The 144,179-nt window shown below is 45.9% G+C and overlaps 2 protein-coding genes across 2 annotated transcripts; both read right to left on the bottom strand.

The window, feature by feature from the left end:
• Positions 1-72,325: 72,325 nt before the first annotated feature.
• On the bottom strand, positions 72,326-87,817 carry LOC146172404 (sodium-dependent multivitamin transporter-like). The gene is made up of 6 exons (XM_084585767.1): positions 87,770-87,817; positions 86,687-86,773; positions 83,072-83,232; positions 81,877-81,983; positions 74,106-74,200; positions 72,326-72,340 (listed from the first exon to the last, which is right to left on the bottom strand). The coding sequence occupies exons 1-6, from the start codon at positions 87,815-87,817 to the stop codon at positions 72,326-72,328; spliced, it is 513 nt and encodes a 170-aa protein (XP_084441893.1).
• Positions 87,818-89,466: 1,649 nt separating this feature from the next.
• Positions 89,467-123,886, bottom strand: LOC146172403 (putative sodium-dependent multivitamin transporter). The gene is made up of 10 exons (XM_084585766.1): positions 123,868-123,886; positions 121,522-121,964; positions 107,491-107,556; positions 107,354-107,405; positions 106,718-106,785; positions 94,028-94,185; positions 93,795-93,935; positions 93,253-93,382; positions 93,088-93,176; positions 89,467-89,593 (listed from the first exon to the last, which is right to left on the bottom strand). The coding sequence occupies exons 1-10, from the start codon at positions 123,884-123,886 to the stop codon at positions 89,467-89,469; spliced, it is 1,293 nt and encodes a 430-aa protein (XP_084441892.1).
• Between the last annotated feature and the right edge of the window lie 20,293 nt (positions 123,887-144,179).

Genomic DNA, 144,179 nt, shown 5'->3' with positions numbered 1-144,179 from the left:
AAATACGAACCAACAGCCACGTCCACGGCACCTTACTACACAGAATCTCGCCCACCACCTACAAATATGAATGCACATTTTGTGACGTACCAAACACCCTACAGCATATGGTGCGGGGATATGCAAGGGACCAACTGGTACTATAACCACCATGGCCATAACCGAAGAGCAGTGCGAGACTCAGCTGTCAAGCCCCAGCCTGGATGATCAGCGTAGTCTGGTCAGCCGGACTCGAGAGGTAGCTCGGGTCCACGGCTGCCTGGACTCCGCCCACCTAGGGCTGAATATTTCACACCTGCTCATAATAAATGTTTGTCTCTCTCTCTCTCTCCTGAAAAACCTAAAGAGCACTTTGCAACTGCACAGGCATGCGTGCAAGCCTCTCTGAAATTTGCTGCCTCAATATATCGCAAAAACGCTTGAATGGCTGCGCTAGAATTATTTTCTTGCACTCATTAATTTTTGTTTTGTTTTGCCTACTACATTACGGCCAAGCAACCATGAACCAACATGCTTCACTCAGTCTACGTAGGCCTGTCACCGAACTTTTCTCGGATAATCTCATATATGGCTCATAGATAACTTTTTCTTTCTCGCGAAGCAATAAATTGTCAAAAAACCTTAGTGTATAACAAAAATATTTCAATGTAGCTTTATTGAAGCTAATCGGGTTATGGTGCACGAATAACTTTTCCATTTCCGCGAAGTGACAAAATGGGGAAGTAATTTAATGAACAACAAACATATTTCATTGTAGCTTCATTTATGTTTGAGGTGATAAATTTTATTGATGATCTTGTAATGCCGGAGTAGACCTGAGAAGACTGGGCCTAAAAAGGGCTCATGCCCTATTGAGCTGTAACGGCAGAAAAGATGCAAATCGTACGAAAATAGCAACCATATAAAATACATACCATACACGTTGCAAACTTTTAACTGGAGTAGAAAAGAAAAAAAAGTGAATTCTAACAAAGCAGGATAACGGAAGTTATAAAGTTAAATATTTTCTACTCTAGTCTTCAACAAGGATTTTCATAATGAACTTTTCGATATTATGCGCTAAAATCAATACTATTTTCCAACTCCGCCGTGGCGGTGCAGTGGTTAGGGCGCTCGGCTACTGTGTCAAGGATGCGGGATCGAATCCCGTCCGCGGCGACTGCTTTTCGATGGAGGCGAAAAGCAAGAAGCCCATGTGTTGTGCGATGTCAGTGCATGTTAAAGAACCCCAGGTGGTCGAAATTTCCGGAGCCCTCCACTACGCGCCTTTGGTACATTCTATCCTATAAACTTATCCAAAGCAATACTGTTTCCTAGGTTATTTAATAGAGGGGAGACTAAACGAAGATGGAAAGGGGGTATACATCAGCAAGCGACTGAGTAAGAGCTTCAAGATTTATTAAATCTAATACTAATCTAAAGCAAAGGTTAAGGGTCTCCCGATTATTTATATAACTAATGTACGAATTTGATGACCCAGACAGGAAAAGTAGAAAGGTAGGCTTGAAAATTAATATGCAGAAGACTAAGGTAATATTAACAGCCTCGGGAAGGAACAGCCGTTTACATTAGGTAGCGAAGTACTGGAAGTAGTAGGCGAATATGTCTACTTAGGACAGGTAGTAACCGCAGATCCGGATCATGAAAAGGAAATAACAATAAGAATAAGATTGGGATGGAGCACATTTAGCAAGCACTCGCAGATTATGACTAGCTGCTTACCTGTATCACTCAAGAGGAAAGTATACAACAGTTGCATCTTAGCTGTACTCACCTATGGGGCTGAAACGTGGAGGCTAACAAAGAGTTCTACTTAAGTTGAGGACAACCCAGAGGGCTATGGAACGAAAAATGGTAGGGGTAACATTAGGAGATAGGAAGCGTGCAGAGTGGGTCAGAGAAATAACTCAAGTTACCGACATTCTAGTGAAAATTAGGAAGAAGAAATGGGCATGGGCAGGACATGTAGGGCGAAGAGAGGATGACCGATGGTCGCTTAGGGTATCAAACTGGATTCCAAGGGAAGGAAAGCGTAGCAGGGGGCAGCAGAAAGTCAGGTGGGCGGATGAGGTTAAGAAGTTCGCAGGGGTCAAGTGGATGCAGCTAGTACAGAACCGAGTTAAGTGGAGAAATATGGGAGAGCACTTCGCCCTGCAGTGGGTATAGTCAGACTGATGATGATGATGATGATGATGGGGATGTACGAATTTCTCTGACAACAAGAATGAAGAACAAGTAGGGAAAATATTTCCAATCAAGGGTCATGGTAAATACATTGTCTATGGTCGTTACTGGTAATTCTCCAGATCTCAACTGAAGGCAAACTTAGCAGGTGGCCGCAGGGGGCAGCAGGAGTTAGGTGGGCAGAAGATATAGGTAGCTTGCTCGGTTTAAGAAGCAGGAGCTGGGACAGGGCCAGGTTAAGCGAAAGTATGTGAGAGAAATTTTGTAGTATGTGTAGTCAGGCTGCTGTTGATGATGACCCCAAACCACGAAGCCGACTTTATAATTTTAAATACTAGGTGCATCTTTGGGTTTTACATCCCTCAATTTCACCATTGAATCATATGCCCGACCGCCAAAAATGACGAAATTGAATGAATCATCTTTCTATTCTACTCTATGCAACGTCCGCCCTAGGGTATCGCACAGTCAACCTGCGCAGGCTGCACTGAAGTATCATGTACGGTTTTTAAGAGACAAATTCGTATGGACTTATTTGAAACACCCGCTACACGCAGGAGTGTTCAAACTGAATAGGTTAACGAATGCAGCATTAGCCTCTTCATAAGATAGAAGTATATGGATACAAAATAATTGTGACCACCCGCTTGGTAAAGATTGCTAGGTGCCCGGGAGGCACCCCTAAAAGGTTTGAGCAAGGAGTACCGTATCAGCTGGCAATGACATCGCAAAGGCATCGCTGTGCAGCAGCTGCATGGTGCAGTGACGAAGCCCTTTCGTAGAGATGTTTAGTGTGGTTTCCGAAACAAATTTAACTCGCGAGCGATTGTTTGCCGTTACCGATTTCGCACGTACAGTCGGAAGATCCCACAGTCTTATAAGCCGCAGACGCACAAGCAAAGCCTTTGAACAAAACCTTGCGCTTAGCCAATGATTAGGCATCTGGATATATTCTGAAAGCTCCTTACCTTCATCTTCCTCTTTTCTCGCAAGATGGTAGAGTGAGATAGCATTCGCTTTGACGAATTCTGACAGCAACAATAGCAACAGAAAGAAAAAGGAAACTAACATCAGGAAAACAGCAGCAGAAACTACAGCAATATTAAAGTATTGCATTCATGGAGCCCATTTCATTGCAATAATCACTGCTTTACATTATTTGGTTTTGCGCTCGCTTGCATAACTTTGACTTCCAGATTTTCTTTTCATCACAAAATATTATTAATTTTCACAAATTCTTGAGAAGAGTACACACATTTAAGCAAGAACGATGGAGTGAAAGTTTTGACAAGCTCCAAATAAAGCAATGGATGGAGGCATCAGTATCACTTTACTGGAATTCCAAGCTTTTTGCAAGGTAAAATCAGCTTCTCGATTAAGGCTGCAATCATTCTGCTAATTTTGCGAGGTCACTGTCCGCTTATTGTTTTGTGCGGTGGCAACTATTGCGCTTAGCGTCAAAGTCAATGTATGAGAGTAACCAACCGAGTGCTGTCCTTTATAATATGAGCAACAGCGCAGTAAAGTTTGGGACGTTTGACATGACCTGACTCATTGCATCCTTCTTTCTAAATACAGCCACATGAAAAAGGGTTCAATGATCCTGGCTCCTCGGTAAAAGGGACAAGCTTCAAAGTGAAAGGTCGGTACTGAGCCTTCTAATAGGACATGTCAACTAAAGTTCTGTCGTTCCACTTCAGCGCATGTCGCTAAGCATATAAAGGGGCGTCGACTTATGGTCATCTTTACGCAATACGCATTACGCACCTTACGCATTATATGGCTATGTAGGTGGATTTCACGTGGACATGACTTTGTTGGCGCTGTAAAAGAGAAACTAGTTGGTATATAGGAAAAAGAATGGTACTATAGAACAGAGCGTCAAGAAAAGGTATACAAGCGACAAAATGGTTGATGTGGTTTAATTAAGAAATTATTTAGAGTAATAACAATCATAAATTATTCACAGAAGAGGACAGGCGAAATGTCTGTCACACTTGTTTTGTGAACACCTTAACCGCGCCGCCGTAAAGGGACGGAGGAAGATGGCAGTGAAAGCGGAAAGAGTGAAAGGAGTGCCGTAGTGGAGGGCTCCGGAGTAATTTCGACCACCTGGGGATCTTTAACGTGCACTGACATCGTACAGCACACGGACGCATCTTCGTTTTGCCTCCGTTTAAACTTAATTAGAACAAGCTAAGTGGTTTACAGGAAAGGAAAGGCTCAGTATCTGTCACTCGCGGAAGAGGAGAAGTTCGTATCTCGAAAAAAGAATGGTACCATCTAACAGAGCATCAAGGAAAGATGCGCAAGTGACAAAATGGTTGGTGTGGGTGATTAGTAATTAATTATATTTATTTAAGTGGTTACAGGAAAGGAAAAGCCCGGTATCTATCACTCGTGGAATCCCGCTGACACATCTCGCGGACAACACAGCAACGCTTAGGCTTACGCATTTCTCCAGTGCAGATTCTGCTGTAATCTGAGAAAAGTTTATTTGAAGTGCATTCTGCATTGATCGTTAGTTTTCCCAAAGGAAATAACTAAATGCCTTATGTAAATGCACACCGAATAATGCGAGAGAGATAGTCTCCTTACATGAGGTTTGTTGGTGGGAATTTTGTTGCTTCCTGCTTGGAAGCCCATAGCTCCTGCGTGACCGCTCGTAATATTTTTCAGCAATTATAGTAAAACGTCTTCTACACACTGGTTCGGTAATGCCTGTACGACCGCTAACGCTTTAATCGAATCAAATTATTTTTCGTAATATGTGAAGGCTATATATAGCGTTTCACTATGTCCCGTGCATTTCTTTGTCTTATGGCTGCTAGTGGAAATATGGCCTATTGTCGATTAGCCTTTACGAAAGCCCGCCTTGTTCCTTGTTTGACTGGAAGGTAAGATTGCTCTTACACGATTTATTTGTTTACCCTGAGGGCTCGGCGAATAAACGAAAGGAGTAGTTACAAGGTACTAGAAAGTTAATTTAAATACTGTAAAATATTATGCAAAAAAGGTTGCACTAAGCTTATAATACTAGCTAAAGAGCTGCGGAAAAACTGGTTATCATCGCCCGATATGATTTGAGCGCAATTGCGGTCATTTGCGTGATATACAGGGTCTGTCCTGAAAGTAATGAGACTAGTCATAGCGTTGCGCCGGTATGAGTGCGATTGGGAAGCTAGCTTCGGGAAATGGTGCGGTACCCTTCAGCTTCACAATGTGACGAGTTCAGATGGTTTCGAACAAGTGAGACGAGGAGACGGGCTTGAGAGTGTACCCCTCTTTTGTAGCTGTGTCTAGGAAAATGAATCGGAAGTCGGAACAGAGGTACGCGGGGAAGTTTCGCAACAAAATGGGAAAGTCGCCTACCGAGACACTCGTCATGATCTAGGCGATGGTGTGATGGGCTGATTGCGACTGTTCTAAGGACACAAAGCATTGACAGGCGGCTGTGAAAGGGACTAACCCAGTAACAATCCGGGCGACAATGAACGATGGCTACGGACGGCGAGAATGAGTGTGTGCGTGCTTTACTGAAAAATTATATGCGTATAAGCGTCATCATTAGTGTAAAATCTCTAACTCCGCAGTCATAAGGACACTTCTAACAGATCTGTTTTCAGTAAAGCACGCACCTTATTGTCATCATCGTCCGAAGCGGTCGTCGACGGACGCCCGAACTGTTGCTGACCTGGACGGCTTTACGACCGTCGGTAAATTCTTTGTGGCATTTCAACAGCATAGCATTCAGCACACAGCATGATTGCCTTGATCAGGAAGAGTGCCCCGGTGGGTGGCTTCTACAGTTCATTGCAAAACTTCGCCGCGTATCGCTGTTCCGACGTTAGCTCCATGCAGTTTCCAGACGCTGATACGAAACAGAGGTACACGCTCAAGCTCGTCCACTCGGTTCGCCTGTTTGAACCTAACGAAAATAGTCAGATTATGAAGCTAAAGGGCGCCCCACCATTCCCAGAAATCGGTTCCCCACTCACGCTGATACGCGCGCAACGACAAGGCTAATCTTATTACTTCCAGGAGAGATAATAGGAATAAATGACAAAAAAATGTACTTCGCCTCCCTTTGCTTCTTTGTTCAAGGGTGACGGGGACGAAAGTGTCGGCCAAATGGATTGCCGGCGTGGGTCGACATAAATCTGCGCACGAATTGTCCGCTCGAATTCACACCTAAAAAAAAAAATAAATATCCATCCTCAGTGGCAATCGAACCACTATCCCTCCGATTACCAGCCGAGCCCACAAGCCAATACTTCATGCTGGGATTTTTTTTATGCGCAATATTTATTACATGTGGTTATGTATAAAAAGGATATATACACAAACTATTTAAAAAGCCGTCAATCATTGCTGAGCTTCCCTATCTTCGCAGAAAGTACAAAAGGCGGCAAATATAAACACCGTGTCAACAGCGAAAGCCATTCTGGCTGAAAGTCAATAGAGAGATTTAGCTTACCGTTATCCGCGATCCGCTACCGTGATCCGCTACCGTGATCCGCCACCGCGCGTTCCACTGCGCATGCCCAAATCCCCTTGACGCCGATAGGTGGTGCCACATACTTGATGTCAGCATATAGACCTGCCGCGTCGGGACCAATCAGCTTGTGCGCCCGGCCCACGCGCGGCAGAGGGTCACAGTGGCGGATCGCGGTTCACGGTAAGCTAAATCTCTCTAATGTCCTCATAAATGCGCAATAGTTGCAGTGTCATTCGGCTAAAATGATTTCTTGGTTGCAAAATAGGTTCAGCGTTGCGATCCCATATGCGCGTCTTATACAAGCTATGGAGTCGAATAAGGAACCTCATGTCACAGGGTTCGTATTTGGGTCTAGTAACTACACGGCGTCGCAAACTGTACGAATTTAGTCGAAATTATTTCTTTAGAGCTCTCTGCAGCTCGTTCCAGAAGAGAATTGCATCTTTGCAACTGAAGAAACAATGTTCAATTGTTTCAGGCACATCGAACGGACGGCAACCGGAGTCGTCAGAAACAGATCGTATAATTATCCTTGTCTAGCGTAAGGATGGTAGTAGCGATGAAAATGACGATGCAGTTAGTGATAATGGCAGTGATGATAGCGTAGACCGTAATGACGCTGCAATTAGTGATAATGACAGCGCTGATGGTAGCGATGACAGTGTCGGTGTATTTAGTTAATGATGGTAATGACTATAGTAGCGATAGTAATAACGAAAATCATAGCAGCGATGGCTTTCGCCATTTCCACTCTTATGCAGCCTAAAACGCAGCCTTGTAATTTTTGTGCTGGAACTATGAATATTAATTTTGTAGTTGTGACAAATGCAATGAGAACGAGCAGCTAAATAATTAGTTGCCTGTATAGCAGAGAAAACGTTTATGAAATAAAATTAAGATCGAACCTTTGAGCCTGAATGTAAAGGGGGAAGCGCAAGTTTACATTTTGTGCCCGATATACTGACTGTTCGGTTGTAAATAGAAAAAATGAAGTGAACGGAAATATTTGTAACGTGCTCTAGAGAACTGGTTGGGTTCACGTAAGCAGGATTCCATACTGACGACATGCACTCGAGTTGAGCTCATTATACCTACTTAAAGAGCAATAATTTTAAGGGGGATAGGGCGCTGGAAAAATTTCGGTTTATAAAGCCTGGCATGTGGCTAGCACTAATGACGGTGTAAACAATCTGCTTCATCCTAAATACGTTAGTTGGTAAACAAACAGCGAGATATCTTTATCAATGAACGGATTCCGAACATTATTATTGAAATTGTAAATGGAAGAACCAGAATCGGCAGGTGCGAAAAAAATGACTGAATTTGTAAGTCAATTACTATTCTCTAGAGCAGTTTGATTTTCTACACAATGACAGCATCGTTGTTATTGTCATCTTTCACAAATAATAACACAGTAGACGGCGAAAAGATAAATATTAGCCTTTACTGCAAGTGGAAGGTATTCTGCTGATTATGATGGGGTTGATGAGTTATGTTTGTCACCGGGGCAGGGTGGGGTGACAAGTCCCTTTCTCATCCAACAACGGTAACTAACTCGTTACTCGCTACGCAGGTTCGAAGCGGCAGCAACAACTGCGGCTGCAGCCTGGCTTACGCGCTTGACTTGATCCAAGGATAGGTGAACCCATACATGTGTAACTAAGAGTAGCTGAGCTTTCTCTCTGCAGCCAGGTTTAGAGGAGTTAAAGTTTAAAAGACAAACATGTGGGCGTAGGCATTCCTACACGTTTGTCAGTTCTAGAGAAGGGGTGATCCGCCAGATTCCGTTAACATGTGGCAAAGTTTGCATGCGTGTAAGGGACGCGTCGTGAGTGAGTGCCGCGTTGAAATCGCACTATGAGAGTGAGCATGCCTTGTTAGAAGCACACTGTTAAACTTTGGTTATTGGCAGCGCATGCCTGACTAATTCATCGTCAATGTACTGTAGTCGACACAGTCGTCAAAACAAAACAACGGAACAGATGTATTGTCCCTTCGTTTACAACACTCGCTCGCACGGCGTACAGAACACACACTGCCCGAAAGGGCTCCGTTTCGGTGGCGGCACGGTCCACTCGGTCCCTCTCCGCACACCCTCTCCGACCAGATGTCCGGGGTCGGAATGGCCCAGTAACCCGAGAGCTACTTCGCAGCGCGGAGCAGAGCACCCCCCGTCGAGTCCGAGGCGGGACCCCGGAGAGGGTCTGCGCGAATTCCATCCGTGGGCCGAAAGTGCGTGGCGTCTCTGTCGACAACAATACCTTTTTGGTGTATACTTCGTCCAGGACAGCTAAATATTTTACAATTATTTAGAATGACATATTCTTTTAGCCTTTCACCCTATTTCGGTTTTAATCGCTGTATGGCTGTTTACAACAGGTGACGCTGACTGCATCTGATTGTTAGTGGCATTGCTTTCGAATATATTGTGCATGTTTTGCTCTATAGAGATTACTTGTCAGTCAGCGGTCATTTCTGTCTCTTTTTCGTTTCGCCTCCGGGCTACTTCATTCGCATTGCTTTTTTCATGTCATCGTGGGCCAACTAGGCCAACAAAAAGTTTTACTTTAAACTTCAGCTATCTTTTTTTCTACCAATATTTAAAAACGCCCCCAATTAGGTTTCCATGGCAATCATAAATACCCGCTGTGAAAGCAGGATAAACTTCAGAAGAAATTTTTCTTTACGCATCTGAAGCTAACCATTTCTATCAAAAACTATCTCACAATATTCTACAGTTGCTTCAAAATTACATAAAAACACAGCCCATTGGTTTTTAATGGAGCTTTAACAACTAAATGCAAGCGCGCGAGAAACTTCAAAGGCGATTTAGGCTGCTCATCGCAGCTTTGGACCATTGAGGACACTAGGTGCACAACATTGTATTATGCTATCCACAATTGTCTCACAAATGAAAGGTGTCCCAGAAATCTCTAGCATCGAGAATACTGGACAGGTAAGCAGGAACAGCATACGTGTAAAGAAGGTGCGTTGACAGAGAGAGTGTGTGTGTGTGCGTGCCTGTGTGTGCGTGTTTGTGTGCGTGTGTGTGTGTGTGTGTGCGTGTGTGTGTGTGTCTGTGTGTGTATGTGCATGTGCGTGTGTGTGTCTGTGCGTGCGTGCGTGCGTGCGTGTGTGTGTGTGTGTGTGTGTGTGTGTGTGTGTGTGTGTGTGTGTGTGTGTGTGTGTGTGTGTGTGTGTGTGTGTGTGTGTGTGTGTGTGTGTGTGTGTGTGTGTGTGTGTGTGTGTGTGTGTGTGTGTGTGTGTGTGTGTGTGTGTGTGTGTGTGTGTGTGTGTGTGTGTGTGTGTGCGTGTGTGTGTGTGTCTGTGTGTGTGTGTGCATGTGCGTGTGTGTGTCTGTGCGTGCGTGCGTGCGTGCGTGTGTGTGTGTGTGTGTGTGTGTGTGTGTGTGTGTGTGTGTGTGTGTGTGTGTGTGTGTGTGTGTGTGTGTGTGTGTGTGTGTGTGTGTGTGTGTGTGTGTGTGTGTGTGTGTGTGTGTGTGTGTGTGTGTGTGTGTGTGTGTGTGTTTGTGTGCGTGTGTGTGTGTGTGTGTGCGTGTGTGTGTGTGTCTGTGTGTGTATGTGCATGTGCGTGTGTGTGTCTGTGCGTGCGTGCGTGCGTGCGTGTGTGTGTGTGTGTGTGTGTGTGTGTGTGTGTGTGTGTGTGTGTGTGTGTGTGTGTGTGTGTGTGTGTGTGTGTGTGTGTGTGTGTGTGTGTGTGTGTGTGTGTGTGTGTGTGTGTGTGTGTGTGTGTGTGTGTGTGTGTGTGTGTGTTGGGTGATTGCAGCTAATCGAATTTTTACGTGCCGAAGGACCGGTGCCTAGCCACTAGAGTACATTATGTCAAAATGTTCCGAGATTGCTACGGGCGCATTATAGCCCTGGTATTAGAAAGCAAAGCAGATAAACTCACTTCTATAGCAATGACGAAACTTTTCCAGCCACCTGCCGTAGCTTACAGGCTCTAGCGTTGGGCTGCTGTGCGCGATGGAACCCTGGTCGTGACAGTCGAATTTATATAGGAGGCAAAACGTAAAAACGCCTTTGTGTTTTGTCATGTTCCGGGACAATTAGGGTCAACTGCAAAGACTTTTCTGTTCTTATAAAAATATTTGCTTTCAGTATTTTTAAACAGATAAATAACAATTGGCATTGCAATAGTGGTAGAAGTACGTGCATGAGAAAGTGCTCCAGAAATTCTTAGTTTTTAAAGCAGTAACCCAAAACCAACTGCCTAAAATAACGCAAACAGTAAAAAACTCGAAATAACTCGGCCTCCTAGCTGTGGTGTTTCACGGAGCGCTGCTGAAACGTAGACGCGGCAGCGAGCTGGTACGCATTGCAAGCACTCACTGTGAGCGACTGGAAGACTGATCGAATGAACTGAGACCACTGGAAGCAGAGACCATCTTGTGTTGCGCGGAGTCTACGTTTTTCCTTCGGTCACCGACGATAGATCGAGCCGCAAGCAGAGTTTTTGCTTGAACTGTTGAACTGTCTTCCTCTTGAATCGCCCAAGCTTGTGCAGACTCCTGATTTCATTATGATTAAACCAGGCTAGGACACTGCCAGAGCGGCAGCTGAGAAAAAAAAAAAAAAAGTCCGCCTTATGTCCCCCAAGACGTGCTATTTGTCTTACTGCGCTTTAGCCGAAGCGCGTAGGGTTTGAATGTTCGTTCGCAGCGCGCTATAGAACTTTCGGCATTGTAATCATGCCTGAAATTTTGAAAAATTTAACCATATTTCTATATAAGCCCAAGATGGCAAGCCAGACTTTAGCCTCTAGCCTCCAACTTCACGCCGTACGGCGCGAAATTTCTGGGTTGTAAAACATCTTGCAAAAGAATGCAATCCCTCGTTAGCTGAGTCGAGAAGGCAATTATGACATTTGTATTCCATGGCACTCAGCTATCCGCTAGTGCTCTAGAAAGAGATATATGATGTATCACACTTAGCTACCCTTTTCTCTGACCCACACATCCTCGGCCATGGCAGCGCTCCCTTTAGAGTAGTTCCCAATAGCTCACTCGCTTAATACTGCTTGCTGAGAAAATAATGAAGTAATCTGTTAAAAAAAAAAGAAAGTTGCAGGTGTATCGCGCACACCTTTCATACTATTATCTGAAGCTTCCCACCCTAATTCCACGCCCATGATAGCTTACAGGCACGAGGGACTACAACATAACGGTACCACTTGTAATCTGGATAAAAGTGTCTGTACGTGGCTCTGAAGTGTTTTTTTTTTCGACGTGATAGAACAAATGGACAAAGTGATAGCGTACAAATAGGAGGCCGTGATTTTCTTTTTCCTTCAAATTAAATTTTCATATTCTACAAAATATTTCCTCCTGCAGTCACTGGCGTTTGCTATGGCCACCCCGTCTAATTGATGCCTTTGTTTCTCATTTCCCTGACGCACTGCACGTCATAACGGCTTTATATAATCATACGTACTCCTATTGTTGAAATCAGAGACTTTAATTTTCTCAATAGAATTAACCTACCACAACCTCTGTTCCGCAATATTAATAGCACTGAAAGCGAATTAGTTAACAGTTGCCTAACCTTCGGTCTATCTTTGCTCGCAGAAAACCTCACAAACAAAATTAATCACTCTTCTAACGTAGTCGGCTTGGCTATAATTTCTTACCCTGGTAAAGTCTTGCCGCTACTTCATTTACAGGGACTTAGTGATCCTTCTATAATACACTCCTCATACACTTGTAAGTTACCATGACTCCCCCCTAATTAAAGTAAAAGAAAACCGCTATTAATATTGCATGATAAAGGCAACTACGCAGCCATTAACTTGAAACTCACTGATTTCTGCTCGTGCTTCTTCAGAGATTTTTCCACCGAGAACGGTCGATTGAAGTCAACCGCCCCTGCTCAGACCAATATACATGATGTAATAGATGATATTAAAAATTACGATGAACTTTAGCGACTAAAGTAGTGAAAGGCGAAAGCATGAGGTCTCTTCTTGTCTAGCGTTCCTGCCATCTGCAATCCCAAACTTGAACGCGCGCCAAGGAACGCCACGCGACAAGAGCCGTAAAATTCGGTGGCAGGCTAGCCCCCGCCGCAAGCGGCGTTGACCTACCAGTCACAGCCCCTTAGGGCCACGAACAGCCACCTTTCACAGAGCGCACGTTCAAGTGTGGCATTGCAGATTGCAGGGAAGCATCCCGCCTCGGCCACTCAGAACGCCTCAAAAGTGGGACACATTCTGTCCACGACAGCATGAGCCATCAAAGGCTTTCGCCTTCATAACATCCTTGATATTATCCACCTTCCACCGCAGGCAATCGCATATTCCTTCTGATAATAATGTTCTTTCTTCAGGAGCATTGTGCATTTCTTCGATCTCTGAAATACTTGGTTGTAGTATAGTCTACTAATATATATATATAAACAGCACGTAATAAGGCCATATCGTATCATTATCACCTCTACCCTATCCATTAAGTTAGGAACATGCCAAGCTTTCGTCTTACCAAACTTAAATGCCAATCCACCAATGCAAGATACTCATTAGTCTAACTTCGCTTTAACCGCACAAAGAGAAAAAAAAACAGTAGTGTTATTCATTTCCTTACTGAAACAACACAAAGAGATTTAAATATTTTTTTTTTTTCTGTCGTAAATAGATATTGGAACCAACTCGATCTTTCTAACACTAACATAAAATCAATAAGCAAAGTTATAGCACTTGACGAAAAAGAATCACTCGCATCGTAGCTCCCCTGACTAACCAAACTTATATCGTGAAGCGACTGCGATGTGGATGTCATTCTGAAGTTTACTCGGTGTGTTGCTATTATTCTGTGTTGTATTTTGTGATTTGAGTACGTTTCAATTGCAAACGTTACTTGGTGTCCAAATTCAGCTCTGATGGATTTCCACTTTATTTGTTTCATATGGAGATTTTCATGCATTTTATTATTTGATATTTGTATTAGTATTTTGTAATTTCCTGTATACTGTGAGTTCCTAGCGTGTATTGTGCTGTTCATATTTGAGACTCCTTGGGTTTCTGCGCCTAGCTGCTAAGGATTATTTATACTAACTTGCTAACAGAGAAAGACAGAAAAAAAAAAACGGAAGGTCAGGGAGGTAAACTAAGCGATTCCCAGTAGGCTACCCGACGCGTGGAAAGGTAACAAAGGGAGAAAAAGAAAAGATAAAGCGGCAACGAAATGAATTTCTCACATATGCATAGACAACTATGTTAATTTATGGCAGATGAAAGAATTCCAGGTGGTCGATACTTTCAGGGCACTTCAGTACAGCGCCCCTCGTCGCCCGAATCGCTTTTGCACATCATCATCATCATCATCAGCCTGACTATACCAACTGCAGAGCGAAGGCCTCTCCAATATTTCTTCACTTAAGCCGGTTCTGTGCTAGCTGCATGCACTTGACCCCCGCGAACTTCTTAACCTCATCCACCCACCTAACTTTCTGCCGCCCCCTGCTACGGTTTCCTTCTCTTGGAATCCAGTTTGTTACCCTAAGCGATCATCGGTTATCCTCTCTTCGCACTACATGTCCTGCCCATGCCCATTTCTTCTTCTTAATTTCCACTAGAATGTCGGTAACTTGAGTTATTTTTCTGACCCACTCTGCACGCTTCCTATCTCTTAATGTTACCCCTACCATTTTTTGTTCCATAGCCCTCTGAGTTGTCCTCAACTTAAGTATACCTGTCTTGGTTAGCCTCCACATTTCAGCCCCATAGGTGAGTACAGGCAAGATGCAACTGTTGTATACTTTCCTCTTGAGCGATACCGGTAAGCTGCTAGTCATAATCTGCTTTTGCACGCGAACCCTGTAAACCCGACCTACTCTTATTACTCATATGGGGCTGGTGTGTCTGCTTTATAATTCGGAAGCAATTCACATTGAAAGGCGAACAAAAATATTTCGATTGTGCAATTTTCACACGTTTAATCATTCATCTTTAGAAGCCCCTCAGTATTACCAGCTGCGCATCGTCTCTCGAGTGGAATTTGTCACCACAACAAAACCTGCACCCTGTTGTTGGGACCACCGCACATTTCTAACCATTTTTCGTGCTGCTATCTCGGAATTATCTGTTACTGTACGTGAAAGAAAAAGTGTTTATCTTGTGCCTAGTCCAAATACTCGAGTTTAACTTTGTTACTTTCGACTATCCGTCCAAACACCTCGAGTGAATAAAAGTAGATCATTTCTCCCTTTTTGCAAATATACACTACCTTGGGGGATTCGCCTATAAAACATCGAACATATGCAATTTTCACTTCAAGTTGTTGATCAATTGAGCTTCGCTGTTGTCATCGACTAGCTTTCCATGTTAGCCTGTTTGGTTGAGCGACTGACTGCCTTGAAAAGCGCTGGTGGTGGTGGTACAAACTTTATTGAGGAGTCGAAAGGGTAAATCACTAGGGCTGAGCCGACTCTTGATCCCGGCAGGTGGCCGGCAGGATGTTGTTCTAGGCTCAAAACTCGGTCGCGGAAGAATTTTATGCCAACAAGAAAGCTTCCGTGGAAATTTCGTGGTTTCACGTTACACCCGCATTATTGTACTTGGGTGAATACAATGTGTATTTCTTCTCTTATTATGAACTTAGGCCACCCACGGATTCACCCAAAATGCATTCGATCTGATACCGTTCAATCCTATCATGCCACGTTTCGGAACTTGCGAGCAAAACTGATTTCATGTCTTTGAAGCGACTCTAGACCAAAGCAGCACTGCTTGCTAAGCTGAGCTAACGGCCTGCAGCTGTGGGCCGGAAACATCTGTTGCTGTCGGCCGGAAAAAGGCTGATCATAAACAAAACTAGCGTCTGCCTGCATCCACATGTAGCTCCGCGCCTTTACATGAGAACAAAGGCGAAAAAAATGAGTACTTCTAAACCTTTAGTTTATCATGGCGCTGGGTAGGTTTGTAGACTGCAATGATAAGAGCAATGTCCTATATGATCCGTCAGCACGGACTCTCAATGTTCAACGAATACTGCATTCTTTTTATTTTGCTGTTATTGTTATGTTGCGAAATCGGTTATGTTCTCGGAATTCGAAATAGCTATAAATAATATGCTGAAAAGATGTTCTTCCGTTCCTTTCCTGCTTGCTCTTCATGATGTTCACAAATAATTCTGCTGGCCGACACTGTTGCTTTTGTGTTAAGGGAGTGAGAGCCTTGTCAAGCTGTTTCAATGCCGCTTTTCTCAGCCCTCACCTCAGCACGAGTGCATGAAATAAATGAAATGAAAGTCCTGCCCGTTTTCTCTCTTGGCTTACAGTAGAATGGAGTGGAAGCGCTATTGCATTGACTCTGGTGTCTGTGATGTTGCGAGAGACCGGATGCTCGCGGAAAGTCAGGCTCTGCTCTTTGCTATAAAAAAAAAAAAAAGTCACAACTGGCAAGCATCACAGGGGTTTAAGGGAATGGGAATGCTGGAACGCAGAGTATAGGTGCCTCGTTAATTTATTTTATTCGTCGATTTCAACTTACATCCTATTAAATTTCTACCACTAGCAGGCGAGCGTTGGTTGTTTGATTGATCAGCGCCCTACTGCGGAATGAATAGATAAACTCGGAGAGATTGTACGTATGTGCACGAAGAATAGGCCAGGGTAACCGTCGTTTTCTAGGCTGTTTCTTGAACTATGAGCCCCGCCCAATTGACTCTTTATTTTGCTCATTGCACTGCTTGGAATACTGACCGCCGATGTTTACAAGAAGCCGCGTGGAGCTACCTTCTAGATGCGCATTCGTGTTTTGCTCCCAAAAAGTTACGGGACCCGGTTTGGACTGCGTTTTCATTAATATCGTGGAAAAAGCGCGAAGAAAAACACTTCAATAGATGCATGAGTGCAGCTGAATAAGTTCAGCGAAAGCTCTCTAACGTTTATATTACAAATGCGTAACAGAAAGCCGTTCCGCTGCATGTAAATGGTAATGTACATGCAGGCGTTCAATTCGGTTGATTGAGCGCCGGTGGCGGCGCCGTGCGGCTTGTTTTTGAAGCAGCGAGCCGGTGGTAGCTCATGGCGGCGCGGACGACCGCATTGGTTTGGAGCGTGGAGATGTGAGCAAAAAACGAATATTCTTGCCATTCCGAGACGTGCAAATCAATAACCTGTTCGACAAAGCAAATATGTTCTTCCTGCCAAGAAGTAAATAAGTAAAAAGTAGCGTTTCGATTCGCTGGGCCGGTTTGTAAGACGTTTTGACTTCAGGATTCATGTGAATTCTGAGCGACGTATTTTGCTGAGGCAAAATCCGCGTTGTCAGTGCATTCAAGCTCACGAATCGCATTAAAGTTAGGCTTAATATCATGCTATCACAACTGCACTAAAGTGCTGCAGTGTTTAAACACCATGCTGATATGAAACGTATGGTGATATCTTTTAAGGTGGACGCACAACAGAGGGAGCCCTTTCTCTCATTTATAACCGCTTATATTTCTCCGCGTGCAACTGTTCCTTACGGCTGTCGTTCAGCTTTAGTTTATTCTGATTCATCACCACGAGGTTAATTTAAAAAGAAGTGAAAGCGAAGGATACGATTTGTAAGTATGACTTGAGCCATACTCCGTCGACATAACGATATGAAATGCGCACATTCTTCAGACGTATTTTAATTTTTCGGACGGGGTGAGCAATGGTTCTGGTTTGGGTCTGGTGGAGCTGGACTCCAGCCCTCAAGGATCTCCTACCATCGAGATTACGCCTACCCATCAGAGTAGCCGACGGCTTCGAGGGCTTGATCCCGAATTGGCGCCTCTACAATTTTCTCGTACTGCGAGGCCGCCACCATCTTCTCCAGCACCACCTTCGGAGACAACACAACCACCCGTAATGACGCAGGTAGGCACCACTGCCCCCTCCTTCGTGTTGCAGCAGCCGCGGGAGATACCTATCTTCCAAGCCTTTCCCGGCGACGACCCGGAAGACTGGCTAGATAAATTTGAGCGAGTAGCCCAGTACAATCGCTGGGGCGACGACCAGAAACTGCAGCATGTATTTTTTTCGCTCGACGGTGCAGCTCGTACATGGTTTGAAAATCATGAGACTACTATCGCAACGTGGAGTTCCTTCAAGGACCAGTTCCTGCAAGCTTTCACCACCGTTTTTCGGAAAGAACGCGCCGAACTGCTCCTACAGACGAGAGTTCAGCTCCCTAACGAGAGCGTCCTCGTTTACTTCGAGGACATGACGAGGCTATTCCGTCGCGCTGATCCAAACATGTCCGAAGAAAAAAAACTTCGCTATCTCATGATGGGAATTAATGAACAGATCTTCGTTGGATTAGTGCGATGTCCCCCCAAGACCATCGGGGAATTTGTATCCGAGACCACTACCATTGAGAGGGCTCTAGAGATGCGATCTAAGCACTACGAGCGGCCGTCCATCCCTATTGCTGCCGCCATCGCGGACATGGTAGCACTGACGTGCTCCGTGAGACCATACGGGCCGTCGTACGCGAGGAGCTGCAAAAACTATTTTCGACGGCAGCACCCCCTCAAGTATCCAGCCTTTCTCAGATGGTTCGGGAAGAGGTCAACCAGACACTCAATCCACCCGAGCCACTCCCGACAATGCCACCGCAGCAGGCCATGACCTACGCTGCAGTCACTCGTCGTGCCTGTCCACCTCCCAGTCAGCATCCACCTCCCAGTCAGCACCAAGCAGCCTCTGCATACACTCGTCAAGCACCTCCCGCTCGAATTTCTCAGGTGCGTCCACGCAAAAGCGATGTCTGGCGCACTTGTGATAATCGCCCGCTGTGCTTCCACTGTGGCGAAGCTGGTCACCTGTTCCGCGATTGCTATTACCGACGAATGGGTCTGCCTGGATTTAGCGCCGATGCGCGAAAGCCGCAGCGTGGTGAACGACCCCCTGCCATTGACGCGTACTTGGCTGAATCATCCGGAACGCCCTATGACTACTCGCGGTCGCCTTCACCACGCCAATACTCCTCGCAGACACGTGGTAATGCCGGCCTGACGCGGGTCCGCTCCCCTAGCCCCCATCGCGAAAACTAGACGCGGCAAGCTTTGGAGGGAAGGTTGCTCATCGACGAAATTCTCAAGCTCTTCCACCGCTGCAACCGGATGGCCACTCCGTTTCACGACGACACGACGCGCCCCACAATGATCCGCTGCCTCGGCGCTCCAGTTCTCCGACGACACGAAATCAGCTAGTACCACACCGCAGCCGTGACCGGACCCCGCGACGTTCCGGCAACACCACAGCCGTAACCGCCGACCTGAACATTTCAGTGGACGGAACCGACGTGACAGCGCTTGTGGATACTGGCGCCGATTATTCTGTGATGAGTGGGCCTTTCGCCGCCACTCTGAAAAAGGTGACTACACCCTGGACAGGCCCACAAATTCGTACCGCCGGAGGCCACTTGATAACGCCGACCGGTACCTGCACTTCTAGGGTAACTGTGCAAGAAGAAACGTACTTAGCAACCTTCGTCGTACTTGTCCAGTGTTCCCGCGACGTCATCCTTGGCATGGATTTCTTAGCAGAGAATGGAGCCGTTATCGACCTGCAGACTAAGTCAGTGACCTTATCGACTGAGAACGCAATACACAGTGCTTCAGAGCGACCGACAGCACTGCACATCCTTGATGATCACGTCACTATTCCGCCCCGTTCTAGCGTGATGACGTCTGTGGCTGCGAATACACTGCGAAACTTTGAAGGTGTCGTGGAGAGCAAACAGATCTTACTTTTCGAACGCAGTCTTGCTGTAGCCAGAGGAGTCGTTCGCCTCGAAGACGGCAAAGCAGACGTCCTACTCACAAATTTTGGCGGTGAGCACCAGCATTTAAGCACTGGGACTGTAGTGGCCCATATTTACGGTATCACGCATGTTCGAAAAGCCTCTGGACTTGCGACGCTGTCATTGACCGAAATGGAGAGGCCTACCACCGATTTACACTTCGACATTAACCCTGCGCTTTCTCAACTGCAGCATCGCCAAGTGAACCAGCTCCTCCAGCGCTATCGGGCGACCTTCTCCAACTCTTCACGTGTTGGCAGAACCGATCTCGCCAAGCATCGCATTATCACGGATGATACCGTGCCACCTCTCAGACAGTCACCTTACCGAGTGTCTCCGACTGAACGCGCCGCTGTCACCCGCCAAGTGAAAGAGATGCTTCGCGACGATGTCATCCAGCCCTCGCGGAGTCCATGGGCTGCACCTGTCGTTCTTGTGAAGAAAAAGGATGGTACGCTGAGGTTTTGTGTGGATTACCGCCGGCTCAACAAAGTTACAAAGAAAGACGTCTATCCCCTGCCACGCATCGACGATGCTCTGGATCGTCTCTGCTCCGCGAAATATTTCTCTTCAATGGACTTGAAGTCCGGATACTGGCAAATAGAGGTAGATGAGAGGGACCGCGAGAAAACGGCGTTTATTACTCCGGATAGGCTCTACGAGTTCAAGGCTATGCCCTTAGGTCTCTGTTCTGCTCCGGCTACTTTCCAACGGCTTATGGACACCGTACTTGCAGATCTCAAGTGGCAGACATGTCTCGTTTACCTTGACGACGTTGTGGTCTTCGCTCCAACGTTCGAGGAGCACCTTCGGCGCCTTGAAACTGTTTTGCAAGCCATAACATCCTCTGGTCTTACGTTAAAGAACGAGAAATGTCATTTTGCTTATACGGAGCTCAAGTTCTTGGGGCACGTCGTAAGCTACGCTGGTGTCCTGCCGGATCCAGAGAAAACGACAGCTATTGCCAACTTCCCTCCGCCCAAAGACCAGAAAGCTGTTCGACGATTTCTTGGCTTATGTGCCTACTACCGGCGCTACGTCAAATATTTCGCTCGACTCGCCGAGCCCCTAACACGTCTGACAAAGACAGACACGCCTTTCACTTGGGACGCACCACAGGAACAAGCATTCAAAGAGCTTCAACGCCGCCTACAAACACCTCCCATATTGGCTCACTTCGACGAAAACGCCGACACAGAGCTTCACACTGATGCAAGCAACATAGGCCTGGGCGCCGTTCTAGTTCAAATCCAGGGCGGCCAAGAACATGTAATCGCTTACGCCAGTCGCTGTCTATCTAAAGCGGAATCGAACTATTCCGCAACAGAGAAAGAATGTCTAGCCATTGTGTGGGCGACGTCGAAGTTCCGGCCATACCTTTACGGGAAACCATTCAAGTTAGTAACTGACCACCATGCCCTATGCTGGCTTGCAACCCTGAAGGACCCTTCAACCCGTCTTGTAAGATGGAGTCTACGATTACAGGAATTCGACATAACTGTCACATACAAATCTGGCCGTCAGCATTCGGACGCAGACTGCCTCTCACGGGCCCCTGTAGATCCCCCCGCAGATGAAATTCCTGATGAGGCCATACTGCTAAATGCCATCAGCACAGAGTGCCTCACTGAAAGACAATCTGCAGATCCCGAACTTCGTCACATCATGGACTATCTAAACGGTGCATGTACAACCGCTCCGAGAGCTTTCAAGCGTGCTCTGTCATCGTTATGTGTGCGCAATGGTGTCCTCATGAAGAAAAACTTTTCTGCCAGCCAAACGCCGTACCTGATTGTTGTACCTATGTAATGGAAAAAAAAGGTTCTGAACAAACGCGATCATTTCTTTATAGATGTCTTCTCCCGACTTGATCACGTGCTTTTCTCCCAGTAGTGCAAAGAACGCACTTCGAGTGTTAACTTCGACTGTTTCATTAAGCTCAAATGGCCGTTTCGCTACTATTTCGAGCAGTGACATACATTTTCCTCAGACTACTCCATGATATACGCCGAAGACAAACAAGCAATTATATACTCGGCATATCAGCACGTGAACAATATATAAACTCAGTGGTCGCACAGAAACATGCCATAAAATAAAAGGCGACTATAATAAAAACTGTTGCTTAAAGAATTTTTCGCCCTTTATGCGGCATGTCTAGTACATGCTGCAATACTGACGGAGTTTTCACTTGCGAGCTAGCGAATCCATGCGCACTCGTATCAACGAACGTTTATTTTCAAACTAGTGTAGCCAAACTCATAGATAACTTCGTATTTATGACTGATGTGACATACTGCTGCTTGTCTAATCGCTGAATCTCACACGAACGATGCCACAACATCAAGAAGAGGGCTCGCTTGTCAAAACGCGCGCTATATGGCAGTGGCGCTATCACCGACTCAGCCGCCATGTCATGCTGTCGCAGCGCCACCTATAGGAACTGGAATGACCGAATATCCTCCATTTCCGAGACGAGACATGTATCACCTAAGGTAAATATTGCATTTAAGAAGGCAATATAATCTATAAGGATGTAACGTTAAGAATGTTAATATTTCATATATTACTGAGTGAAGCATGCTCTCTTTATCAATCTGTAAATATTATTAATGGTAGGCAATTCTTCGTGAAAAACTGTGTAATTTACTCAACAAAAGCAGCAGACTCGGTGGAGGCTCAAAAGGTAAGTTAGAAAGACAGATTCTTGAAGCGTCATTCATTTACAAGTTGGTAAGAAAGACTTGCGTCTGCAAGTCTACAAGAAGTACTGATCTTGAATTATTCCAGGCAAAATTTTGTCGTCCTTGATGCGGAAAAGGTCTGTGAAGTCACATTGCAGTTGTACTTTTCCCGTCAGAACACACATAGGCCATAATTACACCATCTTATCCCTAATTAGGATTGGCAGGCTAAGCTGAGCTTCATAGGCCTAATTAAGTCCATTTAATGTGAATATATATTCAGCTTCCGCATGTAAAACTTGAACTTAACTATAGCTGAACGACTTTCATTTTTTGGAAGGTGCCATTGAGCTCTGGATGACTCACTATCCCAGCGCATGTCTGTAGTTTTCCATTCGGCTTGAGATTTCTTGCCTTACTGAGTGCGCGAACCAGCTAGTTCGAAACTCGAGCTTATACGCGTACCTGAACGCATGTGCACATGACACGCACACATCATGCATGTGAACGAAAGGCACAGGCGATGCCTGAATAAAAAACGTGAAAGTAAAAAAAAAGACATCATATTGTTTTTCACTGTATAGAACAATTTTTTTGTGTTCTCCGTTTTACGAAGTCTTTTCCGGCATAAGCACATTCAAGCAATATATGCTGAAAAAGAAAAGAACTGGCTATATTTCCACGCGCCATTGCTGCCTCAGTTTGGCCACGAGTATGCGCAACAAAGGAAGCTTGGGTGGCGGGTTATGTCGCGCTCTCTGGGAAAGCGTATTTAAATATACTTGCGATGGGAGAAACATTTTGAGCACCGCGCTTACAATAGCCTTGCCTTTCCGCGCCTTGATAAAGCACTGGCCCAGCCGGTCAATCGATTGTCCCGCGTCACTGTTAATGAGTTGATTGGTTGTAGTATATGATTAGGTGTGTCATGTGTGGCTGGACATGCGTGTTGGTTTTTTCGAGTGTGCTCCTGGTATGAAACCTTGCGGAGTCATTTAGTAGTGGCTCTGTGTCTCTTCTTTTCATGCTTGCGCACTAAGTTGAAATCCCTGGACCCTGACCTGAAGCTCCGGCTTCCACCTGGCCTAACCCGACGCGAAGAAACTTTGCTGTGCCACCTGTGGGTTAGTGTAGCGTTTACAAACTCGTATTTTTTATGATAGGCATGGCAAACAGCCCTGCTTGTATAAACTGTGGGTGCGACGAGTCTATAGGCCACATTCTTTGTGAGTTCCCCATACACAGTGAGGTAAGACAGTGTCGGTGCCATACGCGGGAGCATCTAGATGGACGCCCATTGACTGAAATTAAGATTTCAGGTCCCTGGCCACGGCGATCGTCTGCAGTGAAGGCCTCCCAGGTACTGCTCCGCTTTATGAAAAGCACAGGCGTAATCGAAAGACTATGAGTTTGCTGTTATGTTACGTGATATGACTGTGACGTGATGTGGCATGTCTGTAATGGGACTGTACTAACTTCAAACATCCCTCTCTCATAACTTTTATATCCACTCACCCCTTTCCCACAGTGCAGGGTAGCAAATCGGTTTCTTTTACGGGTTAGCCTCCCTGCCTTTCCTCCCCATCTTCCTCCTCCGTTGCGCGCTAAGCCTCGCTCTAAAAGCGCAGCACTAACTAGCGTGAAGCCTCGATCTGTTTGCTACGTGGAACCTCCCACTTCAAGTAATCGACGGCAACGGTACCGTTTTCAACAAGAAACCATGCGCAGCAGATGTGGGACGAATTACAGTGTGGCCTGCTTGGCAGGCAAATGATTAAAAATTAAAAAAGAGAGACACATAGGCATCAATACGAAACGATAAGTTCATTTCGCATTTCAATTCTACTCCGCTAGCAGGTATGAATCTGATTGTTCGGCGCGTATAGTAAATCTCTAGGCTGTGTTATATTTGTGCTCGCGCCTGGGTATCGCACCGCTGCCGCCAGTTGTTACATGCGGGTCGCGGTGGCCCCATCGGTAGCGGTGGCTTGGCGGCTCCGTGCCTCGGCGGTCAGCATCAATGGTCCCAGCAAAGACGAGGCGTCGTCTAACAAAACAAACGTTTAATACAACATAATGAAGGAACGGGCAGAGAAGCTGACCCGGAAAGAAACCTGACACGCTCACACAGCTGGTGTCTGGCGTTGTCTCTGCGACGCCTCCCAAGTAGTCTCTTTCTCAGCGGAGTCTGCCGCTTCTTTTTATAGACCGTTTTACCGAAGGCAAGTAGGAGAGGAGGAAAATACTCTCTAACCAGATTCATTGCGCCGGTCCATTGTTGCCAGTACCGAGTCGGCTGTGCATTCGCACGCTTCATGCATAGCAGAGTGGTCTTACACCTCCGTATATTGTAGTTTGAGAGACTTAAATACCTTTATTAGCACCGCTTTTAGTGGTAATATCATCGGGACAGCAATGCGTGATTGTGGACTGCACAAATAATAAAAGAAATCGCAAGATGATTGCCGAGATCGTATGCGGGAAGAATGCAACGATAGTCCGAGTGCCGCTGTGACATGTTTCTGCTTCACCGCTTTCCTGTCCATCCTGATTTAATTCGCCTATGAACGTTTTGTGTAAGCCAGATAGACTTAGTACCATTGACGGACTCACGAATATGACACCCATTTTACTTCCTCCGCCGTAGTAAACACGCACGCCGGGCAGGTCGTGCCTCCTGCAAGCCCTCTGCTCCAACGATACGGTGGATCTCTTCCGTCAGCTCCAGAAGTGCGTACTAAAATCTTTTCTTCAGTTAAACAATAAGCCAACAGCAAAAAAAAAAATCCTTGCAGATCTCTCACCCATACCGCGTTATTGATAATTGCAATACAAATAAGTTTCGCAACACAGCTGGTGCGGTGCGCGGCTCATCGTCTGCACGATGATTCCGCTGCTTGGGCGTCACCGAAATTTACATCTTTCTTTTACTGATGCAAAGGCATGGGCAGTAAGGAAGTTCCACGAGAGGCTGTTTACTCTAGCGCTGAGCAATTACAAAGCGCCGTCGGATGTGCCTTCGATGTGAAACAATTTAGGCTTAGCTATGACTAGGGAGTAGCACTCGGCGAGAGTTCCGTCGTCCGCCACGCCAGCGGGCGGCGCCGCTTTCATAAGCGCTACTGTATGTGCTGCGAATTTGTCGTCTTCGTTCATGGTGCAGCCGAGAGCGCACGTTTTTCGACGTTTTGCTCAACAATACGTCGTGCACATGATGCTCATAAACGGGACAAGGATACGACGTTGTTGCGCTGCGGACATACACCAAGGCTGAATAAAAACGTCGACGGATGATACTTTAGATACAACTTCTTTTATGTGCTGCTCTTGAACCGTGGTATAACTTGAAAGCATACATTGTTGAAGCAGGACAGCTCGATCGCATGCATTTCGCACTCCGTCGCTGGCGCACCACATACATGCACGCATTCGCCAAGCTCGGTACGCGATAGCCGCGGTTAATGGCGTAATCGCGGTGAACGTTGCCCGTGCATTTAATGCGAAATAAAAGCAGCGCAACATCGAATATAAATATGCACTGTCGAGAGGAAATACACGACATGAAATGGATCGCACTTCACGTTAAATCAATGCGGCGATGATAGGAAAGCGTCTTTCGTAGTATTTGTATTCCACGTTCAGTAGCTGCCCGTACGGTTCATTCGCTGTGTGTGTGTACAGTTACGATTGCGATTATAAAATATAACTGAAAATACATGTATCGTGATATATACAATGGATACATCCTCCCAGTTAACTGTGACGAGTTCGGCCTGCGGAAGCGAAGCGCAACCCTTCGCAGTCGCCCCGCGGCCGCTAGCGCTGTTTCCAAAAGCTGCCGCCATGCCAAACCGGATGGTATACGGTTTGCTGGCACGCTCAAACAAAAGAAAATAGCACCAAGGTGTCGGGTAGCTTTCACGAGCACCGCGAAACAGCCCTTTTACACTGCCGCGTCACAGCATCAGCACGCACAGCACAGCCCAAGATGGCGTCAAGAGGAGCCGGAGAGGACTTTCCCAGTTTGCCTCATACGGGGTGCCACCATCAATCTAAGATGGCTGCGCCCAGGCATCAAAACTAAAATTGCTTGTGAGTTCAGCGGAAAAGGGAGAGACTTCTCGTCCGAACAGGACGAGATGACTCAATCGTTGGTGGCGCGACAGAAATCTCCACCTCCAGCAGACGGGCGAGGGCGACGCACTCTCTTTCGAGCACCGGGCTTGGCCAGCGTTTGCACACACACGCACGCACACACACACATTCGGCGCGTGCAACCTCGGTGCGCCAAGATACGCCCGCGGGAGGAAGCGATGAGCGGCCGACCGGACGGTGCCGAAATGGTCGAAACGCTCGCTGCTTTGCCTGATGCTGCGCTGTGGCCGCGTCGGTTGTCGCACATGGCGGTGGCGAATCGTAACAGCTGGTAAAAGCTCGCAATTTTGACATGTTAGGACAGTTAATTGAGTGGCAGCTCCTTGACGATGACACGCGACACAAATTCAATGAAGGGATGCCTTTTGAATGAGGTCCATAATACTAATCCCTTGTGCCCTCAGCAACAGGCCTTATTCTATACCTAAAAAAAGGTCAAATATGGTCAGCAAAGAGACACACACGAGTGGAGCTGCGCTGCTAGTTTTTTGTTTAAGTACGCCTGTCCTGCCGCTGTTATGCGGCTCACGCGCAGTACTGGTTCTATTTTTTCAATGTACGGTTGAATAATGATACCTGTTACAGAAGACTTAGATATTCCGTAATGAAAGATTACGAATATAAATACCTATAAATACTTGTCAGGCCTGCCTAGATCTCAACATGTTGGAATGTTTTTTGTTGTTACAACGATGTGATCGTAATTTTTTAAGGCAAATCAGAAACGCTACTGGAAAGGAGTTTCATGAGGTGATTTAAATCTTGCGGCCAATAACATTTCCAGTTTACAGGTGTCCATATGCAGTACTGTTCAGAAAGTTATCCCTATATCAGCTACAGTCAGCGTTAATTTGAACACAGTACAGATACAGAAAGACAGCGCTGAGTCCATTGATTAGTTTGCAAGCCATTTTTCAGAATTAGCTGAGAGCTAAGATTGGAGGACGCATAGGACAAACAGCAATGACTGGATCAGGTATTCGGTGTACGTTAACAGATATAGGTGTACGTTAGCTTATGAAGTTCAAGCTTTCCTGGCCTAGGAGGCGCCAAGGTCATCAGCGGGCCAGATATGACTTCAGGTGTGACGCGAGGAGCCGGCGCCGCGCTCCTCCTTCGCATGTGAAGCGAGGGATCAGGTGCGGCGGTGCTCGATTCTTCTTCACCTTCACATACCTGCTGCTCCTCCTCCTTCACACACTCATCAAGGAGCCAGAGGACAGAGTGTGACCATGGGTACATTGCGCCGACTGTTCCCACAAACCTCCAGCTTCTTGAGCTTCAAAAAAGATCGTGTGACTTTGACCTGACTATGTGTAGGCCAACACTATAGCCAAACGGGCGAATTAATGGAACATATCTAATGGAAAACAGTGCAACAGACAAGCACCAAAATGGTTTCTGCTTTGGTGTTTGTCTCTTGCGCTGCTTTTCATTCGATAGGTGTCGGTGTCCTTCAATTCGTGGCGTCCACCCAAACGTAGAGCGCTCCTTTCCCCACATCCAAATTAAAAAATATATATATGAAAACGTGATTTTAACCGGACTATATGGGACCGTGACGTGAATAAGTGTAGGTGTCCACCATTCTGTGGTGCCCACCCAAAAGTACACTGCACCTCCCTTTCCCTAAAACCTAAGTGAAATAAATATATGAAAAAAAAAGTGGGTTGAAAAGGCGGTGTTAAAGTGATTACCGTGGCTACTCTCATAGCTTTCGCTCGTATCACTAGGTTTAGGCAATGGTTAAACGCGTACAATTTGTAATGTCAATGAAAGTGACATAATTAAACGTTAATGTTTTCAGTGTACCTCAGGCCGGATATTGCTTGAGTGATTGAGAATTTGTGCGACCCAAAGGCATCGAAGAATACGAATTTTGAGAAAAAAAATTACACTATATGCCCTTCTGTATAAACAACTCCTGCCTGAAAGCGTCTATGATGCCCATCGTATACATCCTTCACACAGTTCAGCAGAGAAAACTGTTTTGCGATGTGGTAAAGCGTTCGCCTCAGGCATGACTAGTGTTGATATCACCATAACAAAGGTCGAACTTGAGGGACATGCGTTATCTCCAGCATAGGACGAAATCAACAGCGATGGCTGATCTACCGGGCCTGAAGGATAGCTGCTGCTAGTAGAGCCCTGGTCTAGCGTCCCCACAATGAGAGCTCTCTAGTACAATCCGGGAAATACAAAAAAAATATGAATACATTCATTTGTAATTCTTTGCTTTACACCTGTATTACTGAAGAGGCGCGATCGTCTAATTTATTTGCGACTTGTAAAAGTACCCCACTCTTTTATTTCAGTTGCAAAATTCTTTTTCTTTTATTAACGTGCGCTGCGTGGAGCCTCTAGCTCGATGCTTCCATGATGTTGAGTGCTCAACTGAAAGCGTCCGAAATGAAAATCTCGTCAATAATACACACCGACGCAGGTGTTAAGAAAACATGCAACAGATACCAGTGATTAAAAGGAATGCTTTTAGCGGGAAACAAGTAGGAAAAAGACGAGGAAAGAACACAAGACACGTAGACACAAGACAAGTCCTTGTCCTTCTTTTCCTACTTGTTTTGCGCTAAAGCATTCCTTTTCAGCGATAAACCAACTCGCCCAGCAGAACGTTTTATTGGCCAGTGATGAATGAACAGACTTTCCAAGTCTTTTATGCCTCGGCACTCTGATTTTTCGTTTTATTAAAACAAGGCAGAGCAATCCTATTTAGTTTTAATCCCTCATCACAATTTTCCTGGTAATCCTTTTAGCGAAACTAAGTCGTCAAACTGCTGTCGAAGGTTCTTCTGGGGCCACGTGGCAGGCCGTGCTTTCCAGGAAGGAAGACGTCTGTTGGCACTCCTGCAAGCGCCCCGGAAACGTGACATAGAATGAGAGCAATGAGAACAAGCGGCTGAAGCAGTATCTGCACTTTTTATATCGTTTAGCAAGAAAAACATGTATGACGTTTTTGGATTGAAAAGGTAATAGAAATCATTTCCTGAAAATGTGCGATAGAGTGATTTGCTTCGATGTTTTTAGCACTCTTGTAGCAGCTGGCTCGTGCTAATCACATCTGGCGTCAGTTTCTCCTCTCTGTAAAGCTCCCTCTTCAGATTATTCTGACAGGAGTTGATGCGCAGCCTGTCGCCCACGAGAGAGTTCTCCCGAAAACACATGTTTCTGTACAGTCCGAAAATTGAATTTCTGTGATTATTGCAGCGTATTTCGATGGTGAACAACAAAAAAAAACTGATTAACGGGGACATGTCTACTTCAAAATCCAGCGCAATGGGTCTGTAGCCATCTAAGTATAATTTTTTTTTTTTTACCTGGGTTCTTTGGCGTCAATAGAATATGACTGCTTGTAATTATCTGTGGCAGAACTTCGATATGCAGACTAACAGTGCAAATCGTAAGTTGGATGGGACTCGATCAAGAAGGGCTTAAAAGCTTCGTGAAATTCTCCAGAAAGGCTATTAGGACCAAGTGTTTTCAAAAGGGCTAAGTGAATAATGGCATCTTCTAGTTCTGCTAAAGTGAAAGGGTCCCTTTTTATTGGGCACTTTACTTCTCAAAAGAGCTTCACAAGGGAAACGAAGCACGTCACGCCCTCAGCACCTGAGACATGGGATGAAGCGAAAATAGACGCGTAGTATTTCTCAGATACGAATATTTTTCAACTCGTGCTTGTCATCATGGCAGTGTCATAATTAGCTGATATCTTCGCCACTGCATGGCGGCGCTCATCAATAAAAGCCTGACGAGTTCGCTCTTGGCAGGGCAAGGCGTAATTGGGGTGAACTAAACACGCTCAACCCTGTAGCGGTCTGCGTAAAACTATTGAAACTAGCACTTCACGCCAGTGGTTTCCTCTGGGTACAAATAAGGAGTGTCACTGTGAAGATTATAAAGGTTGTGAGATGTTTTCCGTAACTGCTTCTCTACAGTTTATTTTGTTTTTAAAATAGGACGTAACTGAAACAATCTTTATTGCTTGCTTCGCACATCTCCCAAACTGCATGGAAATTCATGTTTTCCGAGAAACAATTCTGAAAGCCTAATTTATTAATCATCATCATCAACAACAACCTGAATACACTCCCCTGCAGGGTGAAGGCCTCTCCCATATTACTCCAGTTAACCCGGTCCTGGACTAGCTGCATCCAGATCACCCCTGCGGACTTCTTAACCTCATCTGCCCACCTAACTTTATGCCACCCCCTGCTACGCTTTCCTTCACTTAGAATCCAGTTTGTTACCCTAAGCGACCATCGATTATCCTCTGTTCGCACTACACGTCCTGCCCATGCCCATTTCTTATTCTTGATTTCCACTAAAATGTCATTAGCTTGTGTTATTTCTCCGACCCGCTCTGCACGTTTCCTATCTCTTAATGTTACCCCTACCATTTTTCGTTCCACAGCCCTCTGCGTTGTCCTCAACATAGGTAGAACCCTCTTTGTTCGCCTCCATGTTTCAGCCCCATAGATGATTACAGCTAGGATGCAACTATTGTATACGTACTTTCCTCTTGAGCGATACCGGTAAGCTGGCAGTCATAATCTGCGAGTGCTTGCCAAATGCGCTCCATCCCAATTTTATTCTCCTTGTTATTCCCCCTTCATGGTCCGGATTTGCGGTTATTACCTGTCCTAAGTAGAGATATTCGCGTACTACTACCAGTCCTTCGGTACCTAACGTAAACTACTGCTCCTTGGTAGAAGAAAATAACGCAAGAGACGGAACAAGAAAGGAACATAACACGAGCGCTGACTAACAACTCAATGTATTCAAAGCGTGAGCGTATGAATACATGCGTAAGCATACCTTCCGCTTCGTTGTCGCGCCACGAGCTGCCACATCTTAACTCTTAATGATGAGCATGGAATTTTTTGTGTTGACGTTGCGGCCTTTCTTTTCCCTTTCTAAGCATATGTCGCTCATTGTCTTTATACGCTCACGTTTTGTATACATTCAGTTGTTAGTAAGCGCTCGTGCTGTGTGTAGTGCCTTGTTCCGTCTCTTGCGCTATTTTCGTCTACTGGGATCAGTCACCAACTCGCCCACGAACGTTGATGCTGTTTCTTCCCGAGGATGATGAACGTTACCTTGTTCCTCTGCATATTGATTTCCAAGCCTACCTGTATACTTTTCCTGTCTAGGTCATCAATCATTTTTTGCAGTTCATCCCCTGAGTTACTTAGCAAGGCAACGTCATCAGCCAATCACAGATAATCTCATCTCCTCTACCCTTATCCCTCAATGCTCCCATTGCAAGTCTCTGGATACTTCTTCTAAGCAAGCTGTAAATAGTTCTGGGGAGATCGTGCCTCCTTTCCTAAGATATTTCATTATAGGAATTTTGTTACTTTTCAAGCAGAAGCTTCACTACGCCAGCCAGCTTGAGCCTTCACTGTCAGTGTTGGTTTGCCTTTGAGCAACTTGAAGGCCAAGCCTTAGAGCGAAGTCACGTAGGTCATATATGCAACTACGGTTGACAACGTGATTGGTCAAAGTTAAACCAAAATGTCAAAGGTGAATTAAAAGGTTAAATGTCAAGTTCAAGGTCAAAAGTCACCTACAGGATTTGGACTCTGAGAACTTCACAAGGGCGGAACAATGGGCGGGACTACGTAAATAAGCTGATGGATCGTGCAATGATGTTATGACTGACGTCACAAGCAGCCTATCATCATCATCATCATCATCATCATCATCAGCCTTACTATACCCACTGCAGGACGAAGGCCTCTCCCATATTTCTTCAATTAACCCTGTTCTGTGCTACCCCATCCACTTGACCCCGGCGAACTCCTTAACCTCATCCGCCCACCTAACTTTCTGCCGCCCCCTGCTACGTTTTCCTTTCCTTGGAATCTAGTTTGTTATCCTAAGCGACCATCAGGTATCCTCTCTTCGCACTAAATGTCCTGCCCACGCCCATTTCTTCTTTTTGATTTCCACTATAATGTTAGTAACGAGTTATTTCCATTGCCAAACGGGTGAGTTGGTGCAACATATTGGATGGAAAAACAGCGCAAAAGACGACCACAGCAAAGAAACACAAGACGAGCACTCTATCCCTATTTCTCTGACCCACTCTGCAGGCTCCCTATCTCTTAATGTTACCCCTACCATTTTTCGTTCCATAGCCCTCTGCGTGGTCCTCAACTTAAGTAGAACCCTCTTGGTTAGCCTCCACGTTTCAGCCTCATAGGTGCGTACAGGTAAGATGCAACTGTCGTATACTTTCCTCTTGAGCGATACCGGTAAGCTGCTAGTCATAATCTGCGAGTGCTTGCCAAATGCGCTCCATCCCAATCTTATTCTTCTTGTTATTTCCTATTTCATGGTCCGGATCTGCGGTTACTACCTGTCTTAAATAGACATATTCGCCTACTACTTCCAGTGCTTCGCTACTTAACGTAAACTGCTGTTCCTTCCCGAGGCTGTTGTTGAACATTACCTTAGCTTCTGCATATTGATTTTCAAGCCTACCTTCCTACTTTTCCTGTCTAGGTCATCAATCATTCATTGCAGTTCATCTCCTGGGTTACTTAGCAAGGCAATTTCATCAGCAAATCGCAGATTACTCCGGTATTCTGCATCTACTCTTATTCCTAAGCAGTATATAAGCGAGTAGAAAAGACGACCGGGGCAGAATCACGAGCATGGTATTGGCAGGAGGTAGTTGGCAGCTGACATATGGCCAAGCACGAACTGGACGTCGGGCTGTCAGATATTACGTCTGGCAGGAGCTGCCAACTCGGGCTTATACCCTTTCACGTGCAAGAGTGATATCAGAATCAGCCTGCCAGGACCCTTGCATTCACGTTACCCGAAGGTATGCAGGCACGTTCATACAACTTGGTTACGACTGAGCTGTATATGTGGCCTAGTAGAATTCGCTATCGCGTCATGCCCTTAAAGACGCAGTTTAGGTGTCCCCCATAATTTTGAAGCAGAAGCTTCACGAAACCACAAATTAAGCCACTGCTTAACCGTGTGTTTATTAACACGCTCGGACACATACGTATCCAGGTAAAAGCAGCTTCCGCTTCCATCCAGGTTTAAACAGAGCTAAACCACAGCTAATTTTCTCTATGCAGTACTATGATTGCTGTGCAGGTGTGATGGCTAAATTGTCTGTGCCGGAACTTGGGATCGGGTTTCGCGTGTTTTCTGGGAGCCACCGACCTCTCCACAATTTTGTCTACTCGTGTTGCCTTTTGTCCGAAAGCCGGATATGAGAAGGGTCGCTGAACGAGACGCTGGAGTGCGGGAAAGACGCGCTAATGACGCCTACACGTGCGCTGTTGCGGGGACAGCGAGGGTTCCGGAAACGGGAACAAAGGACCCGAGGTGACAAGCAAAGCAACAGAAGGACGGTGAGGCAGAGAGGAACGAGAGACGCTCTAGAGCCGGTCAACCCAGCCTCGTCTCCCGAGAGACGACTGCCTGAAAATACGAAGACGTCTCGCTAGTCCTGGCGGCGCGCCTATTGAGCTCGCCGTGTACACCGTCACCATCAGCGCATCATAGTCCCCGTGGGGTTCGCCTGCACTATTGGTTGAAAAGCCAGATGGGTCATTCCGTTTTGTAGTTGACTACAGGAAGCTAAACAGTGTCACCAGAGTGGACCCGTATCCGCTGCCAGATATCCAAGAGACCTTGTCACAGTTGGGATCGGCCAAGTACTTCTCGGTTGTGGACTTGGCCTCTGGCTTCTGGCAAACCGAGGTGGATCCTTCTGATAAGGAAAAAACGGCGTTTAACACGACCAGTGGTCATTATCAATGGACGAGAATGCCCATAGGATTAGTAAAGAGTCCTGCTGTCTGGCAGCGAACCGCCGACGTTGTGCTCGAGGGGTTGACTGGCTACACATGTCACGTGTACTTGGACGACATAATCGTCTATAGTTCTACGATCGAGCAGCACATGATAGATATTGAGGCAATGCTGAGGAAACTGAAAGACGTCGGGCTAAGTTGAAGCCGAGAAAGTGCCAATTTTTGAAGGCGAATGTAAAGTACCTCGGGTATGTAGTGTCTTCCAACGACGTGCAACCAAATGAGGAGTAAGTTGAGGCGGTTCTTCGCTTTCCCAACCCAAGCGGTGTCAGACAGGTGGGAGAGTTTCTGGGCTTAGTAGCGTATTATCTACGTCACATCGCAAACTTTGCGCAAATGGCTAAGCCACTGACATTGCTAACAGCCAAGCACCCATATTTCGAATGGACGGCCAAGGCACAAGCTGCTTTCGAGAATCTGAAAAGAAAGCTCGCTGAAGCGCCAGTACTCAAGTACCCTGACTTTAGGAAGGAGTTTATCCTTTAAACCAATGCGCCACAGAGCACGGTCGGAGCAGTCCTGTCGCAAAGGTTAGAACAAAATGAACATCCGGTGTTTCGCAAGTCGTCAGCTACATAAGGCGGAACAAAATTATAACGCAAGAGAAAAAGAATGCTTGGCTGTTGCATGGGTGGTCAGCCACTTTCGCTGTTACTTGTATGGTCGCAAGTTTAAAAAAGAGACAGACTGCCATCCGCTTAAGTGGCTTATGAATATCAGGGCTCCTAGCTCGCGACTGGCACGCTTGAACCTTAAGCTTCAAGGCTATGACTCTGAAATAGAGCAAAAGGCGCGAAAAGTCCACGCAAACGCGGATGCCGACCGGTGCGCTCGGAACCAGTCTGTGAAGTAAAGACCACAGCTTTTATTCCAGTTATTGATGAAGAAAAGCTGAAACAGGAGCAGCAGGAGGATGCGAAACTTCAAGAATATGAGGTATAAACTAGCTGACGACCCGGAGTATTCAAGTGGATACGCACTGAGCGCATCTGGCTTGCTCTTAAAGGTGTACCCGTACCCGACTCAAAGGCCAGGCACGGCTACCAGAGAAAGGTACATTGTACCACGCAGCCTGGTTAGAGATGTGTTACGTGCATGACGCACCATATTCCGGTAATTTCGGGGCGAAGAAAATGAGATAAAAAATTGAAGTATTTCTGGCCAGAAATGAGAAAGTCGATTGCCGAGTACTGCTCTCAGTGCGAATCTTGCCAGTTTGAAAAGCACCGAAAAAAAAGGAAACGCGCTCCGCTTCAGGAGTTTGGAGAATTGAGCCCATCTTTTGAGAGAACGGCCATAGATGTTATCGGTCCCTTACCGACAGCCAGTAATGGGAACAAGTGTGTACTAGTATTCTCCGATCATCTGTCGAAATTCGCGGAAGCCATTCCAATGATTTACCAGAAGGCGCCAACAGTGCTGAGGAGCTTTGTTGAGAGAGTCGTTTTGCGCCACGGTGTGCCCAAACAGCTGCTCACTGACCAAGGGAGCAATTTCACTTCCAAGGTTATGACAGAAGTGTGTCAGCTTCTAAAGGTCAATAAGCTGAAAACAACCACCTAGAATGTTATGGGGTGGTAGAACGGCTGAACCAGACTCTTAAGCAGCTGCTCTCAAATTCTGTGGCATGCGACCAGAGAAACTGGGATTTGTGGATCCCGTATGTAATTTTCTCATACAACACCGCCGTCCACGAGAGTACTCATGAGACGCTGTTTTTCCTAATGTATGGCCGTGACCCAGACATGCCGCAAAAGGCATTTGAGGATGGTGGGGGTCCCAAGTACTCCGTAATGGACGATTATCGGGCAGAGCTGGGGTTGCGACTGCAGCTATCTCACGAGATGGCAAATAAAGCTTTCAATCCACGGTCCGGAAAGCGAGACATGACATTAAAGCCGTGGAAGCAGAGTTCATGGCAGGAGATCGGGTCTTGCTCAAAGTTGAGCACAGTGAAAGGGGGCTGTCACATAAAATGGCACCAAACTGGAAGGGCCCCTACCACATCCTGGAAAAACTAGGCCCCGTAACATTTCGAGTTCGGAGCTGTGAGGGAAGGCACCCAACCTTCCCCATGCATGCGAACAGACTGAAGCGCTACCAAGAAAGGGCCACTCAAAGTGATTCAGTACTGGACAGAATCGAAGCTTGCACGCAGAGCGCAACAAGCTCTGTAGGTCCCGAAATCGTTCACGGCATTCTGACACATGCTCAACATTTACCACCGCAAAAAGCTGAGGACGGTGATATTCAACCCACCAGCACTTCCGAGGGTGACGTGAATAATTTACAGGCCGCAGGGTCGCAGGCACTGAAAGAGAACAGGGATGAAAATTCCGAACTGCCGACAGAGCCAGACCATGAGCTGATTTTGCATCCCAATGTGTGGGATATGTACTATCCTGTGTCTTGATTGATAACTCTGTGAGCCCGCTAGTACGTTTCATACATGTACAAAACATAGTATGATACCCTTTTCTGAACACTGTTCAGTTGTCTAAGCTTTATTCTTGTACTCTTGTGCTTCGTTTTACTTGTACGAACATTATGAACTCAGTTTAATGATGTGTATACCAACCTGTGTGATACCATTTTCAGACCCCCTTTAGAATGTGTATCCGCTGCAATGCTTCGCTAAAGAGAAGAAAGCGTACACGCATTTTTGCTCATTGTGAATAGTCGCCAATCGAGCCAGTTGATCCTCAACAGATGTTAGGGAGCTGGATGACCGCGCTCTTGTGTGTGAAATGCGGACTTCTTGTATGGACGGTAATGTGGTTGAACTCATCTGTGATTTGCTTTCTGGATAACCTTGATATTGTGTGTGAAATGAGGACTTCCTGTATATTGTATAGACGATGATGCGGTTGTGTAATGTGCCTTCGTGGCAGCGCACATACAACTCAGAGTCAACAACGTATGGACACAGGAATTGGTGTGAGTGTGCACAGACTTCGAAAAAAAAAATTTTTTTTTTTTCGAAAAAAACTATGGTGAGCGAATGCGATGGCTAAAATGCCTTTGCCGGAACTTGGGATCGGGTTTCGCGTGTGTTCCGGTAACCACCGACCTCTCCACAATTTTGCCTGCTCGTGTCGCCTTTTGTCCGAAAACAGGATACGAGATGGGTCGCTGAAGGACACGCTGAAATACGGGGAAGACGCGCTAATGACGGCTACAACGTGCGCGGTTGTGGGAATAACGAGGGTTCCGGGAACGGGAACAAAGGACCCGAGGGGGCGGCAAGGAAAGCAACAGAAGAACGGTGGGGCAGAGAGGAACGACAGACGCTCTAGAGCCGGTCAACCCAGCCTCGTCTCCCGAGGGACGACTGCCTAAGATACGAAGACGGCTCGCTAGTCCTGGTGGCGCGCCGTGTACACCGTCACCATCAGCGCTGCCTGCAGCTATGAACATCATCTCCCACCTCAAGCTCCGGATCATCGCAGTGGCGTCCAGACGCAACCTCAAAACCGTCGGGTGAGCGGGGGAATCCAGCTCTGATTAAATCTGTTACTGGCCCTATTTCGTGTGTGATTCCTGCTCTCCACTCCTAAAAGAGCCCTATATCCATGACATCACACGGACTCTATATTCATCTTCCAGCATTTTCACGTACTGCTCGTCTTCACCCTGATTTCGCAGTTTCTGCATGACCATCAAGGTTTCTACTTAGTCAAATGCTTTTTCATAAAAATGAATGCTATGCATAAGGGCTGGTTATATTCCGAGCATTTTTCTGTCGTCTGGTTGATGGTGCCGATATGATCAATAGTAGAGTACCCCTTCCGCAAACCTGCTTGATATTTCACAGTCAAGCAGCAACAGCAGCCAACGTTGGTTACAAAAATAGGTTTAATAACAGTGACGCGACACTGGACGCGGCATGCTGGAGAGAGCTGGAGCGAGGAAGACGAAGAACGCCCGGGGTCACTAGCATGGCTAAGCCAGCTAAAACGTCGGTAATCCAGTCCGGCCGCATGACGGAGCCACAATAGTGATTAGGAATCTGGCATTAGTCCCCCTCTTTAAAAGACGCCGTACTCGGCGCTAACCTTTGGCGATCCGGGCAACAAGAAACATCGCTAGTGTCGGATGGCTGGGGAGAACGAGCGGCTAACGGGCGGGGTAGGGCTTCATTCGTGCAACGAGCACCACTTCGGATGTTGGCCGTCGAGAGGAACAAACAGTTCCCTGGGGAAAAACTTCATAGTTTACTTCACGGAGTTGGCGAACGACTACATAAGGGCCAAAGTATCGGCGAAGCCGCTTTTCAGACCGCCCTCTGATACGGATTTAAATCCACACCCAAGCTCGTTCTCCGGGCTCGTAACTCGTATTTCTGTGGCATAGATTATACCGGTGAGCGTCTTTTTCTTGCTGGCGCCGGATACACTGTTGAGCAAGTTGGTGGGTGGCCTCGGCATGCTGAACGAATTCATCAGCACCAAAGTTACTAGATACTTTTCCAGTTCTCAAACTGCGGCGCGCCGCCTGACGCTTCTTCGTTGCGTGGCTACCGGAAACGGACGGACGGGCGACAGCGGGAGCTTCCAAAGCGTCAAATAGATGTGTTGTTTCTTTTATTAACTTTATTTCGTTTTCAGCTATTTCGGTTAGGTGCAGTCTAAAGAATAGATTTTAGCTGTCTGTCCTAGCGGCCTGGTTTTTCGTGCCGGCTTCCAGGTCTTCTCGGCGTTCATTCTTTAACTATATTGTATAGGTAAATACTTTTTTTTCTAGGCTATTGGCATTCGCATAATTGATTTTAACGCGTGTTTGCTAGTCGTTTCTTTTGTCTTCTTTTGGCAATTTGTATATTCTGAGAATTCGTAATAGATATAGTTCAGTCGATACATACTTAAGATTTGCAATCAAAAAAAGGTAAATTGTACTCAGTGTGAGGCGCAGGTTAATCTCAAGAAAACGCATTTTTACTCTGTAGGTAAAGCTGAAGGCAGCGACTTTTTGTGTCGGTGTTGCGTGCTGAGTGCGCGTCTGGATAGAGTTGATCAAGAAAGGGGCAGTTTAGTGTCTCGTGTGGATGATTTAGAAAATGAAGTACGTTTGTTAAGGGCAGAAAATCAGAAACTGCTTGGACAGCTTCCTCAAATTGAAAAAAAAAAGTGGCCGACTTTATCCTTGGAACCAATGAGGACGAACATTCCAGTGCGGGCCACGTGGCTGGGATCAGCACTGGCATGGGAGGCATAAGCAAAGTAGGTCAGGCGGATCCGAACTGACAGAGTTATTTAGAAGCAGCTACTAAGAAGTCGGAAAAAAAGGAAGAAGTAAGGAAGAATGAAAATCCCAGAGATAAGGACACAGATAACCGAAAGCAGGAGCCAACAGTTGGGAGAGGGAGAGAGAAGGCCCAGGTGCTTATCGCCGGAGATTCTAATATGAGCAGGTGCAAGCGAGATATCTTGGAACGTGTAAAGGGTGATAAGAGAGTGTTAGTTGAAGCCTTCCCAGGGAGCACAATGAGGGCAGTGCTGAAAGAGAGTAAAAATAGGCTGTTGAAAAATTCCGCAGAGCGCAGTATGGTTATCGTAGCCGCGGGGCTAAACGATGTCCCAAATGGTGACGCTGCAGGAGTGGTGGAAAGTTTAGCTAAATGAGTTGACGAGATCAGGGAGATAGCACAGCAAGCGCAGATAGTTGTATGCACAGTACCGGAGGTGCTAGGATTGAACGGGAAGCTGGAAAAGGACGGGGTGACAGTTAATCAGGACATAAGAAAGTTAAGCCTGGAGAAGCGTTTAGAAGTGGTTGAGGTAAACAGGGAGGTGCATAAAGCAGGTTTTAGTAGGGCTTTTCAGCGAGATGGCATTCATTTTAACAGCATGGTGGGAGCAGAGATTGGCTGGCACCTGGCAGGCAGGGCTGTAGCTTTTTAGGGGGTCCGCGAGGACTCCGTGCACAGAGGTAGTTAGAAGTGAAGCAGAAGAAAGTGTAATAACGGAGGCTGAGCCCCAAAAAATGGCAAGGTGGAGGTCGAGAAAGAAAAGTACAAAAATGAAATTTACCACTAGGATCAGCAACATAAACATGCAAGGAGGTAGAAAAAGAGCGAAATGGCTAGAGATAGAACAGCAGCTGAAGGATGACAAAATAGGTGTGTGCGCTCTTTGCGAGACTCATCTCAGGGATCTAGAAGACCCGCCTTTTATAGAAGGCTACGTCTGGGAAGGGTGCACCAGAACGAGAACGGAAAAAAAGGGTGGAAGGGTAGGTATGTTGATACACCAGGCAACAAATTGGCAAAGAATTAAATCATCTTGTAAATAACATAACTGGGTTTCAGGAACAATTGCCGGCATAAGGACATGACTAGGGGTAGTTTATTTAGGAACAGGAGATCAATGCAGGAAAGAAAACAAGAACCTTGTTGAATATCTCAGTGACGATATAAGCCAGTTTGGAAACGGGGCCAATAATATTCTGCTGGGGGACATGAACGGCCACGTCGACGATCTGGATGGATACGCGGATTGTAACGGGAAGCTAATGCTAGATTTATGTGAGCGACACGATCTAGTTATAGTAAACAGAGAAACAAAATGGGAAGGCGAAATCACGTGGGAATTCCGCAACAGGCAGAAGATCATTGACTACTCTCTAATGTCGCAGGAAATTTATAGCAAAGTCACAAAAATGGAAATAGACTAAGAAGGGGAGTGTAGTCTGAGAAGTAATCATAAACGTATTAGTCTGCAGATGGGGCCCTTGAAAAGAGAAATGGAACTTAGACAAAACATAAACGCAAAGTTAAACGACGATCAAATAGCGCAGATAGCAGCAGACATAGAGGAAGCAAAAGAGAAAGGCCCATGGAAGACTGGGATTATGAACACGTAGATCTACTATAAGGAGGAAAATTAAGGAGGTTAAAGTAGCAAACCACTGGAATGGAAAGAGGAAGCCACGGAGCTGGTGGAATAAGGAAATCAGGGAAGCTATTGAACAACGACGGGCTGCATCAAGGGAACACCGAGTGGCAAAGAAAGCACAGTTATCTCAGGAGGAAATCGACCAAAAATGGGAATCATATCGACAAAAAAAAAACTTGAGGTGCAGGCCCTCGTCTAAAGTAAAATAAGGCAGTCCACCGATCGCTGGATGGCTAACATACACGATGCCTCTAGAAGCGGAGCAAGAAAATTCTGGAACCATATAAGCTGGCTAGGGAAGAAGAATCAAAGAAAGCAGAATCGGATTCAAGATAACGAGGGAAGTTGTTTAAAGGGTCGACAACGCAGTGAACTACATTACATCAGTTATAGCGGAGTCATTTAAGAGCGACGATAGTATAATCTCCGCAAATCAGGAAGGAACACAATGTAGCAGAATACAAACCAGCTTAGAACTGACCAATCTAAACTGAGAAAAGGCAGAAAAAAAATTCCTAAAAACACATCTACAGGAATAGATGGAATTCCGATCTAGCTGATTAATTAACTTGGTCCAAATACTGAGGAAACGTTGTTAAAAGCTCTGGAAACAGTCATAACGAATAAGGAAATTCCGGACAGCTGGCGGCAGAGTAAAATGAATTTGATTTATAAAGAGAAAGGAGACAGGATGCACATAACATCCTACAGGCCGATTACCAAAACATCTGGTATGTACAGGTTGGCCATGCAGGCGGTGAAATTAAAGGTGCAAGCATGGGTAGAAAGTAACAAGATACTCGGAGAACTTCAGAACGGCTTTAATAATGGTAGGAGCTTAGATGATAGCCTGTTTGTGCTTACCCAATGCATCAAAATATCTAGAGTGGAAAACAGACCTTTGTATTTGGCCTTCCTGGACATAAACGGGGCGTACGACAACGTAAGCAGGGAACTCCTGTGGAACATATTAAAAGAAGAAGGTATCGGTCATGAGATAACAGAGTTCCTAGAGGAAATATACCGGGATAACAAACTAGAAATTACATGGGAAGAGATAAGAAGTACGGAAGATGTCAAAGTATGCAAAGGATTAAGACAAGGCTGTTTTCTATCACCGCTGCTGTTCATGCTTTATTTGATAAACCTGGAACGAAGGATACAAGACAGTAACCTAGGTTTTAACCTGTCATATAGATTAGGTGGATAGGCGGTAGAGCAGCGCCTCCCCGATTTGATGTATGCAGACGATATTGTGCTGCTAGCTGAGAATCTGGTAAGTATTGCGGATACGAAGGGGACGCTCTAGGCTTCAGTTTTAGCGCAGTTAGTCGGGTCTGATGACTTTCAACGGCTCAACTGATCAGGGCCTTCAAATACAAGGCCATGAAATACCTAGAGTAGCAGAATATAAATATCTGGGGGTATGGGTAAACGAAGGATTGGCATACATTGGAAAGCATGAGCAATCACTTAAGGCCAAAGGGCGAAGGAATGCCGGGATAATGAAGCATAAGGCATTGTGGGGATACAATAGGTATGAGGTTTTGAGGGGTATTTGGAAAGGAATTATGGTACCCTGACTTACTTTCGGAAATGCGGTTTTGTGCCTAAAATCAGAGGTACGGTCGACATTAGAAATAAATCAGAGATCCGTTGGACGATTAGCACTAGGTGCCCACGGCAAAACTGCAAATGAGGCGGTACAGGGAGATATGGGCTGGGCATCTTTCGAAGTACAGGAAGCTCAGAGTAAAATATATGAGGAACATCTGAGGAAATTGGACAGTAAGAGATGGGCAGCTAAAGTATTTAAATACCTGTGCTTAAAACGCGTTGACTCACAATGGAGGAAAGGAACTAGGAAACTAGCTAGTATGTATGCTAGTCACAAGGACGGAGAAATAAAGAGCATTAAGCAACAGGCTAAAAACACAGAATGTAAAAATTGGATAAATTCGAAGGGAAATAAACAGAGTTTGGAATTATACCGAAAGTGGAAAATGCAGATCAGGAAGGAAGATTTCTTTAATAACTCAAGAGGCAGTGCCCTACTTTTTGAAGCTAGATCAGGGTGCCTTAGAACACGCAGCTACAAAAAGAAATTTAACAATGGATATTATGCATGTGCTGTATGTGGTAACTTCAGTGAAAATATTTTACCATATTATACTCGAATGTAATGGTATCCATCCGGAAGTTGATGCAGGCGCGATCACTGTTCCTGAAGCTCTGGGGTTTAGAGATACCAGTGGCCGGGTTAATAAACCGGGGGTGGAAACTAGCAAAAAACGACTGGAAGATTGCTGGCTTAAAAACAGAGACGTGACATAATGTTAGTAATGTAGAAACAAAAATTAATAAATAGAATGATGGTTTAGTTAAGCAATCGAAATTAATAATTAAGATATAGGGAGAAAAATGAGCATGATAGCTACTGCTACCACCCCGTTTCAAAGGAGACGCTCCTATATTCCATCCATCCATCCATCCATCCATCCATCCATCCATCCATCCATCCATCCATCCATCAATCCATCCATCCATCCATCCATCCATCCATCCATCCATCCATCCATCCATCCATCCATCCATCCATCCATCCATCCATCCATCCATCCATCCGTCCGTCCATCCGTCCGTCCGTCCGTCCGTCCGTCCGTCCGTCCGTCCGTCCGTCCGTCCATCCATCCATCCATCCATCCATCCATCCATCCATCCATCCATCCATCCATCCATCCGTCCATCCGTCCATCCGTCCGTCCGTCCGTCCGTCCAATCTAAATCAATAATTAATATATAGGTAGAAAAATGAGCATGATAGCTACTGCAACGACCCCGTTTCAAAGGGGACGCTACAATATTCCATCCATCCATCCAGACCAAAGTCACTTTAAGTTTGCCCGGACACGGCCGGACTGAACGCAGCTGCACGCGCTCTTTTCTAAGCGCGCGTGCGTGCCTCCAGACGGGCCGCGGCCCGGCGAATAGCAGCACAACGTTGTTTTTGATGCCAACGCGTTACTAGGCGCAGCGAACGTAGAGAACAGCACGTTGTGGTGGATGCCGGGCTTGTCCTGCGGCAGCGTGCACGTCTGTAAACGTTTGTTTTTGTATGCGCGGTTGTCGCGCAGTATGTGACAGTGAATCATGCCAAGCTGTTTTGTGCCGGGTTGTAAAAACGGCTACGGTTCTGTGCAATCTGTTGGAGAGAAGAGAAATATTTTCTGGCCGCCCCGCAACGCTGAACGCCTGCAGCTATGGGAACGTGTAGTACCAAGGCAGCACAAAAAGATTTCGAGCTCATGTTCAATTTGCGATTTCCATTCCCACGATGAGGATATTTCCAAAGTGTTCGAGCACAAAATTTGTGGGAATTTGGTGACGATACCACGTGCAAAATGGGCACTGAAAGACGATGCCATACCTAGCCTCTTGCCAAATTGTCCGACGTACCTTTCGAAAATTTTCGAAAACGACTGAGAAAAACGCAGTCGGAAAAGGCCCGAAGCTGTTTGCCTCGCAAATGACAACGGAGTCCATACGTGTCACATTGTCATCGACGCTAGACATTATCAGTTACCTATTCGACAAGGGCGCAATTTACATATTGACCGTCAAGCTTAACCACAACCCGTTGAGGTAACAGAATGGCTTTGTTTCAGTATGCCTTTAAAGTTACAGATGCGCACGTCTACTATATAATGCTTGCTTTTGTTTTCAGCAGCATTTCCTACTCCCATCCTAATGTAGTGAATTTATCGCAGATATTTTGCCTGATGAGTTTGTACACACCTACAAAAACAGCACTGCGTGAAAGTGTTCAAGGGGAACTAAGTGCTGTACTTGTAGGTGTGGAAGAAATATTGAAGACCGCTGGAAAGGCATATCGCTCGAACAGAGCTAGCTTAAGCTAGCTCTGTTCGAGTGATATGCCTTTTCAGCGGGCTTTGCAATTGCAAAGTGAAATTGAGGCTAGGTTATTAGAAATCACTTCGTTTCCATTGTTCTTTCCTGAACAAACGAGAGATGAACACAGCTACTACAGAGGTTCTGTAGAGGACAGTGTCGTATACTGCTTAGCTCGATATGTAGTATATAAAGTCGGCAAGCGCGCAGATTGCCAGTTTTGGCCGCAGGACATAGGTTCAAAAGCTCCAGTAGTAGGTACTGATGCAAATTTCACCACATATCGGCGCTTCAAAGAAGGAAGCCCGAGGCAAACCAGCAGGAAAATGCGGCACTTTATAAGAGTTGCAAATGAATCAATTTCGCTTTCACGTGATGAGGAAGGTCTCTGTGGCGACCTATTTTGGAAGGTCCTGGATGACTGTGGTCTAACGCGGGTGAGTTGCGATCAGCACAAGTACACGTTCAAATGCCAACTCATGTATTCTTTTTTTTATCGTAACGCGCAGTCACCTTTATGCCAGGGATATGAACCACCGCCTAGAAGCCGTACTTGTGTGAAAGTCATCTCGAGTAAGAAAGCTCGTCAGTTGGCGTTGACCAAGTGAAAAATGTTTGTGCGTTCTTTGTACCTCACAATAAATGCGCTTACACCACTCAGAAGCAGTTTCCTTTACTTATTTCTTGTTTTCAGCACTTACTGCACGCAAAGAGCGGCAGGGAAAGTTTGTTCCATGCAGCTTCGCTGCTCGTGCTTTCTCGAGTTCATTCCGCTCAGTTATAGTCTCTCCCCAATGTCTGAATAGAGCCCTAATGAGTAGCAAAAATATGCGCAACGCAATGCATGCCACAATGTTAAGGCAAACTACGCGATTTGCCAGGCAGGCTGCTCGGGGCGTCGGGCTAACCTAAGGCTAACCGAAAGTCCCTTGATAACTTTAAAGTAGTGACATTCTGTGAACTCTGCCGCCGCACAGCGCCTCCTCGCAGATCCTCCTCCCTCACGCCTCCCATCGGCGCTCTTTTCAACGGTGATTGGCTCCGTGGGCCGACGCCGGGAAAAGCGCGCGAAAAGTTCACTCTTTTTGTGTTTTCATTTTTAGTCGGCGCCATTTGCTAGGCAGCTGCCGTTGCTAGGACCAAGCTCCCTAGCATTCCGCGCTAGCACTTCGCGCTATTCGCGCTCTTTCAGTGCAGCGCTATGCCGAGTTGCTGCGCATTTCAGTGCACAAGCCAGCGTGAAAAAGGCTTCGTTCTTTTCGAAATTCCGAGCGGAAAGGACACAATTCGAAGAAAAAAGTGGTTTAACAACATCGGCTGCAAGAACTTCACCCCGACTAAGACTGGCCACCTCTGCGACGTATTGTGCTTTTCTTCCAAGCGACGTGAATCTGCTTGCAAGCGCATCACAAAGATGACAATCTCACTTAATTCACTGATCCCTTTGCACCGTTATGCGCGTTACTATTTTCACTTCATGGTTCCACTCAATTTGCTATAATAGTGACTGCTGATGCGTACAATGCGCATACAATAGCCGCTTTAATTTCTGAACCTAGGTTTCGCTTTTCAACGATAATACATGCGATGAGGGAGATTATTAACTCATTAACTCGTCTGCAGAACGTGTCCAGAAGAGTATATATCTGCAATCAAAATTTTGTCTCTCAGAACCTCGAAATTTGACCTCACCCTAATCTGCCGAAAATTGGTGTCCAAGCTCATTTGAATATGGCGAATTCAAAGCTACGTCCAAATTTCGGTGGGCCTTCCTCAGAATGTATCCCCAGGAGCCCTCTAAATTTGACCTGATCCGAATGTGGTCAAAATTGATGTCCAACATAATTTGCGTACGGCGAATTGAGTGGTGAACTCCAAACCTAGGTGGGCCATTCCCAACATTTAGCCCTCTGACCCCCGAAATTAGATCTCGGCCGAATTTGAACAAAATTGGTGTCTGATATATTTGAGTAGGGGGAATTTAGCGGTAACCTTCAAATTTAGAAGGGCCATTTCGAAAGTTGGCCCTTTGAATCCCCAAAATTTGACCTGGTCCGAACTGACCGAAATTGGTGTCTATAACCTAATTTGACTCTAAGTAACTCCGTGATGACCTCCAATTTTAGGTGGGCCTCATTTGGTTAGTTAACGGGCGTCATGCCCATTTTCGTAGCGTAGAGCAGCTGCCGGCCGTGCACCCAAGAGGTCTAGAGTGTGCAGAGAAAATAATGCTGTTTTGTCTTGTGTTGATATAGGAGTATTTTGTACGAGCGCACGCTGTTGCAGTTATCAACAGAAGGCCTGTACTTTTTCCGCATTTTGTCACTAAAAGAGCTGAAAGTGTTCTGGGTCACGTTTCTTCAGTTCAACCGAAGCAAAAGCAAAAAAAAAAATACATTGATCCTAACATTAGGGTTGACACCAATTTGGATAAAATTCGGACAAGGTCAAGTTTCGGTCGTCGAGATGGCCAAATTTTGGGGTGCGGACGACACTTCCCTCGGATGACGGAAAATCGGTGCCCTGATCTTGGCTCTCGATTTCGGCTCGACATCACTTCAAGGCCGCCGACGGCTGGAGCTAAAGACGTTTTCATACTTACAAGAAAAAAGGTAATATTCGTTTTCAAGCAGCCGCGAACATTCTTAACGACAATAAAAATTAAGCCGCTGCATGTACACTGCGTAGTGTCAAACTCAGACTGAGCCTTATTGAAAACTTTTAGGACAGCTATCAAAATAAATGTTCCAGCCTGTTGCTAGTAACCATCGCATTTCTGAAACTCCACTCGTCAACAACTTCATAAACTTTACTTCCGTCAAAATTAGTTTGAGGTGAATCTACATTTAACTGAGCATCGGTATGCTAAAAATATTTAGGAACGTTCTAACATATGGTAAATATTATGCTTAATATATCATTCCGTGTTAAGACACACGGTATTGAAAAGTCAAAAGGAATGTGAGGTGTATGCAGCAAGCGGTTTTTGTTCATGCCGCAAGCGCTCGTAATTTGCATTTTCATTGCGCGTACGGGACGCTAATTTATGTGGCTCACGGTAGAGTCAAGTGTGTCGCATGTTTTTATTCGATAACAGAGCGTGGAAAAAGCACGAACTTAAGAGCGCGCGCGTGTGCCTGTCAATTTCCCAGACGGCGAACGAGCACCGCTTCAAAAAGCGTGCCGTGTGCAGCGCGCGGGGCCAGCGGCCGACGTTATTCGAGGAGGAAAACAACGGAGGGGAGGAGAGTGTCGCTACTTTCAAATCATCGAGGGACTTTAACCTAACCTAGGGAGCCTACATGTTTCGCCGCGGCGAAGAAACATGTAGGCTCCCTAGGCTAACCGTGGCCGCCGCGCCATTTGCAGAGCGGAAACGCAAAGGGGCCACGAATCGACGGCCGCCGCGGAGGGAGTTTGAGAACTGGAAAGGATCTAGCAACGTTGATCAGCACCCGTGACTGCGGGATTAACACGATCAGGAAGTAGCATTGCGTCCAACATAGTCATGGCTTCGCGGCCGTGGACTGAATGAAACGGAGTGAAGTGCGTCGTTTCTTGTGGCGCAGTGTTATATTCGAAGGTGACATAGGGAAGTATTGCGTCCCAGTTGCGATGGTCGTCGTCGACATACATTGAAATCATGTCGACGATTGTCTTATTAAGCCGTTCGGTGAGTCCATTTGTTTGCGGGTGATAGGCGGTTGTTTTCCAGTGACATGTGCCACTGAGTCGGATAACGTCCTTTGTAAGCGCCGAAGTAAAAGCCGTTCCCCTGCCAGTTATAACGACTGCGGGTGCACCGCAACGAAGGGCAATTTTCTGCATAAAAAAGGTGGCAATTTCACCAGCGGTTCCACGGGGAAGGACTTTTGTTTCACAGCATCGGCTGAGATAGTCGGTGGCGACCACAATGTATACCGATTACCGAGCGAGGACTCTGGAAATGGGCCGAGTAAATCCATGACGACTTGTTAGAACGGGACTTTTGGGGGATCAATAGGTTGTAGTAGTCCGGCCGGCTTAGTCGGCGGCGTCTTTCGACGTTGGCACTCCCGACAAGTTTTCACGTAGTGCTTGATCGCTGAAGTGAGCTTATGCCAATAATACTTTTGGCGTATGCATGCCAGAGTTGGGGAAAAACCCAGGTGACCAGAAGGGTCGTCGTGGAACGCCTGCAGGACTTCGTCGCGAAAAAAGCCTTAGGTACGACGAGAAGATAAACAGCTTCCGTCGGCCCGTAGTTCTTTTTGTACAGGATTCCATCTCGTAAACAGAACGATGCCAATCCGCGAATGAAGATTCGGGGCGGAGTCAGATTATTTCCTTCTAGATACTCAATGAGGGGCCGTAGTTAAAGTTCGTCTCTTAGTTGTTGAGCCAAATTATCCGTGGAGATAGCGCCAAGAAAAAGAAAACCGTCTTCGAACTCAGTGTTGTTATGCTCAAGAGGCGCGTGGGACAGTCTGCATCACTGCGCTTCTTGCCTTATTTATAGACGACGGTCACATCAAATTCTTGAAGTCGAAGACTCCAGCGTGCTAGCCGCCCTGAGGGATCTTTGCGGCTCGCCAACCAACAGTGAGTGGTGATCGCTCACTACTCAGAAAGGCCGGCCATACAAGTAGGGGCGAAATTTTGTCACTGCCCACACTATAGCTAGGCACTCCTTTTCGGTAGTGGAGTAGTTCACTTCAGACCGGAATAAGATGCGGCTTGCATATGCGATTACGTGTTCAACACCATCCTGCCATTGTACAAGGACCGCTCCAAGGCCGGCGTTACTTGCATCTGTGTGCAGTTCTGTGTCGGCTTGCTCGTTGAAATGACCAAGTATAGGCGCACTTTGTAGATGAGTTCGTAGTTTCGCAAAGGATCGTTGTTGCTCTTGGCCCCAGTAGAACGGTTCGTTCTCTTTTGTGAGGCGAGTTAGAGGCTCGGCTATCCGCGAGAAGTTCTTCACTAAACGCCGATAGTAAGCACAAAGACCCAGAAAACGACGTACGCTTCGCTTGTCGGTTGGAATGGGGAAAGCAGCTACGGCGGCTGTCTTGTCGTGGTCTGGGCTAACGCCCTTGACAAGTTCGTCACCAGAAGTTCGATTCGCCTGTCCTTCAGTTCAGTAAGTCCTCGGGCTACAGACTTGTCGACTCAGAAGCAGCGAAATGTTGGCTTCGGCGATGCCACGAGTTCCGGCGTTGCTATCGCACTCTACAGTCACAAACATGCTGGATCTTTGCAGTATCACAACAGCTTCGGCATGTGTTGCTGGAGTTCGGTGTCAAGAGTGCGGTGGGCGGCAAACGACACGATTACGTCCTTAAAGTCGACCACAGCGCTATACTCCCGGAGGAAATCCAAACTGAGTATCAGGTCTTTGGAGCACTTGGGAAGCACAGCGAAGCAGCCGGGGAAAGTTACGCCTCGGATCTGTATTCGTGAGGTACAGACACCAATCGGTGGAACCACATGGCCGCCAGCTGTCCGTATCTGCGGCCCAGTGCAAGGCGTCAAAACCTTTCTGAGGTTCGTGGCTAGCCGACTACTCATTACCGAAAAACCAACCCCAGTGTCCACTAGTGCATTCACGTTACGGCTGTCGGCGGTCGCGGTAATTTCGGCGGAAACCAATTTTTATCAGCTTGTCGGGTCGACTCGCCATCGGTGGGCACGTCGCGGTAAATCGTCGGGTGGCCACGACTCTTGGTACAGCTGCGGCGGCCCTACCCCCAGAGGACGCCATCTTTAGTTTTCCCGCCGTGGCGACGTGCCTCTGAACTGGCCAGAGGTCGAACGGCGGTTGGGAGACGAGAACCTTCTTGAAGACGGGGATCTGGACTGGCGTCGTTGTGCGACCGGGGTCTGCACGTTAGCGGCCAAGTAGTCCTCGATCTCCTGCGGTCGCTCACCGTAGCGCGGTCGAGGTGCGTCGGGAGGAAAACCGTTGAGGCCCATCTGACGGTAAGGACATATATTATGTTGAGCATGAAAAGGAAAGAAAAATAAAGAGCCTTTGCCCGTGCCGCTTAGTATAACGGGCTGACGGTAAGGACAGTCGCTTCGAACGTGGCCGGGCTCCCCGCAGTGGTAGCACAATGGTCGGTTGTTTCGCGTTCGCCACACGTGTGCTTTACGGACAGCGGGCCTGAATTTTCGCTGTGAGACGGGAACAGCTGGGACTTAGCACTGCGCAGGAGCAACAGAAGGAAAGGATTGTGGCACTGGCGCAGGTTTTCGCAGCACGTCGATGTAAGTCATTATGTAGAGCTCTGGTTGCGGGGCTACTGGAGGTGGCTGCACCACTCGCCGGATTTCATCCCGGACCACGTCCGCTACTGCAGTGACGCTTGCCTGTGGAGCTTCAAAGCGTAGTTTCTGGAGCTCTTCAAGCACAATGTTCCGCACAAACTCTCGAAGTTCCTGAGCGGGCAGCGACGTATGCGGGCAGTGATGGGCGGTTGCTACAGAAGCAAGTCGGCCGTACTGCGCGCTCCGCTCTTGCAAGGAGCGCTCCATACCTGTTGCCTCTTTTGTAAATTCCGCCACAGTTGTCGGAGGGTTGCGGAAAAGACCGGCAAACTGCTCCTTTACGCCCCGCATTAGGTGGCCCACCTTCTTGGCCTCGGGTATAGCTGGGTCAGCCCGATTGACAAGTCGCGTCATGTCTTCAATGAACATGGCAACACTTTCATTTGGTTGCTGCGATCTTGAGTGCAGGGCGAGCTCGGCTGTCTCTTTCCTCTCGCCGATACGAAATTTCGCCAATAACTCTCGGCAAAAAGCTTCCCATGTGGTAAAAGAAGCTTCGTGATTCTCATACCACGTTTTGGCCGAATCCAGCAATGCGAAGTAGACGTTTTGTAGCTTGTGCTCACCGTCCTACTGGTTGAAGCCTTCCACACGGTAGAAACTGGCCAACCAATCTTCAACGTCTTTGAACGTATCACCATGGAACGAAGGTAGTGACCGAGGTATGGGCAGGACAAATGGCGGCACCGCTCCAGTCTGCTGAGGAGGATGGCTGCCCGAAGTAGACGTCATGGTTCTCGCAGGTGTTCTCACGCCGCTGAATTCAGGCTGTAGGCTTCGCAGACGACGACTTGCCTTGTGGACAGGTGTTGTATCCACGCACTCAGAACTGGCTTCAAAGGTGCCTTCGAAGTCAGCGTACATGGGACGATACTCCGCACGGCTCCACCAATGTCACCGCTAAACAACCACAGCAGCCAACGTAGGTTAGAAAAATAAGTTTAATAACAGTGACGCGCCACTGGGACGCAGCAAGGCTGGCAAGAGCTCGAGCGAGGAAGATGAAGAACGCCCGGGGTCACAGAGCATGGCTAAGGCCAGCTAGAATGTCGGTAATCCAGTCCGGCCGCATGACGGCACCACAAAAAAGATTAAGAATGCGGCAATATTTTGCTTGATTGCAGTCTAAGGCTGTCCTGATTCTATTATCTATTACATTGGTAAATACCTTTTACGTAACAGACAGTAAGCTGATTGGTCTGTAATTTTTCAAATCCTTTCTTATGAATTAAGATAATATTTACGTTCTTCCATGGTTCTGGTACCGTCGATGACACCAGACACTGCTTATACAGGGTGGCCAGTTTTTCTAGCACGACATCGCCACCGTACTTCAACAAACTTATAGTTATCTGATTCTCTCCAGCGGCTTTCCCCATTTTCATAGTTTCTAATGCTTTTTTTAACTTCATCTTTCGGCTGACTGCTTTTCCCTGCCGCCAATCTCGTTATTGTCCCTAATGTTTGCCTGCTTTAGAGATCAGTATAGAATTCCTCGGCTACTTTAGCTTCTTTTCCATATTCGTGATGACACTGCCCGCCTTATCGCTTAGTGCATACATCTAATTTTTGCTTATGCCAAATTTCTTCTTCGTCGCTTTAAGGCTTCCTCCGTTTAAGGCTTCCCACGGGGGAACGGGGGAAGCTGAATTTATGCGTGCTCTAGTACACTCAGCGCCAATCATTGTAGCATTGAGCGTCCGAAGAGCACACCATAGCCATGTTGTGATAAGAGAAAGACACTGCCTTGACCTGACACCAGATGTGTCGTGTATAAAGAGAGCCGAATATGTCAGATTCTGTTAATATGAGCATGATAATTTCCTTGTAAAAGTATAAAGCAACAGGACGTTGGCCCAGATAACCCAGTGTCGCGTAGACCCGCATTTTCAGTGATGATAGAGACCACTGAAGGCCACAAAGGATCATCTTTCCCGTGAAAATAAACGTGGTCAAAATGAATGTCAGTAGTGATAATAGGAGAACGGTTGCTCTGCGGGCTAGTTGGTTCATATCTAACTTGTATTGCAGCGCGAACCACAAGAAGGGACGACGACAGGCAGAGTGAAAACAGCGCTCTTTTCACTCTGCCTGTCGTCGTCCCTTCTTGTGGTTCGCGCTGCAATACAAGTTAGATAATATGAGGACGAAAATGAAAATAAAAACCAAGAAAAACGAACAAAACAAAAACACGAAACATTCATGTGTTCCCCTTCACAGCACGTAAGCTGTCTTGGGTGCCTTCCGTAACGTTTTACTAAAATAGCCACCTCAAAGTGTGAAATTCGAGTTGCATAGGACCGCAGTTCATTAATCTCACCCATAGAGTTCCTTACACTACCTAGAGGGAAAGCTGAGGGCGCTGCACTTCAGCCACCATGGGCGCGCTAACAATCATGGGCCGGTGTGCTACTTGTTGCGAGACAGTTGGGTTTTCTCAGGTACGTGGAGTGGCGTTACTGCGATGTTTCTTTTTCGTCATCATCATCATCTGAAGGTGCGTACATAGACCGCGAAAGCCATAGTAGCGAAGGCGCAAAAGCAGACGTCGCCAATAAATGGTTTCTGTTTCCCGAAATGCCACTGAAAACTTTCTTAAGTGATTGCGCAACCATAAATATTTTCATAACGTTTTTTTATTTCAAAGTTTGTGTATTAGGTGCGAAATATTGTATTTGTGCTGCTGAAAACTAAGCCAATAGGAGAAAGAGCCATCGCTTATATTGGATAAATCTCACACTGACATGCTGGTTTTCTCCCTTTTTGCAATTTATAGTCGCAATATTTAATCTTAGGACATTATTTACGGTCGAACAACGTTTATCTTTGCATTAGTTTTGGCCAAAAGTTGTTCTGCACTCGGTAGCTCTCCGGCCCATGATGCTTTGAGCGCCCATGGTGGCTGAACTGGCCGCCTGGAAACTCCATGTAAACTCCCACAGTCGGCAGCACAGCTTTCCCTCTAGGTAAGAGTAAGAAACTCTATGATCTCACCAGAACCCGCGGGAAGCCCCACAAACCGTAAGACAAGTATATATCTCATTCGAGTGTTAGAACAAAACTGGAATGCACATCACCCATCTGGAACTCTCATCAAGCATATCTAACAAACGCTATCGAAGCCGTTCAAGACAGGACCATCAGATTTATTCATTCCTCATACTCGTACGACGTGAGCATATCATCCCTGAAATCGCTATCTACTCTACCTATTATCTTTCTACTCGCCGTCATATATCTAGTCTTGTCTTCTTTTACAAGTTCTTTTATTCACCGCTAAAACAAGAACCACACATTTACGCATACCCACAACGCAGATCCCGTCGAATCGGCCAGTCTCTTCAGGTTTTGCGTCTACGTTCCCGGTACCACCATTTTTAGCAGCGCATTTTTTTTTTCTCGAGCAGCAGTTGACTGGAACGGCATTCCCCATAACATGTTGATCAATATTTCCAGGTACTGTTAATACCTCTAGTTTGTGAACCCCATCAATTATGTAACACCTGCAAAAGGGGTCTTTAAGGAAAAATGTGACGCGATGGCCAGGAGTTTTATATAGCAGTTACATCACTGTTGAAAGGCATAAGGAGCGCGAAATGTGGTTTAACTTTTGCGTCTTTTTTTTTTAGGACCACAGGTTCACAAGAAGGCTGGCGCTCGTCAAGAATTAAGCGGAATCCTTGCTGAAGCAGGGACGTGTAAACTTTTAAAGGTGTCTAACATAATGGACTGGCTGTAAATTGAAGCGGGGAGAGAGAAAAAAAAAGGGTGCTAGGATGGTTTCACTAGTCCGTTCAAAATGACAAGATCCCTCTGGGGTGCACAGAGTGATGTAGCTAAATACAGAGTAGAATGAGACAAAGAAGATGGCTGCATAATATGACAGAGCACTGAAAAAGGGTAGAAAGGGAAGCCTCAGTTCGCAAGCCTAGTCAACGTTTCGACAAGTGGACTTGCGAAGGCAAGTCCACTTGTCGAAACGTTGGCTCAGCTTGTGAACTGAGGCTCCCCCTCAATACTTGTTCAGTGCTCTTTAGTATGTAGCTGAATACAGTGACTATTACGTGTCTTTTTTGCGCCTCTGTTGTGTTCGTCTTGTTTCGTGGAAACTTTCTTAGTTAAAACGTGGTCTTGTCACCTAGAGGATTACACAGAGGTTAGAATTGTCTCTTGCTACTCCAGTGGACGTTGACGCCCTAAAGAAAATGAACATTCTGCACGTCAGAGGAAAAATATAGCAAGCAACAAAAAAAAAAGCTAACGAGCAAAGCGCATTGAATATGACGCTTATGTAATTAATACACATGAAATATATAGCCCGTATGAATAATAAGCCCACCTCTGAAAGCTGTCACGGCTGAAAAACAGACACTAGGAACAACAGACAGCTTTCCACCGCTATCAGCCTGGGTCACATGTGCAATTTCAGCTGTGTTGGAAGGCAGTCAACAGCGCATGACCGCCTTTTTTGCCTGGCTTGGTAAGCGCGCAGCGATGAAAGTTCGCTCGAGCCCTTTTACTGACACTACCCGCCAGACAAGTCCTGAATCCCCCCGCGCACACTCCTGCTACTGCCGAGTAGACTTGTCTTTCCGATAGGTTCTTGCCACTCACGATGTTATTCGTGTAAAAATAAATAATCTGGGCAAGTCTGGCCATCCACAGCGAGGACATATAAACGCATACAGCATGTAGGGCAAATTTGAGACAACAGATGAAGCGGATGTTTCTATATCCGCATCATCATCATAATGACCACGTCGTTTCGTCGCCGTTTCAGCAGCGCATCCATGGCAATTCAGCGTGCCAGCTGCGTCTACACTTTGAGGAATCAATAGATTCAATAACTATTGCTGAATTGTCACTCAGAGGAACGATGAAGTGGCGCACTAAACGGTTTCATGAGTGAAGACATCGAGGAAGGACCCCACCAGCCTGAGAATCCAAGCAAGGCGAGGAAACTCGACGAGCAGAAGAAAAAATGCTCAAATGTCATGTAGAGCATCGTGATGTCTAGTGTATTACTACCACACACAGAACGAACAGCCCCGCCAGGGTGGCGCAGTGGTTAAGGCGATCAACTACTGTGCCCAAGAATGTGCGATCGAATCCCGGCCTCGGCTGCCCCTTTGCGATGAAGGCGAAAAGCGAGGCGCCGTGTGCTGTGCGATGTCAGCGCACGTTAAAGAACCCCAGGTGGTCAAAATTTCCGGACTGCTCCCTTACAGCGTCTCAGCCTGAGTCGCATTGGGAAGTTGAACCCCATAACCCAAAGCGAACCAAACACGGAACGCACACGCGAAAAGGAAATGCAAGTCCGACCAATTTAAAAAGAAAAAGAAACCCGGCTGGAGTGGAGGATATATATATATATATATATATATATATATATATATATATATATATATATATATATATATATATTGTGAGCACTGTGTGGCGCTTCATCTTCCACACGGCTGAACATGCTGCTTCATCTTCATCCTGCTCCCTCTTGTAGATGCCCATCGTCATCGCGGAGTGTGTTTGGCTGCAATGCGCCACCAAGGCTTCAGGTCTGCAATAACGCCTGATCCCCCAAGTCCGACCTTCGCGTTGCATTACACGTGGTGGAGGTGCACCTTGATTTCCTCGCTGCTTCGTCACCTGCATCCACCTGGAGCTTCGTTCTGGCCGCCGTTTGACCCCGACCACCATCGTCATGACTCAAGAGGGCCACTCCGCTATTCCGGCTTCTACCAACTCGACTTCAGCTCCCTTTGCCACTTGGAGTGTCAGTAGCCGTCAGCGTGACCCGCTGATGTTCGCCGGTCTCCGCGGCGACGACGCTGATGACTGGCTCGACAGCTACGACCGGGTCAGTGCTTTCAACCGGTGGGACGATTCTCTTAAACTAATTAGTGTGTCCTTTTATTTGACGGATGTGGCCAAAACTTGGTTCCTAAATCATGAATCGACGATTCCGGACTGGGCTACATTTAAACAAACGTTACGCCAGATTTTCTGCGCTCCTACTGTTTGCACGGAGTCCGCCAAGAAGCTAGAAGCCCGACTTCAGCGGTCCAATGAGACCTATACCTCTTATATAGATGTCCTTGCACTTTGTCGGCGCATAAATGACACCATGCCTGATGCCGAGCGGGTTCGGCACGTCCTTAAAGGTATTGGGCCACTCGCCTATAACGCCCTGGCCGTGCAGAACCCTACCACAATCGACGCCATCATATCGACTTGTCAACGCCTTGACGAACTACAGTCAATACGCCTGCAGCCTGATCCCACTTCATTTGGTTTCACTGCCGACGCTGACCTCCGTGCGTTTATTCGCGGATTAATTCGTGAAGAGCTATCGGCTCAAGGTAATTTGTGCCGCCCTGCATCTGAGCCACATCCTTAAAGTGCCGGCCTGCGTAGCATTATCAAAGAAGAGCTGGCCGCAATGACCCATTCGCCCCCAACATCGGTCGCTCCTACCATCTGTCAGGTGCCAACGTACGCCCAGGTCACGTCCTTGCCTCCTGCAGTAGGAGCGCCTACGCCACCGGCGCCTACCACTGATCATGTCGCTGCATTGGCACCACCTGCCGCGGCGCCGACATACTACCACAACTGGCGCCCAGCCCGCCCTGTTCGTTATTACTGCGGGTACCGAGGCCATATTTCCCGCTTCTGTCGTCGCAGGCTCCAGAATGAACGCCGCGGCTACGACTCATTTGAGGCAGACTACCCTCCTCGCTTTTCCGGCTCTAACCACAGTCCATTCCTTGACTATCCCCGACGTTCGTCACCCCCGCCAGAAAGCCCCGCTCCGCCTGCTGGTTACAGGCCTTCAAGACGCCGTTCTCCTTCGCCTTTTCGCCGCTCAACCTCGCCTCTCCGTCAAGCTTCACTAACGACCCCCCGCCAATCGGAAAACTGACCACTGCAGTTTTAGGAGGGAAAACTGCACTCTTCGGCCATCCCAAAAATCTTCCGGAACGTCCCTGGAATATTATTTTAGTGTGGGTTGAAGGTTTATCTGTCGAGGCTTTGGTTGACACGGGCGCCGCTCTTTCTGTGATACACAATGACTTGTGCTCCCGCTTGTGAAAAGTGAAAACGCCTTATGATGGACCTGAATTCCGTGAAGCTAATGGTGCAATCATCCGGCCTTTTGCTAAGCGTACTGTGCGAGTTTTTGTTGATGGTGTCCGCCACCATGTACAATTTGCCGTGATGTCACCGTGCGCTCACCCAATTATTTTAGGCTGGGATTTTCTGTCTGCCGCATCAGCCAGCATTTCGTGTCGCGACCAGGTCATTTACATGAACGAGAGCGATCCGTCTTCTGAACTTCCCGAGCCCCGTCATCGCCTGCTTGCCGCTACTAACTCAGTGTAATGCCCCCGCTACGTTTGAGCGCATGATTGACACTGTTCTTAGAGGACTTAAGTGGAAAACATGCTTGTGCTACCTGGACGACATAGTTATTTTCTCTGCGACGTTTTCTGATCATTTATGCCGCTTTGATCAAGTATTAACGTGCCTGGCATCCGCCGGTCTCAAGCTGAACACAAAAAAAGTGCAATTTCGCCAAGAAAGAAATCAAGATCCTGGGCCACCTCGTCAGCCGCGACGGCATTCGACCCGACCCTGTCAAGCTTGCTGCAGTTTTGAACTTTGCACGCCCTCAGCGGACTAAGGAACTACGCAGTTTCCTTGGCCTGTCTTCGTACTTTAGCCGTTTCATTCGCAATTTCGCTACCATTGCTGCACCGCTCCACCGCCTCCTTACCAACCGTACTACTTTCAATTGGTCCGAAGAATGCGAAAAAGCTTTCCAAACCCTAAAGAATGCCCTCACTTCGGACCCTGTTCTCGCTCACTTCGACGACACTGCTGCCACCATTCTCCACACCGATGCCAGCAGCCTCGGTATCGGCGCCGTACTTCTGCAACGTGATACCACTTCTCGGGAAAAGGTAACTGCGTTTGCCAGTCGAACTCTAACACTAGCGGAACGCAACTACACCATCATTGAGCAAGAGTGTCTCGCCGTCGTTTGGGCAGTTCAGAAATTCCGCCCCTACCTCTACGGCCGCCATTTCACGATCGTTACCGATCACCACGCTCTGTGCTGGTTATCAACCCTCAAAAATTTGACTGGACGCCTGGGCCGTTGGATTCTGCGTTTGCAGGAATACCACTTCGATGTCATATTCAAATCGGGTCGCAAACATCGAGATGCCGATGCTCTTTCCCGCTGCCCGCTCCCAGAATCACCACCTAGTGCTTCTTCGCGCCTTCCTTCGTGCACCCTCGACGTCCCAATGTCGTCCAGAGCTCCAAACACCACCTGTGCTACTCCTGCCGCTGCTCCAAATCGCTACGCCATTATTTCACACCAGCGCGCAGATCCCTACTGTCTTTCCCTAATCAACCTTCTCACCGGTGCTTCTCACCCTCCTACCGCTAGGATGCGCAGGCAACTCCAAAAGTTCAAACTTGACAACGGCCTGCTCTCCCGTTATATTTATTGCTCTGAAGGCACCCGTTGGGTCCCCGTTATTCCGAGAGCGCTTCGCACCCGTATCCTGACGGCTTTCCACGATGATGCCACAGCCGGTCACTTAGGCTTTCATAAAACTTACCACCGCGTGAAAACCAGTTTCTTCTGGCCAGGCCTCGCCTCAAGTGTGGCAAAATACGTCGCCTCTTGTCTGCCATGTCAGCGCCGCAAACGGCCCAGTTCTCCTCCTGCTGGCCTACTACAGCCGCTACCTTGCCCTGCTACTCCTTTTGCCGTTGTTGGCATAGACTTATACGGGCCACTCCCATTGTCCGCACGAGGTAATCGCTGGATCGGCACCGCCGTCGACCACCTAACACGCTATGCTGAGACCGCTGCCCTGCCTAATGGCTCAGCACATGAGGTCGCGACCTCTCTTTTGGAATCGCTCGTACTGCGCCATGGGGCCCCTCAAGTGCTTCTCAGCGATCGTGGTCGGACATTTCTGTCGACGATTGTAGCCGAAGTTATTGAGGCCTCAACCACACATCACAAATTGACCTCCAGCTATCACCCGCAGACCAATGGGTTGACTGAGCAGTTCCACAGCACGCTTTCTGACATGCTGTCTATGTACGTCGGCCAAGACCACCGAAACTGGGACGTAATACTTCCTTTTGTTACGTTCGCCTACTATACGGCTGTACAGCGGACCACAAGTTACACCCCGTTTTTCCTCGTATACGGCCGTTCTCCCGCTACCCTTCTTGACGCCTCTTTCCTTTCTACACATGCCAGTTCCTCATCCTCTCTTCCTGACCAGTTCCTTTCCCGAGTGGCCAAATCTCGCCGGCTTGCTCGCGTCAACACGGAAGCTAGCCAGGAAGACCGCAAGTGCCGCTATGATGCAACCCATCGACAAGTTTCGTTCCGTCCCGGCGACGAGGTGTTACTTTGGACCCCATTACGCACTCCTGGCCTTTGTGACAAGTTACAGCACCGTTACATTGGTCCTTACACAGTTCTTGCAAAAACCTCCCCGGTCAACTATCGCGTCTCTCCTGTTTACCCTCCTCCGGACTGTCGTTGCCGTGGCACTGAAGTTGTCCACGTTTCACGTATGAAACCTTTTATTCGGCGCAATCCTGCGGACTAATTGCAGCCAGGCTGGCCGCTTCAACTGCGCGGGCGAAATAGTGTGAGCACTGTGTGGCGCTTCATCTTCCACACGGCTGAACGTGCTGCTTCATCTTCATCCTGCTCCCTCTTGTACATACCCATCGTCATCGCGGAGTGTGTTTGGCTGCAGTGCGCGACCAAGGCTCAGTTCAGTTCAGTTCAGGCGTTCAGTCGTGTCCGACTCTTCGTGACCCTATGGACCATGTCACGCCACGCATTCCGGTCTCTCACTATCTTCTTAACATCACATAGCTTCATCTGCAATGCCTCTAGAATGCCATCTAACCATCGCGTTCGCTGCCTACCCCTTCTCCGGCGACCCTCAACCTTTCCCAACATCAAATCTTTCTCCAGCGACTCCTCTCTTCTCATCAGATGACCAAAGTAGCTGAGCTTTAACTTTAGAATTTGACCCTCCAATGAGCAGTCAGGGTTTCTGGTCGACAATATCGACTGATTTGATCTTCTGGCAGTCCAAGGAACTCTTAAGAGTCTTCGCCAGCACCACAATTCAAACGCGTCAATTCTTTGGCGGTCAGCCTTTTCACAGTCCAACTCTCGCATCCATACATCACAACTGGAAAAACCATAGCACGGGTTATAAGGATCTTGGTTGGTAGGCTAATGTCTCTGCTCTTTACTAGGCGGTCAAGGCTAACCATTGCTCTCTTTCCCAGAAGCAGCGTCTCCTAATTTCATGGCTGCAGTCTCCTTCCGAGGTAATCTTTGCGCCCAAGAACAAAAAATCTGTCACAGCTACAAGGCTACAGGTCTGCAATAAAACCTGATCCCCCAAGTCCGGCCTTCGCGCTGCCTTACAAGATATATATATATATATATATATATATATATATATATATATATATATATATATATATATATATATATATATATATATATATATATATATATATATATATATATATATATATATATATCTGCACTAGTGTGTGTGTGTGTGTGTATTTGGCATCCGTCTCCGAAGAACTAGGAATGAGGTCTTTTACATGTTACTGATATTTTTCTGACATGATTTGAAACTGTTGACCAGCGGGAGATTCCGAAAGATTTTGGTTGTGCATCAATATACACCGCACCATAAAGAACAGGAGTATTATCAAACGATACCATAATTTAAACTTCATTTTGTAGTCTGGCAACGAAACAGCAGTATATGTAGTATATGCCGACTGCTACACCGCGATGGGTCAGTGGCTAGGGCTCATAGGGGTGTACGAATATTGGAAACTCTATAGGGGTGCCCGAATATGATAATTTTCGAATAAGAATCGAATACGAATATGAAAATAGGCCTTCGAATATTAAGTCGAATATCGAATATCTGAACAGTAAAAAAAAAAAAGAAAAATGAAACATAGCAAACTCTGTTTGTATTGTTTATTTCAAAATTCACGTTGTATTTGCAAATAAAATTATTCTAGAATTGCACAGAAGTGTATACCCTACTACAAAATGCAGTATAGATTTTGTACACAACTCTGTGAACAGTTTCGTGAACAGGGATAACATGCATGAAACCAGGCGAATCACTCATACTGCTAATTAATACAGTGAAATCTCGATAGTTCAAGGGCCAGGAAAAATGTCCGAATTAACTGAAAGCTTGAATTGTCAAATGAGCCTGAAAAAGCTGCCAAGAACCGTTTGAGTCACAGTGATTTTATATGTGATTAACACCTGTACGATCGACGAGTGCATTTGAAATGAAACCGAAGTAAGAATGACCTTTTTTCCGCAGTTTCAACAAGTGCTTGGCTTTTCGCGCAGCGCACTGTCGGAAAGGCCATCTTCACAAAAGGGAAACATCCCTTTTCACTAAACGATCCCGTCGAGTTTGAGGATGCTTCACTGCACAACACACGCTGTTAAGCTTTGCGGAAAAGCATGCAGCTCGAAGGAAACTGCTGTGAATACGAAAATTTTTAATGTATTTAGTCCTTTTCGAGTATCCTGAAATTTCGAGTATCAGTTTTTTGAAAATGAATACAAATTGAATAACAAACATAATCGATTCACACTTGCAATTAAGAATATTCGCGCAACCATCAGTATTCCTAATAGCGAATACATTATAAAGTTTAATGAGCTTTTAAACTTGGCACCAAATTCAATAAGGCCATCTCGAGCTGCTTTCTTGCATGACTACCAAAAACGAAACCTGCCGGCCCTGCGTACCATAAAGATTCAGTACCGTTTCGCAGTCCATTCGTGTGGCCGCGTGTACGTGGCCTCTAACACAGGCACGAGACAGCAAGGCTTAGGTAAATTTAGAAACCTTGCCTTTATCCCCAATCTCAGAGGTCATTGCTCCTTCGCGCTTTCACCCGGCTACTCTCCTGAGCTGGGACTAGCATTTACTTCCTTTCATCATCAATAAAGAATTTTTATACGCTGAAAGTTTGACACTGTTATAGTTACGCGCTGAATTCGTGTTGCGCTCTGCAGTGGAGATTAGTGCTATATATTATTACAAATGTTCGATTCGTATTCAATTCATCTCATTACTATCATCATCATATTTCGGACTATACTCACTGCAGGCCGATGGCCTTTCCCATATTCTTCCAATCAGCCTTTTTCACAAGCCATGCGCGCCTCTCCCCTGGTTTAAAACAAACCACCAGCCAAAGCTGCACATGCGCAGTTCTTGGCCTCCGTGATCGACGCAGCCGTAACTGATCTCGGAGGTCATGTGTAGTTAATATTTTTGACAGGCGTATGCGACAGATGGCGGTAGCTGTCCAGAACACACACCGTCATTTCGCTGGCGCCAAGGACGTTTTCAACCAGTAGCAGACGACTTTTCAACCACTCCCAGAGGGCGCCACACTTTGTAAAAAAATGCGGCTTAACCTGCTCTTGTGCTAGCTGCATCCATTTAACCCCTGATAACTTCATAACCTCATCTACCAACCTCATTTTCTACCTCCACCAGTAACGCTTCCCTCCCCTTAGAATCAAATTTGTTACCCTAAGCGACCATCGGTTATCCGCTCTCTGCACTACATGCCTTGCCCGTGCCCATTTCTTCTTCTTGTTTTCCACTAGAATGTCATTCAGTTCAGTTGAGTCGTTCAGTCGTGTCCGACTCTTCGTGACCCTATAGACCATGTCACGCCATGCTTTCCGGTCTCTCACTATCTCCCAAACATCACATAACTTCATCCGCAGCGCCTCGAGGATGCCATTTAACCATCGCGTTCGCTGCCTAGCACTTCTCCGACGACCCTAAACCTCTCCAAACCTCAAATCTTTCTCCAGCGACTCCTCTCTTCTCATCAGATGATTAAAGTAGCTGAGCTTTAACTTTAGAATTTGACCCTCCAATGAGCAGTGAGGGTTTATGGTCGACCATATCGACTGATTTGATCTTCTGGCCGTCCAAGGAACTCTCACGAATCTCCGTCAGCACCACAATTCAAACGCGTCTATTCTTCGGCGGTCAGCCTTCTTCCCAGTCCAACTTTCGCATCCATACATCACAACGGGAAAGACAAAGACCATAACACGATGTATACGGATCTTGGTTGGCAGACTAATGTCTCTGCTCTTTACTAGGCGGTCAAGGCTAACCATGGCTCTCTTTCCCAGAAGCAGGCGTCTCCTAATTTCATGGCTGCAGTCTCCTTCCGGGGTAATCTTGGAGCCCAAGAAGAGAAAATTTGTCACAGCTTCCACTTCTTGTCCCTTAATGCTCCAGAGCTTGCTAAGGAAAGGCGCCATGATCTTTGTCTTTTTAATGTTCAGTTTAAGCCCAATCATCTCACTTTCTTCTTGTGCGCGCATCAGAAGTCTCTTGAGTTCCACTTCACTTTCTGCCATTAAAGTGGTATCATCCGCATACCTGAGGTTGTTGATACGTTTTCCAGCAACCTTCACTCCAGCTGAAGACTCGTCCAGACCGGCCTTTCTCATATGCACTCTGCATATAGGTTAAATAGGCAGGGTGACAGTATGCAACCTTGTCTCACTCCTTTCTCAATCGGAAACCAATCAGTAAGACCGCGCTCAGTTCTGACTGTGGCCTCTTGGCCTTCATACAGGTTCCTGAAGAGACAGATAAGGTGAATTGGAACTCCCATCTCTTGGAGAGCTTTCCACAATCTGCTGTGATCTACGCAATCTAACGCTTTCGCATAATCAATAAAGCAGAAGTAGATGGGTTTCTGGAACTCTCTTGCTTTTTCAATGATCCAGCGAAGGTTGGCAATCTGGTCTCTAGTTCCTTTACCCTTGCGCAACCCAGCTTGCACATCCGGAAACTCCCGATCCACATACTGCAGCAGCCTACCATTGGAGGATTTTCAACATCACCTTGCTAGCATGCGAAATAAGCACGATCGTGCGGTAGTTGGAACAATCTTTGACACTGCCTTTCTTTGGAATGGGGATGTAAACTGACCTCCTCCAATCCTGTGGCCACTGCAGGGTTCTCCAAGTCCTCTGACATGATGTATGCAGAATGTTAACAGCGTCATGGTTGAGGTTTTGAAGCAACTCAGCTGGAATGCCATCAATTCCTCTAGCTTTGTTCAAAGCAAGGCTGGCTAAGGCCGATTTAACTTCACTCATCAGGATGCCCGGCTCGAGATCAGTAATCACAATCGTCTTATGTTGGGTTTGTCCATCCGGGTCCTTCTTGTACAGTTCTGTGTATTCCTGCCACCTCTTCTTTATCTCTGAGGCTTCAGTGAGGTGCTTGCCTGGTTTGTCCTTTATCACGCCCAGCTTAAGACAGAAGCGTCCTTTGATATCTTTGATTGTCTTATACAGAGCTCTTGTGTTCCTTAATTGACTGTTGTCCTCAACTGCTTGGCACTGTATGTTCAGGAAGGCATTCTTATCTCTCCTTGCTATTTTCTGAAAATCGGCATTGAGAACCTTGTATCTTTCTCTTTCCCCCATAACTTTTGCCACCCTCCTTTCCTCAGCTATTTGCAAAGCCTCTTCAGATAACCAGTTTGCTTTCTTGCATTTCTTTTGCTTTGGAACTACCTTAGTAGCAACTTGTTGTATTATATGATGAACATCAGTCCACATCTCTTCAGGCTCTCTGTCTTCTAGATCAAATTCTTGAAATTGACTTTTCACTTTCACAGCATATTCTGATGGAATTTGATCCAGATCATACCTGAAAGGCCTTCTAGTTTTCTGCGTTTTCCTCAATTGAAGCTTAATTTTGGCAACAAGAAGCTGAGGATCGGTGCCACAATCAGCCGCAGGTCTTGTTTTTACTGCTTGTATAGCGCTTCTCCGTCTCTGCCGTAAAAGAATATAATCGATCGGATTCCTTTACAGACCGTCCGGTGAATTCCATGTGTACAGTTGCCTCTTGTGCTGTTGAAAATGAGTATTCGCTATGGTCAGGTTGTTTTCTTTACAAAACTCTACTAGCCGCTGCCCAGCTTCATTTGGCTCGCCAAGACCGAACTTGCCTGTAAATCCGGATATTTCTTCACTCCCGACCTTAGAATTCCAGTCTTCTATGAGAAAAATGACGTCTGATGATGGAGTGCGGTCTAAAAGGCATTGCAGGTTCGCAAAAAATCTCTCAACGTCAGCTTCTTCAATAGTACTGGTTGGTGCATAGAATTGGATAACTATTATGTTGAAAGGGTGACCTTGGATAGGAAGTGAAATCATTCGGTCGTTTTTGGGGTTGTACCCTAGCACTGCTTTGCCCATTCTTCTGTTTACTATGAGAGCGACCCCATTCCTTCTCTTGGATTCGTGCCCACAATAAAAGACATAATGGTCGCCGGAGTTAAATTCTCCCATTCCGGTCCACTTGAGCTCGCTGATACCCAAGATATCAATGTTCAATCTGTCCATTTCTAGCTTGACGACGTCCAGTTTACCTTGCGTCATAGATCTTACATTCCATGTTGCTATGTGATATATCTCCTTCCAACATCGGACTTTCCGGTCGCTTCTCGACACATCCACAACTGAGCGTCCTTTTGGCTTTAGCCCAGCCGCTTCATTCATCCTGGAGCTACTAGGAATCGCCCTTTGTTCATGCCCAGTAACATGTGGGACGCCTTCCAACCTGGGGGCCTCATCTTCCGGCGCCTAATGCTATTGTGACTGGCCATAGAGATTTCTTGGCAGGAAATACTGGAGTGGGTTGCCATTGCCTTCTCCAGTGAATCACATTTTGTCGGACGGGTCCTTGATGCGACGGATCGTCTGCTGCGCGAGCTACCAAGGCCTTACTAACTTTTCTGAAGGACACAGGGTTGATTAATACCCTTTAAAACTCATCTGTGTGTGATTATGTGCGTGTGAAAGTGTGCGACACCGATTCTCTTTTTTTCTCATTTATTTCCCCTTCCCCTCCCACACTCTGTCACCCTCATCCCTCAACCCTCATCAGGAGTAGCATGCTAGGCTTACCACCAGGCAGACATCTCCTGTTGCCATTAAAATATCTCTCTCTCTCTCTCACACATTTTGTCGGAACTCTCTGCCGTGACCTGTCTATCTTGGGTGGCCCTACACAGCAGAGCTTACGACTTCATCGAGTTTCGCAAGCCCCTCCGCCACGACAAGGAAGGGATTATTAACCGTAGTTATATCTTTGACCCACTCTGCATGCTTCCTATCTCTCAACGTTAGAACTGCCAGCTTTTCATTCTATAGCCCTATGCGTTGAAACCTTAAGCAGAACCTATTGGTTAGCCCCATAGGTGAGCACAGGTAATATGCAACTGTTGTATACTTTCCTCTCGAGCGATACCGGTAAGCTGCTAGTAATAATCTGCAAGAACTTGCCTAATGCGCTCCATCCGAATTTTATTCTCCTAGTTATTTTAATTTCGTGGTCCGAGTATGAGGTTACTACCTGTCCTAAGTAGGCATATTCGCTTACCACTTTTGAACATTGCCTTACTCTTTTGCATATTGATTTTCAAGCATACCTTTCTGCTTTTCCTGTTCAGGTCATCAATCATTATCTGCAGTTCGTCCCCCGAGTTGCTTAGCAAGGCAATCTCATCAATGAATCTCAAATTACTGAAGTATCCTTCAGCAACCCTTTTTCCTAACTGCTTCTATTCCAGGTCTCTAAATACTTCCTCTAAGCAAGCTGTGAGTAGTACTGAGGGGGTCGGGTCTCCTTGCCTAACGCCATTCTTTATGGTAATTTTGTTACTAGTGAAGCATAAGCTTTACTACGACAGCCAGCTTGAGTCTTCACGGTCAGTGTCAGTTTCCTTTTGAGCAATTTGAAGGCAAAGACTTAGAGCGAAGTACGTAGGCCATATAGACCAACACCGTGTTTACAAACAAAGGGGGCGCTCAGAGCTCGGCAGCCCACTGGGGGTGAAAAGTAGGGTTAGCGCCCATACAAATACATGGAATCAAAATATTTCAAAGCATTTTCTCTTTTCACGGGGCATCTACGATGTCGTTATTCGACACAGAGCAACCATGAACACCCTAGAAGAAATACCGAAAATATAAAATCTCATTACCGAGGCGAAATATTTTTAAAATACCGCGAAACATGTGGGGGTGCGAGATGGGAGGGCGACCCGTAGAAATACATGTAAACACAACTTACCGGAACATTTTTCTCATTTCGCAGAGCATCAGAAGTGGTGGCCGATCGTTAAACGTTGACCAGCGCTTCGAAGAAGTGTGTGATAAAGTATGGTGCGTCGTTACTTAGTCAGTCTACTTTCAAAACTCCCTGAGCAACCCGTGTTATGAATCCAGACGCCGCCAAATGCAAGCTGGGTGTAGCGAATCGCACAGTTTTGCTTACAGTATGATATGCTGCCGCATAGGGTAAATAAGCTTGATAATACCGTCGCTCCAGTGATACGTCCTAGACAGAATTACTATTAAAAAGCAGTTGTCAAACGCCATACAACAATATGAACCGAAAGAGGTTCGCGCATAGCAGCAGACGACGGCGCAACTGGCGATACCCACCGCGGCCGCCTCCAGCTCCGGAGCGTCTGCTAGCGACAGCACCGGTGGTGCATGGTCGTCTACAACTGTGCGCGGTCAGTTTATCGTGTTGTGAATGGTCCCGCAAGTCGTCAGACTTGGATTACATGCAAGAGAATGTAGTTTGTCATGCAACATGACGTCGGGGCGTCGTACAAGACGTTCACCAAAAAATGAGAAGGGTTCAATGCTGCTGAACCCAGCAAAATGTTGCGGTAAGTTGCGTTTACATGTATTTCTATGGGATCGCCCTCTCAACTCGCACCGTCATACGTTTTGCGGTGTTTTAAAAATACTTCGCCTCGGTAATGAGATTTCCCGCTTCCTCGATCTGTTCCCAGGCGTTCATGGTTGCTCTGTACCGAATAACGACATCACAGATAACCCGTGAAATTAGAAAACTGCTTTGGAATATTTCGCTTCCATGTATTCCTATGGGCGCTAAGCCTACATATCACCCCAGTCGGCCCATGCTGGCGATAGAAGCGCCACCGCATCGTACTTAAGTGACAGATCGGTGTTGGTCTATATGCAACTACAGATGACCACGTGATGTTACAGGTAGACCGAAATGGCAAAAGTCAGTTCCAAGGTCAAACTTCATGTTAAAAGTCAGAGGTCACCTACTCGGTTTACGACGCCGAGAATTTCACAAGGGCGGCACAATGGGCAGGACTACGTAAACAAGTTGATGGATCGTGCCCTGACGTCATGGTTGACGTCAGAAGCAGCAAATAAGCGAGTAGAAAAGACGACCTAGGCAGAATAACGAGCATGGCGTTGGCAGGAGGTAGTTGGCAGCTGACATATGGCCAAGCACTAACTGGACGTCGGGCTGTCAAGACATGACGTCTGGCAGGAGCTGCCAACTCGGGCCTATATCCTTTCGCGTGCAAGACTGATATCAGAATCAGCCTGCCAGGACCCTTGCATTCACATTACCTCAAGGCTATGCAGGGACGTTCATACGGCTTGGTTACAACTGGGCTGTATATTTGGGCTGGTAGAATATTCTATCGCGTCATACCCATAAAGGGGGATTTTAAGTGTCCCCCAAAATTTTGAAGCGGAAGCTTCACGAGACCACAAATTAAACCATTGCTTAACCGTGTGTTATTAACAAATTCGGACACATACGTATCCAGGTAAAAGCACTTGTGCTTCCATCCAAGTTTAAAGAGAGCTAAACCACAGCTAATTTTCTCTATGCAGTACTATGGTTGCTGTGCAGGCACTTATATACAGGGTGTTCAAAATTAGACTTTAGTGATTATTAAAAAAAAGATGCCGTACTCTCATGCCGTTTTTGTACATTGGTTATGAGGCCAGGTGGATACAAATTGGGGTATTAATTGTACCCGTAAACTTAGTAATTAACTAAAATTCAATAATTAACTTTTTTTTTTTGCTGAAGTTAGCGTGCATATTTATAATGAGAACTTGGAGGCAAATGCTTTTTAGGGCTGTTCCATTTAGTAGAATTTTAGTAACGCGGCTGTGTTCTGAGATGCGCAGGTCTAAAATTTTGTCCCATTTCATCTAATTACGCATGCGAGACGGCGGCTCGCGGCGTGAAGCACCTAGCTCACACGTGTGACGCAGCTGTTGCGTACGGCACTGCCTTGCAAGAGTGTGTAGAGAGCGGCGACGCGGATTACTTTTCGTTCTCAGCCAATGTTTCTTTCTTGGCGCGCGAAAGCAATGAATCACTGTGATAGCGGACTAGAGAGAGCGATAACTAGGTTTGGTACCACCGTATGAACATGGATGAGACAAAATGGGCCATGATATGTTGTTTTTATTCCCGATAGCAGCACTAGTGCAAGCCACATGGACAGGCAGATGTACAGGGCAGAGTGCGATACGTCCGCAACTGCTACGTCACACGTGGGAGGTGCTTCCCGCCGAGAGTCGCTGTCTCGCATGCGTAATTAGACGAAATGAGATGAAATTTTAGAAGTGCGCATCTCAGAACACAGGCGCGTTACTAAAATTCTACAAAATGGAATAGCCCTAAAAAGCATTTGCCTCCGAGTTCTCAATATAAATATATACGCTAGCTTCAGCCAATTAAAAATTAATTAATAAATTTTAGTTAATTACTGCGTTTACAGAGACAATTATTGCCCCAATTTGTGTTCGCCTGGCCGGATTACCAATCTACAAAAACGGCTTTACCGTACGGCATTTTGCTTTTTGTTTAAAAATTAGTAAAGTCTAATTTTGAACACAATGTATATCTTCCAGCATTTTCACGTACGGCTCGTCTTCACCCTGATTCCGCAGTTTCTGCATGATCGCCGAGGTTTCTACTGAGTCAAATGCTTTTTCGTAAAAATAAATGCTATGCATAAGAGTTGGTTATATTCGGAAAATGTTTTTATGGTCTGGTTGATGGTACCGATATGATCGATATTAGGGTACCCCTCCCGCAAACCTGCTTAATATTTTGCTTGATTGCAGTCTAAGGTTGTCCTGATTCTATTATATATTACCTTTGTAAATACCTTAAACGTAACAGACAGTAAGCTGATTGGTCTGTGATTTTTCAAGTCCTTAGCGTTCCCTTTCTTATGAATTAGGGTGTTTGCATTTCTTCCATGGTTCTGGTACTGTCGATGACACCAAGCATTGCGTATAGAGGGTGGTCAGTTTTCCTAGTACATCCCCCATCCTTTAACATATCTGCAGTTATCTGATTCCGCCCAGCTGTTTTCCCCCTTTTCATAGTTTCTAAAGCTTTGTTAACCTCGTCCTTCGTCACTAGCGGAACGTCTGACAGCTTTTCTCTTCTGCCGATCTCATAATTGTGCTGACTATTTCCACTGCTGTGGCGATCAGTATAGAACTCCTCGGATAATTTGACTATTTTTACCACATTCGGGTTGACATCGTCCGTCTTGTTCCTCATCACATACATGTAATTTTTACCGATGCCGATTTTCCTCTTCACCGCTTTAAGGCTCCCCCGTTCTTTAGAGCATGCTCAATTTTCTCCATGTCATACTTCCTCATATCAGCCACTTTACACTTATTGATTAGCTTTGAAATCTCTGCCAGTTCTATCCTGTCTGTTCGGTTGGAAGTTTTCTTGCTTTGGCGTTTATTCGTCAAATATTTCGTTTTTTTTTGGATAGTTTACCATTATCCTATCTAAATATCCTACCGCCTACTTCTACCGCACACTCAATAATGATATCTCTGAAATTATCATCCATTGCTTCTAGGTCGTCATCCTCGGTTAAAGCTGAATATCTATTCTGTAGCAAGATTCTGAATTCTTCTGCCCTCCCCCTCACCGCTAGTTCATTGAGGGACTTCTGTCTTACTTCTGTCCCTCTTAAGACCTACACTAATTCGGGATCTTACTATCTTATGGTTACCGCATCGCACCTTTCCGATCACCTTTGTGCATCCTGCACAATGCCGGGGTTAGAACACAGTATGAGGTCAATTTCACTTTTACTCTCCCCGTTAGTGCTTTTCCATCTCCACTTCTGGTTATTTCGTTTGCTGAAGAAGATATTCATGATTCTTGAGTTATTGCGCCTTGCAAACTCAACTAGTAACTCTCCCCTGCTATTCCTAGAACCAGTGTCATAGTATGCCTGCTTTTCCCTACCTAGGCATTGAAGTTGTCCAGTAGCGCAGTATAGTGCGTCTTTATTTTCCCCCATTGCCACTTCTACATCTTCGTAGAAGCGTTCGACTGCCTGGTCATCATGACCACATGTAAGCGTTAGGCCTGTAAAACCCTCAGTTTATACCACTTAATAAACTAATTACGATGCGTGCCACCCTCTCATCAACAGTACAGAATTCCTCTATATTACCTGCTATATCGTTATTAACAGGAACCATACTTCTAGTTTGTTATGTATTGTGTAATCGGTAAACCTCGATAACACCATACATGTCCACCATTCAGTACAGTATATGCCTCATTTGGCCTCCTAACCTCGCAAAGCCCTATGATATACAATTTCATGTCCGCAAGTTTCTCGAAGAGCACTGCTAAACTAGTCTCACTAGCTAAGGTTCTAGCGTTAAACGCTGCCAGGTTCAATTTACAATGGCGGCCTGTCCGGAGCCACATATGCTTAGCAACATTTGCCGCACAGCGGGTCTGACCGCCGCCGTGGTAAGCTGCTTCGCAGCCGCTGGTGACTGAAGGCCAGGGGTTTGTAGGAGGTCTAGGAGATAGTGGCGAGTTACTACACCAGGGTAGCAAAATCCTATTCTGGTGAATTGAGTGTGTTTCCGGAGGTGTATATCGGCATCAGGTAGCACCCCATACCTGGTTATGTGATTCCACCCACACGCGGATTTATTCTTTTTTTTTAATTCGGTGGGGTATTTCGTGGTACCGGGATTCGAACCACGGTGCTCTGGCATGCGAGTCAGATGTTCTACCTCTACGTCACCGCTGCTATTACCATGATTACTGACTATTCTGGAAGCTACACTATTCGTATTCGATTGGGTAGGAGAGGTACACTATTTATATTTGATTGGACTCAACAAAAGTACTGTTTAGACGCGCATAGCGAAGGAGCTCGACTGCTGATCCCAAACCTGATCGTGACCACGACGGGCGCTTCTCAATGGAGGGGAAAAGCAAGACGCCTGTGTCAGGGCGCGCTAAATAATCAAGGCAGTGGAAATTTTCTAAGCCCTTCCTTATGGCGTCCCTCAAAGCCCTAGCTGCTTGGGCCGTTAAACACTACAACCAAACAAAACTGATACACAGAATTCAATTTTTCTGGATCGAGGCGGAGCAAAGTAACCTTTCAAACTCACTTCATTTGTCCGGGCAAGGTACAAGCGACGGCTGCATGTGCAGAATGGCCTATGCGCATAGCGCAATGACAGTGCTTGATGGAAATACGAAAGCGTATGGCTATACGCTGCAATGAAAAGTATGAGGCGAAAAAGAAAAGCGCAGCGCTATGAACGAGTGAGTAAAACGAGCTATTTGCTCGTGAACGACTCCAGAAGCACTAGAATTGGAGCAGACGCATAGGAAGGAAAAATCACTTCACGTGCTGTGGACGCTAAAAAATTCGAACAGCAATGCTGTCCCCGTTCGTATGCTGTCCCCAGCTAATGTTTAATTAGCCTCCATCTATTTTCGAAACAGCAGTAATTAGTGAACTTTGATTCGGCAAGCGCGAGACTCACCGAACTGTTCATCTTCAGGAGCCCAAGCTTACTCCACAGAGAGATAAAAAGACTGGACGTCAAAGGCAAGTTCTCTTTATATCGTTTGCGTCCACCTGAAAGGGAGCAACAAGTCGTGAGAGGACGGTTTATTAGCTGTATGTACAGGGGTAGTCAAAGGTTCCCAGGCCACATGGTCTTCTTCAGAGAAATATAGTGAGGCAGCTACGACAGCCCCAAGTCTCAAAGTATATGTGTAGGCTTCAAGAAGCATTATTCTGACCTCTGAGATTATTGATTGCTTTAATGGGGTCTCAAGTCCCAGAATATGCTGAGCAGAAGCAGAACCTGCGGCCTGAGAACTTTTGACCACCCCTACATATCTCTCAGAGATATTTGACCCTGACATTTGTGAGCGTTTCTTCGATCTCTAAAATGAGGGTTTGCAGTCAAATACACAAAATGGTTGAAGGTCTTAACGAAGCAACATCGAATAAAAAACGCTTCTGAGCACACAAATGCAATTAATAAGTAAATGGTCATGTCGGCAGCACAAAGTTATACTCGGTGATTTTTTATTGTTTGCAGATAAGTGATTTGAGAGCTGTGGGAAATTCTTCGCTCGAGTCTGTGCAGGTAGTTTGTACACTGGAGGAAGTTACATGCATTCAGAGCTTAACCATTAGACATTATTAGCCAAAATTACCTTATCAACTTGTTATTTTTGCATTTTAACTGACAATAATATCATGGGAAATTTCCGTCGTCAGTATCCCCCAAAGCTAAATTCTAAAATAATTTTTGATCCTTCATGTGGTCAACAACACGCATCAAAAATCTCATTCAGTTGGCTTCCACGCATTACACATTTCTAAAATGGTTTCGCTGACTACAGAATGATTCCCAAAGTCACTTCAACTGCTTTTTCATCACGAAATGCACGAACGGCGTCTGTATTTGATGAATAAAAATTGGAGAATGTTTAAGCATCGCCTTTAAGAGTTTAATTCGACGGCGTTACCGGGCCCCGTTCTCATCTCCTTCTCATGCTCTTCAGCCCCACAACGACGTAGTTCTCATTACACACTACTCCTTTTTTGTAGTTTTTGCAGGGTGAAATTTCACTCCTGCCTTGATTTTAATCATCAATCAGATAACCTCCGTTCTTTTTTTATTTCTTTCCGCTTAAAGCCTGTAGTCTCGTTTATCTCCGCTGTCCTTAAACCCCAGTGCTTTGGAGACGATGGATGGATATATAAGACATTGAATCTGTTGCGGCAGCGCTGTACGATCGAAAGAATTTTCCAGTGAGCGCCGCATCGCAGGTAAGCGAAGTGGAAATGTTCTTTGCTATTCGCTTACCTATTACTTCCGTAATTAGTTTCTTACTAAGTACGCACTTAAACACTAGCTGGCAATCATAAGGCAAAGATTCATTAGGCTCACCTTTAATTGGAAAGAATCAATGCGGTTCTGTGGCGGAGTGGTTGCGTGCTCGCCTCGTACTGCTATGTACCCGTGTGCTTTTATTGTTTATTTACTTTTTTCTGAATTTGCTGTTATGACCCCAACGCCGACATCGGCTTTTATGCGACATGGAGCACTTAACAACGCGATAGCGCTAAAACATGTGATCGACGCTACTTTACATTTGCAATGTGAGACAGGTAACTCAATGAGCTTTCAGATGCATCTTTTAGTGGGGTCAGACCTAATACGGTCAATCCAAAGAAAGATTCCTCTGACTTGCCTGTGTGTGAAGCATCGGTCTACATAAGGGGAATACAGACATGCCTCGTTAATTCGACCCTCGTTAATATGGACGACTCAAAATATGGATAGTTTTTCTCGGGACCAAACTTTTTCCATGCATTTAGGCCTCGTTAATATGAAAACTCGCTGTCCGGACAATGGACAAGGAGAAAATGCGCAGATACCATTATTAGGGTCCATGTATTCATGTAAAACTAATTGCCTATCCTGTGTGTCTATTTGTAAGTGTCTACTTGTTAGTGCTGTTAATTTTTGCTTTTATGAGTTCATGTATTTTTAATATGGACAGTCATGAAAACCAATTTGTTACACTGCTTCAAACATAATTTCTCTCCTAGATTTTGTTGACAAGCACCACATGAACGTAGTTCCAATGACTGAGTGACTGCCCTTTTTGCTTGTGGTTTCATATTTTACACTGCGAAGTTGCGCAGTCGATGCCCGTCACTAATTTTTATATTGCATGAATTCACATAAACAAACGCTGACAACAGCTTGCGCCTTGTAGAAAGTTGGGTTCAGCAGCTTTTAGCCGACTGAATACTGATACGTAGCAGGGGTTCGTGGGAGAAGAAAAGTAGAAGTCAAGTAATTTATTAATGAAACGCTATCAAGAACAATATGCAACTGCAACACAATACTTTCAGTTGCACCGCATTTGAAGCATAAAAGTGACTCGGATAATGTTCTTGTAGCTCCTAATGACAACTTCGCTGGACTACATTGTGCTCCAAAGCAGACCTTATCCTTCATGTCTCTTGTTTTTGTTTTTGGGAAAGAAATTTGATTCGTTATTATGGACGACTCGCTTTAATGGACAGTTTTGTGCGGAAACCAAAGTGTCCATTTTAACGAGGCACGACTTAAACATCAACCTTCGGAGAGAAGCGGATTCAAACCCAGAAGTTTTTCGTGGGAGGCGTGTATATACAAAAAAAAATCGATCGTAGCTACAACCCTAGCCGAACACTCCACCTACATTTTTTTTGCCACTCTCTCGGGTTGTGCATTGAATATCGTCGTTTCCATTAACTTCCCGTCGCGTGCAATTGGTCGATATACTGCTTTCTTAAGGTTTGCTAAAAATGAGAGGTGGTTTGACAATAGATTTGACGCACCGTTTAAATGGACTTTCTACAAGCCGAAAATTGAGTTAGCCCACTTTCAAAACCGATTTGGACCACGCTGTGAATTTTGCTGGCCCACACCCGAATTAGGTCGGAAATTCAATAAATGCGGTGGACAGTCCAGATGGATGCCTAGAAGATACTACGTTCGTTGGCGGAGTTAAACTGCTTCTTGATTTTGCGGCGTTTTATAATTCGATCAACCCTGCCGATTAAGGAAGTCTAAGAAGGTAAATCACCCAAAATGTTAACGAAAATAAAAATGTGATAGGCAATTTTGGCAATTAATTGCGTAATCGGTAAGCTCTACAACGCACATAATGTCCTCTTTGCTGCAAAATCAACCTACACAGATTTCACCAAGCTATCTCTCATAATGTTCTGAGTACATGTCTGTAAACAGTGAAGAAATTATTTTCTTTGTGCATGGCTGAAAACCGTAAAAGAAAAAAAAATGCCTGGTATAGCCGACGCTTTTCTGCTTCATGGCATGTCAATAATATTTCTTGAACACAGCGAGCCAAGGTTGTAGAACCTGATGTTAGGTTTGAAAGAACGACCATTTTTTTGTATCAGTAGTCTCATGGGGCAGGTTGTGCCCAGTGTGATTAGTTAAAAAGAGAAGCATGGGCGTGAGGGTGAAACTGAAAGTCGTGCAGTACTACTCAAAACGGATCAGCGCTACCTGATTTGAATCACCATATACGCTTCATAGATAATATCGAAGGAATTGATGTTGTTGTGACAGTAGCTGCATTGATTAGTTATACAAGACAACAGACGTGTGTATCATCAATTAATTATCTAGTTGCTGGTAGCGAAAATGTTCACTTCACATCAAGGGAAAAAGCTGTTATAAGCAGTGCCCCTACTCGGTAAATGAGTTGGCTCTAGATGATCTCCGTGCTCTCTCGAGCAGAATTGGCATTAATTGTAAGATGGAGAGTCCGTATATTGTAATCTAGATGGCTGGTTAGATATATTTGTTCGTAGTCGTCTGCGGTAACTTCCAGTTTTTTGCTGAGACCCTTAGCCGGAGGGGCCACACTTTCTACGTTAGAGTCTGTGGGGTCATTATGCCTGCAATATATATTGAACGTGTTTGAGTGTTCTACCTTATAGGAAAGAAAGTGAAAAAAAAAATACAAGGAAGAAAGATGCTGGGGCAACAGAGCTTGCACACTCCTTCCCCGCAGTCCTTTGATGGTCAGGCACTCAAACTATGTTTTTGCTTTCTGCTATGTGCTTGGCGTTGTCGAGGACACGCGCTGCTAGTGGGATCTGCCCATCAGCAAAGTTTTGAGATGCTACTTGAATATTGATGATTATGTGTTGTAAGGTTGCGTGAGTGGCCGTAAAAGTAATGTCAACCCCATCTTTTTCGATGGGGGTACCGAATCTGGTGATGTCAATGCCTAAGTAATGGTTATTTCGTTTACCGCTGAAACCCGCAAACCCGTTCGCTGGACACGCAGCATCTGCATGGTATGTTCACTCCTGATGTGCGCAGATGATGGCTGTAGGCGTTCGGTGTTCTTCGCGATATGCCGCATGGATATTATTTAAAAAGATGATGGCCTTGAGTTTGCCTCCCAATGCATGCTTTGGGGCAATAAACTCGGTCCTCTGTGGTGCGCCCAAATGGGATGTGAAGATCTCCGTGAACTCGTCTTCATGGTTTTATGCTTGCGATCCTACTAATTTGGCCAGTAAATGAGCGCTGACCATTCAGCTAATTGTATCATGTACTCATAGCTGAAAAAGTCATTTCGCCAATTTTATCACCGGAAGGCCAAGGACCTGCTTTTAAGCTTTGTGAATGATGATGATGATGATAACGATACTCTTGATGTGAAGATGGAAGAGTCTTATGTTTTGAATCTCTTGGGCATGCGTTCGGGGAATGGTTTCGTCGAGTTCCGCATAATCGCCTTTTGCAGAGAGAGACTATAAGTATTAACTTCTCGGGAAAACACGAGTCCTCATTCTTCGGAATAATTATAGACAGCGGTAACCGCTTCTTTGAGTTCAGACTTTAGATGTACAAGGTTTCTGTGTGTTGCTCATATTGCAATGTCAAGGAAAGAGAACGTATCGTAATCCAGCAGTTTGGTTCAGCTTTTCAGGAAGTTTGTCATCACCCACGTTTGAATAAAGAGGGGGAAGAGTGTCTCTGTCTCGATCCTATGCGCATTGGGTCAATCCTGTCGTCGCCCAGGATCATGTGTACTGTCCTGCTTGGTAGCAAGCTGCGCATGTGTTCCTACTGTTGTTTCGTACTAGTTCTCGATAATCTTGGAGTGCTTTATATTGTTCAACGCGACTTTGATGTCTCGAGCGACAATTGCTCTCGTGGAAACTCGTCGAGGAAGGCACATTACCTCCAATTTAAGCTGTAGGACTACACCTTAGGTGAAGATTTTGGACCGGAACGAGAACATGTGTGGAACGAGGAGACATGTTTCGGTCGACCATGTGTTTGCGACAAGGTCATGCACTATCCTCTCAAATAGTGTGCCTGCGCAAGGCGGTAGCGAGATGAGGTGGGCCGAAGGTGTCAATGCTTACTTGCTTGAGAGGGCTTGAAATAAAGCTCACGTCCACTGTTTTGCATGCTTTGGGGATTTTTCCGCTGTGACAAATACACATGCTGAAGCATCCTGGGAGTATTTGCAGGGCTCAAATGCTCAGGTTGGTTATTATTGTGGTGATGATTTTAACGCGAGAGCGATAAATGCTTCATTCTCAGAAACTTCGGCGTCGATGTTGTCGGCGTCGGCGTTCTGAGCAAAACATTGTGGGCAGGATCCCAGGTGGGGCAGCAGGCAGAATGCATAGGGGTACTGACTGGCCGTAGGGTTGTATGACGTCCCGTAACCACGTGGCATGGCCCATTTGTTGGGAGCTTTTAACTTGGACTTCTCTGTTCATTGGAAGGGTGAGGGTAATTGAGCCTTCCAGCACCTTCGGGCTGTTTTTCTTAACTTTCGCCAATTCTGCAAAGAACTCCTTATTTTCATATCGTAATTTGTCATCAGCCAATGGCTTGGCGTGAATCCACCAGCCCAGCGCAGGTTGTTATTTTTGCTCGCTTCTTGATGCCGGAATCCAGACGCCCTGCCTTCACGTGGCCGGCTCCCTAATTTACTGCTGTCTATTCGTCGGCTGTTAGACCCGGATGGCTTGCGCCTAGGCCCCCGTTTGTGCAACCCGTGCGAAAACATTCTGGACGTTATGGACTGCCTGGCTTTCGATCGCTGTAGGTTTACTTCTGCAGTGTTGCTTTCTGGTTGAGCACGTACACTCTCCGGAACTTCACAGGTATTTTAATTCATTGGGTGATCCTTTGGCTGTCTTAACTTTTGGATGTACAGTTTTGTCCTTCGCAGGGTTTTCTTGACCACAGACTGGGCATCTTGAATTTGATGGGTAGGGGCATATATCTGATCCGTGTCCCACAGTGTCGGAGTGGACGTAGAGAGGGATTTTTCTCTTTTAGTTGTGACTCGGCTAAAGACACCGAAAAAGCAGGCCTCGTATATGGAAGCTTTTGAAGATCGAAGAAGAGGACGGCCTGTTCCGATTATCCATGCTTCCGCATGCTGAGTAATCGGCATCGCGGCTTTCGGAGTTCATGCAGGATTTTTTCACTGAATATCTGCGACTCTACCTGGATGATACTTCTTGCACGCGTTGCCTTCTTCTTTCATGTATACTGTTACTACAGTCATTCCCTGTCTATTTGGAGCCCGCGATTGCCAGTTCCCGTCTTACAGCGGGAATATCTTGAGCGCTTAATATGGCGATGATATTCTGTCTCATGTCGACGAGTATGGAGGGGAAGTGTGCGTAGTTCCTTTCCGCTGCCGCGTAGACAGCAGATCCTGCTGTGTGCTCCCCCTCGCTGTTACACTCGAGGTCGACAGTTCTCCGCGATTTTGTGAAAATGACAACATCCCTCTTTCTGATGTCAAGGAGCAGCCGGAGTACGCTGAGCAGCATACTGCCATTCGACAAAGCAGATGCCAGACACATCCGCTTACCTCGAATTCCTCTTCTCTAGCAATCATCGGGACACGGGCGACGACTCCTATATGCTGCGCCCTTTATGCAGTTCTGCCCCCCGCGGTGGCGCAGTGGTTAGAGCGCTCTACTACGGTACCGGAGGATGCATAATCGAATCACGGCCGCAGCAGCCGCTTTTCAATGGAGGCGAAAAGCAAGGCACCTTGTCCAATGCGATCTCTATGCACGTGAAAGAATCCCAGGTGGTCCTAATTTCCTGAGTCCTTCACTACGGCGTCTCCATAGCCTGAGTAGCTTTGGAATGTTAGGCACTATAAACCAACCACAAATCAGCCAACCATTATGCAGTTGTAACGCTTTAGCCAGCAACAGCAGCGATCAACAGACGTTCTTGCCGACCGGTAGCTCGCTCCAAAAACGCGCACTTCTTCGTACCCAGACAACGTATTCCCACCGGCCGTTTGGTGATGGGTGCACCGGAGGAAAGCTGGTTCCATCTCAGGGAACAAATGAAAAAACAAATGAGATAAAGAATGGCTTCAAACCTTAAATACTTAGAGAAATACATAGCGAGGAGCTGTGACATCCAGCCATTCTCGAGCTAATTTCACAACCGCTTTTGAGCTAAGCACTCTGTGGCATCTGAGGTGCCTCACAAAAATTATTACACTTATTTAAAAAGTATCGACTGCCCTGGCTTTGGAAGCAACCTGTTGTGCAAACATAAGTTCACGTCCACTGTTCATCCCTCTTTAAATGCTATCTTTATATATAAAAAAAATACCAGGTTTGTAGCAAAACATTATGCTGGAAAACGTGCAAATTTTGCAGGAAGATGAAGTCTGAATAGCCGAACAGTGTCTTACCTGTAAATAGGCTGATTGTTAGACCAAGGCATATCGTAAGGGAGGCGCTAAGAAAGCCACTCCAGTAAGATGAGAATTTGTACAGAGGGAAGAGATCGTCAAAGTTCCTGCAACACATGTAAGTTGAAATCGTCAAAAGCAAACGCCGAAAAAGAAAAACACCGTCAAGTGAATAGGGCGCAGTTACCGCTGCCACAGATAAGCTAAAAATGTCTCGGGTAACTGTGCGTCATTCAGTGAGATAAAGGATCTTCATGCCGAATACAGCGCTGGCTCATAATAGTCAGACAGTTTTGGCCTGAAAGTTTATACATGCAAATCTCTGGAAACTGACGCTTTATAAAACAGTGCTAAACAAAACAAGTCTTCAAATGACACTGTCTACAAGTTTTCGATTCAAACATAAAGGCTAACTACAACGAATTAAAAGGAAATGAATGTAATTTAGTTAAATACTTAGTTTAAGATGGAAATTCTAGCAGTCTGTGTACATTTGGCAGCATAAACAATCTACACAAAGAATTTTTGTGCACGGCTATTCGTGCTTTTTAAAACAATAGGATGGTCTATTTTTTAACACCCCGTATAAATAGAAAGAGTGAAGGGTGTGCTGAACATTCTAATTAGTAATGCTTCTCAAGTAATGATATGTGTCAATGTGTAATTACGCCGTGAACGTCAAGATTGTTCAAGGAGCAATTACTCCTTTAATAGCAATCTGCAGCACATTCGGTGAATTCCCTGAGAAAAAAAAAACACCAAACCAGAAAACAAAAGTATAATTCGATACCCGCGAAAGAATGATGGCAATGTCGGCAAGTTTCATGCTAGTGGTGTGCTACCGGAAAGGGCAAATTTTCAGTTTTTTTTTTTCGACCTGCAACCCTGAATTAGAGATCGCTGGGATGACACCAGGGGGAAAGCTTACAAAGATATGTAAATCGCCAACTCTAATATTCAGGATATTGGTGTTCTATAAAATCTTAAAAATTAAATAGAATGTGGAGTGTGAAGTGATGTTATATAATGTGGTCCACGAATACAAAATTTCTAAGGGATCATGCAACATCGTTAGTTCTTTTTATTCAACTAAGGAATAAAACGAGCTAGCTGTGAGTCGCTGTGGAAAAGGGTAAAACGTGGCTTCGATACGATGGGCGTGTAGGATTGCCCCCTAATACGTTGGTGCACGTACAGGCTGCTCTCTTCACTGGCGGGCACAGCGATCGACGTCATGTTGAGTGGACAGCGCTCCGTCGTGACTGGCATCTTGGGAAACCGCACACCGCTGACAATCTTCCCAACGGCCTGCCATACAACCAGGCAGCTGAGCAAAGTCGTAGCAATAGATGCGCCCTGTAAATGTTCAGTTTACATTGAATATAATAAAATTTCTAATAGCACTATGCAGCCAGAGATATATACTTAGATTCTTGGTTGCTAAAATAACTGTCTTATACAAAAATGGTCTATGTGCTTCAATGGAAACGTTTATGGTCAGCTATGTCTATCTGTGGACTTTTATAGTCAACCACAAAGTGCCATAGGAATGTCTACATGCAGCTTTAGAAAATTCTATACCACTCAGGCTATAGCTTCTCAACTATACAAAATTCTTTAGCTGGCTATATAAAACTGCATGCTCCTGAAGCTATAGACCAGTAGTCGTGCAGTTATCTTTAACTCTCTATAGAAATGTCAATGGCTCTAAAGCTACAGACTGCAAGCCATATAAACTGTTTTAGCTGGCTATAGAAACGTGTATGCCCTTGAAGCTGTAGACTAGTAGTCATGCAATTATCTTTATCAGTCTATAGAAATGGCAATGCCTCTGAAGCTACAGACTGAGAGTCATATATGCTGTTTTAGCTGGCTATAGGAAAGTGTATGCTCCTGAAGCTATAGACTAGTAGTCACAGTTATTTTTAGGCTTCTAAAGAGCCGTGAATACCTCTAAAGCTGCAGGCTGAAAACAATAAAAATAATTTTACCTACATGTAAAAATCTTATGTTCCTGACGCTCTACACCTGTAGCCATAAAGCTGTCATTAGTCATATATAGAGATTGAACGTTGAAAGCTATAGACTGCAAACCATATAGACCGCTTTAGCTGGCTATAGAACATTGTATATACCAAAAGCTATAGACCAGCAGTCATACATCCGTCTATGAAGGTACATATATCGACGGTTCGAATGCCTCTCGCGGGCTTCCTCGAGGTTGACTAGCAGATATATGCTATGTGGTACGATAAACCGTATGACATTCGAATATGGCTTAGGCGTGCAGAAATAACGAATCGCGTTTGATGACATCTGTATTCTCTTTCAACAGACACTGAACCACTGAGTAAGACTGCATGCAGTTTTGTTCGCAGTAAAGTTTGTAAGTGTGTTGACATTTGTTACGCAGCAGAAGGAATCCGACCTTGTGAAAGCGATCTGAAAACATGCACTGTTAGATATCTATGTACTATAATGCTTGTACTGAAACTATTGCTAAGCCGAAGGAAACATTTCCCACTATTTTCTTAAAACAACAGAGAGTGGCAAGATGTTAATAAAGAGCTACCACCATTTCGGTTATTAAGTTCTCGTGATCATCATTGTAGTCTCACTACAATGTGCCACAAATTCCTTCAGCTTGCACCGCGTGGGAGTCAAGCTGCATAAGCGATTTCGAACAAATGGTGGAGCCGACATTTTCATGGTGTGTCAGCAGCTCAGTCTAGAGTATAAAAATGTTATGCTGTCTTGCACCAGGAAAAGCTAAAGATGAAAGTTACTAAGGGGAAAAGGACCAGTTTAATAATCCTTTTTCTAGATTTTTTTATTATATATATCTTCCGCTGCGCCGACTGGCTGATATGCTGATGTCATCGCTGAAGCCACTGAATGTAGAGTATTAGTATACAAAACCACTCCAGTACAGTCGTTCCACTACCATGGCCAAGTTATGAATCTGAACCACTCTTGGCAGAGTCCGCTTAATTGCGACTGAATTTCCGGATTCCCATTACCGCTCTAGCTAATGCGAAGTATTTTGAAAGGCTTTTCCAAATGATCAAAAACTTATCTGCGCGCGGGATACCGGCATCACTTTCATCGGAACGGCGAAGACAATAGCGATCGTTGCCTGATGCAACGCGACACTCTACGATTTCCTTGCCGCCCTCATGTGACGAACACTTCATGCGTCTAGCGTTCGGCCAACGCGATCAGGTAATCATGCACCCTGTAAGAGCACCGTTTTCTTGTACGTTTATATCTTTGGACTGGTTGTGCAGCCAGCCGTATTGCCTTACTGCCCAGCACTAGTATAATGGACTGTAGCGGTAATATAGCATTCACAATCACACTGCTGGAGAGAAAGTTTAACTTAGTTGAGATCAACTTAGTTTGAGATCGAGTGCGTGGACGAAAGGTAGGGACTTACGGCAACGTCCGCGTTTTTGGAATCTTCCCGCAAGTATCAGCAGCAGGGGACAGCAAAAGCAACATTTGTTATATATTTGCGAAGCAAACAACGTGGAATATGTAGAAAGTGAACGAACAAAAAAGGCGCACGATAGCGAATGACTTGTGTCATGAAAGCTGCGCAACCCTGATGGTATCAGTTCACAGGCCTGAAAAGAGGTCTGCGGTATTTAGGAGGCAATAGGTCGCGTCAGAGTAAAATCAGGAAGCTGTTCCTATCTTGCATAGGAAGAAAGTTTAATCTGATCGATAATTTCATCAGGCAGCGGACTTCACGACTGCAACGTGATAATGTCGAAACGCATTCTTGTCCACCCCGCATTTTCCGCATTCGCGTTCATATTCCGAGACTCGCCCATTGGTTTAAGTGCGCTAGGGTTGCTCGACCCAAGTGTCACTCCTAAACTTCGATGCGAGATAAGATGTTCATGGCCGGCAGCCTATACGGAACAGCGTCATACGTGAATTAGGCGGAAGTGCTGCACTCTGCCCCAATATTGGCACCAGGAAGCTTGACTGCTTAACAATGGGATGCGGTGCGAAAGCAGCTCATTTCCTGTTTTGTTTTCCACGAGGCAGCGGAAGAGGCTCAGCTACAGACCAGTAGCAGGCCCGTGCATTTTCTTTTCCTTCCTGCAGTCGCAACAACGTAGGTTGGAACGCCCTGTCGTAAGATACCGCCAAGGTCTTTAAACTGCCTTTCGAACGATTTGTTATTATTTTTGCGGATGTCAAGTAGGTATTTTATAGAGCGCACTAACTTTGCACCATACCTGTCGAGGAAACGATTAAGGACACAAAAAGGTGAAGAGATGCAATATATATATATATATATTGCTCTAGGCTGGCGTCTCGCGGAGTGTAGCGTAAGCGTATTGAGTTATTCGTTTAACGCGACAGCGCTAAAGTCCCATCACCAGAAACTCTGGCGGTGCCGGTGTCGGTGCGTTGGTGTTGCCCTCGTTGTGAGTGACAGACTAGTAGCATGGCATGGTAGGTGGTAGTTGGGAAGTGACATGACCTATAGTACTGACTACTCGGCGGGTTGTGTGACGTCAAGAGACCATATGATACGCGATTTGAATCGACCCCCCCCCCCCCCTCCGCTCCCCTGAAGCGTTTACAACTTTTTTCCTTATGCCTACAATCGGGCGCAAAAATACCACCACAATACATTTCCGCACGGTGTGCTTCAGCAGGGCAAGGGCCTGCTGCAGATTGCTTTAGCCTCATTATTGTGCTAGACTATCTGTTCTCCGTGATGGGAGCACACTGCAGGAATTGCACATTCAGTGCGCACGTTAAAATTCATTCAAGAATCTTATTCACTTACAATTCCATTGGCCCAGGGAAATACTAACGCCAGAAAGAAGAGCCCAAGAAATGGACCTGTTGCGCTGTTGTAGAAAACCATAATTATCTGCGAAATGCATCAAAAAGAAAACAAATTGTGAATACAACAACATTTTTGAATAGAAAAAAATGTCCTCCGAGATGCTATACCACATCCGTCCCAAGGCGGAAGAGCAGGAAAAGTGCCTTTATAATAGCAGGGACAAATGAGGAAAAATAAAACATCCCATTTAGGAAAGCCAGCCTTTGCGTGGCTACTTATAATCTCCGAATGACGATTATAATTAACGCTGTTCTCTTCGAATCTAAGTGTGAACACGTTTTCTGTTGCCTCTCCGTGAGGTAATATTTGAATCGTTGTGTGCAGATGTGAGATATTCCCGCTCAGAAAATTTTGTAGTCACTGAATTTGAGCTACTTGCCTCCCCTCACTCAGACACCCTAGAGGACACCCTGCCCCCCCTTTCCTGCCCCCGATCCAATTTCCCGTATCACATGTCCACTAAATTTGCAACAAGCGGTTACTACACTCTTAATCTGGTTTCACATAGGTTTCAGTTATAAGTGGAACTTTTAAATTTATGCGTTATACCCCCTGCCATCCGATTGAATTCACAACTGGTGACCAGGAGGATTTTTCGGAGGTTTTTATGAATTCAAGATTTGTTTGAATATCACCGACATTACTTGTACATGAACAAAAATCCTTGCGTATGGCGGATTTTTACTTCTTTCGTCCGTTTAATTCGTTTTGTTAAATCGAGTAAAAAACTTTGGACTACATAGAAAATATACCTGATCATTTTATCTTTTAGTACTGCGAATGGTAACAGCTAGTGTTCAAAGCCGTGAATGCAGGCATCGCACCTACTGCAGCCGAAATCATGTAGTATACTAAAAATGTAGTTGAGCAATTACTGAGCCTCAGTTAAGTGAGGATCATTGTTGCCTTTCTAGTAATACTTCTTTTTTTAGGTGCAGTCATTGTGTTTCTAAGTGTGGGCTTAAGAGAAAAACTTCCTTCCCTTGTCTGAAACTGACAGACTCCTATCCTGGTGCTCACCTTAGCTGCTGATCCCAAATGCGGCGCTGCGATGGCATAGGCCGTCATGATCGCCCCAACAACTAGTGCTGAAAGCATAAAAAAAAATATTTAACGCACAGTATACTGTCCACTGGCGCCTGAGGCGGGGCGTAACAGCAGGCTGTAGAATGTTTTCTATGGCGCTATCAAAATTTAATTTCATTTAACAATATAATTGTTTTCGGTAAGACCCGAATACATTGGATCATTAGAAAACATGCTTTCACTTTTGATGCTTTAAATGCTGAAGCGAAATTGCAATTCGGAATCAAAAATAGAACAAAGCGCTGGTGGTCAAAACCATTTTAAGCATGTAAGCTCTTACTTCTCATGTTTGGCGATTTCTGTTGGCGGCTCCAAATTCAAGATGGCAGATGCACCATGTGACTATCTTAGGATTCAGTTCGAAAATTTTCTAGTCAGAAGCAGTGCGCCATGTAGGTTTGCCACCATTTATCATGTGGTGGCACCTAAGATATCGAAAACCCTAAGATCTACCCTAGATCACGTGAGGCCATCCAAGAGGGCTGCCGCCCCATGGCCCTCTTGGGTTAAAGTGGTGCATCCCAAGATGACACCACCACGCGTTGCAGGTTTCCCCCTCGCGCGCACGCAGCCTCCGGGCCAACAGTTAGCCCCATGCTGTCGTTCCGCTATATATATGCAAGCCGGGCCGGTGCAGAGGTGGGCCACTTCGAGCTACCATTGCTCTCAAAATTGTTGCCCATCCGTTTGGCGCAGAGGGCTCGTTGTGATGGCAGACGATTTAGTATAACATGAAGCACAGAAATGGTTGTCGACGCAGCGAAGACGTTTGGTTCTCGAAATCGTAATGTGGGCGACCTTCGGAGGGTCGTGGCTGGCTAACCAGAGGTTGCCGAGGGACGTCACTTCGACGAAGACCTCCGGAGTGCCATGGCGGCCGCACTAGTGGTCGCTGAGGGCCGTCACTTTGTCGAAAGGGGAAGTCACTTCGTTACGTTAAAGAAAGCGAAGCAAAGCTTGCAGCGAGCGCGTCATCACATGCATGGTGATGGACGCATTCAGCCTTTAAACATAACAGCTTAAGCTCTCACATTCCGACGCCTATGGGCGGTGGCTGCATTTTTTTTTTGTAACTATAATAATTTACCTGGTGAAATAAAACCTGTTGACCACGACAAAAATGTTTTAAATGTGGATATGTTGAGGGACAAGATTTTATAAGGGTAGCTGGCGAGGAATCACGTACCTAGTCACCACTACACTGCAAATGGGATTATGCGCAAAGTTCCGGGCACATTTAATAAACTAACCATCGGCTGTCCCTCCTTTTTTTTTTTTTTGAGTGTGAATTTGTATTGGGAATTTTAACCGAGTTACAAAACAGATACAGAAGGTATATGAGGCAACGTGATGCAGAAGTTAATGCACCTGTGGTGAAAGTGCATCGCCACTGATAGGTACTGCATCGAGGAATATTGCAACCGTTCGTTTGGGTGTGATGTCCTTCAACTCCATCATTTAACAATAAGCCTGTTGCAAAGAAGAGAAAACTTAATAAACTTCCTACGGAACTTCTGACGGTCATTGGCGTCGGGATTTTTAGAGTGCTATCAACAATCATTCTCCTAAACGACCAAAAGACATCCCGTCTGTAAAATAATCATCATGCAATACATGCCTAAGAATGAAGCCTAGCTCACAACCTTACCTATTCCTTTTGTAACTGTAGCAGAATGCTTTTCATCCACGTTGAAAAATCTCGCTACGACGTCCACGTAAATGACAGCCGCTTGAGAGTTGATCAGAGACGATATAGTGCTGTAACGATATGTAGTATTGGGGGATTAATGGCTGCATCTTCATACAGAGGCGTACTTAACTTCATGCGGATCACTTATTAAAATTGACATTCAAAATTAGTTTTCCCCGGCACTTTACTTTTGTTGCGTGCTGAAAACAAGTGTTTAAGCACCTCGCCGCACATATCAGGGCAAAGAAAACGGTAATGGAGAAGGGGCAGGGGGGAGTACACAAGTGCTGAAGTCAACCTCCCTTGTGAAGGAAAACATCAGCATTCCTTTTTTTTTTCGTTCGCACTGCAAACAGGATGATTTGTGATCAGTAAATGAATGCACAATACAAATATACGAACCACACATTTGTTTTTCCGAACCAAGGTCAATATCACCCTCACCCAGAAGGCCTTCCTCAAATAACATGCCATCCAGTTGCATATATTTGGTTTAGTTTGGTTTGGTTGCTTTGGTTTGTGAAAGTTGACGTCCCAAAGCGACTCAGGCTATGAGAGATACCGTAGTGGAGGACGGCGCAAATTTCAACCACCTCGAGTTCCTTAACGTGCACTGACATCGCATAGCATACGGGCACATTGTTTTTTGCCACGATCAAAAAGGGGCCGCCGAGGCCGGGATTCAATCCCGCATCCTTGGCCACAGTAGTCGAGTGCCCTAACCACTGCGCCACCGCGGCGGTTCGCTGATATTTGGTGTGTGTTCTGCGTAAGTTGAAATCGAAATGAAGTTGAAATGCAAGGTTTTAACATTTGGCAAGCTTTACTCTCATCTGTTTTACGCTAAGCAGTAACACATGAGGACTCATTTGCCTTTCAAGTCAACCTCACTGCTTTGGGTGCGTTTATAAATTTGTATTGTTTAACGTCCATAGCTACAGCAAAACACTGCAACAGGTGTCGTTGATATGTTCGTTCATCGTGGCTCAGCAGAAGGATATTGACTGAAATAAAAAGAGTCAACTTCCGCCCAGCCTTTCTTTTTTTTCTTACAGTGCAGCTGTTGATCGCCTGTTTCCTGGGTTTGTTGCGGTTGGCTTTGGTGCCACCTTTAAGAAGATGCAGACGCTCATTGGGCGCAACGGTCGCGTCCGAGCCTACGTCAAAACAAGGATCTACTTCCGCTCGTACACCGTTAGACTACTCAAGCAGCTGACCGGTTCAACTATATGCACCCAATTTCGCCGCATTGGTGAAGGACGGGCTCAAAATGTGGTAAAGGACTTACGCGGAGCGCTACAGATGACATGTCTGCACAAAGCATGCTACAGCTGCGCTTGTTCAATTTATTATCAAGAAGTAAATTCCTAGAGAGAATTTCAGTCTTTCTGTCACCTTTGAAGCAGAAAATATTTTTACGCTATTGGCTACTCCCACTTGTTTTGAACAATCGTTTCTTTAAGGAACATTACTGCTATTGCCTCCACTATGACGACTGGTTCAAGTAATGCTTTGGTAGTGTATATGACGGAGCAAAAATAGTGAAGCCGTAGCAAATCTTTGCGTATAATTTATACATGCAAACCTGGAAGCCGAACTACCCGCGATGTTTCCCAGAACTTACACATCCCGCCTATGCCAGATAAATATTGGGTGCTCTGCGTGGCACTTCATCCCACCTATACACAGCTTCCGCAGTTAGAAATGCTTTCCCGTTTTCAAGCGAACTTAAAGTTGTAGTCTATTATCCTTTCAGGCGTTACCGTTTTTTAACATTTTGCAGACCTCTATATAACAAGTTTCCTTTTTTGCAGCAATTAACTATTGCAACCACTGCCCCCAGTACAATCAGGTTTAAACCATTTTCTCTTGCCACTAAGAGGCAAGGACAGTGACTTCCCTATATAGAGGTTAAAAAATACGCAAGAAAATGCTTGATACATTTTATGAGGTCATTATGTGTACACATCAACGTACCCTTAACATCGAAGTTATCTCTCTCGCTAGCCTTTATGTGTCGACTTCCCGTTTTTATTCTTTGGTAATTCATGGTTTGCGACTTGAAAGCGCGGAAAAACAGCAGCCAGCTTGTTACAACGCTTTTTTCTACCAGGATCATGTGTTCCCCCGTCAATTTCACTGTCTGTTTTTGGCCTGCTCGACGTCAAACCTTCCAAGTGTTTTAGTACTTTGCACGACGACCACTCGCAGTTATTCCCAACCACTCCCAGCCAGGTTTTCGTAATCGTAACATTGACACTAATTTACCTCCTTAATAGAAACAGCACGAAGAAATGAGAAATAGGAGGCGAAAACGAACGATGACTCTTTTAATTCGTCCCGTCTTCGCGCCGGTTCACGTCCAGCTTTCTTGGTCGTCACTTTTAAACCTTAGCAACTTTGAAAATTATAGATACTGCTGCAAATATACGCATGAAAATGTCGTGCTTCAAAGAAACAGCATATAAGTGCAGTCCACTTATAAAGATACCAGATATAGTGATATATCGTTTATAACGATCAAATTCTTGAGATTTATCATTTTTCCCATTGCCCCTATGTAAAAATAAACCAGATATAACGATCGATTATCGGCGGTACATCGGATACAACGAAAGCTTTATCGCCGCCCGGTAGGTGTTTACCACGAAAGTTTGATTGAATATTGAACAAAATATACAATATTAAGAAGACAATGACGTGAAAACTCGACATATGCAGCGAAAACAGAAGCAAATGAGCACTATCATCATCGCAGTCGCGCAAAGGGTGCTGCTGCGGCCGCATCATCATCGCCATCGCCGATTCTGCGTCCGTGGAAGATGGCATGATAGCTCACGAGATGAAACGGAGGATTCATCGGGATTTTTGGCAAGGTTTGAAGGTTGGAAGCCTCGCGTAAAAATATGGACATTCGCACTGTACAAGTTTAACGATCATCAAGGCTGGGGATGTCCTTCAGTTCATCCAGTCGCTAATCGGTTTCGTGCACGCAAAAAGGACTGCCGCCAGCTTACACGGTACTGGAAGCGATGGTCACAGCGATTGTCAAGCTTCAGCTGCTGCTCAAACGAGCGCGAATTTCCGACTTCTTTAAGTCTGCTTAAGTTATTTTATGGCTATTGATGTATCCTGTAATAAAGTGTTTAGTGCTCTTTACGATGATTAGTGTTGTTCAAACCGATTTACTCATCGTAAGTGGGCAAGCCTACATGCATGAAAAAATACGTGGGTGTGCTTTTTTTTTTTTACCGGTCCGGATATAACGATAATCGGTTATAACTATCGGATCTTTAGGTGTTTTCAATATCGCTATAAGTGGACTTCACTAACGGAGTGGGTTCTGGCAATGAATACAAGAAAATTACAAGAGTTCCAAGGGCGTATCTGGGCATGATAATTATGAATATTATAGTGCAATCTTACAGCATGAAAAAAAAAAAAGAAAGAAACAGCATTCATAAACAACTTTGTGTTATAAAAATGCGCTTCTCCGGAATTTCCGGGTATGCCTTTCAGTATGTCCGATAATCCAGTCTGTACCACCTTCTAATATACCTACCTTGTCGCAGCACTGACGACTCCCGCAAGAAACAATCCTGAGAAGCAAGGAAATTCTTTAAGGTTCTTCTTTACATAATAAGGAACAATCTGAAAAATATAGCAAAAAAAAGCAAAACAAACATATCAGTAGCTTATTTTCTAAGATATTGTAGAACCGCTTCACCTGATCGTATGAACTGATGGCGCCCGTCAATAACGGATCGCAATCGCGGAACCAGTAGATGAGTGCCACACCAAGGCTGGATGCGATCCCGTAGTAAATGAGCACAAGCATCGTTCCAACTTTTGCCGTCCTGCGTAAGTATGAGCCGAGGATTTATGACATCCTGTACACGCGTAACGCAAATGTTTGGAAGGCGCATGCCACTGATTACATCAAATTATACATCTTTTACCTCGCGCAAATCCACTCTTTCTCGTTGGGTAATATTTGACCGATCTTAAGTAGGAGGACTATTAAAGCTACTCCAAGTGCACCATCTTACGAACTCAGTGAAGATTGCTGCTACAATGAAAATTACTGACACTTGATTTTGTTCTCTCTGGCGGCATTATAGTTTGGAATGGTGTATTTACATTCTTAAACTAGGCCCGAAAATTCTCTTCTTTCCAGCAGTTGTCCTTAAAGGTCCGAAATCATATTAAAGCATGAACTGAAAAATAATAATGCGTGAAGGAATCACTGAATAAGTTTACGGGACATACCTTTGTGCTTCCTGGAGGTTTCTTGACGCCAGAAATCTTTGCACAATCATTTGATCAGCACCTCCTCTGTATACATACATGGTGGATAAACCGATGAGACAGGCCCAGACATTTTCATCCTTTGTAAAGTCTAAGCTGTCTCTGCAATGTAAGAATACACGTTTCCATCATTGTGGGTTAAAAAGCGATACTTGGCATTGCGATGACTGCTTTGTGAAGAAACAATGTCATACTCCCACATGAAGGTCTTCACAGGAAAATCACTGAAAGGTCGCAGGTTCACGTCCTTCGTCTGGGCATCGTAAGCAATCTTCACCATAATAGTCGCTGGTGCCAGCAGCACTATTCCAGCCTGTGCGCAGTCAGTCCATACAACGCCCCTCAGACCGCCCTAGAATAAAAAGCACTGAAATAAAGGCGCACTCTTCTGACAATGTGTCATGTACGGCCGAGTTCAAAGCGACATCAATCGGATTATAGGATACATGGCCTGGTCAAGTTGTCGTGTCTTGCTGTAAAGTCAGAGTGAGACTTAGTTCTTTTCATGAACTTGAATAGACTGTCCGCGGCTAATTCTTATAGCGGTATACCATCAATTCATGTTTATATATCTAAGCCCTTGACTGAACCCATGTTCGTACACTATGATTTTATGTCACGTTTTATCACCGCACGAAACATCATCATCATCATCATCATCATCATCATCAGCCCGATTATACCCACTGCAGGGCGAAGGCCTCTCCCATATTTCTCCACTTAACCCGGTTCTGTGCTAGCTGCATCCACTTGACCCGTGCGAACTTCTTAATCTCATCCGCCCACCTAACTTTCTGCCGTCCGCTGCTACGCTTTCCTTCCCTTGGAATCCAGTTTGTTACCCTCAGCGACCATCGGTTATCCTCTCTTCGCACTACATGTCCTGCCCATTTCCATTTCTTCTTCTTAATTTCTACTAGAATGTCGGTAACTTGAGTTATTTCTCTGACCCACTCTGCACGCTTTCTATCTCTTAATGTTACCCCTACCATTTTTCGTTCCATAGCCCTCCGGGTTGTCCTCAACCTAACTAGAACTCTCTTGGTTAGCCTCCACGTTTCAGCCCCATAGGTGAGTACAGGCAAGATGCAACTGTTGTATACTTTCCTCTTGAGCGATACCGGTAAGCTGCTAGTCATAATCTGCGAGTGCTTGCCAAATGCGCTCAATCCCAATCGTATTCTTCTTGTTATTTCCTTTTCGTGGTCCGGATCTGCGGTTACTACCTGTCCTAAGTAGACATATTCGCCTACTACTTCCAGTATTTCGCTACCTAATGTAAACTGCTGTTCCTTCCCGAGGCTGTTGAACATTACCTTAGTCTTCTGCATATTGATTTTCAAGCCTACCTTTCTACTTTTCCTGTCTAAGTCGTCGATCATTATTTGCAGTTCATCCCCCGAGTTGCTTAGTAAGGCAATGTCATCAGCAAATCGCAGATTACTGAGGTATTCTCCATCTACCCTTATCCCTAACTGCTCCCATTCCAAGTCTCTGAATACTTCCTCTAAACAAGCTGTGAATAGTACTGGGGAGATTGTGTCTCCTTGCCTAACACCTTTCTTTATGGGAATTTTGTTACTTTCTTTATGCAGAACTATGGTTGCTGTGCAGCCACTATATATATCTTCCAGCACTTTCACGTACGGCTCGTCTACCCCCTGATTTCGCAATGCCTACCGCCGAGGTTTCAACTGAGTCAAATGCTTTTTCGTAATCAATGAATGCTATGTATAAGGGCTGGTTATATTCCGAGCATTTTTCTATCACCTGATTGATGGTATGGATATGATCGATAGTAGAGTACCCTTTCCGAAACCCTGCTTGATCCTTTGCTTGATTGCAGTCTAAGGTTGTCGTGATTCTATTAGCGATTACCTTAGTAAATACCTTATACGTAACAGACAGTAAGCTGATTGGTCTGTAGTTTTTAAGGTCCTTAGAGTCCCCTTTCTTGTGAATGAGGGTAATGTTTGCATTCTTCCATTGTTCCGGTATGGTCGATGACACCAGACACTGCGTATACAGGGTGGCCAGTTTTTCTAGCACGATATCCCCCCCCGTCCTTCAGCAAATCTGTAGTTATCTGATCCTCTCCAGCTGATTTCCCCCTTTTCATAGTTTCTAGTGCTTTCTTGACCTCGTCCTTCGTCACTGATGGAACGTCTGACTGTTTTTCCCTACCGCCAATCTCATTACGGTCTTGACTACTTTGGCTACTGTAGAGATCTGTATAGAACTCCTCGGCTACTTTGACTATCTTTTCCATATTAGTGATGACGTTGCCCGCCTTGTCCCTTATCGCATACATCTGGTTTTTGCCTATGCCCAATTTCTTCTTTACCGCTTTAAGGCTTCCCCCGTTTTTTACAGCATGCTCAATTTTCTCCATCTTATACTTCCTTATATCGGCCACCTTGCGCTTATTGATTAGCTTTGATATCTCGGCCAATTCAATCTGGTCTGTTGGATTGGAAGCTTTCATACTCTGGCGTTTCTTAATCAAATCTTTCGTCTCCTTAGACAGCTTGCCGGTATCCTTTCTAACTATCCTACCGCCTACTTCTACCGCGCACTCAGTAATGATATCTCTGAAATTATTGTTCCTTGCCTCTAGGATAATGTCGCCATCCTCAGTTAGAGCTGAAAACCTATTCTGTAGCGAGATCCTGAACTCTTCTGCCCTCCCCCTCACCGCTAATTCGTTTATGGGTTTCTTTCTTACTAATCTGTTGCGTTCCTTTTTCAGATTTAGGCTAATTCGGGACCTCACCATCCTGTGGTCACTGCATTGCACTTTCCCGATTACCTCTACATCTTGCATAATGGCGGGGGTTGAACACATTATGAAGTCGATTTCATTTTTAGTCTCTCCGTTAGGACTTTTCCATGTCCATTTTCGGTTCTTCCGTTTGCTGAAGAAGGTATTCAAGATTCGTAAGTTATTGCGCTCTGCAAACTCAACTAGTAACTCCCCCCTGCTATTCCTAGAACCAATGCCATAGTCACCTACTGCCTTGTCTCCTGCCTGTTTTTTCCCTACCTTGGAATTGAAATCGCCCATTAGTACAGTATACTGCGTCTTTACTTTTCGCATTGCCGATTCTACATCCGCATAGAAGCTTTCAACTGCCTGGTCATCATAACTACATGTAGGTGCATAAGCCTGTACAACCTTCAGTTTATACCGCTTATTAAGCCTAATTACTATGCCTGCAACCCTCTCATTAATACTATAAAATTCATCTATATTACCCGCTATATACTTATTGACAAGGAAACTACTCCTAGTTGTCGCCTCTCTGGTAAGCCTCGATAACATAGTACATGCCCATCCTTCAGTACAGTATATTCCTCATTCGGGCTCCTAACCTCACTAAGCCCTATGAGATCTCATTTCATGCCCTCTAGTTCCTCTAACAGCACTGCTAAGCTAGCTTCACTAGCTAGGGTTCTAGCATTAAACGTTGCCAGGGTCAGTTTCCAATGGCGGCCTGTCCAGCGGAGCCAGGCTTTCTTAGCACCCCCTGCTGCGTCAGAGGTCTGACCGCCGCCGTGGTCAGTTGTTCCGCAGCCGCTGGTGACTGAGGGCCGGGGTTTTATGGAGCTTATTATAGGAGGTTGCGGCCAATTACTGCACCAGGGTGGCCAACTCCTGTTCTGGTGAGGGAGTGCGTTGCCGGAGGTGTTCACCGGCATCAGGTCGCACCCCAAACCTGTTTATGCAATTCCATCGACACGCGGATTTTTTTTTTTTCATCCGGTGGAGAATTGCGCGGCACCGGGATTTGAGCCCCGGCCCTCTTGCATGCGAGGCGGATGTTCTACCGTTACGCCACCGCTTCCTAACTCCGCACGAAACATCTATGCTTAAAGGATGACTGAGGGTAAACAGAACTTTACCTATGTCGATATGATATCGTGCTTCAGTAACAATAATGGCTGTCACCGAATTCAGAGCTTTTAGAAGCTCGAAAAGAGAGAGAAAAAAAAAGACGAAATACATGCGTCGCTATCACCTGCCAAATTTCGGAACTAAAATGCGTGAGCTGAAAGGAATTTTGGGGCACGGATCTGAGAAGCTACGCTACGCCGCCATTCACTTCAAGGCAAACAGTCTTTTCCGGTAAGGATGCCAGGAGTTTAAATGGAGGGGCGGGCGGGAAGATTGTTAAGCACAATTTTGTCCTCGACAAAAGCGTATAGGGCATTCTTTAATATAATTGGGAAGATCCAGAGATTTGGTTTTTACTGCAAAACGTAGTAGGATAGAGCTGCCCTCGTCCCTAAAATGGCGCATTGTAGTGACCCACTTGCATATTAGATTCTTATTATAAAGTGGTGAGCTTAACTTGTCGCAGTGGCAAGTGGGCTACGTGAGACGCCGTAATCGAGTGCTCCGCATTCATTTAGACTTCATTGAGACCTTCTCGCAGTTTTTTTTTTTTAATGAACGGCAACACATCACACAGACTTGATTCTGCGTTCCACCTCGATTTAAATGTGGCCACGCACCGCTCTTATTAGACCCCGCCACTTCAGGATCAGCAGCCGAGTGCCAGAGCCACTCAGCCCCCGAAGCGAGCCGTTTAAAATCTGTGATAGAGTCTGCTTCGGACAATGTTTTATGCTCATTTTGCAACCATGAAAGTGGGTCACGAGGTGGGTAGTGGTAAATAGATCTGTGACATGCTATTGATGGGCTTCTAATTAGGCACCACTATGTGGTATTTTACTATCCGAGTTTAAGTACTGTTCATTTGATTACAATCGCAGCACGTTTGGCCACCTAAACCAATTACTTTTCCCTTAAAATTCTTTGCTAATTAGGTGTCGACTTAGTCTTTTACTAGCTCTAGTTCAAGTATCCCTTGTTGGATTACATACAGATAATTTTGGTCGGTTTATTTCGTAATCACTTCTTATTAATTAGGGATTATTAATCAAGGCAGCAAATTCTTCCATGTCCCCAGCTCAGGAAGTATTCATTTCTTTATAGTTAGGCTATTTCGTGCGTTTTGACAGTTTTTTTTTTTTCATTTTGCTCTTTGGCTGTTTTTACATTTTTTTTTCCAGACCTGCGCCTATCGCACAACAGCGCTTCATCTTCATCGGAGAAATAAACAAGGAGCTTCCCGTCGCGGAGTCTGGCTCCGGAACTTTTAGACGTTTACGCAATCGCCGGTAGACCTCTTAGGTCCATAGAAATATTTTCAATTTTCATGCAAAAGTTTACGGAGCTTCGCACTGAGTATACCAGAGTAAAACTTGTATAATTTTCGCCATTAAGCCCTGTAAGCACAATAGCTCTGTTCATGTTTTTTACCCCATTAGTCAATGCCCTTCTGGGCCCTACAATGAATGTTGAATAAATAAATTCTTAAGAGGAGGAGGAAAAATGCACTGCTGATGAGGTTAAGATTTGTGGTCTAAGATTTTCAGAAACCGTTACATAAAAGCACGAATTGAAAAAACCGCCGCGGTGGACCAGCGGCTTTGCCGTTCATCTGCTGATCTCGAGGCTACGTGCTCAATAACTTCTGCGGTAGCCTTATTTTGGTGGAGGTAAAATACAAAAACGGCCGTTTGCTGTGCGATGGCCACGTCCACTAAGAAATTCCAGATCGACAAAATTAATCCAGAACACTCTTGCAAGGCATCCCTCATACTTTTTTTCCCAGTCTGTGAAGCTGAACCACGCAATTCGCGTTTAAACATGTTGCACAAGCCTGCTGGATATTTGAAGCATACACTGGCATTTCCTCCCGACAGGAGGCAGGAGGTTAATTTCTAATGCATCGCTTGTATCTCGACCAAGCTTCTGCCATTTCATCTCGTCAACAATATCAAGTGAGAATAGGCCGAAACTTTGAAACTTGAAAGAAGCCTGTCTTGCGTGCAATTTATATCAACGTGTGTAGTGCTCGTGCATCTACTTACTTATTTCAGTAAAACTCATTTTGCTTGAATCGATTTGCCCTTTCTATCTCATGTGTGCATGTGGATCGTAATGTCTAACACAAGCCTACCGACCTATATAAACGTTTGACACTGCGCTTGTACGCAAGACTCTCAAAAGTTTCCCGACTATAGAAGTTCGCTTCTTGGTAGTTGCTCTCTACGTGTCCCGAGCCTTTCAAATGTCTTGAAAGTGATAACACTGGGCCTGCCGCTTCCGAAGACTGAGATTTCTACAGTTGTCACTAGAACTCGACTACATGGCTTACGAGCAGACCTCCTGTGCTCCAAGCCTTCGACAAAGTCGTATAATGCGCGTCAAAACGTCGTAAAGAGATAGCTCAGCGTCCATGTCTTATCACGCTGCTGCTTCTATTGAAGAATTTTGCGCTCGTCGACCTCCAACCAGAAAAAAGTTCTAAAGGGGTCGGCGCCTTAGGATTCCCTTATAAATACGTCCTAGTTTTTTGTGTGTTCCTGATCCATCTCTTATTTTCTGTTGCTTCCTTACTTTTCGCAATGCTGTGTTCTGAACTGCAGAAACGCTTCTACTTATGTAAGTTTTTTGAAATCGAAGTCTACGTTCGTCAATTTTCATTTTCTTCATTCCATGCAGTACTATAGCACTCAGCTATGACTTGCCACGGCCGGCAGTGTGGCTGCAAAGGCCCGGCAAAGCCGGCAAGCAGAACGCTTGGAAACAAGAGGAAAATTGTTTTTCTCTTCCAGATGTCAGCTTTCTCCCATGCGTCGTCTGCTGTCAGCAGCACCAAAGTGACCAAATGGTCAAGGCATTGTCGCATCACCGATATCTGCATGACGATGTGTGTGTGTGACGATGCAAGGCGCATGGCGCAGTTGATCTTGTGTACCATCACGGGCGTTTGTCACGCCCGCATTTTGCGCCCGCGATGGGCACGTTTGACTGCTTTGCAGTGTGCGTTTAACACGAGGTGCTATTTTGAGTGCTAAAAACCCTCCGTGCGGTCGAGGCTTTACGCTTTCCGGCTGCGTCGACCTGACGACGCAAGGAATGCATCCAACTGCCGGAGCAGCATAATCCTTTTCACTTCGTTTTTATGCGCGCCGATTTTCCGTAGGCACCACCATGCTTCCACATTGCGCTCGATAGTATACTCTACAGCACCGTCATCTAGAGCAGCGCAGTTCCCTGCAAACAAGGCAAAACCCCGCTGCAGCTGCTGTGTTGCACAGACAACGTTTCGACGGAACTAGAGGTGAGCACAAATATTGCGCCCGAAAGCACATGAACAATTGCCAAATTTGCATTTTTGTTCTCTGGTGTGCAGTGCTCGAGCGCTCTATTTAACGGTGAAACAGAGCGTGCTTTTGTGTTGAAAAGTTTGCATTGCACCTTTGTCTTCCGTACCCGACCTTCCTGTCAACGTGTACACGAAGGGGACCAAACCTCGTCTAACTACTTTCTCTCAGATTTTACCCGCCGCTCCCTTTTCCTGTCGATAATTACTGCACAGACGCAATTCCAACTGGATCCTATTGTACATGTCGCGCATAATAATGATGGTATTGCGTTGGACGCTGTACGCAGTGCCCAGTTTTGACCTCTTTCGAAACAAGAGCGGATGCACATACTGCGAAGTGCGGAATGCATCCGCTCGTGCAGGGCGTCCTTTTGCAATGGAGAGGAGCGCTGCATGGCTTACTAGAAAAGAAAACTCGCTCGCATATTTTAAAGATCACTCGGCTTCTTTACTATGGTAAGATTTCATAGATATTCCTGCTGTTGGCAAATTATATCATCAGACAAGGATAATACAAGCAAATCCTTAAAGCACTTTAGTGAATTTCGTTTTCTTTGCGGCAGGAAACGGAGGGAAATGAGACAGAAATATTTGAAGCGTATAGCCCTTGTATAGGCACATTCCACACAGAAAAGAATAACCATACACAGGGTTATGCATTTACTTTGAAAACGTATTTAATATGCTACTGTACAGTGAAAAAAATTCTTAATTAGTATTGAGGCTACTGCAAGTGGTATGCATATTTCTAGAAGTTAAATTGCAGCTCTTACTACGGTTTAATCGTTGGTTGCCAAAAATATGTTGTCTTTTCAATATTTTGCCTAGCGCAAATCGGAGATCCCCCTTAGTCACAGTAATGATTTGCCAGAATAGTACTCAGGACAATGCTCGTCGTCTATGGAAAAAGTGACGTAGGGGGAGTTTTTCTGAGAATGACGACATTAAAATATTCTCGTGCGGTTGACCGCAATACTGGGATCTTTTCTCGGCAAATTTATTTAAAATCCAAACCACTTGAAACAATTGCCGGGATAACAAACTCTCTCGAGCCCACACCATCTCAAACATTTGGTACAGAGGAAGTTCTCAACGGTGGCGTGGGTATACGTATCTGAGATATCTATAATGTTCAAGAAGGTGCCAGTGTAATGGTTATGAGTGTACTGAGTAGAGTCCTGATAGCTGCTTTAATGGAAGCCCGCTCGGGATAAAGATGTAAGAAAAGAGTTCCTTGGAGAATTTGTGTTTACAAGCTTGCTTCTGTTTTCACCGCTGCCGATGCTGAATAAGATTTTAAGCGAAAGTTTGAGGGTGTAGCCGCGCCATACTTCAGAAGAAGGTTGTGAACCTTGTTTCTTTTACGTAGCCGAGCTTCTTTACCATATAGTACCTTCAAAAGATTTAGTTTCGTTCATAGGGCTTAACGTCCTGAAGCTATTCAGTCTATGAGAGATGGTGTAGTAGATAACTCCCAATAAGTGTAACAACCTGCGGTTTTTCAACATTACCTAACATCGCAAAGTACACTGGCGTTTTGCATTGCGCTGCTTTTGTATTTGCTGTCTGTTCCTACAAAGTACAGTCAAGCAAAATAGCACTGCGCTTCGGCTCCGTCGAAACGCGGCCGTCGCGGCAGAGATCGAGCCCGGGTCCCTTGCTCAAACCAAGCGCTCCAACCACTGATCCACCGTGCCAAGGCGCCTTCAAAAGTCCAGGGAACGTAGGATCGTAGTTAAGCTAATCCTAGAAGGTTAGGCTGTTCACCCTCTTGAGGTGATTCTTTGCAGTGTTCGTTGCAGTACACTGCAAAATGTTAAGGACAGTTTCCTCGCTTACCGCCACATTCACTATCCCAGCAGTATTGAAGCGAATATGCCACTTTTGAAGCAATGATACTCTTTGTTAAGTCGAAACGAAGGCACGTGGAAAAAGGTGTTCTTGAAGAGAATTCGAACGTGAATATTATCTTTGCGTACTGGGTTCGCCGCTCTACACTCCAAGCCAAGAAAGGTAGCAGTGCCCAATTCATTATTAGGGTCAACGCGCGCTTCTTCCCTGACTAAGGGTAATTGGGATTTCGTAGATCTTACCCAATGTGGTGGCTTCGCCAATGTGGCTTTCGGTTGCACAGTGCAAGGACGCGAGATAGAATCGCGGTCGCGACAGCCACATTTCGATGGCGGCGAAATCCAAAAGTGCACGTGTGGTCGTACCCATAACAATCCCCAAGTACTGTAATTCGTAGCCACATCCTTCTATAGCATGCCATAGCATACCATTGTATATGATATTATAGCGCTCTTCTGGGATGGCTCAGTGGTAAGGAGTCGACTTGCTACCCCGAGAAAGGGTGTTCGATCCTGGCAGCGGTAGATGCGTTGCTATACAGGCGAATTAAACGCAACGCGCCCATGTACTGTGTGACGTCGGTGCATGTTAGCGAACTCCAGGTGGCCGAAATTTCTAGAATCCTCTACTACGACGCCCTTTACAGCTGATGTCTACTTGGGAAGCTAAAGTCGATAAACAAGGCAGTCAATCATGCTATGCCACATCATACCATACCATGCCGTACCATACCATACCCTACCATACCATACCATACCATACCATACCATACCATACCATACCATACCATACCATACCATACCATACCATACCATACCATACCATACCATACCATGCCATACCATACCATACCATACCATACCATACCATACCATACCATACCATACCATACCGTACCATACCATACCATACTATGCAATACCACACCATACCTACAAATGCTTGAAATAGCCAATCAGGTCATCAAATCCGTGAATAATGGTTTAGTTACTGGTTCCTTTTCAACTTTTATACCTGAGGCATGCTTTGCGCCTTAAATGCGCGACCTAAGGACTCCGCAAGACCTTCAAAGGAGTAAATGAAGTGTTTAAGTCACAGCTTTTTCCTGTCTTTTCAGCACTCTGGGCCCAGTAGTGTAGAGCTCCGGATTATGGTAGACCAATTGGGATTCTTTAATCTGCCCCACAATTTCAGTGAACTGGTTTTTTATAGTTAATCTGTTTTAATGCAGTCGCATCATCATCATCATCATCATCATCAGCAGCAGCAGCAGCAGCAGCAGCCTGACTATACCCACTGCAGGGCGAAGGCCTCTCCCATATTTCTCCACTTAACGCGGTTCTGTGCTAGCTGCATCCACTTTACCCCTGCGAACTTTTTAATCTCATCCGCCCACCTAACTTTCTGCCGCCCCCTGCTACGCTTTCTTCCCTTGGAATCCAGTTCGTTGCCCTAAGCGACCATCGGTTATCCTCTCTTCGCACTACATGTTCTGCCCATGTCCATTTATTCTTCTTGATTTCCACCAGAATGTCGGTAACTAGAGTTATTTCTCTGACCTAGTCTGCACGCTTCCGCTTCCTATGTCTTAATGTACCCCTACCAATTTCGTTCCATAGCCCTCTGGGTTGTCCTCAACTTAAGTAGAACCCTGTTGGTTAGCCTCCACGTTTAAGCCCCATAGATGAGTACAGGTAAGATGCAACTGTTGTATACTTTCCTCTTGAGCGATACCGGTAAGCTGCTAGTCATAATCTGTGAGTGCTTGCCAAATGCGCTCCACAAGTCGCATCAACAAGATTCAGATCCGTGATCTAGCCCTCATACGCCTATTTTCTTACCACCTGGACTAGTGGCTGGCACAAAACGAGCACAAAAAATAATGCGTACAGTACAACCCTTGCGGGTAGTCAAATTGTGTTTACGGCGCTTACCTCTTTTTCAGTTCTACTCGTGCACTGAAAAAATGAGCTCACAAGTAAACCGAATCAAGTTAAGGACATGAAACCTGTAAGTTACAGCTTAAATAAAACCATTTGTGAGGCAGCAAACCATTCGCGAAAAAGCTTCGCTTTGAAGGTTTAAAGATTTGTTCAAAAGAAACATAATTGACCATAGATTCAAAAAGTTGGCACCGTAGGAACTCCCGTCAGATATACATGAGTATATATAAGTTCATAGGCTTGGCAGAGGAACTGGAGAAAGCATAGATGAAATTGAAACACTTCAAAACAAATAACAGCAATGATTAGGTTACGCAATATTTAACGATGACAGAATTTTTCGTATAGACAACAAAGCCAAAAAACGACATCATTCAAATACTAGGGAGTTCATCGGCTTCGCAGCAAGCAGCAGCAGTTCAATGTCCGAGCGTGCACAGTGTATCGAAATTCGCTTCTCTACGCGACCTAAGAGATCGCAGCGCGAGTAATGTGGCACGCGCTGTAGGACATATACTCAGTATTAAATAAATTACCAGGCAGTTTCTCCCATACGTGCCCATTCACTCAAGTACGCAACGGCAAATCGGCCTGCTCTATCCAAAGACCCAACGCAGGTTTCTTGAATTAAAAGCTTCTCATTTACTCTGGTTATCCTGAACATGTGGTGCGTAGGCACGAAGTATGTAGAATGTTTCTTATTTTCTAACCATGCGTAAGACGTCAGTATACAAGGACCTACTTGCCGTATTCGCCTGAAACAGGTAAATGATGTATCATGAAATTTCTCTTTTCAAGCGGTTTCGGTTTCAACAGCCAAATGATGACTGCGACGTAAGAAATCAGTATAGGTCTTGTGAGGCACGAAAAAAAGGACTATGTAATGTCATCACTGCAGCATCAATTTAATTCACTACAACACTTAAGCCTGACTGCCTCAAGAGGAGGAGTAGCAGAGAATGTAGCCAAGCTGCGATTAAATCGCAACTTTCGCACGAAAGTTACAGAAATGTCATTCGACAAACATCCCCCACACATGTAAAAGAGAAGTTCTATTATTAATTACGTGGTGGTGGTTGGCGATTGTGACGTACAACCAATCCTTGTATACTAACGTCTTATGCGTTATTACAAAAAGAAAAACACAACGCCCACATTTAGTGTCTGTTTTGCTTTAAGCATTGAGAGCAAATTCAATGTGCACAAACTGAGTCCGGACACGAGAAATGGCATCTACTTAAATCTAAGGCTTCTTTGATGAGACAGAGATCAACTTATCCAAGGCATCATGTTGTAGTCCTCATTAACCTTCTTCATAATTTTTATATATAAGGCATAGATTATACTCGGTCTAGTTCAATATGATATGGGTTCTCTAAAAATCGCTTATTGACATTTACTAGGCATGGTAAACCAGTCCTTTGTCGGAACCTCGGCGTTCCAGTTATCTCACGACCCCTATTTTATTACACCATAGCCGTTCCTTTTGTCAATGGTAAGGTTACGCGAAAACAAGGAACACAAAACAGGATGTATGACCAACACAACTCACTCATCCACGCAAAGTTTACTATGTCTGATGCATTATACAGACGAGCCCACAAGAAGCAATTTCTATTCGGGAAATTTTCCTGGTGTTATGCACGAATTTGGAAACAAACTGGTAATAAAATATTATACGGGCATATATCGTGCTGGCGTTAGCTGTGAAGTTTCCTCCATGCATATACCGCTGAAAAGATGCCGTCTACTACTTCGGTGAACTACGGCATCTGATCACGAGTACCTAGACGTACTGAAAGGTTTGCTTTCGATGTCTCATATAGAAATAGCACAAAATCTGACTTACCAATGCGGTGTAGATGCAGCCAGCCAAACCAATCGTGAAGCTACACCAGTTAGCCGACAAGCCAAAAACTGCAAGAGTAACGAAGTGTTCAGACAACAATCTCACAAATGAAATGCTTTATATATCCGCATTATGCTCAACACTGCCGCCGCGAAAGCATGTGCTGAAATAGGACATATTTTCATGTTCACTTGGCCAGATCTCGCAACTGACACCACGCATTCATATTTCACACAAACATTTAAATGTAAAAACAAATGTCTTTCTTCACACCCTTAATTGGTGGTAACAATCAGTCACATATTAAATGCAAGTAAAAAAAAAAATATTCTTGTGCCTCAGAACAAAGTAACGATATAAGACCTTTGCAAAGATGTATGAAGGAATGAATGAATTCTACATACGGTGTATTGCAATACTTGCACAATGGGATAAATACTATAAATAGTTTTAAATCAAAGTAAAATTAATTCATATCATTTCTAGTGAAAAAAAAAAAAAAAAAACAGGAAAAAAAAGAAGGTGATTATGAGCTCCTACAAAGCCGCCGATGAAGCGGCCCAGGTATAGCTGGAGTTTTCTGGGCTTGTGTAGCGTTATTTATTCAATAAGCAGGGATCTTTTACGTCTACTTACTTGTTGCCACAGCGGCCGCTGCGGGAAATATTGCCACAGCACCCATGGTTTGCTATAAGATACAAACATACAGTGCAACTAATGAGTAAAATTTTATCACTCTGCTGACCATCCTAGAGAGTATGAACAGTACTTACGCTCAAAAAGAAGTAGAGGACACAGGAAGTTAATCCAACTGTGTCACCGTAGCGCATCCTCAAGTACTGTAATAAACAATTATACCGCTGCGTTCAATTAAAGCAGAACAGCACTAAATTCGATTCAGACAGCACACTTCTACGTTTACAATGTAATAATTCGTTTTCTTACCTCTTTTTTTTTTACGTCGAGAACTCTTAGGTCTCAAACCTCGAGATGCGACAGAATGAGAGCATTTTAGATCTGCCTAATCGGACACATGACTCCTTTGCTGAAGAATAAAAGCAAACACACCAATGGCCGTGCAAGCGTAAACGATTTGTGGCTGTCATTCAACAGTGCGGTTGATTAATGTATTTGCATGTGCCGCTCAAGAATATTATTCTAAAGAAAGCCATGTCCTTGGACCACGCACAAAGTCATGAAAGTCAAAGTCAAAATCCTAAACGCCTTCATCTGCGAATGCTGTGAGTAGTGCGCTAAATACCCTTTCGTAGCTTTCATCGAAAGTTAAAGGATGGGAGTAGTTCCAAATGACTGGAAAATGGAAAACGTGGGGCATATTGACTAATCAGACGTCAAGCTTTGAATAATGAATTACAATCCAATTACCTTGCTATATTCTTCCAGTAGGATAATATAACATTTTATTTTCAAGCACGGAAGGTCATTTCTAGAGATAAGCAGTTTTTTGTCTAGCTCACCCCGGTTTGGGCATTGTCTATTGATAGTGACGCAGCTTATTCATATCACAAATGGCATTATAGTGAAACTAAATAACAGTAAAGAGGTAGATCTAGTTTTCACTTACTTTAAAAAAGCGCTTGATCGGGTATCGCACTGCAATATTTTGCTAAAAATTAGGCTGTCGTCAAATAATTCCCAAGTAGCAAAACTGCTAGATTTCTATATCACACAACGTTTACAACTTGTTCATGTAACTGAACTCATTCCCCAAAACTCCCGCCACTTTCAGGAGTCCACCAGGGCGCATTCCTTGTGTCGCTTCTCATTCTCATTTATTTGAACGACCTGTTCGTCAATTCGCATTTACGCTGTGTTACAAAGCAAGGTATTGCATCCGCCAAAGATAAGTCGCACCTAAATGACTACTTAGCAGCAGTTTCCAGCTAGTGATGCATCTCGCAGACGGCTATAAAAATTTCGAAGTGCCGCAAAATGACCGTGAAATGATAGAAACAACCACTGCAATGCGCTTAAATATTAATAACCTTCAAATCAACTCAATGACTAAAACATCTCGTTGCAGCGATGGCAGCAACCTGAACTATAAAGCACCCATCCTGTCCATTGTCTCAGTAGCGGGCAAACAAGCTTTCGCTCTGAAGCATTATCTAAAAAATTTCATGACCGAGACTAAACTAACAGTATACACATCACTTGTGAGGTCCCTGCTCGAATGCACCAACGCTTCATGGGACCCGCCACAAAAACCAAATAAGAGCCCTGAAGGCGTCCGAACGAAAGCACTCCGCTTTACTACGCTTAGGTTTGCAGGTCTGGGCATTTTATCTGCTCGGCAGATCTGAGGTTCCCACGCTTGAGTCGCTTCACAGAGTGCACCTGCTAAATATGTTGTTCAATACAATGCAAAAAAAATAACTAAAATTTCACAGTTATATCCAATACATCACTATGGCCCGCACCCAACAAACACAGAGCTCTCTGTGTGTCCTCCATCTTCGTCTTCGTCCTTCGCTCTGTTTAAATTAATCATGAAAAAAAAAAGATATTTTTACACCGAAAGGAAAATCACGAACCTATTGATTTTCTTTCCTTCCACGTACCATTTTCGTATAAAACCGATTGCCACGCGACATTACCAAACGGTTATGAACAGAACCTCTGTCCCCTATTTCATCCCATGTGTAGTAGCAGCGTCAATAACATAGTCATGCAGTGTAACTCGGTTAATGTTTTTTTTTTTTTATTTTGTTCACTCAGGCGTTAGATCTTAGCGCGTATTCTCTTTGCTGTTAAACATCACGTTGGTTTTAAATGAGTTGTATCATTCTGTTGCAAAATCTCTCTGTTGCTGCTGTTATATGGTTGTTATTTTGTATTTTTCCTCCGAGTGCTGCCCGCTCCTGATTGGGCTGCCGAAGGGCAGTCGGAAGTATTCCTGGATTAAAAAAATATTGGTCGCCACAGTGGCCGCATATCAAGCCGATATGTTGGTCGGCTGTGAGATCGGCTTCGTATTGTTGTCTGTATCAGATCCAATAAAAAATCCGGCATCACGAAACCTTCCTGTCGCACAAGCGTTACGGCGTGCTCGAATCCGAAACATGGACACCTAGCGGCGATGCTTCGAAACCTGCACTTCGTGGACGTTAGGATTCTGCGTTGCCTGCCGCTGAAGCTGAGGCAATAGACGGCTACTGCGCCAGGAGCACACACTGCGTGCTGCACTGCATATATTGAAGAGAGGAAGTGGTGCAGGCAAACGAAAGCCGAAGAAGTCATCAAGCCCCTTTAAAGAAAATTCCAGCACCACCCCGTTCGGTTACACTTCCTTTGTGCCTAGACGCTGTGGTACTCCACTGACTATACACAACAATAGTGCCCGCTCACCCCTCTACGTTGCAAGAAGCGTTTCTGACTGCAGACAGCCGCACATGCCTGCTGTATCCCCCCCCCCCCCCCCTCTGCAGCCTAATTTCGCCTTATATCGCCTTAACCTTTTCCCTGGTAACTTTTTTTCTGTCTACTCTGAACTCCTTCCTTTTATTTTTTTTTTTTTTTGTATGCTGGCCGGGCTCGTCCTTTGCACATTAGCTCCGTGCAAATTTGCTAGTAATGCACTGCTATGCTCTGCAGGTCATGTAAACATTCTTCACTCCGCTCGTCGAGTTTCATCTTCTTCCTTGGATTCTTGGTCGCAGGAACTCTTCATCGCAGTGTTCTCTCGACTAGTCCTTTAGCTGAGCTACCTCATCGTTGTCCCTGACATAATAGTCAGAACTCATGAAGAGATTCGGGATATATTCGACCGTCAAGGCGCAGTCGCACCTGACACGTTTACTAGCCGTGACTGCAGTGGTCTAGACCGCGACTGCTCTGCTGAGACGAGAGCGAAACGATGCAGTGATGATAATGATGACGCGTAGCTCGAAGCGGGTGCTGCGTTTGTTTTTTTTTATCTAGCCAACAAGTTCTATGTTTTATGTGGCCTCTCGATAGATGGCCCGTCATTCGCGCAATATACCTTTTCACAGGAGTAGTATCAGGAGTGGCAGGGAGTGAGTTAAGGAGGCAGCACGAGTATAGTCGGGATTAGCAGGGGATATGCGTGTGGGGAATCTCACGACTTATCTGGAGTGGCAGTGAAGCGGTTAACCGAGCAATGAATTTCTTCATCAGGTCTTTGTGTTTATTTATAAAAGTTCTTCATTTACACTGCTCAATGGCGACAGAATCTGCGAAGTATCGTGCCATTTATTCCTGTGGCACAAAGCGCAAGAAATAAGACTGACTCGTTATTCGCATGTCTTTCTCGTAGTGTTAAACGTTTGAAGCACTTGTGGATGGTCGCAGCAGGCACATAATGTCGCAATTATATTTCTAAGAGGATCTACGGGACCAGACCTGTAAGTGAAGTGTATCGTGGTAGCTTTTTTTTTTAACAGAATAACTTAAAGTGTCCAACTGATTAGGGCCACAGAAACAAAAAATTGGCCATTGGCAGCCAGCAAACTTATGGAAGATTTTAGATTTCCAGGAAATCAGAAATTTTTATATAGATTCCACTTCATTCGATCAACGGGAACAAGAGGTGGCTGATAACTCCGCCTGGAAAATTTGGGTATTCATCCGGTCCCGCATAGTACATGGTTTCTCCAGAAAATCTTAACACGACACAGGACTTCAGCTCAACATGATTTTGAGCGCGTCCAATACAAGTGTAAGAAAAGTTACAGTCAGTCTCCTCGCCTGGAGTAGCTGAAAGCATGAACTTTATTGCGTCTAGCGCATTCTACAACTGCTCATAGATGTAAACAGCCGGACATGAGTATCGACCAGGTTTACCGACTTCACAACAAGACCCCGTAATCTTCTGCTTTTGTTCTTCGACTGTATCTTCCTCCAAAAGACGGTAGGCAAGGCTGCATATGAGAACTCGAATGCCAATTTCCTACTACTTGTACACGATTCTGCATTGCTGCCGCTTCCCTTAACACCATGTTTTTGCTTCTGCTCCTGCTCCTCAGGGGTAACTAAAAAATCCAGTGGCCTAACCGTGGTATACCAAAAATACAATAGCGAATTTGAGCACGTTCGGAACATACGAGAGCAGATGTATCCCTTAACAGAGCCATGTCTTATGTATATGTCAAGCAAGTCAGGACTTAAACCATTCAAGCTTGTCAGGAAATCCTCCTGGACTTTGCTAAACCTCGTGGTTCATCATATCAGCTTAAATACAAGCGGCTACGAATGAATGGCCAGTGTTACTTCTACGACCCTGTCTCTAAACCTGTTACTGAATCGTCTGTTAGCAAGCCTCCCTTTAATATAAAGCCTGTAACTGATCGTACGCTATCGTCCAGCGAGGCTTCAGGTAACATCGACCAGCCCTCTGTCTCCTCACCTTAGCGGTCACAGAGGGGTCGTGGAACTTATAATGAGCTTTCTGTTGTGTACACCAACATACGCAGTATCCTGAAGAAGCGCGATCAGTTGAGCATTTTTCTTCATTCATGTGCTGCGCACTAGCAGTACTGAAAGAAACGTGGCTTTCGAGTAAAATACATGACCATGAAATTTTGGAATGTAGCAAACGCTACAAATTTTACGGCAACGATAGAGATTGCAGATCAGGTGGCGGCGTGTTAATTGCTGTTGACTGCAAACTAACCTCGTGCTTAATCCCCGTGGCAAGCAATCTAGAAATTGTATAAGTTTTATTAAACATGAATAATAGAAAATTCATCATTGGTGCATGTTTCGACCACCGACGAGCTAGAGATCTAGATTTTGTAAATAATCTCTATGGCGTAATTAATCTTATTTGTGTACGGTTTCCTGGTTCTCCTATTTTTTTTTTTAATACGTGGTTTTACTTATTCAAATATTTCTTTGGAGGTGGACGGTCCCAGCAATAATCCTACCGACTCAGAATCTAAGTCCGTTGTAGATCTATGCTCAGCTTTCCATTTCTCTCAACTGATCGCACAGCCTAAAAGATGCACCAACCATTCTAAAGTCATGCTTGACCTTATATTATCAACGTTTCCTGAATCAGTTTCAAATATAAGCATTTTTCCTGGCTTTAGCGATCATTCTCTATTTGAAAATACACTGGGTTTTTCAGCCCCATGCGTACGCAAAAAAAAAGTAAAGATCTTCAGAAATTATGGCCGGAGAAATTACGAAGCAATTGAATATGAATTGTCTTTATTTTTTGTGTTTCTGCACAAATTCGAGAATTGCAGTCTGCGGGTAAACTGGCATTTGTTCAAAAACAATGCAGCCGAACTTGTTAAAAAATGCGTTCCCATGCGGGTAATTAGAACCACTAAATCACCATGGTTTAACAAAGCTCTCGCAATACTTGCCAATAAAAAAAAGAGTTTGTACCATATAGCTAAAACGTCTAACTTGCCAAAACGTTTGCAGGCCTATCGCCTCGCAAATATTACTTATACTCGCGCCTAACGTGAATCAACATGCTTGTTATTCAAACACACACTCCCCAATCTACTATACTCTAATCCTAGACAATTCTTGCGAACTGTAAAAGGCCCTGACAGCGATGATGTGATTGTAAACTCTAGCGATGCTGTACCGTTGACTGATGATCAGTGTGCCTTTGCATTCAGTGATTTTTTCGCAACGTCATTCTCCAGCCATAAAGATGTTCTAAAGCCCTATTTTGACGCTTATCTGTATTCACAGATGCCTCCTGTTACTGTCAATCCTTGAGGTGTGAAAAAAACTTATTGATAACCTGAAACTCTATTCTCCTTCTGGTTCTGATGAGATTTACTCAAAATGTCTTAAAAACATTAAATGTCACTCTTCCATTATTTTAACAAAACTTTTTGAGCAGTCCTTATCCGCGGGCTTGATACCTGATAACTAGAGACTGGGGAATAAGGTGGTTTCCATCCATAAAAAAGGTGAAAAACATGGTAACAACTATCGCCCAATTTCATTGACCAGCATCCCTTGCAAAATTCTTGAACATATCATATCGTCCACAATTGCTGCCCACCTCAATTATCATTCGTTCTTCCATAGTTCCCAGCATGGCTTTATAAACCACTACACGTGTGAAGCGCAGTTGGCATCATTCACTCATTTTCTTCACAGTGTCCTCGACCGAGGTGGTAATGTTAACAGTATTTTTCTAGATTTCTTAGAGGCTTTTGACAAGGTATCTCACAGTGTACTGCATTACAAATTAAATAAACTAAACCTAGATCCTAATGTCACTGCATAGTTGAGAAGTTTCTCACTAATCGCTACCAATATGTAATGGTTAACGAAAGATACTCAAATTGCATCCCAGCTCATTCTGGCGTGCCGCAAGGCTCCGTTGTCGCTGCTTTACTTTTTCTAATTTATATAAATGACTTACTCAACAGACTTCAATCACGAATTAGCTTTTTTGCCGACAACTGTGTAACTTATCGCGAAATAACCAATTCTGAAGATAAAGAAATCCTTCAATTTGTCCTTAACGTAATAACAGCATGGTGTCAAGACTGGTTAATGAATCTTGACTCTGAAAAATGTAAGGTAATGCATGTGTCGGGTACTAATTCTCAGGTTTCATCTTACCATAAACAGAATTCCCCACTGGATTAGGTAATAGCCTACAAATATTTGGGTATCTTTATCTCCTCTAACCTATCATGGGAACCGCACAACTACATAACTAACAATGCTAATGGCTCGTTGGGCTATTTGAAAAAACAATTTCTAAACATTCCTTCATCCCTTAAACTTCAACTATACAAAACAATTATCTATCTATCCAAAACTTGAATATGCTGCCTCTGTATGGAACCCGGCCTTGATTTTCTAATAACTTCGGTCGAAGCCATTCAGAATCGATCTGCTCGTTACACACTCAGTAATTACCATCATACAGCCAGCACAACTAACATGAAAAACACCTTACACCTCCCTGCTTTCTCCCTGAGATGTCAGATACCCCTGCTATGTCTTCTATATAAAATATACTACCATAGTACACTTCACGGTCATTTTCTACAGCCTCCCTCCTACATATCACCTCGTGTGGACCATCGTCATAAATCGCATCCTCGACATGTCGAACAAACGCTTTTTACAGTTCATTCCTCCCGCGTTCAATCAACTATTGGAACCCCCTTCCTGCGGCGCTAGTATCTATAACCAATATAAATCTGTTCAAAAGTGCTCTTACTGCACATTATGGTGTTCCCACTTGATTAATTTTGCACTGTTTATTCTTTTCGATTTGTACCCTTATATATTTTCCTGTGCTTCTCTCTTATTCATAAAATGTTTGCCTTGAATACCACTCCCCTCTGCAACGCCCAACCCGGGCCTTGAGGGCATCAAAAATAAATAAATAAATAAAAAGTAGGTTTAACAGTCAAGTGACGATCGAGTCCGGCAGTGTTAGTGACATTAGATCTACACTGCTCTAAAACTCTCTGATTTCCTTATTTCCTTGGGCGAGCAACAGCGCGCAGACCAAAGCGAAGGTTAGTGCGAGGATGCGGGAGGGGAAGTAGCCGTGTCGCCATTGCGCCTCACGGGCGAGAAACTTCCTATTTTCATTTCTATTGCAGATCCTCTTAAATCTACCCGTCTTAATTAGGGTACATAGTGCTAAGTTATGCTCAAGTACTTCAAATAATATTATGGTGAGTGCTGTTTGCCCGATATTTTGCACCAATCTCGTCACTAGATTTTTTATTTTTTTTTATCGAGTGACAATTACTTTTTTTTCAACAAAGTGGTAGCTACAGGGACTTGTGAAAATCTTGTTTCCCAATCAAGAACTATATCTTAGTCTAGCTTTTGCCGCTCAGTTGGAAATATATTTAAGGGCGCGGAAGGGCTCTTTGCTGACGGCTACTACTTCCAGCTACACTTTTCGTCCTTTCTTGGCGCAAATTCCACACGGGAACATTTAGTTGATGGGTAGATGCGGCACGCTAGCACTATACGCACGGATCGGCCATCTTTTACACTTTTAGAGCGCAGCTCTTTGGCGTCCGTTCCTGGGTTTCGCGTCGGCGTCGGCGTCGGCGTCGTCGTTGGCCTCGTGACCAGCTCCGCCCCCTTTCATCCCCCCAGCGTTAGCAGCGACCGACTGATACCGCTGGATGCCGCTGACGCCGCTAGAGAGTCAAGATAAAGTGACTGCATAGAACACCGTCGCCGCCATGCAGAAAGAGGAGGGGAAGGTCCCCCCCCCCCCTGTTCCTGTGTGGCGGATAGGGTGCTCTTCAGTTGCCGACGCGCCGGTTATTTCACGTAGGCCCCGGCACGTCGACGAATACGTGACCACCTTCCCACGGCTAGACCTGGTTCTTGGCGCTGCGGAAGCGAGGGTATCATATTGTTTGCGTCGGCATCGGCGGCGTTGTCCCTGAAACCAACTCCGCAGCTGGGGTTGACTCACTATCGGCGTCAGCAGCATTAGTCAGTCGCTGCTATCTCTTCCCTCCTCCCTTTATCGCGTTGTCCGCTTGCTGCGCGCGCTTCTGCGCCCATCGTTTGCCGCTGGGTGTACACGCCGCCCCCCTCCCACCTCTTCCTGTGAGTCGCCGGTTGTCAAAGCGCCGGCTCGAACTTCATTCCTTTCTTCGCGCGCTCTAAAAAATTCTGTGATAGCGCATACATGTGTTGCTCGATTTCTTTGCCTCAATCTATCGAAAAGGTGAAACAGCTTATTTGCTGCGCTCAAATTTCGCATTAGGAAGTAACGTAATCGTCGGTAATTTTTTTTTTCTCACCCAAGGTACGCCTCTTAGCGGGTTTTCTTCCTGATTTATAGACTGAGAATACAGGCATTTTTAGTAGTCCTAAGACGCATCTTGGCGCTATTCAGTCCTCAAAAAACGGCAAACAAGATAAAACACTAAATCAGGAAAGGAGGACGTGATGCTCTAGTATTATAATTACAAGGTCAGCCACTCTTAGAGGAAACATGCAAGGAGATGATCGCTCTCTTCGAAGCGCTGCTGCACTCAGCACTGCCGCACACCATACTAGAGCAGCGCAAGTACAGTCGTGCACTTCTAGCTATAACACGGTAACTGCTTTCAAAGCGTCATTGCGTCCGACCCGGCCACGCAATAAAGCTACATGGTAAGCTAAGTTGAACAGTACATCCGGGTCCCTCTATGCTTGCATCGCTTTGTATCAATATGCGAATGCGTCGCATGCAATATTGCTTGAAAAACAGCTACCGTGTTATAGCTTGAAGTGGATGACCCTGTACATACCAAGAGGTGGTGCCTAACATGGGCTGTCACTTCGCTTCGAAGCGCAGTCGAGTTGGACACGCTGATGCTCTGAAGAAGAAGGCCACGTGCTCGCGTGTTCAACCTAAATGTCGACGACCGTGTACTATCGATAGCAAAAGCTTACAGGGCAGAAAGTCGTGAGGTCTGCTGTGTACAGCCACCCAGGATAGACAGGTCATGGCAGAGAGTTCTGACAAAATGTGATTCACTGGAAAAGGTAATAGCAACCCACTCCAGTATTTCCTGCCAAGAAAACTCTATGGCCAGTCACAATAGCTATAATGATAGGGCGCCGGAAGATGAGCCCTCCAGGTTGGAAGGCGTCCCACATGTTACCGGGGTGAACAAAGGGCGATTCCTAGTAGCTCCAGGACTAATGAAGCTGCTGGGCTAAAGCCAAAAGGACGCTCAGTTGTGGATGTGTCGGTAAACGACCGGAAAGTCCGATGTGGCAAGGCGATACCACATAGCAACTTGGAATGTAAGATCTATGATGCAAGGTAAACTGGATGTGGTCAAGCGAGAAATGGACAGATTGGACATTGATATCTTGGGTATCAGCTAGCTCAAGTGGACCGGAATGGGAGAATTTAATTCCGGCGACCACTATGTCTTTCATTGTGGGCACGAATCCAGGAGAAGGAATGGGGTCGCTCTGATAGTAAACAGAAGAATGGGCAAAGCAGTGCTAGGGTACAACCCCCAAAACAACCGAATGATTTCACTTCCGATCCAAGGTCACCCTTTCAACATAACAGTTATCCAAGTCTATGCACCAACCACTACTGCTGAAGAAGCTGACGTTGAGAGATTTTATGCTGACCTGCAATACCTTTTAAACCACACTCCATCATCAGACGTCCTTTTTCTCATAGGAGACTGGAATGCTAAGGTGGGGAGTGAAAAAATATCCGGAATTACAGGCAAGTTAGGTCTTGGTGACCCAAATGAAGCTGGGCAGAGGCTAGTAGAGTTTTGTCAAGAAAACAACCTGACCATAGTGAATACTCATTTTCAGCAGCACAAGAGGCGCCTGTAGAATGGACTTCACCGGACGGTCTGTACAGGAATCAGATTTATTATATTCTTTTTCGGCAGAGATGGAGAAGCGCTATACAAGCAGTAAAAACAAGGCATCGGGCCGATTGTGGCACCGATCATCAGCTTCTTGTTGCCAAATTTAAGCTTCGATTGAGGAAAACGCAGAAAACTAGAAGGCCTTTTAGGCATGATCTAGATCAAATTCCATCAGCATATGCTGTGGAAGTGAGGAATCGATTTCAGGAATTAGATCTAAAGACAGAAAGCCTGAAGAGATGTGGACTGATGTTCGAGATATAGTACAAGAAGTTGCTGCTAAGGGAGTTCCAAAGCAAAAGAAATGCAAGAAAGCAAACTGGTTATCTGAAGAGGCTTTGCAAATAGCTGAAGAAAGGAGGATGGCAAAAGTTATGGGGGAAAGAGAAAGATACAGGGTTCTCAATGCGGATTTTCAGAAAATAGCAAGGAGAGACAAGAATGCCTTCCTGAACATAGAGTGCCAAGCAGTTGAGGACAACAGTCAATTGAGGAACACAAGAGCTCTGTATTAGACAATCAAAGATATCAAAGGAAGCTTATGTGCTAAGCTGGGCGTGATAAAGGAAAAACGAGGCAGGGACCTCACTGAAGCCTCAGAGATAAAGAAGAGGTGGCAGGAATACACAAAAGAACTGTACAAGAAGGACCCGGATGTGCAAACCCAACATAAGACGGTTGTGATTAATGTTCTCGAGCCGGGCATCCGAAAGAGTGAAGTTGAATGGGCCTTAGCCAGCCTTGCTAAGAACAAAACTAGCGGAATTGATGACATTCCAGCTGAGTTGCTTCAAAACCTCAACCATGACACTGTTAACGTTCTGTATACATTATGTGAGCAATTTTGGACAACCCTGCAGTGGCCACAGGATTGGAGGAGGTCAGTTTACATCCCCATTCCAAAGAAAGGCAGTGCCAAAGACTATTCCACCTACCGCACGATCGCGCTTATCTCGCATGCTAGCAAGGTGATGTTGAAATTCCTCCAAGGTAGGCTGCTGCAATATGTGAATCGGGAGCTTCCTAACGTACAAGCTGGGTTTCACAAGGGCAGACGAACTAGAGACCAAATTGCCAACTTTCGCTGGATCATGAAAAAAGCAAGACAGTTCCAGAAACCCATCTACTTCTGCTTTATTGATTATGCGAAAGCGTTTGACTGCGTAGATCACAGCAGATTGTGGCAAGCTCTCCAAGTGATGGAAGTTCCAGTTCAATTTCATCTCTCTCCTCAGGAACCTGTATGAAGGCCAAGATGCCACAGTCAGAACTGGGTATGCTCTTACTGATTGCTTTCCGAATAAAAAAGGAGTGAGACAAGGCTGCATACTGTCGTCCTGCCTATTTAACCAATATGCTGAGTGCATCACAAGATAGGCCGGTCTGGATGAGTCTTCAGCTGGAATGAAGATTGCTGGTAAACGTATCAACAACCTTAGATATGCGGATGATACCACTCTAATGGCAGAAAATGAAATAGAACGCAAGAGACTTCTGATGCGCGTACTAAAAGGGACTGAGAAGTTTGGGCTTAAACTAAACCTTAAAAAGACAAAGACCATGGCGTCTTGCCCTATCAATTCCTCGAGCATCAAGGCACACGAAGTGGAAGCCGTGACAGATTTTCTCTTCTTGGGCTCCAAGATTACCCCGGAAGGAGACTGCAGCCAAGAAATTAGGAGACGCCTGCTTCTGGGAAAGAGAGCCGTGGCTAGCCTTGACCGCCTAGCAAAGAGCAGTGACATTAGACTGCCAACCAAGATCCGTATAATTCGTGCTGTGGTCTTTCCAGTTGTGATGTATGGATGCGAGAGTTGGACTGTGAAGAAGGCTGGCCGCCGAAGAATTGATTCGTTTGAAATGTGGTGCTTGCGGAGACTCTTGAGAGTTCCTTGGTCTGCCAGAAGATCAAATCAGTCGATATTGGCGACCATGAACCCTGACTGCTCATTGCAGGGCCAAATTCTAAAGTTAAAGCTCAGCTACTTTGGTCATCTGATGAGAAGAGAGGAGTCGCTGGAGAAAGATTTGATGTTGGGAAAAGTTGAGGGTCACCGGAGAAAGGGTAGGCAGCGAGCGCAATGGTTAGATGGCATCCTCGAGGCGCTGCAGATGAAGTTATGTGATGTTAGGAAGATAGTGAGAGACCAGAAATCGTGGCGTGATATGGTCTATAGGGTCACGAAGAGTCGGACACGACTGAACGACTGAACTGAACTGAATCGCTGATCGCTGAACACAATCGCTCTTTGATGGAAGTTAACCGCAGGGCCACCTAACAAGCCCCCTGGGTTTGAAAGGCACATGGACAACTGGCAGAACTGAAACTCTGTTTTGTTTATTGCACTTGGCATATGCACTATAACGCGTGTCATGATTCGGCATATGCAGGTCCTTCGAGGGCTTGGCGCATTACAGTCAGCATTTTCGATTATTGGGGCCCAAGTTCCGCCTATCCGAATAAGGTGAGTTACAACAGACTCCTTGCGGCTCTTCAACGAGGCAGCCTTAATTCTACGTCCTATCTATAGCTATTCGCTACAGTACTGATAACAGGCACGCATTCAAATAGAGAACACCCAGTTCACCATCTCACATATTGTACACTGACAATGAGAAACTGTTTTGCCATGTAATTTGTCTTTTCATGGTTATTTGTTCCTGGTGTAAAGGGTGATTAATTTTTCAGGTAGGTTTGTGGAGCAGCCACCCGACCCTACTATATTATAAAACCGCCTTGGTGCAAACACTCGAGGGAAAACCGCCAGCGACATGACAGGGGATATTTTTGGAACATGCAGCGAGTGAAAAGTCCTTCCTTTGTTTCGAAAAATGACAACCATGAGACTGAGAGGAACACAGAGGAAAAGTGGGGAACAGGGCTCCAGAAGTTCCTTGGTGGAGGTGGTGGTGAAATGATTTATTAATTCTTGAGCCTTATGATTATTGCGCATACTGATGGGGCGGATCAATATCGCGCAGGGTGACCGGGAGCTTGTGGCTATCAGCAACGCCCAGCCTATCAGCTGGTTTTATACAGCCCGGTCTGAGCTGGACACCGCGATCTTTCATCGCTCTATGTCGGTTAGTTACTATTCGTTGCACGTTCTTTGCGGCGCTATACAGCCCAATGTCTTTTTCCAGGAAGGCAGTGTGTTCTGTACCTTTCTTTGTATCGCAGTCGAGTAGCCCTTTTCTCTCTTTACATTGTTCAATACACTATTTTAAGATTAAAAAAGAGCAAAAAATACTACGAGAACAGAATAACACTCACACATGCATGGGGCACATCGTGTGTGTCTTATTCTACTGTCCTTGTCTTTTTGAGCGCTTTCTCGACCCTTATATTGTTAAACAACTCGCCCAAACGCTGATGCTACTGAGTCAATCAACGTTCTGAACTAGTGGAATCGAAATATTTGTACACGCTGAGGCCTCTTTAACGACATTTCGGCTCACCTCAAATACGGAGGTTACCCTCAGCTTGTAGAATACCGGCACCACGATGTGTGCCACGATGAGTGCATTGAGGGGAGCCAGAACCTGGTTCCAGAACATGTGCGTGCCGTAGGCGTAGATGTGCGCCGATATACCGATGATTCCGATGGAGGACATGATGGAGGCAAGCGCAGACACCGCTAGTGGCACGGCGTGAAGCGAGCGGCTACCCAGGAACACTTCGTCAGCCGTCGACTTCCGGTTCCGCCGGTAGAACGAGAAGTAGAGGCCCAGGCCGAAATTGGCTCCCATGAGCACCGCAAACACGGTATACTCGGCCCAGCTTGTGTCCATGCCGCTAAGGTGGCCGATGCCTACCGTGCTCACCTGGCCGCAAAAGGCTGTTCTGGAGCGATCCGTCAACGGGGACTGCAGGGATGGCTCTGAGTGAGTGGCACGGGGCACTGTGGAGAGTGTACGGATATGCAACGTGAAGTTAGAAGCCCGCTGCACGTGGGAAAGGGAAATAGCGTCTACAGCCAGATGTTTATGCCAGCCTATGCTTACGGGCAGATAGCAGCTGTGCTCCTTCTGCACGAAATCTTCCTGCGTCTGAATACAACACCCCACATGAACTCCCGCTATCTTTCTATCTGTTCCTTGTACCGAACCCTGCTGCACCGAGCACAGCTTGCCCCTTTTCAGAATGCTCGGCTGACTGAAGCGGCAGCTGGACTGCTTCGATATGCTTCAGCCAAAGCAGTAATAACTTCGAGCCTGCGGCTTATTGAGGAGGCAGTCAATGTCACACATAGGTTCAGCAAGCAGGAAAGAGAGTAGGTTTGGGATACAGGTATCTTTTACGCAGTCTGCCTTGTGCAGTTTTTTTAGATGACCTGTAATAAGGTATTCTCGCCGAGAGAGCCCACAAGGCTTTTCGAGAAGTTTATGTTAACGATACTGATAGCAAGACGAATGTTTCACTTATTTGACATAGTTTCTTTAAGGACTAAAGCTGAGTCACCGGTCGGTGACTATATTATTTCATGCAAAAGCTACTAAAAGAATCGAGGAATGCGCTAGGATTTTGGTTCGTGCGTTCCTTTGTAAATTGAATAATAATATTTGTTAAACCCAGCATTAGTATTGCCGTCATAAATTCTGCTCCCCAGAAAAGATTTAGCCTAAATCACAAATGCCAGAAGATGGTGGGTCTTGCCAGCTAGCGATGCGTCACTGAATAATGTGCATTTCATTCACCAACCGACCAAAGCCCTAACAAAAGTTAAAAACATTTGACTACATTATTTCAAAATTATCAAGAGCCGTTCTTTTTTCTTTGGGGAGGGGGGTCTCAGATCAATAATAAACGCTTTGTTCTTTACAAACTCGGCCCTAGTAAAGCATTTCCCACGTCATGGTGTTCTCCATCAAAATCGCGAACTGTCGTGAGGTAAGTACGTGTAAATGTTTTAACTTCTGTCATTACGCGGAGATATAGTGACGCTCCGGCATGTTTCGGTGCCGAGGTCTCTGTTGTGGCCTCCATTACCCAGTCATTATGTCTAAAGAGATCACTGTAGGGGTCTGGCATCGTTACTACCGTATCTTTGATACAACTCCCCCACAACCTTAACATTTCGTTATAATTAGTACATTGTACTACGAGACCCTCACGTCCTCTTGTTTGCTATCCTTCGAGACATACCCCGCCGGGGTGGCGCAGTGGTTACGGCGCTCGACAACTGTTCCCAAGGACGCGGAACCGAATCCCGGCCTCGGTGGCTGCTTTTCGTTGGAGGCGACAAGCAAGGCGCCCGTGTAATTTGCGATGTCAGTGCACGTTGAAGAACTCCAGGTGTAGAAATTTCCGGAGTCTCCACTGCGGTATCTCCCATGGCCTGAATCGCTTTAGGACAATAAACCTCACAAACTAAACTAAACAAAAAATATTATACACTCCAAAGTGGTCATTGATCCTTCCACAGAAATAAAAAAAACAGGTTCTCTCACTTAAACCTTGCCTGTTTCTCTCTAAAAGTCTTACCGCGCAAAACCCCAGCTCGCAAATAATCCATCTTGGTCGCCGTTATGTATATAGTATATTGAATATATCTTTATAAGTGCAGCGTAAAATGTTTGGATTGTCATTGTTAAAACAAATATATTCAAAGACTAGGTGTTGCCGCGAAAAACCGCAAAAGGGTTTGCAGTCGACGGTAGAATTTTCATTTCGTTATGAGCTTTCTCCGTGGTCTGTGCTACGGGCCGTCGTGCTGTCAAAACATCTATTTGCATCGCATGACGTGTATTTAGTTGCACACCAGAGCAACGCAATATGTATTTAGAGAAGAACTATAATCTCACGGTGAAGCACAACAGTCATGATGCGATTGGGCTACTGAGAGCTGAAATCTTGATTAGATAATGTCACTGGCAGCGTCACTGTTACAAAGATTTCTTAAGGGAGCAAAATGAGTAGTCTCTGGCTTCCCATAGCGATTAAGCTTCAAAACGCGTTTGTATATAAACACAGTAAAATGTGATGTGCGTCACATTGCTCGCAGTGTCTGAAGATGAACGGAAAAAAAAAAGAAAATGTCGCAGTTTGCGTCGATTTTCAGCCTTTTCCTAGCTGTCACGCCGATAAACGTCTAGCTGTCAACTAAATGCGCTCGTAACGACAGCACTCTGGATCCTTGTTTTTTTTTTCCAGCTCGCTGAACAGGAGAGCGATACAAAATAGATGCGCGTTTTGTTTACACCCCGGTGCCTTTTCATTTTAATGATCCTTTGTTTGAACCTTTTTTTACACAGACAATGAGGAAGAGTATCTGTGTCTTGACTATCAATGATTGATACTTACCTCTGTAAAGTCCAAAGTTCTGAATGAAATGCTATTGATACGTCATCTTTCAGAAATTTGCGTACACGTTTTTTTTTTTTCGATGTTTTCCCTGTCTTTTTGTGGACTCGTTCAGCTCCACCTTTTTTCCTGTTAATTATTGTGTATTAAGCCTAACATATGAGACAACTGTAAATAATGGGTGTTTACTGCAGCCCATAACTGAATTGCACTGCTTTTATGCATTGGCTTTTAGCATCTATGATAAGAAGTCACTCCTACTTTTTAGCTGTTCTTTCTGCCTCCTTTCCTCTTTACCAATTTTCGCTTTAATTTTACCCTTTTTATTTCTGTGCATACTGTCGCGCTATTCTTATCTGCGAAACTGTAAGCAGCCCTCGTGGTCTGCTCTCAGTTGAAAAATGACAGCTCAAAGTACAAATAAATCAAGCAAATAACAGTCTCAAGCCTTCAACGAAACTACGTAGTACCTCCATGTTTGGAATACACCTGCGTACAAAATCTGATTCACTTGACTATACTCACATCCGATACCTGACTTTTATCAAAGGTGCGTCATTTTCGAATTAGCGGACTTCCTGATTCAGCGCCAAGAGGAGACGCTAGGCCGAAGCGAACCCAGGACTCGCTAGGCCTAGCCGGCCGTACTTCAGCCACGACATGGAGGATTCCGCCACCACTTCGGTGCATAACATCCAGATTTCCCCGATGAGCGTACAAGTAGCAGGAGAAGAAATTACCCCCGAGGAATTTCAACGCTCGTCCGGATGGCTGCACATCGGCGGGCACAGGAGCCGACCACGCCTGCAAGGAACGCCGAGTGAGTCTACTTCTCAACCTGATACATTGAGCTCTTCTCAACCTGATACACCGAGCTCCCAGAAAAACCCTAAATTCATCAAGAGCGTTAGGGCCGCAGTTATTCGGGCGGCTCGCATGCCCCCCATGCCAGCCGAAGAAATTAAGATCGTCGTGCGTCCCCGCGGAGGGCTCGATATTTACAAGGCAGGAGCTGCATGCGTCACTACTGCCATCATGGTGGCAGCAGGAATTGAGGTGCCAGATCGAGCTGAGGATACAGCGTGTCCCAATGCGCAACAGAACATAATGGTGATCAGCACTCCGAGCGAAGAGCGGGCGGAAAAGTATGCTCGAATTCAAGCTATTAATGTGCAAGGCAACACGTACCAAGTGAGTGCTTATGGAACGGCCGCCCACGACACAGTCAAGGGCGTGATCAGGGGCATATCACTCAAAGACAGCGAAGCTGAAATAATGCAGCAGGTCGTAACCAAGTACAACCCCCTCGCCGCGGGTGCGAAGCGTATCGGAAATACGACGACAGTCATCGTAGTGTTCAATGGTATCAAGGTTCCTAAGTATGTGCGATACGGATCCACGCTGTACCCGTGCAGTCTCTACAAGAAGCAAATAGAAGTTTGCAAGGTATGCGGCAAAATCGGCCATAGGCGCGACGTGTGTCCTACAACAAACGCACGTGTGTGCCTTGCATGCGGTGCTTCTAATCCAAGAGAGGGCCACACCTGTGTCCCCAAATGCAAGCTCTGCGGTGAGCAACACCCCACCGGGGACCGCGTCTGCAAAGCCAAATACAAAATTCCATATGTCGTGCGGCGACGGAGATGGGAACGCCGTAACGCCGAAGAACAGCAAAAGGAAGCAGTCGAACGCAGTAACGCCGAAGAACATCACAAGCATGCACTCGACTCAAGCTCGTTTCCACGTCTCGGACGCTCTCACTCGCGCAGTGCTTCCCGTAACGGATCCCGAAGGGCGTCGCGCAGCGCGTCGCGTGACCGTGACTCATCTCACAGGAACAAACTCGACGCTAAGCGTTCGCGCTCCCGTGACAGAATCAGTTGGGCGGACGCAGCAAAGGGCGAAGTTAAAAGCAGCAACGCAAGCTCTAACAGCGCCACTACTGGCCGAAGCACACAGAGCAGCTGGCAGGAATGGACTACCAGCCCCTACTACAAGGAACTCGAACAACTCCGTGTCGCCAACGCGACTCTGTTGGAAACCACGCGCCGGCTTACCCAAGAGCTAGCCGACGTCAAGAAAGAACTACAAGCACAGCGATTTCAGCCAACCATTGGCCCAGCTCAGTCACCCGAGACACTTACACCCTCCGTTATCCCCGAGAACACCGACACGCCATCCCATCAAGGTGGTACACAATCAATGGACATATCACAAGACGAGCCCGAAGGGGAGAAAACCACTGACCCAACCCCCAAGAAACGAGCGCGCACCTCATCACGACAACATAAGGACCTAACCCAATTGGAAACTCAGCTCGAAACCAAAATTGAAGCGCTCACCAACACCTATGCCGACACGGCTGCCGTCACGGACCAACGCCTGGCGCGGCTGGAGGAGCTAATCACCACGTCCTACGGAACCATACAGGAGCGCTTCGACTTCATTGAACAAACCCTCAAGCCCATAGTATGCAGCCCCATCTTTGCTGCGCAATTCGCAAACCACCCATATCTCCAAAAACAGACGCAAGCCTCAACTCCATCACAACCATGTCCCAGCCCCAAGCCACAATAGGATCGCTACCGGGCCTTACGGTCTGGCAGTGGAACTGCCACAGTTACAACAACAAGAGAGCAGTGCTGCAACAACACATCACCACGGTAACCAAGAAACCTGACATCATTCTGCTGCAAGAAACGGTGACGGCGAACCCAACCCTCGCTGGGTATCGCGCTCACGTTAGCCCAGCGGAGGGACGAGGCGTCTGCACATTCGTCCGCAAAGGGCTCCCGTTCATTGAACATCAGCTCGGACACGGCCGCAGCAGGGTGGAATACACCTTCACCGAAATCATTCCAAGCAAACAACGGAAAAACAGCCTGTTCATAGCTAACATATACAGTAACCCCAAGCACCAAACACAAAAATTCAAGACCCTGCTACACACAGCCAGCACCCAAGCCAAAGGCAACACTTTGCTGATTGGAGGAGACTTCAACGCCTCCCATCGAGCGTGGGTTTACGTGAAAGACACGGCAAAGGGACGGGACCTACTACAGGATACCCTGGACCACGACTGCACCCTGATCACGGATCCCAATCATCCTACCCGAATCGGCAATTCCGTAGCACGAGACACCACACCAGACCTTACATTCATCAAGAACGACCACACTGGCAAAGTAACATGGCGCAACACCGGCGTTGACCTGGGCAGTGACCACTACATCCTCGAAATTACGATTCCCAATCAATTCCGGGGCAACACCATTACACACAAATGGACGGATTGGGACGGTTTCCGTAAGGGACGACCAACCACACCGCAAGACATCACAAACATTGAAACCTGGTCGGCAGAGCTCCGCGATGCAGTGCACTCGGCCACCAAGACCATTGAAACGGACGAGGACATCATAGCTATGGACAGTCGTCTGGCCCATCTCATCGAGGCCAAACGTTCGATACAGGCGCGCTGGAAGCGGCAACGGCTGAATCGCAAATTGAGAAAGAAGGTGGCCGACTTAAACAGGGCCATTCAACATCACTGCAAGGTCCTGTGCCGTCAGCAGTGGAACGAAGTCTGCAACCGAGCTGACGGGCAACTACATCGTGGTTGCACATGGAATCTATTTCGGCACCTCCTAAACGAAACTAAGACCAAGTCACACCAGCGCGATCGCCTGGCCTGCCTCATACACACCGCCACACAACAACGAGGAAAAGACTCCGTTATCAAGGCCCTGGAAGCCAAGTATCTGCCACACACGCCAACGGAAACCCACCCGCCATACGGGGGGCTGCCGAACGCGTGGCTCGACCGAGACATTACCATGTCAGAGGTACGGGCAGCGCTGCACGAGCTCAACGCCCGCTCAGCAGCCGGTCCCGATCTTATTACCAACAAGATGCTACGCAACCTCGACTATGCATCGATCGAGGCCCTAACCCGCTACTATAACGAATGCTGGCGTTCGGGCAAGCTCCCCCGACAGTGGAAAACGGCAAGAACAATTCTAATCCCGAAACCGGGCAAGCCATCGGATATCGGCAACTTGCGTCCCATCTCGCTCACGTCCTGCGTGGGCAAGGTGCTTGAGCACGTGCTTTCCAACCGATGGCAGGAGTACCTGGAAAAGGAAAACCTATATCCGGATACGATGATCGGCTTCAGGCGCAGACTCAGCACACAAGATGCCATGCTACAACTTAAACAAGAAATAATTGACAACAAGACACAAGACAGCAAAGTAATTCTGGGACTTGATTTACAAAGCGCATTCGACAAAGTCAAACACTCAGCCATATTAGCACAAGTATCGAGACTCAATATGGGGGTAGCGAGCTACAATTACATCCAAGACTTCTTGACCAACCGCACGGTGGAACTGCACGCCGGAGACCTTAAGTTCCCCGAACACAAGCTCGGAAGCACGGGTACCCCGCAAGGTTCAGTCATCTCGCCGTTGCTCTTCAACCTTGTCATGATCGGGGTAGCGAGGGCAGTAGAGAGGACCGGCGTCCGGCATACGATCTACGCCGACGACATTACCCTGTGGGCGGCAGGCGGCACCGACGCCAGCATTGAGCAGCAGCTCCAAGAGGCTGTTACTGCCATCGAGCAACACCTTAACGGCACAGGCCTAGTGTGCTCGCCCGCCAAATCCCAGCTGTTCGTCCTCACACCATTACAACGGGGACGGAAACGCGCTCCCCCTCGGGAGTGCGATCACATAAAGATCGTGGCTGCATCGGGGCAGCGCATCCCCGAAGTTCCCAAGATCAGGGTCCTGGGCCTGCTACTAAACAAGAACGGCCGCAACGACGAGACCATCAACAAGATTACCACCAAGGCAATGGACGCTATCCGGCTCATACACCGAGTCTCGACACGATGGGCAGGCATGCGTGAAGACAGTCTTCTGCGCCTCGTCCAGTCGTTCGTGATCAGTCACATCGCCTACGTTGCGGCCTACCTCAACTGGCAGGCCGCTGACCGGACAAAGATAAACACGCTGATCAGACGGGTTTACAAGACGGCGCTGGGATTAATGGGGACCACGAGTACGGCTCGGCTCCTGCAGCTCGGCGTCCATAACACCTTAGAAGAAATAGCCGAGGCGCAGCTCACGGCGCAAATGGAGCGCCTCTTTACCACCAAGACAGGCCGCAGTATACTGACGTCCCTGGGTTACAATCCCCGAGCTCCCAGTCGGCAATCGTGCGATATCAGCGATGAGGCGTGGGCCCACATCCACGTGGACCCCATCCCGAAAAACATGCACCCCGAGTACAACCAAGAACGGCGGCAGGCGCGGGCCAAAGTCCTCGTCGAGCAACACGCCCAGGACCCGCACGCCCGGTTCGTGGACTCGTGGCAGTGGCAGGATTCGTGGCAGTGGCCGTTGCGGCGGCTACCGGCATCAAAACAACGGCAGCGAGCGTGCGGTGCACGGACGCCACAGACGCCGAGGAGGTTGCCATCGCTCTGGCGATCTCGGAGGCCGAGTGTCGCACCGTGCTCAGCGACTCGAGGAACGCTGTGCGCAACTTTGCCAAGGGGCGAGTGTGCGCGCCGGCGGCCGCCATCATCAGTAAGCTCCAGCTTCAAGACCGCGGCAACACTATCCGCATCAAGTGGTTCCCGGCGCACGCGGGAGATTGTGCATCCTCACCGAATCACAACGAGACGGCCCATTCGGCGGCGCGAGCGCTTATCTTCCGCGCCCCCGAGAAGGACCGTTCCGAATGGTGGTTCGAAACAAAAGACAGAATGACCAGTTACGAGGAAGTGACAAAATTTTACCGCTTAGCTCAACGGACAATGCCGCCGCCTCACCCGGCACTTAGTCGGGAGGAGGCGGTCATCCTAAGGCAAATGCAAACCGGGTCACTCCTAGCCCCGGCAATGCTACACGTCCTCCACCCAGACATCTACACGAGTGATATGTGCAGTGTATGTCAAGTGGGTCCGGCAGACCAATGGCACATCATGTGGGACTGTGCCAGGTTCCCGACCGAAGCTGCATCCAGGACATACCCGCCGGAACTTCAAGGTGCTGTGCAGAATACAGACAAGGACATGCAACTATGGGCCGTCCAGCAGGCCCGGGGTGCGCTCGAAAAGCACAAGCCTCACACCCACCACAAACGGGTCAAATGAGGTAGTGCAGAGTAGGGCTTAACCCCGGGTAGACGCTTGGCCAGCGTCACGACGCGTTAACCCGTCGTTTGCCGGCTCCCTAATAAAGTTATACATACATACATACATCAGGCTTAGAAAGACCAACGTACGCTTTCATTTAAGCCGCTCTTGCTCGCATTACGTACTTTTGTAGCCAGAAGTCGTAGCGTACGCAATGCATGATAGTGAAACAGTACAGCGGCGTACGCGCACACAGAAGAAAGGACAGAAAGTACGTAACAGCTTGTCTCAACTGATATAATAAACGGATGCTTGAGACACGGTGTCTTGTTTACCCCAACGCAAGCCCCCAGAGTGTTTGAAAAGTGCGTGGATCACTGTCACTTACATTAGTTACCTTATGCAGTTACGAAAGGTGCTCGGTGTTGATTTTAATCGGTGCATGTGGCTGAGACTTTATAGTTAGAGATGGTGGTTTAGCCGAGTTACACAAAATCGACCTGACGCTGCGAGAGCTCCTCGGACTATACAGTCTAAAACCTGGCTACGAATTTGCCGTGCAAGTGAAACAGATATCCCCTGGTAGCAAAGGCGCCATATTTGCCTATACGTTCAAAACATGGCGGCTCATAGTAACCCCAGCCCCTAGCTCCCCTGGGTTTAATGACTTCGCGGTTACTTATGCGAATGATAAAGTGGCATTTTTTTTCGACAGCCCTGACATATTTACGAGGCCATCCTTTCGGGAAGAGGCGGAGAGGGGGAGGGAGGGGGGGGAGGCGGTCAGCACTCGCTAGCCTTTGCTATTCAAATGTGCTCGACTTCTGCTGTTCATGTGCTGTTGGCAATAAAAAAAAAAATGACACGGGGGAAGAAGACAGCACACAGGAAGGGAGCAAACCAGAACCTCTTTCAAAGGGAGTTGGTCAGAATATTGGTTACTGCGTACTTTTCGCAGATATTGTGCCTCAGAATACATAAGGTATGACGTCCAAAGCTCTGGCGTAACTACGCAGTTCCGATTATAGTGCCCAAGAAGTATGGCTCGTATTCTATATTCGTGCTTTCTCATGTAAACTAAACAAATGTAATGATAAAATATGCCAACAATATGTACAAAAATTATGGACAAATATATTTAATTGGACAATGCGCATAAGCAAAGCGGACTACACATGCGGACGAGAGCTCGCGTGTGAATGTCTAGCGGGAAAAGAAGTAGTACCGAAAGTACAGTCCTCCCTTTTACACGGCGCATGGTCCTTTGCATCCCCAGGTAAGGTGGGCCTTGCGCAAACCGCGCGCTCAGTTTGAGAAGCGCCAAGCTCTCGACAGAAGCAAAAAGCGTGCCGCACATGGAGGAAGGAAAAACCACAGCAGTGCAGTACAGTAAGACTACAGATAAAGAGATTTGTAAGACTCCGCACAGGCAGGACGTACGTAGAACAAGAGAACGGCGGACCTACAAAACTGTTAAGTACTTTTTCATACAACAATGATGAAAGCAGCTAGAGTGGAAGACAAAAATTTTGCAACCACCACATTTTGAGACCAGCGAGTGAACCTCATATCATTCCCGGGAGCATCAGCGCAGACAGCGAGACGGCAGCGATAAGAAACTGCTTCGTTGCCTGCTTCGCAAGCACCGGAACCAGGCTGTCAAGCAACGCTGTCCCTGTAAAACACTGTTATAAACAAGAGGGGGGGGGGGGGGGGCATAAAGAGTCTTACAATAAAAGCGTCTTTTGGGGATTCACAAAGCAATGTACTTCATACTTAATCTTTGTTGGACCACTTCAGTCGAAATAGCAGTCTCATCAAAGGATGTTTTGTGTGCGACTGTTTTGCCCCCCCCCCCCCCCCCACCTTCCCCCCAGATCCTCCCAGCAATGCTTGATTCCGCAGTCAGACGCCGTCGTCGACGTTTGGCTGTAAAATTGTAATTCAGGAGTCCTGTTTGCATTCTCACCACATAGAAGAGGCTTTAAGTGCCATGGGGGAAGCCTCATGGAACCAGCTGTAGAGAGGCAGCATGGGAAGAGAAATTCCACAATTTGTGCAGTGGAACGCCAGTATGCGCCACGGTACATAATTTTGATTGGGAATAAGGCTTGTATTTCTAAACAGGGAATTCGTATAGGCCCGTGTAAATGCGAGACGCTGCTATCAACCATATATTAGCCCACGTATACATGACTACCAGATACGCTAGGAATTAGTTCATGAATGTCCTCTCTTAAAAAATTTTGAAAGGAATTACTTACTTTTGCGGGAAATTACTGCCCCAAGTTACTGCGACAGGTACCGGGATCGACACCCAGCACCTCCACCCCTTGTGAGCCACCGCTCGAACAAACGTCGTTATTCCAGCCACAATCTGGAACGCTGCGCGTGATCATGCGAACACCGGTGAATGATGACGATGCTGTGTATGTACAGGTGAAAGTTCTGGCACCGCGCTCATAATAGTTACATGTCTAAATTACTGGATCAGAAACATAACTTATTACTTTACAAATTACCAAGAAAAGGGAATAAAATACAGTAACTTTATTACTTCAATTCAATTACTTCCATGTCTGATGACGCGAGAGGTTTTTAGAATGGTATTCTGGTGGATTGCCTTTAATTTGAGATATATAAGCATAAGCTCGGTGTATGGAGGAGATCAGATCTGGGAGGGGCATGAAGTGGCATCGATTTCTACTGAATTGTAATACCCTGTTCTAGACAGTGTTGTTGGTTGCCCCCTTTCAGAGGGTTGATGGAAGCTGTTTGCTAAATGACGTTTTTAGTCCTGGCCCGTTCCAAGTGAAAGAGAAAGTTAACAATATCGGTCTTTAAGGTATGTTGAAGACAGCATTACTGCAGCATTTTGTTGTTTTTTATTTGTTTTTTTTTTTTGACGTTAAACAGCAAGAAACATTCTATACATCTTGGTCTTTGTTTGTGGCCAAGTGACTAGTTAGAATTCGCTGTACACCAAGCAGAAATGCATCCCAAATTTTTCATGTATGAATCATAATTTAATGAGAATGTCGGTAAATAGCGCACTCATCGAATATTAAGCACAGAGCTTGCTTCAGCAGTGCATCGGAAACTCAACTCAAAAGTCATCAGAAAAACCGCATTCGTGTAATGTCTAAAATCACTGAGCTTTAATCAAAAGCTCATCGCATATTTTCGTGAGGGTAGCTAAATGGCAAACCTTTTTACGGCGTGCAGGAATGGTGATCTGTTACACGCAAAAGTGGAGCCTCGTTATCTACCTGTACACACAATAAAACGTATATCCGCTCTTAAATTACTGTAACACTGTAACATCAACTGTAACATCAAGCTATTCGCAGACGACTGCATCATCTACCGAAAAATAGAAAGTCATCAGGACCACATTGCGCTTTCCCAGTCGCTTGACGCAGTAGTGCACTGGTGCGAGAGATGGCAGAGGACTATTATAATAAAAAATCTGTATGCATTGCAATAACCAGAAAAAAAGAACCATCATTTTTCCCTTACAACATTCATGAAACTCCTTTTAATAAAATCTCCCGGCATAAATATCTTGGTGTCACACTAACCGCTGACTTCAGATGGGACGCACACATCGACAATATAACACCGGCAGCACTGCGTAAACTGTTCTTTTTGAGAAGTTGCATTCGGCTTGCACCAGCATCCAGTAAGCTCTTAGCATATAAAACATTCATAGACCGATTTTAGAGTACGGCCACACTGTTTGGTTCCCGCACACAGCAATTAACGTAGCAAAACTAGAAAAAAAAATACAAAGAAAGGCACTGCGGTTTATCCATAATAAATATGGGCGTACTGACTCCCCAACTCAGCTTGCAGCCATATTAGGTCTTGCAGCCCTCTCAATAAGAGCAAAACACGCGCTTTTAAAATTTTTGTATCAGCTATTGCACAACAATTTTAACATCAATGTGTGAAAATACAATTACCCATCACAATCTGGACAGACAAGTCGCAAACATGCTCTCACATTAACCGAATATTCCTGTCATACAGATGCATTTAAGCATTCATTTTTTCCATCCGCTATCCGTGAATGGAACGAACTAGATTCTTCCCTCGCCCATGCACCTACTTTAGCAACATTCGCTACAAGGATTGAAGCCACTATCTCTGCAGAGTAATGCCCTCAATGATCTCCAAGGGGCTCTGATTATTTACTTACATTACGCTTCACTTTTTCCTTACTCTTTGTACTAACAGTTCATAAGCGTTCGCGTAGCTTTAGTTTGTCCGCATAGGCTAGAGTATCCATTCTTTAGTACTGATAGAGCAATCTTCATATGCTAATGCGATCACGTCTTGGCGCCTACTTGTTACCTGCATTTTGTTCACTGCTAACACTGTTTCATTATTTCTTGTTTATAACATCTTCAAAAGCCGCTTGTGCATTGTCAGCCATCTGAAATATTTGTATTACCGGATTTACTTAGACATGTGTTATTGCCGTAATGTGCATTCTACTTGTTGTTTGTGTTGAATGTAAGCTTTCTGTATGCCCACCTGATTGGGCCCCGTAAGGGGGCCTGCAGAATTGAAATAAAGAAACAATTAGCGCGTAGGCATTCAAAACTATTAGGCCGAAAGGAACGCTAAAAGGGGCTGCTTTATTTAAGATATGTGCTGGTAGCGCAGACAGACACGCACAGGCGAAAGGAGAAGAACAAAGCGCTGTGTTCGTTTCCTTCCCTCTGTCCGTGTCTGTCTGATCTATACCAGTACAATATCTCAATGGATCACGAACTGCAGCCCATGCAGCCATCATCGAGAGCGCCAGGTTAGCTGGAGTGCGCGGCCGTCTACTTACGGTCATTAAGAATTTCCTTGCCCACCGACCGTACCAAATTAAAGTAGGAGACCGCGTTAGCAACCCAAGGCCCAACAGTATCAACGTACCGCAAGGAGCGGTTCTTTCGCCCACATTATTCAATCTTGTAATGGCGAGACCCACCTCTCCTTGCTGCCATTCCGTCCCTGCATTATGCCTTGTATGCAGACGACATCTCCATCTGGGCAACGACTGGCTTTGTGGGTGAACAAGAACAGACTCTTCAACAAGTCCTCGATACCATCGGAGATTTCTTAACCACAGTGGGCATGTCCGCATCGCCGGACAAGACTGAATACGCTGTAATTCTTAAGGTCCACACAGGCAAGCGGAAGCAGTTCGAAGATTATATGCTATATACATGTCCCGCCAACTTATTCGACGCCAATCTACCACACTAATTCAGAAGGCATATCTTCACCAAGAAGGAAAAGGCGCAACATAGGTGAACAAAGTAAGATCACAGTGCAAGACACTCCTACGCCTCATTAGAAAAGTAAGCCGTCTCCAGTGGGGTACAAAGGAGAAGGAGATCCACCAGCTAATAAGAGCCCTTCTCGACTCTAGCATCATGCATGGATGCAATTTCCACCTTATCACAAGAAGACAGTCTGAAAAATTTGAAAAGCTTAACCGAGAAGCCATCCGCATTGTCATGGATCTGCCGAAACGCACACCTCTCAAAGAGCTGTACGCATACAGCTGCATGAAACTGCTTGCGGAGATTGCTGAACAGGCAAACTTCGCATATAGGGATCGACTAAACTGTACCCCAGCTGGCCGCTACATCCGTAGATGAGCTTCATATTGCGCCAAACAAAAACGTTTGCCCTTCAGGTGATTAAGTGCATCCGCCTTGAGCCCCGACAATTTCGCTGACAGATGGCAGACCATTGCCACGAAATATGGCTGCTCGCTGTGACAACTAGGAGCGATGCATGCGTTTTGCTAAGGCGCATAGCAGCAGCGTAACGAACAAACCAACGGCTACTACCACAATCATATATATTGATATGGCAGAGACAATACTTCCCGCAACCGATGCCAATAACAGCGAGACTGATGTTCTTAAGTAAATCCAGAAGGTGGCGTGAGTCGATGTCACCCATCGCGTGGATACATCCACAGTACCCAGCGTCGATGACGTCGGCACTGTGAAAGTAGAGCTTGCTGCCCTCTGAAAACCTGCTCAGTGAGTCCTACAAACCTTTCCTAAATATGACTCCAAGCACAGACTCTATATCTTCACGGACTCATCTCGCGCGTATGAAGTCTGCAGACGAGTGACCTCGAGTCCGTCAACGTGCCCTAAAATAAACAGCGGTTTATTAGCGACATTTGACGACCTCAATCTCAAGCTTAACATTAAAGCGACGACTTCTATAGGTACCTTCACATGCAGGCAATGAAGGCAACGAGTGGGCCAGCAGCAGCACGCTAAGTATCAACCGCGCCGAACGCACTTTCCATCATAGCGGGTACCAAAACTTGCCTGTTCGAACCCTCCACGTTCAAAGGAATCGCCAAGAAGCTACGGCGCAGGGCCCTCCTCCGTAATGGAAGAGAGGAACGCGCCGAGGAACAGGTGCACCCCAATCTTCCTATGCCGGAGGAGCTATCGAGGGCCACGCCTACATTAGTCCGCCGCCTCGCAACTAACACTTCATTAACCCCGTCATTGAGGCAGAATTATTCCACAACGACCCCGACGAAGAGATGTGCCGTCACTGCCGAAATTTAGCGACCGCTGCCCATATAGTACGAGACTGTCAAGACTATTCCGACATTCGAGTAGGGGCTTTCGCCAAAATTCTCATTACCACCCGCCTGGCCAGCTACATCGACTGGGTCCTTCCGCTGTCTCTCGACAACGCGGCCGTCGCTATGCTCTGGGTAAAGCTGAGAGAGTTTGTTGACGTAGCCCCCAGAGCCAAGCTTTATGGCAGCTGTCGAATACATGCGAACCAGCACTCGCCTCGCCACCGTGACTATGGTGGGGCCAGATGCCCGCTTTAAAGAATGCGTTTAAGACCTTTCCGATGATGATAATGTTTCTTACTTGTTTTCTGCGCAAACCCCACGTCGCTGAGCCTTGTGCTTACATGCAAGGTTAAATGTAATACATTGCGGTTCTCTTTTTGTCATTTGCCAATTGTAGAAGCATTCAACGCTAGTGCTCCTCACCATAAATTCACTTCAAATTGTGCGTCCAGAGTCCAGCATTCCTCGTTCATGCCAGTCGCTTTCGCACGCCAGACAAGACTTTCTTGTCTCTCATGTAACCTTGACACGGTGTTTAACCAAAGGAAAAATAAAAAACAGAACACACAGAAAGACGAACGGGACAGGCGCTAACTCCAACTAAGTTTATTGAAAGATACATGTGTACAAATTTATAGCCTGAAGACGGTGAACGCCGGCGCATATCCTGAAAGGTAGGACGAAAAACAAAAACGCAGGTAAAACTTGTCATAACCTCGCATCTTTCAACAATCTATGCTCGCTTTCATGCAGAGATATAGAAGTAGGGCTGACACACCTGCCCCCCCCCCCCCCCCCTCTTTGATAAAAAAGGCTTCTGCGAGCTCGCGAGCTAATCTGTCTTTACTTCTGGTTAGAATTTTAATCTCTCCAAATCGTGGTTCACAGCTTTTTTTTGTTTTCATCAAAGCAGGAGCGGCAATGGGTTGGTAGGTTTTGGGACGAATCTGATGCATTCCCTAAAGACCTGTAATGTTCACCGGCACGCTCGTTAACGCGGCGCCCGGTCTGACCGACATACATCTTGCCACACATAAGGGGGATCTCGTAGACCACTCCCGTGGCACACCTTACTTAGGGCTTCGAGTGTTTCTTTCCACACCCCGATGTTGCTTTAGCACTGCTGGTAACCTTGGGGCACATCTTGGCCAATTTGCAGGGGGCGGAGAAGACCATGGCGACTCGGTACTTGTTGCCAACTCGTTTTAAATTGTGGGACAATTTGTGTATATAAGGTATCACCACTGGCTTGGCTCCACGAAAGGTTTCTTTCCGACGTTGCCCCTTTGGCTTGCCCTTGAGTTTTTGTAGCATTGCTTTGGTGACGCCAGCCAAAGCATGGTCTGGGAACCCTGCTTTACACAGTCTACTAACCTCACCCTGAAAGCTCGCCCGCATCATGTGAGAGCACGACTTGAGGAGTGCAGATTCCATAGAGAGGGCGGCAATAGCCCTCTTAACAGTTTTTGACTGGGCCGAATCGAATGGCAAGAAATCTTTCTTCGCCCTAGGTAGGTAACGCCAGAACACACTTCTGCCCCCAGCTTAACGTTCAGGTCTAAAAACTGGAGGCAGTCCTGCTCAGGAAGCTCAAATGTGAAAGAGAGCCCCTTCCCATGTTGCTTAAACATTTCTAATATTCTCATAGCAGTCACCTCTTAGCGGCCTGTGTCACATCTGCGATAAAGTGTTGATCTATCTGCGCTGCTGCGCCGTTTGGTCACCTCTGACCATCAAGGAAGCATCACGGTGCTCAGTTCAGTTCAGTTAGTCGTTCAGTCGTGTCCGACTCTTCGTGACCCTATGGACCATATCACGCCACGCTTTCCGGTCACTCACTATCTTTTTAACATCACATAACTTCATTCTCAGCGCCTCGAGGATGCCATCTAACCACCGTGTTCGCTGCCTACCCTTTCTCCGGTCACCCTCAACCTTTCCCAACATTAAATCTTTCTCCAGCGACTCCTCTCTTCTCATCAGATGACCAAAGTAGCTGAGCTTTAACTTTAGAATTTCACCCTCCAATGAGCAGTCAGGGTTTATGGTCGACAATATGACTGATTTGATCTTCTGGCAGTCCAAGGAACTCTCAAGAGTCTTCGCCAGCACCACAATTCAAACGCGTCAATTCTTCGGCGGTCAGCCTTTTTCACAGTCCAAATCTCGCATCCATACATCACAACCAGAAAGACCATAGCACGAGTTATACGGATCTTGGTTGGCAGACTAATGTCTCTGCTCTTTACTAGGCGCTCAAGGCTAATCATTGCTTTCTTTCCCAAAAGCAGGCGTCTCCTAATTTCATGGCTGCAGTCTCCTTCCGGGGTAATCTTGGAGCCTAGGAAGAGAAAGTCTGTCACAGCTTCCACTTCTTGTCCCTTGATGCTCCAGGACTTGATAGGGTAAGACGCCATGATCTTTGACTTTTTAATGTTCAGTTTAAGCCCAAACTTCTCACTCTCTTCTTGTACGCGCATCAGAAGTATCTTGAGTTCCACTTCACTTTCTGTCATTACAGTGGTATCATCCGCATATCTAAGGTTGTTGATACGTTTTCCAGCAATCTTCACTCCAGCTGAAGACTCGTCCAGACCAGCCTTCCTTATGATGCACTCAGCATATAGTTTAAATAGACAGGACGACAGTATGCAGCCTTGCCTCACTCCTTTCTCAATCGGAAACCAATCAGTAAGACCACGCCCAGTTCTGACTGTGGCCTCTTGCCCTTCATAGAGGTTCCTGAGGAGGCAGATGAGGTGAATTGGAACTCCTATCTCTAGTACACTGTTTTTAAGACTAAACAGTATGAAGTACAATCAATGCACTGACGGAAATTTTGTTTGGTGCACCGCAATTCTACGAGGCATAGCGCAGAGGTGCTAAACTACAATCTGCGGTGCAAAGACTTGCAAGGAGTGACCCCCCCCCCCCCGCTCATTACGATGATATTTAGCCATTTACAGCGAGAACAGCCTCTATTGTTCTTTATTGTCCTACCAAGCTTTCACTCAATGGTCTCGATATTCTCAATAAGCCCGGCTCAGACTAAGCGAGCGTGGGCAGACTTGTCGCTGAAACCGCGCAAAGAGAGCAAACCTAAGCTGCAAAAAGAAAAAAAAAAATAAATAAAAAAAAAAAACGCCAGAGCAGAACTTACGTACCTGCAAAGACTTGTGCAATTCGCGGTCTGCCGAGCTTCCGGGCGATGAGCAAAATGTTCTTCGAGCCCAGAACGTGAGCAACGGGATGTACGGCAGTGCTTTGGCAGCCCTCAACTCATCGCACGATGCCACTGCGTGTTGCCATGTATTGTCACCACATGCGCTAAGCGCTTTATTAGTGAGATTCAGTGATCTCCCGCTTAATGCTGCAGCTTCATTTATTTTCATAACAATAGCAAAACCCCTGCGACCGCCGAGCATCGCCGCCGTAGTTAAAGCTCACCGGGCAAGTTTAGTGACACTTTCACGAAGTGCACTTACATAGGAAGAGTGAAATTTCGGTGCTCGCTTCACACGGCAAAATAAAGTGTCATTTTGAAATGACGGCAGTGCCGATGCGGATGCTGCAGCCCTATGTGTAAATTAATTAGTTTTCACGAAAATACCTTAAAATTAAATTTTATTGCAAGCACAATGACCCCAAGCTAATATTCAGTTTATTTGTGCATTTGAGTACATGTATTTGACTAAAAAAACATCGCGATGTCGCACGGGCATGTTAGCTTGACCGTGCTTTTCGCTAACGTGCATGGTTACTGACATGCAAAACCGACCTCGTTTATAGTTACGCGCTTGCTAACCGCGGTTATCGGGAACGTAGCTTTGCGACCGATTTGCATCGTTATCCGAGAAAATGCCGGTAGCGAGTATACATATGGAGTGGAGTCACCGGTATTAGAGCGCGAAAAGTTATCGAGCTAGTATGATTCAGAGCAGCATGCATTTTTCACACGAAATCATGTACGACGGCGCTTCTATGCAGCATAAAATGTTCAGCGGCGCAGCACCCACGTACGGCAGCATCGTCACGTCTTCACAGCGTTTGCTTGCCGTTGTACACAACGTCGAAAAAGATCCGGTTTCCATAGTATCACGAAAGTAGGCGACAAGTTCGCAGCGTTCGCAGCACCGGATGCTACTAGCTTTCCGCTGTAGTACCACCCATCGAGCGCCCGTGAAAGGCAGAGCGCGCGGTGCAAGTAGCGCTTGGCCATGCGCTCCTCCGTGGTCGTCGCTAGGCCTATAGTTTGGTTCGCATCAAAGTATCAGTGGGCGGCCTTTTCGTATGGCCAGCTTAATAGAATATATGGCTCACTCGTGGCACTGCCTTATTGTCAACCTTGCTGTCTGTTCATAATAAGTGACAGGTGCAATTCAAATCGACGACTAAGATAGCGTATACGTGTACTGCAAGGGTGAGCTGCGCCGCGCCGCCGGCGACAATGGCTATGTAGCTGTGAGCACAAATTTGCTTGTGTCGCAGCAATTACACCTATTAGCGACTCGGTATAGATCAACAATCCCCAAGAAGGATTAATTACTGGCATCGCTTTACTTCAGGGATCATTATTTACGGGAAAGAGAGAGAGTAATAACATTTATTGCACCCGTCAAAAGGTTGATGAGGATCCGAGGCGAAGCTCTGTCCCAACCATGTCCTCCCCCTCAGCCGTCAACCTGGATCCCTTGAATCTTAGCAGCGGCCAGGGCAAGACGGATGACTTCTCGTTGCCCTTTTTCGTCCTGCTTGAGAAGTAGTGCCTCCCAGGACTCATCTGTTCGGTCAGGTTCTCCAAATCTAGGACACGTCCATATCATATGGATCATGTCCGCTATGCCATCGCAACGTTTGCACCTGGGGCTAAAAATTTCCGGGTGCCACTTGCTGTAAAGCTGGGGGTTCGGGAATACTCCAGTCTGTAGCTTACGCCACATAACCTCCTCGCTTTTGGTGAGTTGCTTACACGCTTTTGGTAGTACTGATCTGCCTAATTTGTAATGATTTAGGATATCTTGGTAGGTGTTAAGGTCATCGTCGAACTGCAGGGGCTCCTCATCGCGCAAGGGGTACGGGGTTGCGCATAAGTCGTCACTGGGATCCCGGAATGTAGCTAATCCTCGGGCCAGTACGTGCGCTTTCTCGTTCCCCCTCAACCCCTGGTGCGCCGGTGTCCAAATGAGCGCGACCTGCTCTGCCGGTGGTGAACCACTGGCCAACACTCTTGCTGCTATGGCCGAAATGCGGCCCGCGTCAAAGTTTCTAATCGCTGATTTCGAGTCTGTAACTATAATTTTGACCTGTTGTTGTGTTAGAGCTAGCGCGATGGCCACCTCTTCCGCCTCCGCTGTGGTCGAATTTCTGGTGCTGCAGCATACTACCGAGCCCCCGTCTTCTCTAGTTGCTACTGAAACACGTCCCCTACCGTTCGCGTATTTACGGGAAAAACAAATTCTCGCACACTTTTGTGACGCCGGTGACAGTGGGACAGGATGCGCCGTAAAGGTGCTGGCTTGGCGCTGGTGGCTTGCGGGAGGAAAAGCGGTGGTGTCTCCGGCCGGCGCTTGAGCGAAATGCTGCCTGTCAAGCGACGACTTTCTAGAGATTGGGTTACAAATAACTCCAACTTCGTTGATGCAGCTTGACATACCGCATACCATCGAAGTGCGGCAGCAGACGAACGCCTTCGCCTTAGCGCAAGCACTGAGAGCGAGGGTAGCTATTCAAGTGTGCGCATCGTTCTTAGTTGGTGACAGCTTAAATCTCTTGCCGATTAATTGAAATACTCATGAAATTAAGATAAACATCTCAAAACGCTGCAATTTTCAGAAATGTATGAGTGATATGTCAGCGCCCTGCTGTCGAGACTACACACTCGCCTGCCGGACAAAGTGTAGTGAGTTCGCCAAACTCACTTCACGCCGAGTGTGTTCGGCAGCGAGTGACACTAAAGTTCATCGTGTGACACGATGCGAATGACACTAAACGCGAGTGCACTCGTTGAAAGTGACACTAAACTTGCTCGTCTGACCGGGGTATTAGACTGCTTCTCACTTGGGACGTGCTTTCTTGCCGAATGAGTGGGCCTTATGCCTCAAATTACGCTTAACAGGCCCCGTTATAAGTTTATTGTAAATAAATAATGCATTGCGCAACTCAGCTCCCCGGAGAGCATCACACATCACCAGCGTGCGCGTTATCTCATTTACTGTGTCACCCGGGCCTTTAAGTGAGGTTCCGCCACTGTATTTCCTCGCGCTCGGGTACAACTTTCTGTGGCTACGCAGAAAAGGCTACGGGGACGGGGCTTTCCTCGCAGCGTTACTAAACAAAGTATTTCAGGTATGTCCGTCCTCAGTTAAGGTTTCAGTTTCTGTTTTGTCTGTATGTTTAATTACTAGTGTTCAGGCCTTCAAACACGCGGGAGTGTGTTCCTTTCACAATTTAAGGCCTATGTGAACGTAAATTCAAGACTGACCAATAGCTCGCTCAACATACGTTGTCATAACAAGCGCGTTGTGGAAGCGCGCAGAAACTGGCGGGGAGACGCAGCAAACTTACAGTGTAGTCCATAGTGTAATCGACGATGCTCAGGATAGGCTTCGCGAAATTGCCGACAGGCAGCGCTGCCATCAGCATGCGCATGGTGTATTGTACGATCGTTAAATTATGTATACTAATGCTGTATTGGTTACAATTCTAGTAAGATCTTGATGCGATAACAAAGTGGATAACTCCGTAATGTTATAATATTAAAGAGCACGATTCACAAAATTAATGGAGGGACTGCAATTTGCTGTGCAGTGAGCATGGTGCGTGTTGGCTGTGTAGCTTTCTATGCATAGCCCGCAGGAAGCCTTCTCTCAGTGTAGGCGTTCAGCTGAAGAAGTCTTTTTTAGCGCCGCCATAATGGGCGAACTGAGGCACCTTCTCTAAATAATGAAAATCACCAACAGAGCAAACGCCGCCACCTGGCAGGCTTTCTTAACTACAACTTAAAGCTGTATGCTGGTGTTTCGATGACGTATGCGGGTTTA

The sequence above is a fragment of the Amblyomma maculatum genome, unplaced genomic scaffold, assembly GCF_055883805.1.
Source record: "Amblyomma maculatum isolate TAMU_Amacu unplaced genomic scaffold, ASM5588380v1 scaffold_13, whole genome shotgun sequence".
Taxonomy (NCBI): domain Eukaryota; kingdom Metazoa; phylum Arthropoda; class Arachnida; order Ixodida; family Ixodidae; genus Amblyomma; species Amblyomma maculatum.
Note: the sequence above shows the minus strand (reverse complement) of the source record. Positions and strands in the feature narration are given on the sequence as shown.

What these genes read in the sequence shown, in the direction of transcription:
- LOC146172404 (XM_084585767.1), bottom strand. Translation starts at nt 87,817, where the DNA reads ATGACGGCCTATGCCATCGCAGCGCCGCATTTGGGATCAGCAGCTAAG. An exon ending in TTCCCTGGGCCAATGGAATT is followed by an intron (nt 83,233 to 86,686) that starts GTAAGTGAATAA and finishes GAACATTTACAG; the next exon opens with GGCGCATCTATTGCTACGAC. An exon ending in AACAATCAGCCTATTTACAG is followed by an intron (nt 74,201 to 81,876) that starts GTAAGACACTGT and finishes GCTCCCTTTCAG; the next exon opens with GTGGACGCAAACGATATAAA.
- LOC146172403 (XM_084585766.1), bottom strand. An exon ending in GGGTAACCTCCGTATTTGAG is followed by an intron (nt 107,557 to 121,521) that starts GTGAGCCGAAAT and finishes TGTTTATTACAG; the next exon opens with TACTTGAGGATGCGCTACGG. An exon ending in TCCTCTACTTCTTTTTGAGC is followed by an intron (nt 107,406 to 107,490) that starts GTAAGTACTGTT and finishes TGTATCTTATAG; the next exon opens with CAAACCATGGGTGCTGTGGC.